The 123,386-nt window shown below is 32.0% G+C and overlaps 5 protein-coding genes across 5 annotated transcripts; 2 read left to right on the forward strand and 3 right to left on the reverse strand.

Annotated features, from left to right (window-relative positions):
• Positions 1 to 11,446: 11,446 nt before the first annotated feature.
• Positions 11,447 to 32,578, reverse strand: LOC134686963 (uncharacterized). Its single transcript, XM_063546857.1, has 11 exons — positions 32,456 to 32,578; positions 19,923 to 20,026; positions 19,118 to 19,264; positions 15,867 to 16,019; positions 15,148 to 15,242; positions 14,315 to 14,438; positions 13,953 to 14,057; positions 13,487 to 13,555; positions 12,915 to 13,055; positions 12,148 to 12,223; positions 11,447 to 11,707 (listed from the first exon to the last, which is right to left on the reverse strand). Exons 1-11 carry the CDS (start codon positions 32,496 to 32,498, stop codon positions 11,619 to 11,621), a joined length of 1,146 nt encoding a protein of 381 aa, XP_063402927.1. The 5' UTR covers positions 32,499 to 32,578; the 3' UTR covers positions 11,447 to 11,618.
• A 2,768-nt stretch (positions 32,579 to 35,346) lies between these two features.
• On the reverse strand, positions 35,347 to 51,976 carry LOC134696990 (uncharacterized). The gene is made up of 12 exons (XM_063559021.1): positions 51,838 to 51,976; positions 48,823 to 48,908; positions 47,812 to 47,904; positions 47,093 to 47,266; positions 45,357 to 46,235; positions 44,751 to 44,889; positions 44,174 to 44,274; positions 43,248 to 43,439; positions 42,717 to 42,860; positions 41,417 to 41,494; positions 36,582 to 36,657; positions 35,347 to 35,666 (listed from the first exon to the last, which is right to left on the reverse strand). Exons 2-12 carry the CDS (start codon positions 48,899 to 48,901, stop codon positions 35,426 to 35,428), a joined length of 2,196 nt encoding a protein of 731 aa, XP_063415091.1. The 5' UTR covers positions 48,902 to 48,908; positions 51,838 to 51,976; the 3' UTR covers positions 35,347 to 35,425.
• LOC134686970 (transmembrane prolyl 4-hydroxylase-like) lies at positions 51,955 to 71,984 on the forward strand. Its single transcript, XM_063546868.1, has 10 exons — positions 51,955 to 52,132; positions 53,712 to 53,793; positions 54,332 to 54,486; positions 55,105 to 55,166; positions 55,507 to 55,541; positions 63,348 to 63,513; positions 67,486 to 67,540; positions 67,867 to 67,979; positions 68,539 to 68,629; positions 69,448 to 71,984. Exons 1-10 carry the CDS (start codon positions 51,971 to 51,973, stop codon positions 69,751 to 69,753), a joined length of 1,227 nt encoding a protein of 408 aa, XP_063402938.1. The 5' UTR covers positions 51,955 to 51,970; the 3' UTR covers positions 69,754 to 71,984.
• A 5,949-nt stretch (positions 71,985 to 77,933) lies between these two features.
• Positions 77,934 to 95,765, reverse strand: LOC134686979 (prolyl 3-hydroxylase OGFOD1-like). Its single transcript, XM_063546878.1, has 13 exons — positions 95,539 to 95,765; positions 93,570 to 93,715; positions 90,897 to 90,946; positions 90,310 to 90,410; positions 89,429 to 89,548; positions 87,031 to 87,122; positions 86,238 to 86,366; positions 85,541 to 85,654; positions 84,985 to 85,064; positions 81,497 to 81,681; positions 80,100 to 80,231; positions 79,501 to 79,559; positions 77,934 to 78,098 (listed from the first exon to the last, which is right to left on the reverse strand). The coding sequence occupies exons 1-13, from the start codon at positions 95,708 to 95,710 to the stop codon at positions 77,952 to 77,954; spliced, it is 1,527 nt and encodes a 508-aa protein (XP_063402948.1). The 5' UTR covers positions 95,711 to 95,765; the 3' UTR covers positions 77,934 to 77,951.
• A 1,337-nt stretch (positions 95,766 to 97,102) lies between these two features.
• Positions 97,103 to 121,332, forward strand: LOC134686997 (U6 snRNA-associated Sm-like protein LSm4). The gene is made up of 5 exons (XM_063546903.1): positions 97,103 to 97,188; positions 101,084 to 101,125; positions 107,652 to 107,750; positions 108,133 to 108,313; positions 121,051 to 121,332. Exons 1-5 carry the CDS (start codon positions 97,186 to 97,188, stop codon positions 121,149 to 121,151), a joined length of 426 nt encoding a protein of 141 aa, XP_063402973.1. The 5' UTR covers positions 97,103 to 97,185; the 3' UTR covers positions 121,152 to 121,332.
• Positions 121,333 to 123,386: the final 2,054 nt, after the last annotated feature.

A 123,386-nucleotide genomic window follows, 5' to 3' on the forward strand; every position in this document is an offset into this window, starting at 1 on the left:
ATTTCTCTGATTGCAATGTGCTGTTTTGTCTTTAATGGTAAGATAGGTTGTTTGAAAAATATGATACCCTAAATTTGTTTCTGGAAATAAAAGAAAGGCAATTGGAATTTTGGGTCATCAATGCTCTTTTTCTATATACTTGTTTGGCTTTCTGACTATTTTAATCTGAGCGTCACTAATTAGTCTGGTGTACTTGTATTCAATCATAAGTCTAGTGATAACCTTTGATAACTATTACCATGTCTAAATGTATAACTGTATTGTTTATTTGTGTATTTCTCTGGAGTTGTTTCGTTGTTTTCACCGTAAAGTTGATGTGTTTCCCTCGGTTTTAGTTTGTAACTCGGATTTGTTTTCCCTCACGCGATGCATGACTTTTGAACAGCGGTATACTTCTGTTGCCTCCATTTGTGCATTAATTTTTGTTACACAGAGGACATTATTAACATATTGTATGAAATAAATGGATTCATATGTAATGACAAATGTTCAGAATTACTAAGCTTTTCGTCGTCGTTGTTCCTGTAACAGTTCAATTACTTTCTTCTGACAACTACCCATGTAAGCATAGTGTAGTGTTGTGTGTCCAAGATTGTCTCGAAGGACTAAATTACTACCATAAGACAACAACAGTATGATAAGCTGATATTTCAGTTCGTTGTTATTTGGAAGCAGACATGCTTCCATTATAGGAGTAACACCGTTAACATTCCAGTTTATATCTGCTCCACCTTCTATAATGATTCTCGCTAGTTTGTATTTCTGTGCTGTTATGGCATCTATTAAATCTATACAACTCACACCACATCTTCCTATATCTATATCTGTCTTTTTTCATCTTTCTTTGAAACTTCATATTTTTTGTTTGTTTTCTCTTCAAGTAACCAGAGTTGATGTGTTGAAACTTGTAAATGCAGACTTTTAAATTGATATCAGCCTACGACGTCAATATATATGTAGGAGGGATAGAAACGTCGTCACATATCCTTGATCTTTGGAGTCTCATGGACTTGTCCATTAAAAGTCATTTATAGTCCATTAAAATTGTCTTTCATAAAATGAACATATATGCTTATAAAAATTGTGTTAATATACGTGTGATGGAAATTTCTGACTTCATCTGGAATGTTTGCGTGATGTGTTAAATAAAGTCGGTTTGGCAAATTTTATAAAGCAATTTTTTTATCTTGACCAAAATAAATAAACAAAAAGAAAACAAAATCATAAAAAAAAAAGAAAAATTCACGACAACGGCAATTACCAATGTTTTATAGTTTTAAATTTGTAACTCCGGGTTATAAGTCAAACTTATATTCACCTTTTAAAAAACATATGACATTGTGTAAAGAAATGTATGTCCAATCTACTATTGGCAAAAGTATTGTCGGTCTTTTTTCGACTGATAATGTTATTGTATTTTTCTTCTTTTACAACTTTACCTTTGTTCCAATAAGCCTAACGAATACAAACCTTCATTTGTGTAGATTCGTTTAATTTATGTTCCATTGAAACTTAATAATCGTTTATATAAAAGTTTATAAAAATGTCAATCGAATTACAAGACATATTTTCCGTCTTATACAGAATATTACGATATAGTTATCCTAAATAACTTGCCATTCTGTACATTCTTGAACGGTAGAGAGTTAAAATCGAATTTATATTTCAAATATATGACACGAACAGATTTCTGGTGATATTGAAATATATCAAACTTCTATATAAAAACAAGGCCACATGGTATGCTTGACAATGAGTCTTTTACAGACGTAACGCGCGTTTGGCGTATATACTAAATTTAGTCCTGGTATCAATGATGAGTTAATTTACAACCACTGGGTCGATGCCACTGCTGTTAAAGATTTATTTCCCCGAGGGTATCACAAGCCCAGTAGTCAGCACTTTGTGTGCTGACATGAATTGTCATTGATATGGTTATATTTATAAATTTACTGTTTACAATTTTTGAATTTTTTGAAATACTAAGGCTTTTCTACCTCAGGCATAGATTACCTTAGCTGTATTTGGCAAAACTTTTAGGAATTTTGGTTCTCAATGCTCTCCAACATCGTAATTTATTTGGCCTTTTGAACTTTTTTGATGAGTCTTTTATAGACGAAACGCGTCTGGCGTATATAATAAATTTAGTCTTGGTATCTATGATGAGTTTATCTATAACCAATTGAAACGAATGGGAACAGTATAACATGTCTACCTTCATCGAAACTCCCTTTATGTAAAGTGAGCTATAAATTTAAAGACTTCCAGATGAAAAAAGTTACAAACTTTAAAAGGTCCAAATTTATTATACACAAATGATACCCACAAAAAAACTACGAAAAAATAGTATGGCCACAACAACAGGATTACAAACTTTAATGTCAATATTTACCAGTACAAAAAGGAACTTTAATTTACACTTATCAAAACAAGTACAAATTGGAATTTTTAATGACACGTATAAAAAACAAGTACAATGATATTGTAAGTACTAAATCAGAACTAAAATGAAAAAAAAAATAAAAACAAAGAAGAAGATTTTTTTAAATAACGATAATTTGTATGAAAACTTTCAATTCCTGCTAAACAAGTTCAAACCTAGATTTCAATTTTAAAATTCAATCATGTTCTCCCAAACTTAAATATAAGTCAGTAAAAACACAAACGAATTGATTGTAATTTTGGTTTGTTCCAAATCTCTGTTTTTTTTGGTTTGAACTAACGGGGTTGGTTCATGTTTAATATCACTATAATTTGTAGAACAGCATTTTTCTTCAGGTCACTGGGTCTAGTTTCTAGTAACAACATATATGGTATGTCTACGATAAAATTCTTTTGCTAAACCATGTCAAAAAATTCACCTTCAGTGCGACAGATTCCTTTAATTTGATCTTTGAAACACCTGTCGAGTTGAAATGAATGAATAGTATATATAGCTTTGTGAGTTATATCCTGAATAAGTGACCGTTTAAAAAACCAATGAACAAAACGTTGAACTAACTATTTATTATCAAAGACTTTATATATTGGACCTATTTACCTCAATTAAGCAGCCAGGATTTGGAATGACTTATCTTTTTTTTTTTTAAATGTATTCAATTTTCTGAATCTTATTTATGTGTTATATTCTTTAAATTTTTTTTAACAATTACTTTTTCAAAAACCTCTTTTGTTTTTGTTTATTTGTTTTATTATAATTTAATGTAAAATTTAACAACAACTGAATTTCAATTTTAAGTGCCAACAACCCCCATACTTATATGGTTTATCGAGGTTCAAGTTATTTTTGTGACCACAATAAAATAACACAACTTAGCTAAGTGTAAAGTTTTCTGTTAATTGAATCGTTTGCACGCTGGTCGACCTTTTAGCAAGTCTATGAAAAAAAATGTTAAGAATCAGTCAGTATAGTTCTATTTGTAACACATTATTTTCAAAGACTTTTTAATATATACTTGCAGATGTTCTGTCATCAGACAAAGCTTAAAAGGTTATTATTTCATATGCAATCTTTATTATTTTGAATTGACAGCAAAAGAACTTGGTATCATATTCAAGACGTCATTTAAAAAAGGGACAAAAGATACCAAAGGGACAGTCAAACTCATAAATCGAAAATAAACTGACACCGCCATGTCTAAAAGTGAAAAAAAAACCCAGACAAACAATAGTACACATGACACAACATAGAAAACTAAAGAATAAACAATGAACCCCACCTAAAACTAGGGGTGATCTCCAGAAAGGGTAAACAGATCCTGCTCCACATGAGGCACTCGTCGTGTTGCTGTAGTGATAACAAATCCGGTATATAGTCTAATTCGTTAGGTCACATTCATGAAAAGGAGTGGGATTGTGGTTACGACGTAAGGAACATATTCAATATCATTTGTGAAACGGTTAATCCATAACGGTCAACCAACTCGTGATAAAGAGGATAAATCTACTCTTTGAACTATATATCTAAACTTTTCTTAAAAAAGCATTCTTTGAAAGAACTATATTATGTACCGAGTCGTGTTTAATTTAACTGTTCTTGGATTACAGGATACAACTTGTGTATGGCAGGCACGGGTTTAGTCTACAAAAGACTCATTAGTGACATTCAAATCATAAAAGGTCAACCAGCTAAATAAAGTACGAAGTAAAATGCATTAAGGATAAATATTTAGGAAAAAGTAAAATCACAAAAATACTGATTTCCGAGGAATTTTTTGTTACAAATGATACAGTTCGACTGACTTCTTCCCTAAAAATTATATATTTATAAATTTATGAATTATCAAGAAAAGAACGTTCCAACTCCCTGCGGCATATTTGACCTTATATGTATTTTTGCTATTTTATTCATAGTCAATTTGGTCACACTGCTCTTTGCCTGATCAGGTAAACTTTTGGCTTTTAAATATATGGCTTCGAGCGTTTTTAATGAGGGTAAACCCAAAAAAAGATTTACGGATGCATAGAGTTTATTCTGCGTATTGTATATACTTGAAAAAATCCTCGGTGAAATGAAAATTAAACAAGCAATGGTTTTGTCCCAGTGGTTGTTAATAAATAAAGGCAACAGTAGTATACCGCTGTTCAAAACTCATAAATCCATGGACAAAAAACAAAATTGGGGCAACAAACCAAAACTGAGGGAAACGCATTAAATATAAGAGGAGAACGACACAACACCGAAACGCAACAGCACACAGAAACGGACCAAGCAACAGACAATACACCACGAGAATAACAAATATAACATCAAAACCAAATATATGAATATGGGATAGACAAGTACCGTGCCACGTCTTATCTCAAAAAAAAGAGAAAACAGAAACGAACAATATTATAACAATGGCCATCTTCCTGACTTGGTACAGGACACTTTTAAAGGGGAATAAAAGTGGTGGGTTGAACCTGGTTTTAAGGCATGCCAAACCTCGCACTTTAATGGCACAGTTAAATATAACATTGAAATGAAAACAAAAAATTCCAGGACTACAATACAAATAAAAAGCAGAACATATTAGACAAAGAAAAGCATGATTAATAGATAACAAAAAGCATCAGGTTTAAAATTCAATACGCCAAAAACGCGTCTAGTCCACACGAGACTCACCAGTGACGAAAAAAATACAAAATTGTACAGCACTGAAGATCATAATAAACTCATCATAGGTACCAGGATCTACATTTTGTATTTTCGCCAGTCTCGCGTTTCGTCTACAAAAGACGTATCAGTGACGCTCGAATAAAAAAAAGTTAATAATGCCAAAAAAAGGAACGAAGTTGAATTTAAGAGCAATGAGGACCAACAATTCCTAAAATTCTGGCTAATTACAGTTAAGGTAATCTGATCCTGAGGAAGAAAAGTCTTAGTATTTAAGAAATTTAGAGGTTTTTTTTCACATGTTAATTTATTATTAAGGCCATACCAATGATACTTCATGTCAACATAAAAGTGCTGACTAATGGGCTGGTGGTACACTCGGAAAATAAAAACTCAAACAGCAGTAAGAGAACGGAAACGAAAAATTCAGCAAAAGAACGATAAAAGTGACGGCACCTAAATTCAAACTGAATCTGTGTTTTTGAGGTAATAAGCATAGAGTAACCGTTTCATAACATTTGGTTGAGGTTTATGTACTAAGTTAGAGAATGGAAACGGAAATTCAACATTTTTTTTTTCATTTTTAAAGGGGCGTCACTCTCGAAAGGTAAAATTACCCCACCAAAATTAAAATTTGATCTGCGTTTTGTGGTTATAAGCATTGTGTTTATTAAGTTTCATAACATTTCGTTGAGGCAAACTTAAGTTAAGTTAGAGAACGGAAACAAATTTCGGGATTTACGGACGGTTGTATAAGGTCAACTAGATACCACCCTGTATCATTTCTAAAGGAGACACTGAATATTAATCTTTTTTGTCTTCGTTCTTTTTATTCAACCTTTTCATGAAAAAAAAAAACGTTTTACAAAATCTGATAGCAGCTGAAAGGTATTGAATATCGCATGATATGAGAAATATATACTCCATATGTGGATAAAGTTTGAAAACTGTTGTTAATGAAGGAAAATTTATAATTAAAGATGGAAATCGTTTATTTGTCAGAAAATCTGAAACTGAGATGCACCTGTTCAACACACAGAAACTGTGTGGTTCTCCTTTGAAGGGGGTAAAGATACAGAGGTAAGGTAAGGATGACTGCTGAAGTAAAATTCCATGTTTTTGAATAAAATGAGATAGAGAAAATCGAAATACCGTATTAACTAGGATATGTAAACACCAGTCAATAGAGAAGATGATGTGGTTACTAAGAAATCGGAAGTTAACAATTGCAAAAATAAATTATCACTGTTGGTATAGATAAATAAAGGCAACAGTAGTATACCGCTGTTCAAAACTCATAAGTCGAGAAATCCTCGGACAAAAAAACAAAATCGGGGTAACAAACTAAAACTGAGTGAAAACATTAAATATCTAATAGTTTAATCTTCAATAGTTTGGAGTTGTCCATCTGTGGCAATATCGAGGGAAAGATCAAATATGAAGCAGAGTTTCTACTTTCGATAATATCCTTAATCTCAATTTCTTTGGGTAATATGAGATGTGGGTAATTGAATGTCTCAATCTCAACAAGTCTTCTTGAAGACCTTTGTAATGTCGTTTTTCCTATTGTATTGAAATTTGAGAGTTTAAAAAAAATTGTCTTCATATAAATACAAGGTGGACAGTAGTGGTGAACAATAAGTACCTATTGGAATACCAACTTTGGCAAGACCTTTAGAAACTTTGGGTCCTTAATGCTCTTCAACTTCGTACTTTATATGACCTTTCATTTTTTTTCATACGAGCGTCACTGATGATCCTGCTATCTATTATAAGTTTATATCAGCTGAAATTTCAAGAATTGGTTCAACCCACCATTGTTTTCCTAAAATGTCATGTACCAAGTCAGGAAAATGGCAGCTGTTATCTTATAGTTCGTTTCTATGTGTGTTGCATTGTCGTTTGTTTCTTGTTTTCTTCTTATGGTTGATGTGTTTCACTTGGTTTTAGTTTGTAACCCGGATTAGTTTTTGCCTCAATCGATTTATGCCTTTCGAACACCGGTATACTCATATATATTACTGTTGCCTTTATTTGTCGAATCAAAAGTACATTATATTGGTGATATCATCTTCAATGTATTTTTGTTCGTGTGTTTGTTCACGAAATAAGATTTGTCAGCATCCAAAACTATATTTTTTTTGTTATTGATATTTCGATTAAGCAACACCTGATTGACTTGACTGGTTGAATATACCAAATCCAATTTCAGAAGGCCATATTTCATTGTAGAAAGTAAGGAGTTGCGGTCTTTAGAGAAATGTTATTTTATCTAAAAACTGCCCAAACAAACTGATGAGGAAGAACGCCTGAAATTGACACTACAAATATTTAAAGGTATCAATCATTTACCGGTTTACCTATACAATATCATATATGTTGGTATCACAACTCACTACCAAAGGACTTAAATCTTCAGATACCAAATAAGTCGTCTAATCTATTTGTGACATACCAAGTTTAAATTTGCATGGGCCGTGATGCATTCTGAAAACACTTACTTCAAGGCCTATTGACGCATCTGCCCTCGCTCCTCTCAGAATGGTTACTTAAGCTGTATCCATATTTTGACTATTTTATTCATTATTTCTAGTTCACGCATCATTGTAAATATAACGAAATTTGATGAGACTGATAAAAGTGAGATGATTAGCGCAAAAAAAAACCCAGGTTTAAAACACCATTTTCTACATTTGAAAATGCCTGTACCAAGTCAGGAATATAACAGTTCTTGTCCATTCGTTTTTTATGTGTTTTGTCATATTATTTTGCCATGAGATTATGGACTTTCCATTAGATTTTCCTCTGAGTTCAGTATTTTTGTGATTTTACTTTTTACTTTAAAAGTTTCTGTTTATTTCATTGATGTGTCTCTGCCTTATCAATTTATTAGATTTGAATATTGGTAAACTGCTGTTGCTTATTTGTATTTCGACATCTTGATGAGCCAACATCTTGACGAGCCAGCTATACAGCATTCATAACAAGGAGATTTGTGGAGATTAATAAGTATAAAACTGAGATTTTCATGTATACCGTAATTCCAGTACATTCACTGAATGTATTATACTCATGAAAACATATAAGGAAAGGTCACATGAAACTTATCAGACTATTCCTAATTTCATGCACAGAGTAACTTGATGACCTAATTATAAAACCTTCACATGACCAATTTACCATTTAAATGGAGTGTAAAATGAAAAAACAAAAATAACAAAAATAACAAACCCCAAGGAATATTCCAAACTCTAAAGTTCTTAATCAATAGATTAAACACATCAAACCATAATAAGGCCAAGTCTGCTATACATGTACTGTCAAGAGTACATTGCAATTAATTTATTTATCCAAAAACTTGTAAGCCTCAATTAGTCATGAAAAATTAATGTTAATCAATTAATCATAAAACAAGAGTGCACACACTGAAATGTCTCGCCTTCTTTACTTATCATCGATATTATGTTGATAGTCCTAAGTATAAAGCTTTATTACAACTGTCACATAAACTTAACAGTAACCAAGATAGCTAAACAAAGACCAATGAACCATGAAAATGAGGTCAAAGTCAGATGAACCATGCCAGGCAGACATGTACAGCTAACAATGCTTCCATACAACAAATAAAGTTGACCTATTACTTATAGTTTAAGAAAAATAGACCAAAACACAAAAACTTAACAATGTGCAATGAACTGTAAAATTGAGGTCATAGTCAAATAAAACCTGCGGGACTGACATATAGATCATAATATATTTCCATACACCAAATATAGCTGACCTTTGGCATATAATATGAGATAAAAAGACCAAAACGTAAAAATTTAACTTTGACCATTGAACCATGAAAATGAGGTCAAGGTCAGATGACATCTGCCCCCTAGACATGTACACCTTACAACCATTCCATACACCAAATATAGTAGACCTATTGCATATAGTATAAGAAAAACAGACCAAAACACAAAAACTTAACTATAACCACTGAACCATGAAAATGAGGTCAAAGTCAGATGACACCTGCCAGTTGGACATGTACACCTTACAGTCCTTCCATACACCGAATATACTAGGATAAGACCTATTGCTTATAGTATCTGAGATATGGACTTGACCACCAAAACTTAACCTTGTTCACTGATCCATGAAATGAGGTCGAGGTCAAGTGGAAACTGTCTGACGGGCATGAGGACCTTGCAAGGTACACACATACCAAATATAGTTACGCAATTACTTATAATAAGAGAGAATTTAACATTACAAAAAATCTTAACTTTTTTTTCAAGAAGTCACTGAACCATGAAAATGAGGTCAGGGACATTGGACATGTGACTGAAGGAAAGTTCGTAACATGAGACATCTATATACAAAGTATGAAGCATCCAGGTATTCTACCTTCTGAAATATAAAGCTTTAAAGAAGTGAGCTAAAATAGCCGCCGCCGCTGCCGGATCACTATCCCTATGTCGAGCTCTCTGCAACAAAAGTTGCAGGCTCGACAATAAGGACAAAGTTGCATGAAACTTTTAGGACAGACGACATCTTTTTTTTATATAGACAATTACAATCTTCAAATTTAGTAAATCGTTTGCCTTAAACAATTGTTGACCTATCTTTATATTGTCAAAGCTTACCATTTGGTCAAATGAAACACAAAAATGTCTGAGGAGGTTAATCTTACTATCACTGTAAATATATTATATCATATATAGTTGACATAAAACTGAAATATTATTTTAACTTTTTACCCTTTTGGAGCACCTGGATTTCTGTTCTCCCCATTTTGTAGGGTAAGAATGGCTAGATATTTAGTTATATACGTAAAATTATCATGATGTAAATGTTTATCATTTTACTTTCTTTTTGCCTTTGATATATTCTTTATCTTTTTTGAAGATAATTTCATGAAATAACTTTCATATTTATTAATCAGTATGCCAAGAAAATATAGGAATTCTATCCCTTAAGCTCTAGAAAAAAGATTGATCAATGAGAGAAATGTTTGTGTCAAAAGTATTAAGGACAAGATGTACCAATTTTAGGTAAAGATGGTCTGATATATAAAGATATCATATGGCCTTATGTTCAATACAAGAATTTGTGTTACACCATTCTCTTAATTTGAAGAAAACTTTAGCTGTGATGAAGTTACTATTGCAAAGCCATGCCCACAAGCCATTATTTGAAAGTACATGTATTTGTATTCTTCTGCAAAACCATCTCTTCATCTTGCACAATGTTGACACCCTTCAAATCAAATAAGATTCTAACTACATTTAATACATTAGCTTGGTATTTCAAATGTAAATACATAAAAATGTACTATCCTATTAGGACTAATTAGGTACCATGTTATACTATAATCCACAATTAAACCATAGTGCATGTAAGACAAGGTAAGTAGACCATCTAGAAAAACATTGTGACATTCTTGTCATCAAAGGTCTGAATAGGTCAAATTATTTTAATCATTTTTCATTTTTAAAATGCTTCATTTGTTAGATAACTAACCAATTTAGTTAAGCAACAGATATAAGAAGTCAATGAACATGATCATCAACTGACTTATTCCATACCTTTCATCTAAACAAACGAACAGTCATTTAAACGTAATATACAATTATGGCCCGTTGAAAAGGTGAATATCCAAAATTGTCAACTCGAGAAGGTTATTTCACTGAGGGCGGAGTCCGAAGTGAAATAACCTTTAAGGGTTGACAATTTTGAATATTCATCAATTCTACGGGGCCACAATTGTTTTATTATACCAAACTAACAGTGGGAAGGCCATTTGAACACTTACTATCTTTTGTACATAACAAACAAAAGCTGACATTTGAAAATAGCTCATGATCAGGAAAATACATTTGTGTTCTAGAATTTCTCGGATGTACAACAAAGGTACATTGTAGAATCTTCTTGTAAAATATCAATGGCCCTGAAAAGGACCGTTTATAAGAGATATCATTGGCTGGTGGCACACTATATATATTCCCAAAGCCTTATTTCCTCGTCTCTCGATGGGCTGTTAGTGTAACATGAACGCTGCCATCTTTTTTATTTACGTCTGTGACGTCATTTTCATGGGAGGTAACTCGAGTGCAAATCTAGACACTAAAAAGGTTATTCGCCAGTGAATAATAGGGTTATTCACCTCTGGTGTAAATTTTAAGGGTTATTCGCCCTCCCTTGCAATTAAATGAAAATTAACCGAATTATTCCATGTCACGTGATACGTTGTTATCCAATAGAATTGTGTGTAATTTATGTGAGGTATAATAATACAAGTTGTCTCCTCAGTATCTATAAAACAACATCTTTTTAAATTTTCAAAGCAATAACAGGCAATAATTTCCCATCTTTAATATTACAGCACTAACAAAATTATCAGCAACAAAAATGGTAGTTATAATATGACTGTAAATCATTTATGATACTTCTTGGGACTGTTTCTGTCATTTTTAAATAAATGCTAACAATCAGTTTAGTCATCTATTCCATACAGATGTTGATGTTGACATCAATGTTCCATGTTTTCATCGTCTGAATCACTTTCAATCTCTATTTCTTCTTGCCCATTTTTTTCATCATCCTCTTCATCTTCATCACCTAGAAAATGAAGTATACAGGGGATAATAAATTGGTCAAGAATGACAGATATGGCCGTCTTCACACTTGGTCATCACCCCACCAGGCTAAACTAGTAAAGTTTCTATTACAGGCCAAAATAAAATGTGCACAAAAGTGCTCACATGTTACAATTCATAACTTTGAAGTTGCTGACCAAATATAAAGTCATTTTTTTCAGTAAAATCTAAGAGAAATGTTGGAAAACACACAGACTATAAAATGGACAGACAAAAAAATGCTATCTCTTGAAAATGTGGAGATAATCATTATCGTTAGACAACATATACAATAATAAGATGTGTTGATAAATACTGCATAGGTTTTTTTATTTTCAAGTAGTAAACATTTCGTTATTTCAAAGACATCTTTTTAATAACAATTATAACATCAATTTAATATTACTGTGTCCTACAACATACCTGGTCCAATATCAGACAACAGCTCATCCACATGTTTCAACAATTCCTCATCTTCATATTTTAATTTGGCACAAAGCTGTAAAAAACAAGTATAAAATTCAATACATTTTGATTTTTTGAAGTAATTAAATGTTGTTTATTGAGTAAAATTATGATTGATTCTATGAAGGTAAGTATTGGTCAATAATTGTGCAATTACCCATTTACTACAAGGCAAACTTCTAAAAATTATATTTAGAAACATGTTTCACAACTCTTAGTATTGCATTTTAGGGTGCTTTTTCAATCTCAATATATAAATTACACATGAATTTTCACTGAAAGTATATTGCTTGTTTTCACTTCTTTCATATATGTGATTAGTTTCCAAGACTACTGACTGCTGTGAGCTATTGACCTGCCATTTTATAGTTAGTAGAATTTTTAATTAACTGTCTTAACTAGCTATTAAGAAACAGTCATTTGCTCGTGAGTTTACATTCTTATATGTTTACATAAAATCTACTTATGAATTATTATGCATGGATTTCATTGTTTTTAAATCAAAATTGCTGTTTCAGATGAAACATTTTTCAAAAGTAGTTTTACATTTATAGCACGTCGAGAATTATAATATTTGATAATGGTTAATATCTTATACTGTTTTATAAGTGAACAATACAATACACGAAGAATTCTAAAATCAATGCATTTATACCTTTAAACTTATTAGTTAGTATGTCAATTTTATAAAAAATATATTTATAGTGGTTCATTTAAAAATTTACCTTTTTACACTTTTCCAGATAATACCTGGCATTGCTTTTATAATCTTCTCCCATTGAAAAGTTTGCCCATCCAATAAGATACCATACTTGTGGTACTTCATCATTTTCATCTAACAAGCCTTCAGCTACATCTATTGCAGTCTAAAATATCAAATTATATCATTTATTTTGTAGAACTAAACATTGTACAAAATTGTCATAAATAAGAAGAATTAAATTTTAGAAGAAGATGTTACAAAAATCTCAATAATCAAAACATAAATTTTAAATGGACTTACTTTCACACTTATTCAATGAATTGCCATTTCAAACAAACTTTGTGATGATTTATTTTTTCAACAATGTTGGTGTATTCATGTATGTGAAGATGTTTGATATATTTGTTAGTCTTCCTTAAGAGCAACGTTCTCATTGAAATAAGCTATTACTCTATACTTTAGTTTTTAAAATCTTGGTAGGCTTAGGTGGCTGACTGTAGACTTTATAAGTAAACATCACAAAACCAAAAATAAAGTTTTTCAAAAAAAAAAAAAAGTAACTTATAAGTGTTTAGATCAAGCCACAAAACTTACTTCATATTCGTCAACTTCTATCAATATTTTGCTGGTAGAAATTCTGGTATCATATCCTAAAGGAACAGTCTGTAAAACATAAACATATCAATAAATAAGCTTCAAGTTTTAAAATATTTTTTTTTTAACTTTGTGTCAGAGGATGCTTTTATATTATTCTAATTAGATCATTTTTATCTTATATCCTAAATACTTTCAATCCTTTAAGTTTATATGATTGCCAACTTAACTTAACTATCATTTACATCAGTTGGATAGAAGGCATATATTACATGACATAGATAAGCCACTAAGTTACAGCAATATCACACAGTAGCCGCTTTAATATCTTTGAGTAAGAACACTTTTGTATTGAAAGAATCAATTCACCTTCAAAAATCAAATTTGTTAAATAAATTTGATTTGCTACAAGACTCTAGTATTTAAACTGTGACCAAAACATTTAAATTAGCTGTTGAATTCTTACTTCTACAGGGTCTGTATTGTCTTGGTCAGCCACTTCACCTTTTTCTAATGCTTTAAACTTTGGTAACCATAATGATACACTCTTTTTCATTACATCTTTTGCATTCTAAAAAATAAATTGTATTATAATGCATTTTTTTCTTTCTTTTGTAAACTAGCACACAATGATTTTGTCACTGTACATAGCAAACTCAATTTTTACAGTTCCACATGACGAGGTCATTGTAATTATCCAAATAATTCTTAAATAACAGTATCAAACTGATTTGCATTTTAAAAACCTTGTGAAACTGCAAGAACCTTTTACAATGATGGCAAAAATAATGGATTTTCTGAGTTCATATACAAACAATACTTTAGTACCTCTTTGTCATCTTTTGACAACAGGAAGCTTGCCATCAACTGATATCCCTCAGGATTTTCTTTATCTATATCTATTGCCTTTTCTATAAATGTTTTGCATTTGGATTCTGCTTCTTCTTCAAAGCTGCAAAAATAAAATACTTAACTTGATAAATTCTACATTTTTTTTTACCTAAATACAAAGATTTTATTTAAAACATAAATATCTGAAAATCATGATGATATTTAATTTGCTTGACACAGTCTTGCTTTAAAACATATAAACTCTGTGGTGACTATAAGGCTCTAATTGGATCTACAATGGTGAAACACAAGATCTATAATATTGGTTGCAACAGAAAATTCTTTAGAAATATCACTGTGATCCAAAAGATTTAATACCAATCACCAATTAATTACATACATTTGAGCAAACGTAAACAAGAATGAGTGCCCAGTACACAGATGCCCCATCCACACTATCATTTCCTGTGTTCAATGTACCATGTAAATGGGGTAATAACTCTAATTTGGCATCAAAATTAGAAAGATCATAGGGAACATGTATACTAAGTTTCAAGTTGATTGGACTTCAACTTCATCAAAAACTACCTCAACCAAAAACTTTAAACTGAAGCAGGAGAGAAGAAACGAAAGGAAGGGTGAATGAACGGAGACACAGACCGGGAAACTTAATGTCCATGTATGGGGCATAAAACAGTTTTTGAAATATGAATGTGCTGTTCTCAGAGGACTTTAAATCTAATTATCAGTCTGTCAAATAAATTTTACCTTAACCTGAATACGATCAAAATTATTCCATTGGGGCTATGGATAGAAGCTCTTTTACTTACCACAGATCTGTCATATAAAGTTCAGCTATAGCTGAGTAAGCACCAGAAATATCACTGTCTGTCACACTCTGGGGTCCACCGCAAGCTGCTGCTAGCTACAAAATTAAATGATCATTCATTTCTCATCAAATACATTATGTCATGCTGTATTAGATTGAATAAAAGGGTACACAAATGGTTATTTTTGTCAATGTTGACACACAAGACCACTATATATGAGGGTGGTAATCCTCTTCACCGTCAGACGTCAAATGGTAATTTTTGGCTACAGTTAGCATCGAATTGGTTATAATTTTACCCTGATTTGTCAAAATATCCTTACTTTGATTCGTTAAAATTGTATCTCAAAAAATTATCTTTACTGTTATTTATGGAAAAAAATATCTTGATTCTCCAAATTCAGCTGATTTTTTTATTGTCTAAAAGAAAGTGTACATTGCATCCTTATGCACTTAAAATTACCGTAAACGTCATTTGGCAAGAATTTTTACCGTTATTAGTCATGAAGGTACCCCCATTACTACCCTCATATATCCTTTATAAAGTTAAGAGCAACATTTGCAATTTTAAAAATGCAAATTTTAATTAAACCAATTATTTTTTCTGTTGAATGTTTGTTTCGGAGTGTACAGTATGTACAGTATTTATCCCTTTAAGAAGAGTAAATACTCAATTTTCAGTCATATTTGGTATTTTTCAATGTATAATTTTGTACAAACCTCCAATGCTTGTTGATTTTCTTTCTCCTTCAACATTAACTCTATCCCTTTCTGGTAACATTCTACAGCCTGAGCTCCTTCAAACAACTGACCTAGGTACATATATTTCTCATGTCCTTTGTCTGGCGATATCTCTACTACCCTCCCAAAACACTACAAATACAACACAATAAAGGTTACAATAACAGTAAAATATGTTGTATTCTATTTGTTATAGAGTTACCCAGGTATATAATTGTGACAGAGCGATAAATTCATGTGTACAGAAGTGTTCAACTGTATCTTTTTTTTTCTTGCAAGGCTATAAAGCTGTTGGTATGGCTTGTATTCCAAGTGAATATATTTGCAACTATGGCACACTGTTTTACCAGTGTTTACATTCTTAATCATGCAACTGTTCTAATGGAAAACAAATGAGTTTTTCTTACTTTGCATAGCCATATCAGGGTTGTTACTGACATGAGTCAACACTCAACAAGTCCTGGTCTTCTAAACAATAGACTGGTTAAACTGTTTTCTAAACAGATGCATTCCATGATGCACCAAGAGTCTATAAGCTAAATAATCAAAGTGCTGGATAGCACCTCAGGAAAGTTTGCAACTTTAGCTGTGTATTATTTCAAAAAGGTTATAGACGTGTATTATTTCAAATATGTATTTCAACACAGCTTTGATGTATTAAACTAAACCATTGTCTCGTCAGTAATTATCAAAAATCTCTTTTTCATGTTTATCATAAAAAGTTTTGATATTTTCTCATGATTGCAACCTTAAACTGTCGTGACTGTAGATCTAAAATAATGAAATATACATGCAGAAAGCTCTGTTAATTTCTTTAAGTAACCATGCCATTTCAACTTCAAGGGCCTGTGAATTAGTATTTTTCTATTGGTTTAAGTCATTCATATTTGTTTTTAGTAAATTAACACCTAAGTTTTTGTTTGTTTGAATTGTTCCGAAGGCATATGTTTCATATCGGGGCCTGTTAAAGCTTTCTACGTGTATATGGTACAACATTAACATTTCTCATTATTGACGACCTTTAGAGTGGCCTATAGTTATTAATACATTTTCATTCTTTGAACTCTTTTGGATAGCATTGGTTCTTTGCAAAAAAATACTGCATCCTTACTTATAAATAAGACAGTTACAGTAACTTAAATCAATACAACTGTAAAGAAAGTGAATTTATATTAAAGGCTTTTATCAAAAATAGGGAACATGTCCATGGGACTCAAATGATGCCCTCGCTAGCATTAACGTTATAAACTCATGAACTGTAAATGTGACACTACCAAAATTTTTACTTGATCTGATTTATGGGTTAATAAACACTGTGTATTCATTCTAATTATACAGTATTGTACAATAGAATTGTAAGATCTTTGCATTTGTTTTGTGTCAGAAACCAATATGTTATGTCAACAATTTGATCGCAATCCAAATTCAGAGCTGTATCAAGCTTGAATGTTGTGTCCATACTTGTCCCAACTGTTCAGGGTTCTACTTCTGCGGTCGTATAAAGCTGTGCCCTGCAGAGCATCTGGTTTCATTTGTAACAAAGCACAACCCTAGAGCAGTAAAACTAAATCGACAAATTCAAACTTGATCAGTGTTTGTGGTAATGAGAATTGTGTATAAGTTTCATAACATTTGGTTAAGACAAACCATACTAATTAGAGAAAGCTTAAAAGTTTCCAGCAACTTTTCTTTTTGTAAAGTCGCATTAAACACGAGAATGGTACAAGTTACGCAACAAAAATTCAAACTTGACTTGTGAATTGTGGTTATAAGCATTGCGTATCAGTTTCATACAATTTGGTTCAGGCAAACTAAAGTAAGAAAACAGAAACGAATTTTGGGATATATACGGAGGTACTTATAAGTAAGGGAAGAATGTACATACTTACAGAAGAACAAGGATAAAAGTCAATACGGTGGGAGCATAACAACAGCAGTATGACCACATGAATAAAAGGTTTATATATACGCTAGATTCATAATTTTTTTGTTGTAAGCCATTCGTTTGATATAATATGGTAATCATTGCCTCTGTGTTTGGATGACACAGCAATTGAATTTCTATTAAAGAAGGGCATGCTATGCACATGTTTGTCTGTAATCTATATAAATTTTGAGGTGAAATGCAGCCATTTAAGCCAAAGGGTACACATCATCATAATTTCAAGAACCTTAATCATTTCTACAGCACTTGTCTTAATACCCTGAGCTATGGTATTCAAGAAGTAGATGCTGACCTGGTTGCTTTTAATATGGATGCTATATGATACCAGAGACATATAATACATATTATTAAATCATATTTCTCTGATGATACGAATTTGCGATAATACACCAGAGGTGGTATGATGTAAATTATTGGAAGAAGACTGAAGAAGAATTGACGTTGGTCAATGTTTTTTCTGCTGTCAGTTTGATCCACTTGAGCATGCTGAACGAGTGAAGGCCCTTATATCCACATTGGAATGTATTTAAAAAAAGTTTTCAACTGATTTTTGGCATCAAAACCTTTTGAAGTTTCGATCGATGTTTAGTCAAAAACAATGCATTTTAAAATTATTATTCTTTTTTATGAAAGCCGGTACTGTATTTACCTGTACTCGTCCATTAATGAGACATTAGACATATAATTGTCGAGTATTCTATATTCTATCACCTGTGTTTTGTTATAAAAAAATCATTATCACTTGTCAATTATCCGACGGCTTGCACCTCATTCCCAATTTTTTCGATTCTCTCGGGCTTTTACCACGTTTACGTACCTACATAGTAAACAGGTAAAAGTAGAGCGGAAAATGTTCATTCATGAAATTTTCATGAATGAAACTGACGCAATCTGGCGTAGATTTCTTGTGATTTTCTCTTCTGCGTATGGCAGATCCGCGAAGTAGTGTTTGAGATACTCATTTTCAAAATGAAGTTAAATTCATCTGAATCATCGGCGAACATTCAATTTCTTTTTTATTAAAGCTGTAATCTTTTCAGTCAAATGAGAAGTTACTCAAAATTTTAAAAGAACCTTCCAAGAATCAGAATTCAAACACTAGTACTAAATTATCTCGGATCAGAATAAATGGCGATAATCTGTCACCATAAGTTTGAGGCCGATGGCTATGGAAAGTAGGCAATAGCAAGCTATAGCAAACTTTCCAAAAAAAACATCATTTCATGCAATTTTTCAGCTAAGTGGACTTGATATCAAATTGAATAATATTTTTTATGTCACTCACCTGTTTAGCTGATTCTGGGTTTCCTAGCTCCAAAAGTAATGTCCCAGTAGTTTCAAGGGCTCTTATATTATCTGCCTCTATTTCTAAGGCTCGCTGACAAAATTTCTGAGCAAGTTCATACTCAAATCTGTTTATACAATCCTCTGCCTGTAATTATATACCATAAAATAGTTATAAATATACATTATGTACCTCATTTTCAGTTCATGTTTTTTAAGAACAAACGTTAAAATACATCAACTTGTACCTCATTTTCAGTTCATGTTTTTTAAGAACAAACGTTAAAATACATCAACTTGTAGGAATTTACACAACAGCAATATTATACAAATTAAGGAGATATATAATTTTGCATATATGCTAAAGAAATAAAGTGCAGTAAATAGCTTGATTCCAGTGATATAATGTTACTGTTGCATTAAAGAATGCATTTGGTGCAGTGTTTAGTTTCTTTTGATTTAAATAACCAAACTTGTGTTTACCGTTGCTGTGTTTAGAGTTTGACTACACAATGAATGGAGATTCTAAGATTAACTGAAAGATGTATAGCAGATTCTACAAAGGTATTTTTTTCTTTAAATCTTGTTTTGTTTGATTGCATCTGATAAGTAAAATCAATGTTACATGGTTGTTTTTTGAATGTGTGTCTAATATAACCATATTTTACAGATATTTTACCTACATACATGATAAATGTGGACTGTCTACTTCAAAAAGAACTTGGTGTCCTCAAGTGAAACTTTCTCTAAACTTTTTCTATGCTATACATTACCTTATCAAGAACTTTTTCTATGCTATACATTACCTTATCAAGAAGTTGATCAACATTGTACTGGGGAGATGATTTTGTTTTAGCAGATTCTGAGGCAAATTGTTTTCTTGCTTCTCTTAAGACTTTCCTTCTGTCATCTGAAAGATATTTTACACAGCATTAATATCAATTTAAGCATTTTTACAGCATTTACAAAAAATTCAATGTGTATGTCTTTATAATCAGTTTCATTCATGCAACAAATCTGATAAAATACTTAATTAAAGTTCATGGTACAAATGTAGCACTAGTACTGCTTGAAAAATATGATTTATAGGAGGAAAAGCTTGAATTCATAATTGAGAAAAAGAAAATGCTCATTAACTAAACATGCTAAGTAAATAAATAATATAAATCAGCACAGTAAACATGGTAAAGTAAATCAAAGTAATGTTGGTCACTGCATTTAAAAAAGAATGATCCAACCATTTTTTGAAGCTAATTCAAACTTTTGTTTTTCTTAATCACAATTTCAGTATACTTTTATTCATTATGATCATGAACATTCCACCTCCTAAATTTCTACCAAATATAACAGATTCCAAAGTACATGCATGTATTTCATCTGTCAAATTGCAATAATTCCAACACAAACTGCATACTTATGCATGCTAACAATATGTTTTCTACATGTTAGTTCATTATTTTGTACATATATCAGGCCGTCAGGTTTTCAGATGTTTTAAAATTGTCATGTCAGGGTATTTTATAGCTCACTATGAGGTATAGGTTTAACTAATTGTTGAAGGCCGTACAGTGACCTATAATTATCAATATCTGTGTCATTTGGTCTCTTGTAAATAGTTGCCCCATTGGCAATCCTAACACATCTTCTTAAAATTTGAAATTCACTGCATTTCATAAAAAACTTTGGGGTTAAGTAAAAATAATTTTTGCTTTTAAGGTCATTATCACTTCCTTCTCATGTCGAGCCAGCAGTTGAAAAATATATCATACTTGTAGGACTTTTTTCAAATAAACAGTGATGGACAACCCTTACGCATATGCCTAGAAACACTGTTTTCATGTCTTGATCTTGATTTTGATATGGTATCCACAGTATACACAGTGACACTTGATATATAAGCCTACAGTACACACAGAGAGGATGTAATCTCATACTCCCAACACTGATTCTGGTGTTACACAGTGTAACTCTGTGAAACACAGATTTTCCCTCCCAAAAAACACCAAGTAATTACTCCCATCTGGGAGAGTTTTATGACCTGTTGATTGCAGGTAAAAGTAATAAAAATCAACAAAGCATGACTGCATGATCTGACAGTGACATATAATTACATGTCAACTATTCTCCCACTTCTTAATATTTCAATCATTTCCTATTTAGTTTCACTTATAAAAGCTATACAAAAAAGTTTAATAAAATGATTTTTTTAAAAGTTATAAACAAAATGTATTTTTAGATTGGAAAATTATTTAAATCCATATAATCTCATAATTAAGAAGGCAACTTGATATGTACAATTAGTTGTATTTATAGTCAGTTTAAACATATAGATATTAATTAGTATACTGTGGATTCATTTATTTTCGTGGGTACCAATTTTCGTGGATTGCGAAACTCTTGTATATTCGTGGATATTTAAATTTGTTGTTCGAGAAAAGTTTGCATACATTCCTATTGAAATTTTGTATTTCGCTTAATATTTAAATCCGTGGTTCCCCTGTTCCCACGAAATCCACGAAAATTGGTATCCAACGAATATTAATGAATCCACAGTATACATGGTTTAAAAAAATGAATAAAATAAAAATATGAATAAAATAAAAAAATGTAGATAAATTTCATACATATTACATTTATATAATCTTCATTTATTATTTAAATTTATATAAAAGAAAATATTGATTAAATATAATTAAAATATATGTCTTTATTTTCTATTAGATACCATGCTTACAGGTGATGTTTTGTTAGTTTTAATTATGTTTCTTTAGGTATGAAAAACCAACACTGTCAGAACAAATGCTGAATATATTTTTAATAGATAAAGTTGTGCAGGATTTTTTAATAAAATCAGATTATAATCATTGTTAATATATCTCTGATTAAATTTAACAAATCTCATACTTTTCATAATTTTTGTAACTGTCATTTAATGACAGGAAACACAAGAAATGTTCATTGTAATCATCAACTACTGGCACACTTCAAAGGTAAACATAGCAATAAAATCATGGTGTTGGGAGAAAACCACACCAAGGTAATAAACAATTAATGAGTTTTAGGGAGGAATTACTCCAAGTTTCTCCCAATTTCCTCCCAAGATTTGGAGAAAGTTGCTGGAGTTTCCTGGTGTGACACCAAGTTTTTACACAGTGTAAGGAGGGGTAACACGAATTACCGAATAACAGTGTTATTATCCGAATAACACATGTAATTACCGAATAACTCTTCAAATATCAATATTAACACATTTGAGTGACTTTTCAACATATATTATTGAATAAAATTATAATAGAAGTGTATTTTATAACCTAAAAATGATTTACAAGTTGCAGGTAAGTTAATATTGATCATTATAAAATTATGGATATCGGTGTGTATTTCCAAGATGGCAACCAATGAAATCGTAAGGAATGAATAAAAGAAAGATTGCATACAATCCCTCAACGTGTTCATCTTTACACCAAAGTGGATCCCTCACGCCACGTCAAGGCAATGAACAATATGAGGGTGGGTATTTTTTAAATAAACTATGGAATAGTAAACTGTTTAAATTAGTTTTTGTTTTATTCTTTTATCAAAAAAAATATTATCTTTATCATATTTTTATATTTGTGATTTAGAAATGGATGTTAACCAAGCCTCTTTAAAACTATAAAATTACAACTATTAAGATATCCTGGACAAGGCACGGGCTTATCTGTCATAGTCTGCGAAAATACTTTATTTAGAATTTATTGTATAAAAAATTTTTAACTACTAAGATATCTTGCACAAGGCACAGGCTTGTCTGTCATAGTCCGCGAAAATACTTTACCGGTATTAAGAATTTATTGTAAAAAATTTATAACTACTAAGATATCCTGCACAAGGGACGGGCTTATCTGTAATAATCCGCGAAAATACTTTATTTAGAATTTATTGTAAAAAAATTGTAACTTAGATATCCTCTCTATCTTTTTTGTCGATTCCATCATCTATCATTCTCTGCTTTATATTACCTTTTAAGTGTCGAATACGCAGGATGTGACCAGATTCGGGGAATGCTGTTTTCATCGATTTTACTAATCCTGGTTCTTCATCAGTACCAAAAAATAGTTGCTCCGTGTCGGCGTCAATTAATTTCACTCTAAGATGATTGAAGAATTTGCTGAAGATGGCCACAGACCACAATTAATTCCTCTATCAGTTCTTTATAACCTTTTGCATCATTAAAAAAATTGCACCATGCACTTTTGTCAAATTTTTTGTGTGTGTAATGTATTGTCCTAGTCCAAATATATATCCAAAATTCAGAAAGATTGAAGCAATCACTTTTACAAATTTAGCCAATACACATCCATACCCCTATTGACAAGTCAAGAGATGTTCCGAAAACTGTAAATATCACCTTTTTGCACTTGGCCTAATCACTCATTCCATATCAAAATCAGTTAAAATACAACATCCAAAACTTTATTTGACCTCTCTTCTTTCATTTCCACCCAAAAAGATTTAAGGAATGAGTGAGGAAAGGAAAGAAAAAAAATTAAGGAAAAATACACTCTAATTAAAAGGAACTATATTCGTGGACAACGAAAAGAGGGGTCATTAATTGTGGTCTTGGGCCTATTAAGGGCCTAAAACTTGACCAATTCTAATAAAACTTGGCATGATTCAAGCTTAGTATATTATAAAACAGGTTACAAAGTTTGAAAGCCATATGATACCAAATAAAAAAAATGTGGCATTTTTTATATCTGAACTTTGGGTGCTGAATTGTGGCGTTGAATTAGAACAATTAAAACTATCAAATTTGAGCTTCTAAAAACCAAAAGAAACCAAAACTTACACTTTTTAATGTCTCTATGTATAAGTTAACATCTATTTAAAGCAACAGAAAGCATACTTCATGTATCAGACTTATGAAAATTGGCCAGAAGTTAATTTTATATGAGCCTGTGCCAAAAAATTGAGGTTTTCAATTAGGGTGAGGCCTTATATCAAATGTAATATTTTTCACTTACCACAATTTTCTGAAGTTGTTAAGTTATCAAAAAAACTTTAACAGGTAATAAATGTACTTTTAATGGAAATATTAGTTTCAAATAGCATAACACATGTGAATAAAATGGTCTTGAGCAATGTTATGCTTAAAAAAACAAGTTACCAGTTTAGGCCGTTCCCCACATTTGCATATTTAAAAGCATATAAATGATATGGGAGATGGAGATATACTTCTTTTTGCTAAAATCTGTGCTTAGATATGATAAAACATGGTGCCTGGATGTAACAAGACTGTCACTTTCAACTATATATGCAGAAAGTATGGTCTGATGCAAAGTTTATTAACATTACTGTTTAAAAACTGAATGAAATTTCAGCCTCAAAAGGCCAATATTTTAACCACTAGCTATTCAACCGAAGAAAGTAAAGGTAGTCTGTGAAACAGAAATGGTTGAGCAAACAGTAATAAGTGTTTTTGATGTAGGTTCAGTGCAATCTGTTTGGAATACAACTTTTAAGTGCATAGAACTTCACATTTCACCTGCCGCGTATACTGACCGTTAGACTTAGACTATTAAAACAGCACATTTTGCACTCTTTTTATGTTTTTATCTACTTTTTTTTTGTGTTCAGAGTTCACAAATGAGTTAAACAACTGTAATAAATACCACAAACACAAATAGATATCAGAAAAAAAACTGTCAGAGAGAAATTAAGCATGCTGTTTTTGAAAAAATTGTGAAAAAAAGTGAAAAAGCTACATTTTGGGCATTTAACCTAAAAAGTGACTTTTTCACAAAATTTCTATCAAATGAAAGTGAAAATCATTTCTTCTCATATAGTTTGACAAATCAATACCAATAGATCATTCAGAAAAGATGCCAAAGTAAAAATTCAAAATTTGCTGAAATGCACCTCTTAGGCCACAGACCACAATTAATTCCTCTATCAGTTCTTTATAACCTTTTGCATCATTAAAAAAATTGCACCATGCACTTTTGTCAAATTTTTTGTGTGTGTAATGTATTGTCCTAGTCCAAATATATATCCAAAATTCAGAAAGATTGAAGCAATCACTTTTACAAATTTAGCCAATACACATCCATACCCCTTGTAAAGATTGTTGCCAATCTTTAATTTAAAAACAATATCTTTGGTTTCTGGATATTAAATAATGACTAAACAACTTTTAAAAGTATAAGAGATTATTATTATCAATAATAATAAATACAGGTTAATGAAATACTTAGACAATATACGTATAGTGTCTTGAAATATGAAATTTATTTGTATGAGGCTTAGAAACGGGAAAATGCGAGGTTCTACCGAGCATTTTCCCGTTTCGTGCCGAATACAAATAAATTTCATATTTCAAGACACTATACGTATATTGTTTTTATACTGAAATCGAAAAAAAAAAAAAGAAAAATGAAAAAAACATGTAACAAAAATTGTTAAAAAAGTGTTTGGAATTTCCCTCTTGAGGTACCATTTTGGGGTATTTCCCTATGAGCGTAGTCCAGGTGGTAAGACATTGGCGTATTAAGGAATTAGAAAGGGACAATGAACTTAATTAATAACATTTGATAAACATAATATATAAATAACCAATTTGAAGACATAAAAGTTTAAATTGAAAAAAGTTTGACCATTGTTACTTTACGTTGTCATGGTCGTGACGTGATGTTGTTGATGAAATACAATAAGGAGGCGGGGCTTATAGGTCAGTTGGGGTCATTGACGTATAAAGCTAACGTTTATACGTATAGCTTTATCTGTACAGTAAACTAGCTGATTGCAGTATAAAATAGATTAAAACGTTTGAATGAGTTTTTTGTGTATGCAAAATTACCTCTTGGAATCTTTGAAGATCTGTTTAAATTCGTTTCGTTTTAAGAAAGATCCGGTTTTTATAGACCTAAGCACGCCTTATCCTTGCGTGTAATAATATAGTCCGTTGCCGGTCAAGGTTTATCATGTAAACAACTGTCAGTGCGTAAATAAATATGAATTACAAAGAAAGCACACACGATGTCATATAAGTCTCGACACAGATTCAACAATATAATGCATGTAAATACAAGTAACTAAAGAAATGTAGGATTCATAATAAGCTAGAAAATAGAATAGAATAGAATAGAATATTTTTATTTCCCAAATTACAGGGCCCATAAAGGGCATAAAATCAGATACAATTGATTTACATAATTAGTAACAACAGCAATAATAGAGGCATATACATATATAATTGGAATATAAGCATTGGTCAGAATCAAGCTAAAACCCACATATATATATTGTGAATAAAAGAATAATAAAATTACATTATACATGCATATGTATTTATTTTCAAATTATTTACTTGACTAAATGTCAGTGTTCATGCCTGATCTCCTTAATTCAAAACAGTCACAAATATAACAACCCAGTTTTTCCATAAGAGTAACATTTTCTTGGGTCAAGAGCCATAAAAATTTAGAAGATTTATTTAAGTTTATAAAATTATAACAATTGTTAGAAATGTCTTGAAAAAAATCGTCCCTTTGAATATCATAAAGAGGGCATTCTAATAAAAAATGAAGCTCATCTTCAACTTTACCAAGTGAGCAATTAGTACAAAGACGCTCAGATCTTTCTATATGCTTTTTTGAATATCTGTCTGTCTCAATTTTTAAAGAGTGAGCACTTATTCTTAATTTACAAATTGACTGCCTTTTTTTGAAGTCCTGCAATTCTAAATATTTTTCTTTTTTAAAACAATTTTTTATGGAAAAATAAGTACCAAGCTTCCCTTTTTCAGAGTTAATTGTTTGATATTTCAGTTTATTCCAAAAAGTGACATAACTTTTACATAGTTTATTTTTAACATACTGACATAAAGAACCAATTGATTGGTCAAAATTTGGTAATTCAATTTCTCTCTGAATATAATCTATACTAGAATACCATGTATTTACATTAGAGCTATGTAACTGTTTACAACATATAAACGCATCATATAATAGTCCTTCTGTTAAATGTTCCAGTCTATGACAATATTTTAACATTGATAAAATTATAGTAAAATACATAGGAAATCTACCAAGCTCTGACATTACAGCTATATTACTTGACTTTCTGTTTACACCAAGAATGTATTTCATAAATTTGGTGTGAGCAAAGATGTTATCCGAACGCCACATGTTGGCGGAATTTCGTAACGTTAAATCGGCAACTGTCAAATTTGCCGGGAACGACGTTACGTTTACTAAAAGGTACTGCCGCGGTATTTAACGTTCACAACACTACCCTCCGTCAAAATAGAATTTCGTCTCGAAATTTAAATAACTGTGAAATATAAATTCATTGTGCAATCAAGCAAACATTTAAACAAGCACCTGCAGTCTCAATAGAAATTAAACTTGAGAAAATTTCTTCCTGTCTAAATCACGAATATCGTAATAACCTACCACGATCTATGACACGTATTAATAATGATAAAATTGTACCAAAGGCATACAAAACAATATTCAATCATATACATAATATAAACAAATGTCTAGTTTTGTGTCTTTTCAATATAAATAAATGTTTTTCGAATTTTCGACGTCTTCATTTTCCAACAACTTCACTGTATTATTGGTTCGTCTTTTTTTGTTTTCCTCTCCTGTCTTTTGCTCCTTCTGTGTCCTCGTCTGTTCTTTCCTCCTTCTGTGTACTCTTCTGCTCTTTCTTCCGTTTCCTCCAATCTTTTTGTGTATCTCGTGTCACATGTTTTTTATTCCCAAGTTCATTCCTAGTTTGGCCTAAATCTGTTTTATTGAAACTTACTTCCAGTTGACTTATCTTTTCCTCCTGACAGAACATGTTTCCATCCTCTTCTGTAACTATAACATTTACAGTTTCTTTAGTAACTGGAACATTTTCATCATCTTGTGTACCTAGAACAATTACAATTTCCTTTGTAACGATTACATTTTCTTCCGTAACCTTTATGTTTTCTTCTGTAACAGTTATATTTTCTACTGTTACATTTTCATTTTCTTCTGCAACATGTTGCAACAGTTCAGGCAACATTTGGACATCGACCTTGTCCGTCTGTATACCCTTATAACTTGCACTAGTAATATTGTCCTTATATACATGTAGATGCATGTCCTGCATACATGCTATCATGGGTTTTTCGGTATTTGCCAGTACTGGCTCTACCATTGAATTTCTAGTTGACAGGAACTCACTTCTGTCCGCTTCTTTGCAAATGATAAGTCCAGAATTGGTGTCCTTTTCTCCGACTCTGGCTACTTTCATTTCATCAATTAGGTCACAGCCTAATAACTTGTTCTCTACAATGGGCGCTACATCAACTGGCCATTTGAAGGTTTCACTCCCCAGATTAGCCTCTACCTCTTCAATCCCTCCTGTTGTCAAGCTCTTTCCGGCCTCAGCAACTTCCCAATTTCTTGCTGCTCTCCTTAGTTTTGGCCGTTTACTTTCATGAATCTGATCATACAACTTCTCACTTAGAACCGTCACCTCTGCTCCAGTGTCAATAACTGCGTTCTTCGCAATCTTGTTAATGACCACTGGAACTGCAATGCTAGCTGCTGTCACCCGATCAACGATACTCTCTTCTATCCTGTTGATCGTTTCTGCACTACCCATTACCTCCTCTGGTGTGTTCTCTGGTGTGTTCTGTCATATCTCCTTAGACTCCTCAAACAACATCCCTAGGCTTAAATCTAGGTCTTGTATATCTAGGCTATCTTCTTCAAATGATCTTTTAATAGAAACTGTACCCACTGATGTTTTCGGTTCAACCAAATGCTCTTTCATTTGGTAAGGTTTCTCTTCATATCTCAAAATGTTCTCTTTAATTTTTTTTTTTCATCATGTTTAGGGGCTGACACTTGGTCGATAGTCTCAACCCTTAGCAGTTTAAAGAGTCTTCAGTTTGGTTTTGACTCCTTTCATCATTCCTTATAAAACCACTCCTGTTTTCTTTATGATAGGGGCTTCTCTTTTCTTTTGGACAATCTCTTATGTAATGGCCATCCTCATTACAGTTAAAACATCTGAGATTCTTCATCTTTGTCGTACGGTCTCTATACACTTGCTTATTTTGCCATGAACTACTGTCATAATCCTGTTGTCCTGAAGTCAAGAGATGTTCCGAAAACTGTAAATATCACCTTTTTGCACTTGGCCTAATCACTCATTCCATATCAAAATCAGTTAAAATACAACATCCAAAACTTTATTTGACCTCTCTTCTTTCATTTCCACCCAAAAAGATTTAAGGAATGAGTGAGGAAAGGAAAGAAAAAAAAATTAAGGGAAAATACACTCTATTTAAAAGGAACTATATTCGTGGACAACGAAAAGCGGGGTCATTAATTGTGGTCTTGGGCCAGATGTCGAAGTCGCTGTTGTCGTGAATATAAATCGGACCCATAAATATCGGCGGTTATTTGGTCTTCTCCATCACAACGGTCATCTGCTTGTAACAAGTCACTGTCACATGCATATCACAGAGGTTGAAGGTCTTGTCTACTCCAATGATTGATTTTTGAATTTGAGACGTTTGTGTGAGAATAGGCGGAGACCCCATACCTGGGAGAACCCGTCTAATGCTCATGGGAAGGTCTCTGTTCAAATACATGGTTATCCTGGTGCCACTTTCAAGAGATTAACTGAAGCAATTGAGGCTGGCTTATTTGTGCATTATAGTCCACATGTGGTTATTTGTCAAATAGGTAGCAATGATTGTGACAGATATTCTTTTGATGAGACTGCCTTCAGATCAGACATGAATATTTTCATTTATGCTTGTCTTTCGAGAGGAGTATCAGTGGTATTCATGTCAGTTATGAAGCGGTCCGGGCCTTGGTATTGCACTCCCGATGAGCATACAGTTCGCCGAGAGATAGTGAACAAAATGATGAAAAGCATAGCTCTTGAAAATCCTTTTGTACATTATTTCAAGCCAACTAATGTTTATCGGGTGATATACGAAGCTCGTGACGGGATACATTTCACTGAAGAGGGTTACCGTGCCTTTTTAGTAGCTTTGAGGAAGTCGGTCAGTTGGTTCATTAACAAAGTTAGGAAATGAACTGAACTATTTTCTCAATGACTCCACGTGCAATGTATTTTGTTTAAGAAGAGGATTTTTTTTAACATTGAATGTCTAAAATAATCCAAAAGTTCTTACATATTTTTTAATTTACAAATTAGAATATGCCAGAAGAAAGCTTTTTTTAACAGGAAAACTCAAATTAACTTTATCAATATACCTTTTTTTTTTAATAATTCTTTATTTTAAATAATCAAAAATTATTGGTGAAACATTGAACATTATTAACCTTTCACAGAAAACTAACTTAGGATGTACATATTGTATATAGTTGTAAATAGTTATTTGTGTTCTATTTTTCATTATTATAATTATTGGTGTTGGTAATGCATCCTTGGTATACCAAGACAGTCACAAGCCTGTTTAATGCAGTGTCCATACCGTAATATAATTTCATTATCTCTTAATGATTAATTATGTAATGGGTATGTGTCAGTAAACTACAACCGAATTAACAATATATAACAGAAGTGTGAGGTAATGATTATTTTGTTTATTGGAACTAATTAACTCATTATCACTATCAAATTATATAATTGGTACTGACATTTCACTATTGGAACTTATTCAATGTATGAAAATAAAGAAAAGTAGCAATAAAAAAACGTAAATACTAAATTTAGAAGAATATTAATTGAGTTTTATTTTATTATTTTTATTTCTGATTTTTTAGTAACTTAAATTAAGTAAATTTATTACATTTTAAATGAAATAAGAAATAAATGAAATATAATAAACTAAGTGAAAGATTGTCTTCTTTGAAATTAAATATTTTATTTTATTCTTCTTGTACCATGTAAATCTTAAATTTAGTTTGAGAAAATTTTATTAGAACAAACAAAAAAATCATCCATTCAGAAGCTTTGATTTTATTAAAACAATCAATTATAATAATTTTTTGATTAGATATGAAGTGAATATGTGAAAATTCTTAATTACATTTTATTTAATGTTGAGTAAATTGTTATGAAAAGTAATTAGTGATTGGAGCAATTGCATTGCTTTGATGTACTGGTTAAATTTTCAAATCCTTTCTGAAAAACAATTATTAGACAATTCTCTGTATATACAGTAAATTATTTAATTCTTTATTTTCATAGCATAAGCCGTTTTCCTTTAAAGGCATATGCAATCTTTCTTTTATTAATTCAATACGATTTCCTAGGTTGCCATCTAGGAAGTACACACCGATATCCATAATTTTATAATGAACAATATTAACTTACCTGCAACTTGTAAATCATTTTTAGGTTATAAAATACACTTCTATTATAATTTTATTCAATAATATATGTTTAAAAGTCACTCAAATGTGTTAATATTGATATTTGAAGAGTTATTCGGTCATTACATGTGTTATTTGGATATTAACACTGTTATTCAGTAATTCGAGGTACCGGTGTAGGGAGTATGAGATTACATCCTCTCTGTGTGTACTGTAATAGACCACTTTCGAGTTCATCCGTCACCGGAAAAAACTCGTCAATTATACGCGCCTTTATGACGTCATTTACCAGATAGAGGGGGTTGCCTGTATCCCTGCACTATTAACGTTCATCAAGCGTTTTAGTGATTGTCGTTGTGCAGGATGAACTAGAAATAATTGTTGTTCTGTAGGTACTTAATGACAATTCCCTAATGCCAGCAATGCTGATTGTCAATTTTAAGAATTCAATTTGCCGAATAATTTGTACAATATAGAATTATAGTTTTCCAACCACTCGCTTGACATTGGAAGGGAAGTGATGATGCCCCTAAACGCACAAATGACGTTCACTAAAACCAGAGTTTTTGACGGAAATCCATCGAACTCGAAAGTTGTCTATTAGCTGTGCATCTGCCTACCTGGATTATTGCAGCAATAATTAAGTTGATAACTTCTTTTGCTGCCTCATAATTTACTTTATATCAAAATACTTATGATTTAACTATGAGCTGTGTGCATACATGTAAATAGAACGATTTTTTAAATTTTCTCCAGGATAGTTTGATTCAACCAAGGACCTGTATAGTACAAATCTTTATTCAACCAAATGCCTCAATCTTACAATATATCTAGTATATGTCGTTTGATTTGTTCCTTCGTCAAATAAATTCTAACTGCGTTTTAAAATTGACTAAGGATTTGTGACAAGAAAATATGTTAGAAAAAGGAATTTCTTGAGGGGTTATATTTTGTTTGTAAAATAGTGGTATGGTGATTTCGTAGAATTTCTAAATAAGAATACGGTATCAAACTACCTAAAGTAGCCCCTGGTTGTCGTTTAAACTTGTTCTTTCCCATCTCTTTTGCTTTAGAAACATAATAATCATGCACGTGTAGTTGTTTTCATTTTGTGTCCATTTTACGCTTGGCATCACCAGTGCGTTTTAATTTTTCTAAAAACAAATCGGAATCGGCGTGAAACTCCGGATTTTAACTGACATTAATTTATTTGTAATTCTCAGACCCTCAACCCTCACAGATATCTTTTGAGATTCTTATCATAAATAGACCAATTTGTAACAGTATCATTTTTTTCAAACTTTAGTAAAGGGTCTGGGGACCTATAGCCCCCCCCCCTTTTACATGGAAAATTTTTGGTTGATTATATAGGGAATCACAGGCAAATTTAAATTGGAAAGTCCCTAATCAAATGCTTCAGTGTTATAGTGGACTGCAATTTAATAAAATTGAAATTAAGATTTTTATTAATATTTTGTATATAGATATCCCTCAATGATGTATAGCATGGACAGATTGAGAAGAAATGGTATTCATCCTCAATTTCTTGTCTGTTACAGGATAAGCAAATGCGTTTACTTCTTTCAATGTTGGTATAACGCCCTCTTTCAATTGCTAGAGAATGGGCACTTAGTTTAAATTTACTGAAAACTGATCGGTCAGTTTTTAATTTACATATATCAATATATGGGGGCCTTTTTCTAATTCTTTTTGTATGACAAAAGAAATTTAATTTTTCACATTTATTGATAGAAAAATTTATAATTTGATAAGCCTGGTCATAGATTCTTTGTTGGATACTATTTATGTGATATTTTAAATTAAAAGTATCAAAAGTGAGATGACCAAATGTTAGAAGGTCAAGTACCTGATCTGAGTTTGCTTTCAGACATTGACAAGTTTTTGATATTATGTTTTTATTCAGGATTATAACACTATACTGGAGTGGCATTTTTTTTTACAGGAAAGGGTTAACAAACAAAAACAAGTTCAAAATCAGCGATTTCGACAAAATGACAGATATTATTTCTGTTCAAAAAATTTTGTGTCCTAAATCCCAATTACTTGTTGTGGGTCTTAATGGGGTCTAAGCCTGACACGGGATTGTCGATTTTTTTTAAGCGTGACCAGTGAAAGTGAAATTATTGTTGTGTGAAAATGGGAAATGAGGTCTTGCGGGACCCGGGAAATGACAAAAAAATGAGAATTGCTTACGTATATAGTGTAAGCGGGATACAGGAATCTGATCAAACAGTAAGCGGGATTCGGGATCGGAACCCCCCAATGAGACTCCCCTTGTTTAGGACAAATACCTTCAGTTTAGGACAAGACTCACAAATATTACTGTTTCTCAACCTTTGGCCAATTATCACTATCAAGGTAAGACTGTAGCAGCCATCCTTTTATGGCAGTAAGTGGGCCCATGTATAAAAAGTTCTGGATTCACCACTGGTACCTCCCAGTGTTCTGTATATTTACCACCCTATTATGCCAATATGATAATTATTATTCTCAAATATTAAACTATTTTTGCCAATTTTTCTCCATTTTTAATGTAGTCCATTTTCTCATTTCTGTTAATGCCATCAACACCCTCTATATATAATAAGAAAAACTGCATGTCTAAATATAAGTAGATCCAAGATCTATGTAAACCCAGTCAAACATGTATAGTCTGATACGTTTACCAGAGATTGGGATGCCTTGAATACTATAACCAATACTGATGTATGTATCATATAATTCTACATGTATCATCTGCTTATTTACTATACAGTTTTTTTCTCAATATACATGGACTTTTAAGAGTAAAGACCCTTGATGGCTTTAACAACACTTCTAATTCTATGAAACCCCAGCTCGCTGTCATTTTTACAATCTCTTGTTAGACTTTTTTATAAGAGTTTCTCTTGGTAGTGTAATAATACCAAAATTTATGGAAAAGGGACAGCTTTTCCTTTCCAATTGTTTAAATCATCTTTCCTTTATGGTGGTAAAAAGTAAAATCACAAAAATACTGAACTCAGAGGAAAGTCCATAATCACATGGCAGAATCAAATAACAAAACGCATCAAAGAACTGTCATATTCCGGACTTGGTACAGGCATGTAGAAAATGGTGGATTAAACCTGGTTCTATAGCGCTAACCCTCTCACTTTAATAACAGTCTCATCAAATTCCGTTATATTTACATTGATGCGTTGAATAAACAGTCACAATTAATAAAATAGTCAAATTTCTCTGTTTGCTAGATTTTCTTGTGCTTCCAATGAAATCTGGGATTTCGATATTAAAATATGTATCACCAAAGCAACTTTTAAAACTGGAATAGTGATATCCTATATTGGTCAGAGCTTATACTATTATAAAGATCTTTATTGTTGTATGATTCTTCTTGCAGGATATTTTTTAAAAGAGACAAAAAGTAAAATCACAGAAATTCTGAATTCCAAGGAAAATTCAAATTGGAAAGTCCCTAATCAAATGACAATCTATGTCTGATATATTTTATGATTAACATAAATTCACTAGTATATAACTGTTTCTTGTAGGGTTTTTTGTTTCTTTATTAGGATTCTGGACAAATTTACTCAGAGCTGTACTTTTTCTGACATCGCTGTATATTATATGTACATACACTCTGAGGTTAAATACCTTAACCTATATTTTTTTAGAAAGTCAGCATTTTATCATGTAGGAAGATTTAGTACTGTGAGTTTGCTTTTAGATATTGTGAGAATTCTTTGATGTAATGTTTCTACTGTTGTTTTGCTTTTACTGTTTTTGTTTCTGTTATTTCTGTTTTTTAAAGTGTTAGACTATTCCAAACTTAATTTTTTTTCAATATTTTTTAAATAACATCACCACTTATTGGCAGAGAGTAGAGATATGAAATCAAACAATAACAGGAAACAATAACATTTTAATAAACATTGCTTTCATTACTAAAATATTCATTATAAGTTACAATATCATCATGATACATTTTACATCTGTGCAAGGTGTTCATCAAAAGGTCTGTTATAATCTATCCTATCTACTTCCAAATCCTTGACTAAACCATCGAACACATTCCATAATCTACTCTGAGAACTATCTGACAGATGTAAACGGTTGCCACTCAAACACAAAAAGTCCAATACTGGGCCAAACATTTGATGAGATTTTCTGAATCCTATTATTTCTTGTGCTGTCTCAACTAATTCAGCTCCCTTTACCCAGTTATATCTGGAAAAGATAAGTTTCATTTATTATTACCGATTCAATATTTTAACTACATTAATTAAAAGTTTGATCATTGATTTTCATAAAAGAAAGAAGTTTTTATTTAATTCTGGAATACAGAAAAGTACAGTTTATAACTGTGATCTATTACACAGTATTTCCAAAGTTTTTTATGCTAATTTCTTCATTTTTTGGTCTCTGATTGAGATTTGTTTCTTTAGATACCATACCATAATAATAAAATAAGGATATGGGGCAGGGTTTCCGCTGGCGGTCGCCATTTTCGCAATTTGCGAAAAAATAATAATTGTGGCGATTAAAATTCGTCATTGGCGAAAGAATTTGGCGAAAGAAATGATATGGTTAAATGGCTTCTGTCACATGTCACAAAAGGGATTTATTTACCACTTTGCGACGCATGTGTTTGAAGCAAAATTTTTACGCTTCCTCTATCTCCTTTTTACGATATAGATCATTGATTTGAGTGGGTACTTCAAAGTCGTTTCAGTGACACGTGTTTTTACCTTTTTTTAACTTTTGATAACTTTTTCGAGCATATAGTTTTACTTATTTACGATGGTCTAGAAAAGAAAACTGTCGTTATGAAGTAGTATATCCAAAAGGTTGGCATGAGAGTAACCCTTCAATGTAATGACTACACTTTACACGAGGGATCAATTCCAAGTGATAAGATGCTTCGTTTTGTTGTAAAAAACACTTCTTATTTGGGGGGGGGGGGGCTGAAAAAAAAGGGAAATTTTAAAAGAAATATAAATTGACTTGGCAAAAAAAATGATAAACTGGCGAAAAATATATTGTTTTGGCGAAAGAGGTGGCGAAAAAAATAATTAACCCAGGGGAAACCCTGATATGGGGTATATTCATCCATCTTCTTTCTTCTATATTAATGATACATACCCAATATTCAGACTACGAAGGGAACAAGGAGTCTGAGCACAACACACTCTCTTCAAAAGTCTGCATACAGTTTCTTCTGTAAATATTAAAAGTACATTTATAGTTCATCTGAGGTCATTAGTTTATCCATAAAATTAATATTAAGTGAAATCAATTTATATTTGTTTTTAAATATTAATCTAATACTTCACAATTCAGTGGGATTTCCAGTGACACTAGAACAATAGAAAAGTCACTCTTCTTATGAAAGAGATAGAAAAGGTCTAAAAACAGGAGAGACAATTTACGCATAAAACCCGATATGCATAGGGATGAATATCTCTTAAAACACAAAACCATTATATAACTTTTATACAACCACTATAAATAAAGTATATGTTAAAGCTAAGTGTGTTAATATATGATTTTTTTATTGCCAAACATGCTGTTAATTGAACAACCTATTGTTCAACATAGGGGTGTGTAAAAAACTGCCACATTTGACTGCATATTTTTCTTTTTTTTTGAAAAAAATATATATCAAACCTTAATAATGTAGCTTTCTGGGTATCCAATTTTTAACGTGTTCCGAAATGTAGTTTCGTCACAAGAATTTTTCAAAGTTGTGTCATTTTGTCTATATGAATGTCGGTAAATTCGTATGATCGAGCACACCGACAAGTATATCGTTGGGACAACTCGATATAATGTAATCAATATACGTGAAAGATTACCTAATGTGAAGTTGATCAAAATCATCATAACATAATTGATCAACACATTATGCTTGAACAACATGAGTCCTACAATATAAGATTTAAAGTTGCATATCATTTACATTCAACGTTTTTATTGGATTTTTTTTACTACAATGTAACCTCGAGGTTCAACGTTGATAGTAAAAAAAAATCCCAGAAATTTTTTGAATGATATTGTAAATGATATGAACCTTCGAATTCTTATAACATCGGAATAGAAAATATGTGATCCGAATTAACCATGCACGTGTGTTACAGAAGATTATGTAAGGGTTTTTCTTAAACAATATTATGATCCCAAATTTGATGAATTTTGTTGGCAATACTTTAATATACACACTACATATAGCAAAGTATATATTAAATCTCAATGTATTATTATTAGGAAAAAATGTTTGACTCTGTAAAAAAAAAATCTTCCCCCTCCCCTGTATTGCATGTAATGGTTTAAACCTAAAGGATTCGCACTTACTGCCTAAAAGGGGTCCGCTTCAGTCTTGAATCAGTGATTTGTTTTTTTATCATAAACAAAATATTGTCTCACACTGAAAGGGGCAGCCGGGCAACATGCACAGCCCGGATTGTCAAAACAACTAAGATTTACAAAAATGATTACAAACAAAAACCATCAGTTGGACAATGTTACTGGAATCTGATTATCTCTACTGATAAATAATGCAACACTTATGACACATTTAAGTTTTGGAATGATTTTATTCACAAAGGATGTTTCTCATTGGTATACATTTCTATGCTCTTGTCTTTTCAGAGTTTATATTGGAAATTAAAAATTGCTGCATGAACGAAAGACACTAGCTCCACATTCCTATGCATATGATTTTATATGTACGAGAATCATTCCATAAAATATCCGTTTGATATCCTTTCAATGCATGACACTGTCTAGTGGTTTTTCTGCCACAATTACAAGGAAAACCTGGCTAAACTTGTGCTAAATCAAACACTTGAATCTTACATCGCTATTGATAATAAGCAATTATTTAAAGGGTCATCCGGAACTGTTTGGGTTTTATGACAGTCTTCCTTCCATACACACCATCGCTGCAAAATAATTTGAACATGCAATTAGATGATTATAATATTATTTGGCAATCCAAAGAGAACCTGAAAACATCAGACCACAATAAACAGAGACCCCCAAAAAAGCCAATTTTACTTTACAATGAAATTGAAAAAGTAGTTAGTTACATGTCAAATCATCTTTTGGCTGTCGACAAAAAATAAATAAAATCTAAATTTCGTAGCATTTTACCCCCCCCCCCCCCCCCCCTTTTTTTTTTACTGAATTTGTTCAAGGTATGGCGGTTTTACCCCTTTTCAGATTTCAGTATGTCATGTTGTATATCTTTTATAAATTAGATGAATTTCTAGCAAGTTTCTACGATATTCTTTATCATTTGACAAAATACTATGCATCTGAATTAAATTGTTTACTATTTGAAAAAGCGCGCCTTCTTATACTTTAATTTACTTCCCTTTATTTCACATAGCAACAAATATTAAAAACTGCCACATTTGACTGCATATCAATTTTTTTTCCCAAAAAAAATATATGTCAAGCAGCATAATTAACTTTACAAATTGGGAGAAAAACAAGATGTTCGGACTATAGGTTAGTATTAAAAAAAAATAATGAAAGGTTGGCATGATTCCAGGTTTGAACCCTGACGACACTTAAAATCGAAAATTCACTTATTTACCTATCATATGAAGATACGATGATGTGATAAACTTAACAATTAATAATTTACCTGGTGCATTATCATATTCACATTACGTTGACACGTCTCAGTTCGTCTGTGTTAGCTCATTTCAAGCTCGTAAACAATGTACACCATTTTCCGCTATTATTTACCGATTACCTCTAGTCAGAAGAGCCCACTGTTTACAGGGGCGATAATATTTTGTCACCGGTTCACGCACTGAATTTGATCTGGTGTTTTTCAATATCTTTTTACTTGTAAGGATTTATCTCCCTTGGAAGATATCTATACTATTAAACGAGAAGACCTCATTTTTGGTGTCGCTTCTCTTCCTTCCACAATAAATCAATCATCATTCCTCTGTTTCCTATAGGTAACATGCATAGTCGCATTTGTCATCCATTCTTATGATTATTCAGATTGAGTTATTTTGGGAGAAAAACGACAAAACAGGAGTCCGGAGATTTTTTCCATCTTCGGACTAACTTTTAGTCATAGATCAGATTTCCGGTTTAAAAGATGCACAAATACAACCAATCGTATGATAGATAACTAAATATGAAAAATTAATAAGCCAATCAGAGCGTTCTCCATAGCATTGGGCTTAGATCGCATGAACCACAACTATTATACCTCCTTATAGAGGACAATAATTATTTTTCGCGTTTATCTATATGTAAACTACGATTATGATATTTTAATATAGAGACTCTCTGTATTTTGTTTACTGTTTTCTTTGAAATGTTTACTATTAAAGAGGTCATACCAGTTATATAATATATATCAAAATAAGTAAAATATTTTACACAAGTACAACCAATCGTATGACGGATAACAAAAATGGAGAAAAAAAAAGCCATTCAGAGCGTTCTCAATATCATGGTGTTAAGATCGCAATAATCACAAATATTATACCTCCTTAGAGAGGACAATTATTTTTCACGTTTCATATCACAGTGTTTTGATCGCAAGAACCACAACTATTATACCTCCTTTAAGAAGATAATTATTTTTCACGTTTATCGACATGTTAAATACGATTATATACTACTTTAATCTATAGAGACTATCTGTATTCTGTCAGGGACTTTCTATGTTAGTATATTAGTATAGAAAGTCGGCCCTGATTCTGTCTACTGTTTACTACTTAAGGGGTCATACCACTTGCATAGATATTAAAATAAGTAAAACATGGTTAACTTCATCTAAAACTACCTCCAACAAAAACTTTAACCAGAAGTGGGACAGACATGGACGCACGAAAGGACGGACGGACAGACTAGCCGGAAAACATAATGCCCATAAATGGGGCATAAAAATTTATTGTTGAAAGGGAAAATAGTGATTTGGCAAAAAATAAAAGTAAGGTAGAGATTAAAAGTAGGCAAGCATTTTTTGTGTGTTTTTAAGCTCTGGATTTGGGGATTGATCCTAACTGGATCCGGGAATATATTTTTAGATTTCGGGATTTCGGGATATGCATTTCATTTAATTCTGCATCTCTGGATTTCATAGTTTTAAGCGCAGGATTTCGGGATCAGGACCCCTCCAACCACCCCTCAAATTAGCCTTAGTCCTTTATACATGATGCATATCCTACCATTGACATCTTAATAAGGCTCTCAAAAGAAAAGAAAGACACTGACGGATTGTCCTAGAAGCATATTTTATTAGACTAATAATGATCTATTATATAAGCAGTTAGATTTATTTCATGTTTGAAACGGTGCAAATTGTTAATTTTATTTGACTTTTACCAAAAGCAGCATTATAGCAAAGGAGAAGAATAATTGTGGTCTGAGGCCAGACACACGAAAATATTTGAATTTAACAGATAGGAAACAAATATCGGGACTTTTGAACAAGGAAGAAGGCTGTTGGTACCTTTTATGAAATTTCCCATACATACTATCTTCCTACAACAGTCCACCAGCTGTATATGCCCGCGATTTCGCGGGTGTCTTCTAGTCAGCTTTATAAAGCTTAATTGATTTGATAAATGTATGGTTGCAACTGATGTAAGTTGTCTGTTTGTGTAAAACATATAGGTTGAGCTCCAGATTTCTAAAATAGGCTTTAGTTTTTAGGTTATATTTTAATGTTATCTCACTGAGGTATTTTATAAACCATAATATCTGTTTGTCTCACACAGTTTTGAACAAACTTGTCCTAACTTACTATCTGTTTATCAAACTTAAAGGCAATGCTGTCCATGTAATATAATCTATTATACATCTTATCTCAAGAAAAATGTCTATATTTACTGAAACAAATAATTTCTTTTTTAATTTCAGGTTTTTACATACTTGTAAGGTGCTAGTAAAAGCTAAAACAAACTGATTAAATACCTGGGTGTAATTTAAAAAATACTCACTTAAGTGATTATTCTTTATAGATAATTCTCTTAAACTGGGATGTGTCAAAACTGTCTCCAGGAAAATGTCACTGTCAACTGAAATAAAAGATGTAAATTAAAAGGTGAAAAAACAACTTAAAACAACATTCCTTTATAGGATTATTCAATGTGTGTGTGTGTTTTTAAATTTTGATGATAAAAAATACATGTTATTCACCATTTCCATTCTCAATTTTATGTTATATCTGTTTTCATCAATTTAAAATTATGAATTAGTGAACCAAATCCTTTAAAAAGAAAACTAAAGGTTCCCAAGTTATTGCACTGACACAACTGGAGCTCCCCACCTGCACAGTCAATTAAAATATAAGACCCAATCAATAATCCATAGGAAAACCAAGTAAAAAAATTAACTTCACTCTAAGGACGTATCTTTCCATTATCTACATTATCTGACACATTCTCATATCCTGTACAGTGAGTGAGATGAAATTAGAAGTTAAATTTTAGTTAAGATTTTGATGGATAAAATAGGTCACTGTAACCTACTTTTAACTGGATAATGACCTTAGGTAACAGAACCAAATATCCACTAGTTTACTTTATTCTACTGTGTACAATTTGTAGTGATTGAGAATCTATGTCAAACAATTAAAGTTAGACTGAATAAATTCAAATCAATTTTGGACAGCAAGCCTTTAAATAGCACAGGTTAACAGACAAACAAAATTCTCTTTAGTAAGTAAGTGATTATTAGATAAAACACTCTTATTAGGTTTTTAATGGATCAGTATTATCAAACTGAACTGAAAAACATCTACATTACAGAGGTCAACTTTCTTCAGAAACACAGGAAGGAGTGTCCTCTCTTCCAGAGGCTGACAGAAATGATGACACTTGAAAAAGAAGAGAAAAACATCAAATTGAGTATGACTCACTGTTAGAAGAAAGTTTTTTTGTTTGGTTGTTTGTGTTAAACTACAATTGTAAGCCTTTGTCTATATCGAGGCAGTCAGTTTTTATTGGTGGAAGAAGCTGTAGAACCTAGAGAGAACCTTCAACTTTTGTCAGGAAAACTTGCCTTCCTTCTCAACTTACTTTGCTATGCAATAGGTTTGAACTCACAACCTCAGCGTTGACAGCCTATTGATGAATATAGATGAGATATATAGACCAATCGACCATTGAGGCGTCCTAGGTTTGAAGTATTAAAGAGAAAACTTAGAATACAATAAAGATGATTGATAAGACAAGTAAATAAGAAACATTGAATATCTGTAAAACTATAAATTCTGACTAACTATTAAACTTCTCTTACCAAATTGACATCTAAGTCGACTGTAGTTTAGAATCAATGTCTGTAATCTCTTGTTATTTGCCATAAATTTAATCAGCTCTGACTCAACTTCATCCTCCCTCACTTTATTTCCACTTAATCCCAAAGTTTCTAGCTGACATTTTTCTATAAAACAAGATAAGCAAAATAAAAGAGTATGATATTTTGAAGCCTTTTTCTTTAGAATTGGAAATGACTTACCGTAGTTTAATCACAAAAGATGCAAAACTTGTACCTGTGTTTTTTCTGGGTGATGAAAATTGAAAAGGGTCAATATCAATGATGCCATATTTAAAGTGATCATGAAATTTTATGAAATATTTTGTTGTAATATAAGAAAATCAATGGTTTGCATGCATGAGTCAATAAACTACTAACTTCCCTCTTCAACCCATCAACCCCCTCAAAAATGTGCAGCACAGGCAATTTTCTTTTCTTTTTTTAAATGTGTGCAGAAAACTTTATACAATGATGAAACAGTTGTCACACCAAACTAAAGATATCACAACTTACCTGACAAAATTGATAAAAGATTCAGGACTTGGTCTTCTCTTAAGAAACATCCATTTAGTTTAAGGTGTTTGAGAGCTGTATCATTCTTCAGATGTTCCAACAGCAGGGAAAATCCAGAATCTAAAATGGTTGTCATACTCAGATCTAATCTCTGTACTCCACAAATGGGTCCTAAAATATAAAGAAAAAATACTTGAGATTTAGTATTTTCCTGATTCATACTTATTTTTTGGGATTCATAATTATTTTTTGCTATCTTTTAAAAGAGGATGAAAGACTTGCTAAATCAATTTCATACAAAAAACACCTCTTAGATTATTTCAGAAATGAAAGAATTCAAGTAAGAAAACATTATGGCTATGCCTATAATTTTAACAGATTGTGTCCTATATTTCTTCAGGCATATTTTTAAAGACAGCTACCACCTATCCAAAGTTGAGTAGAACTGCCCTATTCAAAATGCAAATAGGCTTCAGATATCTTCTTTCTTGTGTCAAATGTGCATTGTTATGAGTAGAAACAATTTGGAATGTGCGCATGCGACGGATGTGAAAAGGTTTCAGGCTTTATAACATAATCACATTAGCATACTAAGGTATTGAGTTAACAGGAAGTTGCAGTGGATGTTAAAAAAGTGGCAAATATTTCATTCACATTATGGACAAAAATAAATTGACAATTGGTATAGTCAACACAGAAAAAATAGTGGCAACAAAATGGGAAAGACAGTGAGTTATGGTTACTAAAATGACTAAACATATGCTTGAAAGGTAAACAAAATCTATGTAGTTTCAATTTATAAAGACAAATTTTTATACATTTCTTACAATATGAATTGAAAAATAGTGGCACAATTCAGAGTGAACATAATTTGATCAAAAACAATACACAATAACAAATACATTGCACAATGTATTAATACATACCTTCAAAAGGTGCAAAATTATCTGCAGAAAGAGACTTTAAACAAGCTTGGAAATCCACCAATTCTAATGGTCTATGTGACATATTTTTTGTTTGTGAAATTCTGAAAAAAACAAAGAATTATTGTAGATTCAATGAATTCATCATGATTGGTGCAATGATGACATATAAAATTAGACTCTTTTTTTCTCCCAATAAGTAATATTGTTTAATGACTTTTATCTAGCTGGTTTTAGCTTTGTTATGTTCTGAAACATAAGTTTAAAGATTTTGTTGTAGATTTTTTTTGGGTACTGTTCATTTTTTTCATGTATATTTGTGGGTCAATTGAGGCGTTCAATATAGTATCCATACCTGTTAATACTGTTGAATTAAGAATCTTGACTTTGGTAGCCATTTAGACTAAAAAAAAAGTCATTAATTTTCAATTTTTACACATCAAGAAAAGCTTAAAATGAAAACTATTATAGCTTCTCATTTTCAATTATAAAACAGGTTATTAAAATGGTGACTTCAATTTCTAGTGTTAAATTTAACGAAAAATGACTAAGACCTTTTAAAACAAACTAGCTGTTATACCTGTAATGAGTTCTGAATGTATGGAGTAATCTTTCAAAGAATGTCTGGTGAAGATTAGCATCATCTATAACTAAATGTGTCAACTGATGGGCCTCAAGTTTCTTCACGATATGATTTACCATCTCCTCTGACTCGGCATCTGTATTAAATAGATAGCAAACAATAAGATTTAGTGTAAACGACTATAGCACTCCCAACTGAGGTATTTTTGTACTTTACATTACAGGATAAATTGGGAACCCAATGAGACCCAAAGAAATTAAAATATAATTTCAAGAGTACATCAAAGAAGAATGAGCTAATGTTTATAAATCTAGAGTTATTTAGTTAAAATAAATATGAAGTAAAAAAGACCATTGACCTTTTCAAATAAAATTTTAATACATTTGCATGTATGCACCTACAGTAAAGCTTGTCTTGCAACAGAATTTAAATAGAATATAAGTGCATTTGATTTCAAACTATCAAATCTGGTAACAACAACATATTCTTGAAAATTCAAATTTTCTATGTTATTCATTGCTCTAAAAAAAAAAATGGGTACAATTTACAAAATTTAAACTGAAAGCTAATAATTACAAAATGAAAAGTAGGGTTCTATTATACCTGTATCAAATATTGCAAATTTTGTTAGGGAAGTCCAGTGTGGCAAAACTTCAATCAACACATTTCCAAAGTCTTCTTTACAATGTGAATTGGTATTCAACATAGCAAATGTTTTAACTCCTTTTAAACAAACATATGATCCATCTGGGCAATAAAATTCTCTTGAAATTGATGGATCTTTACTAGGTATTGGCGTCACTGCTTCGTCAAATAAATCTATTTCATTACTGGTATCCATTTCATTACTAGTATCAAGTTTATATGTGTTATCAATTCCTATATCTAGGTCCTCATAATATTGATCCAGCTCTGGATAATAATCAGGTTTATTTACTATCTGAGCAGTTTCTTTTAAATCAAATTTAACGTTGGGTATATTGTATGAGGTAGATGGCTGATCTTTGCACAATTCATGTTCTGATCCATCAAAACTGTCGAAAGTGGCATCATCTATCTGTTCATTTTGTCTTTTAGTCTTTTCAGCAATTTCTTTATGATTTTCATAATGTATGCCAGCACAAATTTGCATTAAATCACTTAGGTTATCCCTATTTAGTTTGACCATTGAAAATACGGCATGAGTTACCTTTCCTTGATTTATTAGAGTGTGTAGTAAATGTTTGATACTATCATAATATTTATCGTTTACAGCTTGTATTTGAACTATTTTAGTAACTAATTTTAAAGCATTTAAGATATTTTCATTTCCACATATCCAGCTACACTGTGTACCGATGATAGTTAAAGTCTCAGCATATTTTGAATATTTCATGAGATCTTGGTTATGTAAAGTTAAGTCATTAGGATCTTTCACTACTGCATCTGATGGCCAAGGTCTATTCATCTTATGAAGAGGACAGTGAAAAAGAGATATTGGATCTGAAAAAAAATAATACTGTAAAATTCATACTGACATATATATTTGTAAACATTTATTGTCAAATTAGCATGCAAAGATCTGGAGTGAACCATTGGTTAACTTTTAACTTACACCTACATAGATAAAATAGTTACAAAGTAGATCCATATGTCGAAAAGCAACAGCATCACAATAACAGAGTAACTTAAATGCATACCAACAATGTTTAAGTTAACTTACAATAACAGTATCTTGCCTGCCTAGTTTAAAGTTAACTGACCATAACAGTCCAGTTTAAATGTTAAACTTCTAAAATTAACTAACAATAACAGTGCAATTTATATGCACAACATCAATGTTTAAGTTAACTGACAATACCAGTGTAGTTAATATGCATACCAACAATTTTAAAGTTAACTGACATTTTAACAGTGTTTTTTAAATGACTACTGACAGTTCCAAAGTTAACTAACAATATCACAACTTTAAATGCTTATCAGTATATATAACTTAAAATAAAACTGTAGTTTAAATTATTACTAAGAGTGTCTACCTTAACTGAAAATTCAAAATAACAAGAATGTGTCCATAGTTCTCAAATCCGCACTATCATTTTCTATGTTCAATGGACCATGAAAATGGGTGAAAATCTCTTATTTGGCATAAAAACTAGAAAGATCATATCATAGGGAACATGTGTACTAAGTGTCAAGTTGATTAGACTTCAACTTCATTCAAAACTAGCTTAACCAAAAAACTTTAATCTGAAGCGGGACAGAAGAATGAGTGGACAGACGGTACGACCAACAAATGAACGCACAGATCAGAAAACATAATGCCCATAAATGGGGCACAAAAACAGAATTCAAATGCCTACCAACAGTGTTTAAGTTGATTGAGCAATAACTAAGAATCTCCAAAAAATATTTCTGTAGATAGACCAGCTTAGCATTCTCATTTAATCCTGTCTCATGGAAAATATTCATTACGATCTGTGCTCGGGACCATCTTCTTTGTACATGAAGATTCCATATCTGGTCTAAAATTAAGGCTGCAATTAAAAGAAAATTATTTACACTATATCAATTATTCTTAACAAATAGTTAATAAAAAATTATTATATGAGAGCATGTACATTGCCAATTACTTTGAACAAGACACCACTAACATGTTAGATTTTAAAGTTGCAAATAGATTAAATAGACCAAGTGTTTATCAACTGTAATAGTGGTTAAAACATTTTCAGTATTTGTATTTTTCAACCATACAAACACAGTTGAAATCACTATCACTGGAAAATAACAAATACATATACATGAACATTTTAGGATATCTGCAATTCTTGTCTGCTAACCCGGAACTCTAAATGTTTTGTTTTTTTTGTCATTGATTTTTGTAACAGTGAAATATATCCTGTCAAATTTTTATTCAGATGAACAACTTACTTATACAAGTAAATCTAATAAAAAGAGTCATATAGTTTACAATTCGGTGTTATAAGTCCTACTGATTATGATTATGACTAACATTTTAAGCCAACATTTTCTGAATATATTATATTTTTACAATCATCAGAGTACTACTTGAAGTACTTACCATTGAGATTATGTGGCTGCTGCTCTGATAAAATGTAAAGGTCATGTGCACTCAGGTACTGTAAAAATTTCTCCTGAACATGGCATGGCAGTGCTGAAATTGAATAGAATAAAGCATCTTACCAACAACATCAAATTAATTATCAATAAGAAACTTTTATGAAAAGGTCTAAACCAGTAAGTTAACATTTCCATAGCTAAAAACTGAACAAGTATCTGAAATGTACAGTCACTCATGACATTTCAGGTGGTACCTAACACTAAAGGGAGATAACTCTGTAAAATCAGCTAAACATTTCAATTATATTGTGTTGCAATTTGAATATTAAGCTTCTCAATGATCAAATGTAATGTTTGTCAAACGGCTATATGACCAGTGTAATTTTACTGATAAAATGGTTGGTTCAAATTTTCTGAAATTTTTATATTTTTGTCAAAGGGTCAAAGTAAATACTTTGTTAAAATTTTATGAAAATTAAACGAGCCAAATAAATTTGTGTGAAAGTGTTGGGTACGACCTTAATGGCCATAGCAAAGAGTTCCTTCGTGTGGGATATCTTTTAAAACTCTGTTTTTTGGTCTGTCTTGCACAAAGCCTGCAAAATGAGTGATTTATTTCAGGTAGCAACACATTTTTTTTTAACTTGGTCCATATCATACATCAACTTTAATATCATGATAGATTGTTTTGAAGCTTAGATATTCACAAGTCTGCCAATCTGGTTCTTTATATTTTCATTTCTTAAGGCTCTACAATTATGGAGGTCTCTGAACAATTCTCATTTTATTGTTTTGTTTTCCATTTGCTTTTGTTCAATTATCACATTCCCCTCACCTTTTTTTAGTTGTTTCTGCTACCTCATATATATACAGTTTAATCAAAATAGCATTTCAAATGAAGTACTAGTATAAAGTATGTTCAATAGTGCACAAGAATGATCACAGGACTATCACATATACATTCATACTGACCCTGCATCAAAAGCAAATACTAGTCTTAAAGCAACATTACCTGTTATGCTGTTTAGTTTGAATATTTTCTGGTGGTCACCAACGAAGTCAAGAGCTTGTTGAAACAAAGATTTCACCATTTTTAAACTGTTAAAAAAAAAATAATATCAACATACTATACATACTCTTACCAACAACATCAAAACAATTATCAATAAGAAACTTTTATGAAAAAGGTCTAAACCAGTAACATGAAGAAATGTCAACAATAAAATGGGTTAAAAAAATACCCTTTGTTTACTGCTCTATGGTCGGGTTCCCGTTTCTTAGAATTCTAAAAAAAAAAAAGAAATAAAACACTGATGATGCCTTTCACTCCATTATTCTGACTTGATCCCCAACCATGCCAATAGCATCATATCCATACATCGTAATTTACCGAAATTTGACCAGTTGACAATTTTTTTTCTTTGAAACCAGTATTTCATGTCTTTCATGGTACATGTAATATAATATTGCTAGTAAAGACCATAAAAGCTAGCAGTTCTATGACTTATCCTTAGTATATTTTCAAAGTACATGACTAAGCTTACATTATCATAAAATTGGACATGGGGAATATCAAAGTGACAACAACCTGATCAAAGAGCAGACACCAGCCGAAGGCCATCAATTTAATAAGTCTTAAACACAGTGAGTAAATCCTGCACCTGGAGATAAACTTAAGAATCAGCTAACCCCTAAATAAAAATGTGTACTAGTTAATGTGAAAATGGACATCATACTAAACTTCAAAATTTATAAATGATCCCCATTTCCATTCTCAATAATATGAGTGAGTCAAACTATTTGAGATATATAAACACCATAAGATGATAAGATGTAGATTTTGATGTGTATAAAATTTTTGTTCATTGTTATTGAACCTTAAGATATGAGTCAGTAACAGTCTTCATGATAAACTTTGAATCAACATCTGCATGCCTGAAGAGGTAGTCCAAATAATTAGGACGTTTTGAAAGGCTATTATATTTGTTTTCTTTGACGCCTTACTTGGGTAGTCCAAATAATTATGACGTCTTACTTACTTACTTACTTAGGTTTACTTAGGTTGTTTTACTGATACAGGAACTAAAGTTCCTCTTCATCAGTCTCTATATGTAAATCTCCTCCACTTCCGGTGATTGGTGATTTATAGTCTTCGTACATCATTGTTTGGTTCTTCCAGTATTTGTCTAGTCTATTCTTAAATGTATTTGTGGTTGGTGATGTTACTATAATTTCGGGTAGTGTATTCCATGTTTTTACCACTAGTAGAGCAAAGGCATTCCTCCTTAATTCTGTTCTTGCTCTCTGTGGAAATATTTTCAGACTGTTGCCGCGTACCCCTGTTCGTGTTGTCACATCCTTCCATAATTTAACAAATTGTGCCGCCTCTTTATCATATTTTCCGTTCAGTATTTTATATAATTCAATCATGTCACCTCGGACTCGTTTAAAATTTAGAGATGGTAGTTTCAATTTTTGCAGTCTTTCTGAGTATGTTAAATTCTTTAAACCTGGTAGTTGTTTAGTTGCCCGGCGCTGCACATTCTCAATCATATCAATAAATTTTATTTTATATGGATGCCATACTGAGCTTGCAAATTCTAAATGTGTTCTAACGAGTGTCTTGTATAGTGGACCTGGTACAAAGGTATCTGTATCTAAATATTGAATAGTCCTTCTCAGTAGTGCAAACATGGAATTTGCCTTATTAACTTTCTCACTTATATGTTTTTCGAAATTTAATTCAGAGTCAATAATTACTCCAATGTTTTTTTCTTCAGTAACTTTTTGTAGTATTGTCGATTCTAGTGTATATTTTGAGTCTGGTTCCGGTCCCGGTTTACCTATGTGCATATGTTTGCACTTGTCGGGGTGAAACTTTAATAGCCAGGTATCACTCCATTGCGATAGTTTATTTAAGTCACTTTGTAATTGAGTTTTATCTTCTTTCTGGCTAATTGTGTTAAAAATTTTAGTATCATTTGCAAAGAGGTATACGTCGGAATCAACCAGGTTTGGAAGGTCATTTATGAAAATTACAAAAAGTAGAGGCCCAAGCACAGATCCTTGAGGTATACCTGAAGTTACTTTTGACCATGATGATGTTTTATTGTTTATTGAAACGTGTTGTATCCTGTCACTTAGAAAACTATCGACCCAATTCAGAACTGTAAGTTCTGTGCCATATGCTCTGAGTTTGTTCATTAGTCTTTTGTGCGGAACAGTGTTGAATGCTTTCATATAGTCCATGTTAATAACATCAATAGATTTTCCATTATCAAGGGCTTCTAGCCATTTGTCCAATACATTTAAAAGTTGAAGAGATGTAGATTTGCCTGATATAAATCCATATTGACGATCAGTAAAGAATTTGTTGATTTTCATATGTTTGACAATATGTTCACGTACCAATTTTTCCATTACTTTGCACACCACTGAGGTTAGGCTGACAGGTCTATAGTTACCAGCAATACATTTTTTTCCTTTCTTAAAAATAGCGCTTATTTGTGCTTCTTTCCATCTACTTGGAACAGTACTGTTTCTTATTGATTGGTTGAATGTCTTGAAAGGCTATTATATTTGGGTTTTTTACACCTTACTTCGAAGTAAGGCGTCAAAGAAAACAAATATAATAGCCTTTCAAGACGTCATAATTATTTGGACTAAGGCGTCAAAGAAAACAAATATAATAGCCTTTCAAGACTTCATAATTATTTGAACTACTGAAGAGGATGCTCAATTTATATGAAAATTTCAGCTGTACTCTGTTGATCTCTGTTGGGCTGTAAAGATTTTCTAAGGTCCTTAATAATTTTTTCAAGACTGTGCTGGTGTGGCTGAGGTCAAAAGTGAAATCTGTCGAATAATATAAGGTAAGGCTTAATTTGGTACGAGTTGGATAAGTGACGAATTGTCGTCTAATATTAATATTAATGATGATGTTTTTCTCCAGAACCCTGTCCGACAGCGTAGATACCAAATGTGAATATCATCAACAGATTAACACTGCTTCAAATAACCGTATTACCTCTTAAATACTGCATGAAATGCGTACTGTACAGGATAAAGCCATGGGGGTCTTGAAAATGTTAAGAAAATCTGACCGACTTTTTTGCTTTTCGGTACTCTCCTGTGTGGAGGACAAAAGTAAAAAACTAAGAATGCAGACGTTTCTACTTTCAGTTTTAATTTTCACATGTTATTTTGAAAGTTATGGTTTTAGTTCCACAGAAAATGAAAAGCAGTATTGTTTGACGCTAAATAATGAAGTTAAATGCGAGAACTTGACAAATATAATACTGTCTAGGCTTGATGGCCACGAGGTACTGTTAAATATGTTGGCATAAAAGGGGGGAGTGGTCACCTTACTCAAGTCAGGTTGCATGACCACACAAAATAGAAAAACAAGCCCTTATGGTACCTGCTAATTGTTGACACCTTTTCACATTAGGAATTAACTTGTATCATTTGTTTTTTTTAACCATGATGAATTTCTGCCAATGTCGTGTAATTTTTGTGATATTAAATGCTAAATTATTTATCGCTATAAGATAGTATGGATCTGAAACACTAGACCTGAAAATTTGCTACCCTCAAACTATTGATGTTATACAACAATCACTTTTCTTTTGTGATAAGGTGTATAGACTGTTAATATCGCTCATTGACTTTGTGGATCTGTAATACTTGACCCAAGTATAAGCAACACTTAATCTATTGACATCATACAAGAATATTTTTTCCTATGGGGTGTTAGAAATTTTCTCTTGTAATGTCATAATTTTACAAGAACTTCTATGATGTCCAGTAATGGTAGACAAAAAGCCATTAGGTGTTTATTAGGATGTATATGTCTAAGGCCTTTTTTTTTCTTTATTGGTTATCCATCAGAAAAAACAGTACCACGAATTCCCGAGAAATACAAGAAAACATTATATCCCCAAAACAAACTAATTTATCCAGAGAAAAAAAACTTCTTATGGTGTTATGTTCCTTTTGATAGTGTTATACTACTTTTAACAATATTAAAGAATATTGATTAAAGATATATTACTCGTATTTATTCAATAAAAGTGCAATTTCATTATAAAAATTCGATTTGCATGACTTGTTACGTATGCAAATTCCTTGTTAATAGAAAATACTAAATTTTTTCGCAAATTTTGTTCATCAAAGAAATATGAAGACAATAGCTTGGTATTATTTTAGTAACATTTGCAAATAAAAAGTAATTTACAATGTTCATGATGTTGGTGCTTGTTCTTCCAAAAAAATAATTTCTGCAAAAAATGTTTACCGCATGGATCGAATCCACATTTGCATCTAGTCAACCGTCCTGTCACTATCCAGGCAATCGTCCTGTCATTAATGCAACCCAAGGAATTTGCATACAAGATATACAAATCGATTTTCTGAAGATTTTGTCTACTTTTATTAATTATGAACGCCTTAAACCTTATTATTGTATGCAGTAACACTAATTTAAGCAGTATAACACCTATAACACCAATAAAAATCTTTGTCTCAGGATATATCAGTTTGTTTTTGGGATATTACGTTTTTTTTTTGGTATTTCACAGGAAATCATGGTACCTCAGAAAAAACAACACTAAATTTCAAAATAGTGAAATAATTTGGAAAATGAGATAAATTGGGGGTTATTTTCTCCACTGCTGGATATTTGATTCTTATATCATGAGATTGCATGGTCTTTAGATGAAGATTGCCAAACAATTTGGTTATTTCCCTTGGAAGACTGTTTTTTTATATTTTCCTAGGTTCCCTATTTTAAGAGTTGACACCTGTGAGTTAATATTAAGTAGTTTGTAAAGGTCTTATTTTGATATATATACACTTATTTGTGTAACATTACATTACTTATTAATTTTTGGTACTTTTCAGTCAGGTCATATACAGAACATCAGAATTGAAGATGGAAGACAACTAGAAATTAAAACCCTTAGTCTGAAGCCTTTAATATTAGGTAATAAATTACCAGGTTTTTTTATAATTCTATATACAAAACTATAGATATAGGAGGATTTTTTTTACCTCCATGAATATCTACATGATAGGAGAAATTGGGAGTATGTAAATGAGACAGTAAACCAATGAAAAAAATAACCTAAATGCATCCTGATGGCAAAATACAGCCTGACATATAAAAATGGACAGGCACCTCGTCAAATGCTCTTTGCTCTTAGTCATAACAAGTCTATACAAGTAGTGAAAAAATAAACCATTTTCAGAAACAAAAAACTTAAAAGGGGCTATAGTGGTACATGTGCAAGTTTTAATTATTGCCTGAACATTGTGAATATTGGGTTTAGTATGAGGATATTGCTTATGGTTGGTTTTGGTCTGTTTTAGTGTCTTTAAAAAACTTGTTTTGTAATTTCTTTTATATTTTTAATGTTTTATTAATATATCCCAATGCCATTGCCAATTCTATTTCAGAAAATTACCATAAAGAATATTTTGACATTTAAATAATTGTCTTTTATGCTTTATATTATTTACAGAAATTTCAAATTTTCTCACCAAAAAAGAATGCAAGCATCTGAAAGAAATGGCGATAGAAGAAGGTTTGCAGTCAAGTGAAACACATAACTGGGACAATAGTAACAGATTTATTTTACAAGACAAAGATAATGACAAAAGACTTAGTCTAGAGGAGGTAAACGTTGCATACTTAATATTTAATATAAAGATATTATAAAAGAGGTATTATTCAAAATGTGACAACTATCCACCATAGAATAACAACCTGCATGTTACAGCCTTCAATGGAAAGAAAAACCCATATCACATGGTGACCGTGTGCTATAAAAGCCCAATCAAAAGCAAATGTGAGGGGGGATAGGAGGGGTCCTGATCCCGAAATCCCGGACTTAAAAAAACGAAATCTTGAGGTCCTGAATTTAAATAAATTAAATCCCGACGTCCTGAAATCCGAAAAAAAAGGATCAATCCCGAAATCCCGAGCTTAAAAAAACCCGATCCCGGAGTCCCTATAAAGGTCCTATCCCCCCTCAAATGTGAAACAATTCATTAATGACACAACTTAATGCTTGATATAAGTAAAAAAAAACAATAATCAAATACAATTATGATATATAGCAACATGAAACACATTTCAGTAATTATTCCAGTCTGATATATGTCATGGATTTCTTGCTATTCTAATTTTGGCACGTACATGTATAGTAAACCTAGCTTTTAATAGGTTTTCTTTTTACAGTTGAATTTATAGAATAAAATTGCACTTTAATGAACATGTTTATTCTGTTTACAGATGAAGTTAACGTTGATGGGTGGTTTTGATGTGCACTTAAATAAAGAAGACATCTTACTAATGTAAGCATAAAAAATATGTGGATGGATTCATGTCACTATTTCTAATTTGAAACTATAAGCCACAAAAGTCAAAAAGCCATCCTTTTGGAATTCTGAAGTTTACTTTTTAAAAGAATCAAAGTATTAGTCTGTTTTAGGTCAGGAAAAGTCTCTCAATCTCCTGTTAAAAAAGTGGGGGATTTCCATTACTTAAAAGTTATAATAACTTTGAATTATCATATTATTTGGACATCAATTCTGAATGCAGAAACTGTGCAAAACTCCACAATTTGAACCGACAAAAGAGTTTTTCATTTATATTACAGGTCTAAATTTGAAATCAATGTATTTTTTATAACAGGTACAAAGAAATAAAGATAGACAAAGACAATGATGGTTTGTATATATACAGATTAATACAAAATGTATTTATACATTTATAAGACTTGGCTTAGTCTGCAACACTTAAAACCTTTAACCTGTTCCAAATGTAATATAATTGTAAAAAATAACAATGATAAATTTGAAGCAAACTACATAAAAATTCTTTTCAACTGCATTCAAGACATCAATAATAAAATTCTATTGGTACACATTATTAACTTCACGAACAAGACTGTAATTATTGACTGCATTCAGTTTATACTGTCAAAAAATATTCACAGTGCATTAATACCACAATCGCAGTATAAACTTTATCACAATGTGTCTAAATTCAAGGGCTATTATCAAGTCCATTTGACACTTTGAAGAGACATTCTCACAGTCTAAAAGCTTCAAGATTATGAAAAAATCATGGACTGTACATGTATAACAATGGTAACCCAATTTTGAAGTAATTTTCCCAAATGGCAGATGGAAGATTGGGAAGAGAAAACCTAACTAGAGGCTCCAAAGAGCCTGTGTCGCTCACCTTGGTCTATGTGAATATTAAACAAAGGAAGCAGATGGATTCATGACAAAATTGTGTTTTGGTGATGGTGATGTGTTTGTAAATCTTACTTTACTAGTCTTGCTGCTTACATTTATCTCTATCTATAATGAACTTGGCCCAGTAGTTTCAGTGGAAAATGTTAATAAAAATTTACAAATTTTATGAAAATTGTAAAAAATTTACTATAAAGGACAAAAAAATTTACTATAAAGGACAATAACTCCTTAGGGGGTCAATTGACAATTTCGGTCATGTTGACTTATTTGTAAATCTTACTTTGCTGAACATAATTGCTGTTTACAGTTTATCTCTATCTATAATAAAATTTAAGATAATAACCAAAAACAGCAAAATTTCCTTAAAATTACCGATTCAGGGGCAGCAACCCAACAATGGGTTGTCAGATTCATCTGAAAATTATAGGACAGATAGATCTTGATCTGATTAATAATTTTACCCTGTGTTGGATTTGCTCTAAATGCTTTGGTTTTTGAGTTATAAGCCAAAAACTGCATTTTACCCCTATGTTCTATTTTTAGCTGTGGCGGCCATCTTGATTTGATAGTCGGGTCACTGGACACATTTTTAAAGGCAGTGCTTTAAGACCTGACTTTCAAGTCATGAGGTACATCTTTTCATACGCGACATCCAACAAAATCTATGTAGGGGGTCTATTGGCCAGAAAAAGATCCGTAAATGTTCAATTTTCTCCTCTCCTTTTTATGGTATGATATGGTTTTTGTTTCTTTCATTTACATTGGGAAATAAAGAAACGATCGATGTGTATTGTTCGTTTTAAACAACTTGTTATAAATGTGTATTTTGCATTATAAGCAGTCAACCTGATTACAAACTATCATTATTTGTATTCCGTGTGGAAAGAGGTCGGGTCAATTTCGAGTGTTATCTGACATCTAAAGATTTTTTAATCAGTTCAGACGTTGATATACCAATGAAAGTTCGACTGAACATGATAAATATTGCATTTTCTATAATTCAAAGCAGAATTCGGTTTATGAACGAGATACATTTTGTACCGTAAGCGTTTTCAATTTCGTTAGTTATTTATGTTGTCTACGTATTATCCTGGTTCCCGCTACTACGTTCCGGGAGTTAGCTGTTTGATATATGTGTAACATTACGATCGGTTACCAGTCGATCTACGCGTGTATGTGTATATGACACAGTACGTTCTACGTTGGTGTTGGGAGAATTTTGATTAAATTCTAAATGCTCATAGAATAAGAAATATAATCTAAACTGAATTATGTACCTCCTTCTGAATAATGTATTGCAATATAAATATAAATCCCTTTTGACAAGAGAAATCTCACTTTTGTCAGAAATATGTTTTTCACATGTGCAAAGCTTATCACGTGTGGCGGCCATATTGGTTTGTTGACACATTTTTGAAGAAGCCTCTAGAACTATGACCTAAACATTGATAGTCTTCCGAAAACGTAAACTTTATGCAATACTATTTTATCAATCATGATTATTTTCATAAATTTAAATTTTATTATTTAAAGAAATAAAATTATCACAATTACGATTTTAGATTAGAGATTTTACACAGACATGCTTTGATCTATTTATAGCCAAATTAGTTTACCTGTGTGAAAATGTAAATAATGGATATTAATTTGTTTACTAAACAAGTTAAGACAAACTATGGATGGAAGATAATAATTCACATAAATATTTCAGGACATTTGATTTATTTTAAAGAATATAGGATTAAAAAACTGCAAGTGCAAACAAATTTAATCATTACATAATCAGCTGATATTTTTTTAAGCAAACATCGCAAACATCGTGGTGATGTAACTGATACAAATCACTCCATCAATCCTCCAGCCCTTTCACATATTAAGCAATAGATCTATTTATTATTGTAGAATATTCAATGAATATAGATTCAGTGGGTAATCAGATATTTTTAGCTGAGTATTTTTGGGTACAAGTCAAATCGACACCTGGTCAAATCGGCACCCATACAAAGTCAAATCGGCACCTGGTTAAATCGTAAATCGGCATCTTGTCAAATCGGCACCTATTTAAAGTCAATTCGGCATCAATTTATTGACATAATACTTGTTGTAACATATTATATTTTTGTATGCAATTTAAAAATCATTTAAAGGACAATGCACTATTCTTTTTTTCTCTCACAAAGACCAACAAACAGGTTGTGCCCCCCCCCCCCCCCCCAAAACCCGTTATGAGTGGTGTCCCTTAAATGAGGGAGTGTGCCTAAAACAAAGGGTGATTTTAAAATTTACTGTTGAAAACAAAACAAAAATAAGATTTTCAACTGGGAAGTGGGAAAATTCATTATATTTGGAACAACTTTTCTAAATGAGGGGTCATATATATATTAATAAAGAAGAAAGAAGATATATATAAGTTTAGAAACATCACACAATTCTTTTGACATGTTTGAATTTTTGAACATTTAATACTTAATAAATGCATAGTTCTTGGGCTGGGAAAAGTTTCATCAAATAATAAGAATATAAAGGTGCTAATTTTTAACAGCGGGTTGTAATGATCTTCAAATGAGGGTTACCCCTCATTTGGAGTGTTGTTCCCAACCTGTTAAAGGTCAATCTTTGTGCATAATTCAAAATTGGAAATTTCAACAAGCATCTAATATTCTTTAATACACAAATAAATAAACCCTGGTCTGCTAGCTACATGCTCATCTTTTCTACCGATTTAATAACTAGAAACATGCAAACAGACTTAAGAAAAAAGGCATGTAAGTTCTTTATACAAATATGACACTTTTTCTGGACAATCCAGATCGTGCAAAATACTTTGCTAAAAATTGTAATGTTTGAAATTGTTGTTGCGCACTAAAAAAAACATGAAAACTTTCAAAAGTTTTTGGGTATCTATGTTACAAGTCTTACCATCTTTATGTGCCATTTATGGGCATTATGTTTTCTGGTCTCTCCGTTCTTCCTGCTTGAGGTTAAAGTTTATGGTCGAGGTATGTTTTTATGAAGTTGAAATCCAATCAACCCAAAACTTAGTACACATGTGTTCCTAATGATATGATCTTTATAATTTTACTGCAAAATTAAAGATTTTACTTCATTTTCACAGTCCATTGAACATAGAAAATGATTGTACGGTTGGGAAATCCATATACTTATGACACATTCTTGTTTGAAGAAAAAAAAATACATCATAACGATAATGGAACAAAGCAGCCTGCTTTTATGGTAATTCAAGTTACCTTTTATTCACCTTCTTCCACCTCAGAGCAATCAGCTCTTTGATTTGTATCTGTTAAGAGTCGTATACTAAATTTTATTTTTATATAAATAAATTTATATTGTGTAATTTAAGAACTTGTATTTTGCCAAAGGATGCATAAATGAAAGTGGTGCAATTCATTTTGCTTTGATATCACAGGCACTTGTCTCAAAAAATTTTCCCCCTATATATACCTTAATGTTAAGGTATATAGGAATTTTATTTTTTGAGACAAGTGCCTGTGTTTGATATATAGATTTGAATTACAATTGTAAATGATATTGTAATGCATATAACAATAAGGAGATGTGGTATATACATGATATTTAGTGGTTTTATCAAACTAAAGTGCATAAAAAATGGGTATAAGCAGTCACAGGTACTACTGTACAATCGCCAACAATGAGAAAAACTCATACCGTAAAGAGAATTTTATAATTAATACAAGTAAGTTTTGTTTTTGCATTGCATCATTTTCTTCTATTGTCATGTTTGTCGTAATTGCAAATATGGGAAGTGGTTAAAATGCTAATGAGACGACTATTATATATGACCACCAGATGTCATTGTTTTCTAAATGAAAAACTCCTTTTTCAATCATACCGGTAAATTACTTTATCATGTTTATACTGAAATATAATTTTGCTTTGAGTTAAAAAATATGGTCATCAAAAAAGTTGACATGTAACTATGCACATTTACCATTATGTTACTTGATGTTCTTGCAATACATACAGTACGGTGACTAGTCAGTCTTTGTCAACTACTTTTCATAGGATGGGAGTCATTGAATATGCGTATATAATCAATAATTAAAAGACGTCTATTTATGTAAATAAGAAAAAAAATTTCATGTCTTAAAAAATTCGTTTCGTGGCGAGGTACAGAAAATATACTGAAACAGTAGACTATGAATATAGGTGAACTAGGTACAAGAGAACTCTTAATCTTAAATACTACAAACCACCTCTGTACTTTGGAAGATAATGATATACTATAGTATTTAGACTAGAAATACACACAACCTGTAATTAACTGCCTTTACAGCGCTTTCGCGCTTTGATTAAAACAAGATACCCCAAAGATGATGATTGCCAAGTCTGGATTAATTTGGCCCAGTAGTTTCAGAGGAGAAGATTTTTGTAAAAGATAACTAAGATTTACGAAAAATGGTTAAAAATTGACTATAAAGGGCAATAACTCCTAAACGGGTCAACTGACCATTTCGGTCATGTTGACTTATTTGTAAATCCTACTTTACTAAACATTATTGCTGTTTACAGTTTATCTCTATCTATAATAATATTCAAGATAATAACCAAAAACTGCAAAATTTCCACAAAATTACCAATTCAGGGGCAGCAACCCAACAACGGGTTGACCAATTCATCTGAAAATTTCAGGGCAGATAGATCTTGACCTGATAAACATTTTTACCCCATGTCAGATTTCCTCTAAATGCTTTGGTTTTTGAGTTATAAGCCAAAAACTGCATTTTACCCCTATGTTCTATATTTTGCCGTGGCGGCCATCTTGGTTGGATGACCGGGTCACGCCACACATTTTTTAAACTAGATACCCCAATGATGATTGTGGCCAAGTTTGGTTCAATTTGGCCCAGTAGTTTCAGAGGAGAAGATTTTTGTAAAAGATAACTAAGATTTACGAAAGATGGTTAAAAATTGACTAAAAAGGGCAATAACTCCTAAACGGGTCAAATGACCATTTCGGTCATGTTGACTTATTTGTAAATCCTACTTTACTCAACATTATTGCTGTTTACAGTTTATCTCTATCTATAATAATATTCAAGATAATAACCAAAAACTGCAAAATTTCCACAAAATTACCAATTCAGGGGCAGCAACCCAACAACGGGTTGACCGATTCATCTGAAAATTTCAGGGCAGATAGATCTTGACCTGATAAACATTTTTACCCCATGTCAGATTTCCTCTAAATGCTTTGGTTTTTGAGTTATAAGCCAAAAACTGCAGTTTACCCCTATGTTCTATTTTTTGCCGTGGCGGCCATCTTGGTTGGATGACCGGGTCACGCCACACATTTTTTAAACTAGATACCCCAATGATGATTGTGGCCAAGTTTGGTTCAATTTGGACCAGTAGTTTCAGAGGAGAAGATTTTTGTAAAAGATAACTAAGATTTACGAAAAATGGTTAAAAATTGACTATAAAGGGCAATAACTCCTAAACGGGTCAACTGTCCATTTCGGTCATGTTGACTTATTTGTAAATCCTACTTTACTAAACATTATTGCTGTTTACAGTTTATCTCTATCTATAATAATATTCAAGATAATAACCAAAAACTGCAAAATTTCCACAAAATTACCAATTCAGGGGCAGCAACCCAACAACGGGTTGACCGATTCATCTGAAAATTTCAGGGCAGATAGATCTTGACCTGATAAACATTTTTACCCCATGTCAGATTTCCTCTAAATGCTTTGGTTTTTGAGTTATAATCCAAAAACTGCAGTTTACCCCTATGTTCTATTTTTAGCCGTGGCGGCCATCTTGGTTGGTTGACCGGGTCACGCCACACATTTTTTAAACTAGATACCCCAATGATGATTGTGGCTAAGTTTGGTTCAATTTGGCCCAGTAGTTTCAGAGGAGAAGATTTTTGTAAAAGATAACTAAGATTTACGAAAAATGGTTAAAAATTGACTATAAAGGGCAATAACTCCTAAAAGGGTCAACTGACCATTTCGGTCATGTTGACTTATTTGTAAATCCTACTTTACTTAACATTATTGCTGTTTACAGTTTATCTCTATCTATAATAATATTCAAGATAATAACCAAAAACTGCAAAATTTCCACAAAATTACCAATTCAGGGGCAGCAACCCAACAACGGGTTGACCGATTCATCTGAAAATTTATGGGCAGATAGATCTTGACCTGATAAACATTTTTACCCCATGTCAGATTTCCTCTAAATGCTTTGGTTTTTGAGTTATAAGCCAAAAACTGCATTTTACCCCTATGTTCTATTTTTAGCCATGGCGGCCATCTTGGTTGGTTGACCGGGTCACGCCACACATTTTTTAAACTAGATACCCCAATGATGATTGTGGCCAAGTTTGGTTCAATTTGGCCCAGTAGTTTCAGAGGAGAAGATTTTTGTAAAAGTTAACAACGACGACGGACGACGGACGCCGGACGACGGACGCCGGACGCAAAGTGATGGGAAAAGCTCACTTGGCCCTTCGGGCCAGGTGAGCTAAAAACCATCTTGCAATCCTATATTAATATACTGCTATGTACACAATCTTTAACTTTGACTTATATTATAGTTTTAATTTTGTGCTATTTTTTTTTATGCCCTCGACGTAGCAGAGGGGGCATTTAAAAGATTTACCCTTGTCCATCTGTACATCCATAACTACGTGCATCCCAAACTTTGTTTCCTTTCTCGAACTTTAGTTTGCCTCAACTCAAGGGTATGAAACTTATACACAATGCTTATTACCACAAAATACAGATCAAGTTCGAATTTTGATGGTGTCACTTTGACTGTTCTCGAGTTATGCTTCTTTACAATTGGAAAAATGACTAAATTTCTCGTTTCTGTTCTCTTACTTTAGTTTGCATCAACCAAATGCTATGAAACTTATTCACAATGCTTATTGCCACAAAATATAGATCAAGTTTGAATTTTTTCGAGTGTCCCTTTTGTTGTTCTAGACTACTGCCTCTTTACAAATAGAAAAAATGCTGAAATATATTGTTTTTGTTCTTTAACTTAAGTTTGCCTCAACCAATTGTTATGAGACTTCACACTTTTTTCATTATCCCCCAAAACTCAGATTAAGTACAAATTTGGGTAGAGTCACTTTTACTGTTCTTCAGTTATGTCCCTTTATAACTTTATATGATATGCAAACGGTGGGCATCATCTGTCCATCTGTGTCCCATGGACACATTCCCGGCCATTTATTTCTTTTACAAATGATATTCTTTTCCTTTTCTTTTATAGAATACATAACTCAATCGGAAATGTCAAGCTTTTCACCAAAGCATTTTGAACGTTATTTGAATACCTTTTTAAAAACACATCCAGAGAAGCATTCCCGTTACAGTAGACAAGTCTGGCTCAAACCAGATACCTCTGATGATGAAGTTTTTAACAGAATTATAAACAGGTAACACTCACCAACAATGCATGTAACACCTGACATTTATTTAAGTGTAGGTAGGAAAAAGTACGATGAAAACAGGAATATTTTTTGGCAACAATTTCATAACACAAATTTAACTGCAGATTAGAACTTAAAGTAAAAATTAAACAAAGATATCATTTTTGAAAAATCATTGTCATAAATTGTTTTAGTTATTTGAAGATAACTCACTGGTTTTTCAGGCTAATAATTGAACTGATAATGGGCACATGAATTTGAGAGCTGATAGCATTTCAGTTGTGTTTCTGATTATTATTATGGAGTTGTTACTAAACTAAGATAAAAGAAACCTAAGTAAATCAATATTAAAACAAGGAGATAAAAATTAAAGGAGACAGATACCGATGCTTACAAAAGATGCAACTCAAAATTTATATAGATTATTATGTGTCATTTTAAATATAATCCTTAGTATTTTCTGTTAATTTGTTACATACAATTTGCAAACCAACCAGAAACTGTCAGCCATAGTCGTGTTCTAATGTTTTGTACTCAGGGCCTTCCATAGTCATGTTCTAATGTTTTATACTTCAGGGCCTTCCATAGTTATGTTCTAATGTTTTGTACTTCAGGGCCTTCCATAGTCATGTTCTAATGTTTTGTACTCAGGGCCTTCCATAGTCATGTTCTAATGTTTTTTACTTCAGGGCCTTCCATAGTCATGTTCTAATGTTTTGTACTTCAGGGCCTTCCATAGTCATGTTCTAATGTTTTATACTTCAGGGCCTTCCATAGTCATGTTCTAATGTTTTGTACTCAGGGCCTTCCATAGTTATGTTCTAATGTTTTGTACTCAGGGCCTTCCATAGTCATGTTCTAATGTTTTTTACTTCAGGGCCTTCCATAGTCATGTTCTAATGTTTTGTACTTCAGGGCCTTCCATAGTCATGTTCTAATGTTTTATAATTCAGGGCCTTCCATAGTCATGTTCTAATGTTTTGTACTCAGGGCCTTCCATAGTCATGTTCTAATGTTTTGTACTTCAGGGCCTTCCATAGTCATGTTCTAATGTTTTATAATTCAGGGCCTTCCATAGTCATGTTCTAATGTTTTGTACTCAGGGCCTTCCATAGTCATGTTCTAATGTTTTGTACTCAGGGCCTTCCATAGTCATGTTCTAATGTTTTGTACTCAGGACCTTCCATAGTCATGTTCTTATGTTTTGTACTTCAGGGCCTTCCATAGTCATGTTCTAATGTTTTATAATTCAGGGCCTTCCATAGTCATGTTCTAATGTTTTGTACTCAGGGCCTTCCATAGTTATGTTCTTATGTTTTGTACTCAGGGCCTTCCATAGTCATGTTTTAATGTTTTGTACTTCAGGGCCTTCCATAGTCATGTTCTAATGTTTTGTACTTCAGGGCCTTCCATAGTCATGTTCTAATGTTTTGTACTTCAGGGCCTTCCATAGTCATGTTCTAATGTTTTGTACTTCAGGGCCTTCCATAGTCATGTTATAATGTTTTGTACTTCAGGGCCTTCCATAGTCATGTTCTAATGTTTTGTACTTCAGGGCCTTCCATAGTCATGTTCTAATGTTTTATACTTCAGGGCCTCCCATAGTCATGTTCTAATGTTTTATACTTCAGGGCCTCCCATAGTCATGTTCTAATGTTTTGTACTTCAGGGCCTTCCATAGTTATGTTCTAATGTTTTATTCTTCAGGGCCTTCCATAGTCATGTTCTAATGTTTTGTACTTCAGGGCCTTCCATAGTCATGTTCTAATGTTTTGTACTTCAGGGCCTTCCATAGTCATGTTCTAATGTTTTGTACTTCAGGGCCTTCCATAGTCATGTTCTAATGTTTTGTACTTCAGGGCCTTCCATAGTCATGTTCTAATGTTTTATACTTCAGGGCCTCCCATAGTCATGTTCTAATGTTTTGTACTTCAGGGCCTTCCATAGTCATGTTCTAATGTTTTGTACTTCAGGGCCTTCCATAGTCATGTTCTAATGTTTTGTACTTCAGGGCCTTCCATAGTCATGTTCTAATGTTTTATACTTCAGGGCCTCCCATAGTCATGTTCTAATGTTTTATACTTCAGGGCCTCCCATAGTCATGTTCTAATGTTTTGTACTTCAGGGCCTTCCATAGTTATGTTCTAATGTTTTATTCTTCAGGGCCTTCCATAGTCATGTTCTAATGTTTTGTACTTCAGGGCCTTCCATAGTCATGTTCTAATGTTTTGTACTTCAGGACCTTCCATAGTCATGTTCTTATATTTTGTACTTCAGGGCCTTCCATAGTCATGTTCTAATGTTTTGTACTGCAGGGCCTCCCATAATCATTTTCTAATGTTTTGTACTTCAAGGCCTTCCATAGTCATGTTCTAATATTTTGTACTTCAGGGCCTTCCATAGTCATGTTCTAATATTTTGTACTTCAGGGCCTTCCATAGTCATGTTCTAATGTTTTGTACTTCAGGGCCTCCCATAGTCATGTTCTAATGTTTTGTACTTCAGGACCTTCCATAGTCATGTTCTAATATTTTGTACTTCAGGGCCTTCCATAGTCATGTTCTAATGTTTTGTACTCAGGGCCTTCCATAGTCATGTTCTAATGTTTTGTACTTCAGGGCCTCCCATAGTCATGTTCTAATGTTTTGTACTCAGGACCTTCCATAGTCATGTTCTTATGTTTTGTACTTCAGGGCCTTCCATAGTCATGTTCTAATGTTTTATACTTCAGGGCCTTCCATAGTCATGTTCTAATGTTTTATACTTCAGGGCCTTCCATAGTCATGTTCTAATGTTTTGTACTCAGGGCCTTCCATAGTTATGTTCTAATGTTTTGTACTCAGGGCCTTCCATAGTCATGTTCTAATGTTTTATACTTCAGGGCCTTCCATAGTCATGTTCTAATGTTTTGTACTCAGGGCCTTCCATAGTTATGTTCTAATGTTTTGTACTCAGGGCCTTCCATAGTCATGTTCTAATGTTTTTTACTTCAGGGCCTTCCATAGTCATGTTCTAATGTTTTATACTTCAGGGCCTTCCATAGTCATGTTCTAATGTTTTATAATTCAGGGCCTTCCATAGTCATGTTCTAATGTTTTGTACTCAGGGCCTTCCATAGTTATGTTCTTATGTTTTGTACTCAGGGCCTTCCATAGTCATGTTTTAATGTTTTGTACTTCAGGGCCTTCCATAGTCATGTTCTAATGTTTTGTACTTCAGGGCCTTCCATAGTCATGTTCAATGTTTTATACTTCAGGGCCTTCCATATTCATGTTCTAATGTTTTATACTTCAGGGCCTTCCATAGTCATGTTCTAATGTTTTATACTTCAGGGCCTTCCATAGTTATGTTCTAATGTTTTGTACTTCAGGGCCTCCCATAGTCATGTTCTAATGTTTTATACTTCAGGGCCTTCCATAGTTATGTTCTAATGTTTTGTACTTCAGGGCCTCCCATAGTCATGTTCTAATGTTTTATACTTCAGGGCCTTCCATAGTTATGTTCTAATGTTTTGTACTTCAGGGCCTCCCATAGTCATGTTCTAATGTTTTATACTTCAGGGCCTTCCATAGTCATGTTCTAATGTTTTATACTTCAGGGCCTTCCATAGTTATGTTCTAATGTTTTGTACTTCAGGGCCTCCCATAGTCATGTTCTAATGTTTTATACTTCAGGGCCTTCCATAGTTATGTTCTAATGTTTTGTACTTCAGGGCCTTCCATAGTCATGTTCTAATGTTTTATACTTCAGGGCCTTCCATAGTTATGTTCTAATGTTTTGTACTTCAGGGCCTCCCATAGTCATGTTCTAATGTTTTATACTTCAGGGCCTTCCATAGTTATGTTCTAATGTTTTATACTTCAGGGCCTTCCATAGTCATGTTCTAATGTTTTATACTTCAGGGCCTTCCATAGTCATGTTCTAATGTTTTGTACTTCAGGGCCTCCCATAGTCATGTTCTAATGTTTTATACTTCAGGACCTCTACTTTGGTTGATTTACCTGTTGAGTTAATGAAACTAAGTGATTTCCAGGTATAGTAGTATTTTTAAGATTCTCTGTTACTCTCAGTTTATATGTTAATACTTACAGAAGGCTTCTTCTGCCAGATAATTGTTGCAATAAAAAAACTGATTATACGGCCATGGATTTAGTGCACATACTAAACCACCCCACACCCCACTTATTTAATTAACACAATTTGTTTACAAATTTTTCCTGCACAGTTACGTTTTTTTTTAAATTATTAACAATAATTTTATTTCATCTACTTATACAAAATGTCAGTTTGATATTTGTACTACATCTTTTGTTGTAGTTTTATGTTATCCTACAAATATTTTTCAAACTGTTATTTTAGGTTGTGAACTATGACATAAAAGGTCATTACCATGCACATTGGGATTCGTCTGGGCTAGACAAAGCAGCACCCTGTTGTGATAAAATCAGAAAGAATAATTGTAGAATTTGCAGGTAAAAACTATCAGTATTACAGTGATATGAAGTAGATTTAATCCACCAAAATAAAAGCAAGAAAGATTTTATCATATTTTGATTTCAACACCAAATCTCTGTTTAAAAAACAAGAAGAATTCTTTGATTCTGTTTATAGTAGTTCATAGGATAATGAATTGACTACAACAAAAAGAATTACTTGCAAATAAACTTGAAACAATTGGTAGTTTTATGTTCAATGGCAAATATTACTTAAGTATTTTGGACAAGAACAAATTAACAATAATTCCAATAGGAATGTTCTGCAAATTGAGTTGTCTGGGGTGAAGGGACAGGAAATTTGGAACTCATCTTGAAAAAGAAAATGTGTTTGGTAGGGACTGTTTTTTCCCCATGTAAAGTAACCTATGAACCTTTCAAAGAGTTGATGCAAGGTCTCTTTTAATGCTTTCTTCATTAGAGCTTGATTAGAAAAGTGATGTTTGACATATTTAACTATACATGTTGTACTATGATTGATTTATTTTTAGACAAAATTGACATATGTAATTTTATACTATTCATCACTCATTTTTAGATACATGACAATATTTTTCTATCTGAATGATGTTAAAGATGGTGGAGGCACAGCTTTTCCTGTGGCAAACAATGAAACGGTTGATTTAGGGGTATGCTCTTTACTATGTATAGCTTTTCTATTTTACACAATGTTATTTCACCTTTGAACCTTGTTGCTTTGAACTCTGTGCTGTGTCAATAAATCAGTTTACCTATTTTTTACTTCTTATTTTTATTTTTATTTGTTCTATCAGTATGCAATTTTGACCTAAATTTTTGATAAATTGACTTTTGTTGATTCAAATTTTTTAAGTTAGTGTAGTTTGAAAAGAAATATGGCTATAATTTAATCTTCCATAATCTCAGTGGCGGGTCCAGGGGTTGGAACCCCCCTTTTTTGGACAATCAATGCATTTGAATAGGGACATATAGTTGGACCCCCCCCCCCCCCCCTCTTTCATCCTGGGTTGGGAACCTCCCCCTTTTTAAAATGTCTGGATCTGCCCCTGAAGCTTATCAAGTTTTGAAACACAAAATATTGTTAAGGTAAAAAAGTTGTTAGTTAAAATAATCAGTAGAATATTCTGTCTGATGTTCCAGTATTTAAATAATAATACATGTATGACAAACAGTTGTTTTTATATCAAACGAAATATTGTTTTATGTTTACACTTAGATAATTGATCAAATGAAAAAAATATTTCCTTCCCTGAAAATGTTTTTCCTATAGATAGTACAGAAGAAAAGACATGAATTAAGAACTTTGTTTGAAAATTAAAGAAGTTGATACTAGAATTAAAAAGATAGCTAATTTGATTTGATGAAATAAAAAAATATTTCACGTTTAGTATCAAATTTTATTATTTGAAAAATTGTTTAATGTGTAGTAGATTAGATATTATTATTCACTTTCATGATATTATTCCAGGAAATTACAAAACAAGAATTGTATAACCTGAATGAAAAATGTGGATCCCCAGGGCTGAAAGTGACAGCTGAAATGGGGAAGGCAATAATCTGGTACAATCATTTTGTTAATCCAGAATCTGGGTGGTTAGGGGAACAGGATGTACATACTTACCACGGTGGATGTCCAGTAAAGAAAGGGGAAAAATGGGTGGCTAATTTTTGGATCAAGGTCACAGATGACAAACAGGATGATCTGGCTAAAATGCACAAGTATCAGCAGTTATTATCAAAGAAAGAGAAGAAAAAAGGAAAAGATGAATTGTAATATTGTCATATATTTTTGCCATCAAATTTTGGGGTTATCAATCATTCTATATACCGGTACTTTTTAAAAGATTTCAGGTCAGTTATATGATCTCACCACAAGTGTTTCCTTTTTTAGCTCACCTGGGCCAAGTGAGCTTTTCCCATCACTTGGCGTCGTCGTCCGTTGTTGTCCGTCGTCGTTAGCTTTCAAAAATCTTCTCCTCTGAAACTACTTTAAATTAATCCAAACTTGGCAACAATCATCATGTGGGTATCTAGTTTAAAAAATGTGTGGCGTGACCCCGTCAACCAACCAAGATGGCCACCACGGCTAAAAATAGAACATAGAGGTAAAATATAGTTTTTGGCTTATAACTCAAAAACCAAAGCATTTAGAGCAAATCTGACATGGGGTAAGATTGTTTATCAGGTCAAAATCTATTTGCTCTGAAATTTTCAGATGAATCGGACAACCCATTGTTGGGTTATTGCGTCTGAATTGGTAATTTTATGGAAATTTTGCTGTTTTTGGTTATTATCTTGAATATTATTATAGATAGAGATAAACTGTAAACAGCAATAATGTTCAGCAAAGTAAGATTTACAAATAAGTCTCATGACCGAAATGGTCAGTTGACCCCTTTAGGAGTTATTGCCCTTTATAGTCAATTTTTAACCATTTTTCGTAAATCTTAGTTTTCTTTTACAAAAATCTTCTCCTCTGAACCTACTGGGCCAAATTAATCCAAACTTGGCAACAATCATCTTTAGGGTATTTAGTTTAAAAAATGTGTGGCGTGACCCGATTAAACCAACCAAGATGGCCACCGTGGCTAAAAATAGAACATGGGGGTAAAATGCCGTTTTTGGCTTATAACTCAAAAACCAAAGCATTTAGAGCTAATCTGACATGGGGGTATAATTGTTAATCAGGTCAAGATCTATCTGCCCTGTAATTTTCAGACGAATCAGACAACCCGTTGTTGGGTTGCTGCCCCTGAATTGGTAATTTTAAGGACATTTTGCTGTTTTTGGATATTATCTTGAATATTATTATGGATAAACTGTAAACAGCAATAATGTTCAGCAAAGTAGGCTTTACAAATAAGTCAACATGACCGAAATGGTCAGTTGACCCCTTTAGGAGTTATTGCCCTTTATAGTCAATTTTTAACCATTTTTCGTAAATCCTAAGTAATCTTTTATAAAAATCTTCTCCTGAAACTACTGGGCCAAATTAATCCAAACTTGGCAACAATCATCTTTGGGGTATTTAGTTTAAAAAATGTGTCCAGTGACCCGGCCATCAAATAAAAAAAGCCGCCACAGCAAAAAATAGAACATAGAGGTAAAATGCAGTTTTTGGCTAAAACTCAAAAACCAATGCATTTAGAGCAAATCTGACATGGGGTAACATTGTTTATCTGATCAATAACTATCTGCTGTACAATTTTTAGATGAATCTGACAACCCGTTGTTGGGTTGCTGCCCCTGAATCATTAATCTTAAGGAAATTTTGCTGTTTTTGGTTATTATCTTGAATATTATTATAGATAAAGATAAACTGTAAACAGCAATAATGTTCAGCAAAGTAAGATTTACAAATAAGTTAACATGACCGAAATGGTCAATTGACCCCCTAATGAGTTATTGTCCTTTATAGTCAATTTTTAACAATTTTCATAAATTTGGTAAATTTTTATTAACATTTTCCACTGAAACTACTGGGCCAAGTTCATTATAGATAGAGATACTTGTAAGCAGCAAGACTGTTAAGTAAAGTCAGATTTACAAACACAACACCATCACCAAAACACAATTTTGTCATGAATCCATCTGCTTCCTTTGTTTAATATTCACATAGACCAAGGTGAGCGACACAGGCTCTTAGAGCCTCTAGTTAATCACTTTGCCTGTCCTTCTGTACATTCCATCGTGTTTATTGTTTTCTGTTCAGTATACAAATAAAACCTTAGACAATGAAAATTTTGATATTTTGTTAGAGATAATTTAATAAAGATGAAGTTTAGCGTAATTTTACTTTGACCTCTATTTTACAACTTTAAACTTTGTACATATGTTGATTATGATATATATGGAGTTTTTAAGATCCCTGTATAGGTTAAACTAGGGTTTTGATCTACAGGTATTTTCAAGGTTCACTCAACATGGAAATGTGATCATGGGAGAGGGGCATGGTGTGTTATGGACATATTTTATTTAAACTGTCAGAATTACTAAATATTGAATGAAAATTAATTAAGTAAGCTCATATTTGCTTAATTAAATTATTATGGTTTTTGTTGTTGTCTCAAATTCAAAACATACATTGTTTTTTTAGATTATTTATATATATACTAGATTGTGAAGTAAAGAAGAGTCATATGAAATTTTCTAAATTCTGGTTTACAGTATGTTTAATTACTTTTCAAGTTTAACACAGAATTCATGCACTGCTATAGTTTTTATGATAAAAAATACTAATTGATGTAAACCAAAATTGTATAATAGTTTCAAACTGACACATAGTTTATTCGTCATATAAAGATCCTTTTTACAAGGTAAACAAATAATTTTGCTCAGCATAGACATCTGAAATTGTCATTCTATGAATTGGATGTTTTCTTTAAGATTTATTATTTCAGTTACTTGTTGATTTTCATGATATGAACTTTTTTTATTTAACTCCAGTGCCTGTCTTATGAAGAAGATTATTTTGTCCCAATTTCTTTTCAAGATCTAATGTATGGTTCTAAGTTACTATGCAACGCATTTGATGGAAGGATTCATGTATTGTATCATTTTAAAAGCACTTAAATATTTTATAAAATATTTTCATTCAATACTTGTGAATCATTCCTAAGGTTTTGTGGAGCATTCTATCATTCAGACTTGTATCACTGGTGGTCTGTCTACTAATCCTGTTTTGTGGAGCTCTGTATCATTCCTAAGGTTTTGTAGAGCATTGTATCATTCAGACTTGTATCACTGGTGGTCTGTCTACTAATCCTAAGGTTTTGTGGAGCATTGTATCATTCAGAATTGTATCACTGGTGGTCTGTCTACTAATCCTAAGGTTTTGTGGAGCTCTGTATCATTCCTAAGGTTTTGTGGAGCATTGTATCATTCAGACTTGTATCACTGGTGGTCTGTCTCACTAATCCTAAGGTTTTGTGGAGCTCTGTATCATTCCTAAGGTTTTGTGGAGCATTGTATCATTCAGACTTGTATCACTGGTGGTCTGTCTACTAATCCTAAGGTTTTGTGGAGCATTGTATCATTCAGACTTGTATCACTGGTGGTCTGTCTACTAATCCTGTTTTGTGGAGCATTGTATCATTCAGACTTGTATCACTGGTGGTTTGTCAACTAATCCTAAGGTTTTGTGGAGCATTGTATCATTCAGACTTGTATCACTGTTGGTCTGTCTACTAATCCTGTTTTGTGGAGCATTGTATCATTCAGACTTGTATCACTGGTGGTCTGTCTTACTAATCCTAAGGTTTTGTGGAGCTCTGTATCATTCTTAAGGTTTTGTGGAGCATTGTATCATTCAGACTTGTATCACTAGTGGTCTGTCTACTAATCCTGTTTTGTGGAGCATTGTATCATTCAGACTTGTATCACTAGTGGTCTGTCTACTAATCCTGTTTTGTAGAGCATTGTATCATTCAGACTTGTATCACTGGTGGTCTGTTAACTAATCCTAAGGTTTTGTGGAGCATTGTATCATTCAGAATTGTATCACTGGTGGTCTGTCTTACTAATCCTAAGGTTTTGTGGAGCATTGTATCATTCAGACTTGTATCACTATTGGTCTGTCTTCTTATCCTGTTTTGTGGAGCATTGTATCATTCAGACTTGTATCACTGGTGGTCTGTCTACTAATCCTAAGGTTTTGTGGAGCTCTGTATCATTCCTAAGGTTTTGTGGAGCATTGTATCACTCAGACTTGTATCACTAGTGGTCTGTCTACTAATCCTGTTTTGTGGAGCATTGTATCATTCAGACTTGTATCACTGGTGGTCTGTCTACTAATCCTAAGGTTTTGTGGAGCATTGTATCATTCAGACTTGTATCACTAGTGGTCTGTCTACTAATCCTGTTTTGTGGAGCATTGTATCATTCAGACTTGTATCACTGGTGGTCTGTCTACTAATCCTAAGGTTTTGTGGAGCTCTGTATCATTCCTAAGGTTTTGTGGAGCATTGTATCATTCAGACTTGTATCACTAGTGGTCTGTCTACTAATCCTGTTTTGTAGAGCATTGTATCATTCAGACTTGTATCACTGGTGGTCTGTCTACTAATCCTAAGGTTTTGTGGAGCTCTGTATCATTCCTAAGGATTTGTTGAGCATTGTATCATTCAGAATTGTATCACTGGTGGTCTGTCTTACTAATCCTAAGGTTTTGTGGAGCATTGTATCATTCAGACTTGTATCACTATTGGTCTGTCTACTAATCCTGTTTTGTGGAGCATTGTATCATTCAGACTTGTATCACTGGTGGTCTGTCTACTAATCCTGTTTTGTGGAGCATTGTATCATTCAGACTTGTATCACTGGTGGTCTGTCTACTAATCCTAAGGTTTTGTGGAGCTCTGTATCATTCCTAAGGTTTTGTGGAGCATTGTATCATTCAGAATTGTATCACTGGTGGTCTGTCTACTAATCCTAAGGTTTTGTGGAGCTCTGTATCATTCCTAAGGTTTTATGGAGCATTGCATCATTCAGACACTGGTGGTCTCTCTACTAATCCTAAGGTTTTATGGAGTATTGTATCATTCAGACTTGTATCACTGGTGGTCTGTCTACTAATCCCAACTAGGTCACTGTGTCTTACTTGCCATATATTCTGGTTGTTATGTAGAAAAATAAAATAAATATGACATACATATAATACATTACTGTCACCCATGGTTTTTTTTTATAAATCAGATTAGATACACTGCTCTATTAATGATGGAAGTTTGTGCCAAACTTGTATTATGGTTATTTAAAGTCTAGTCCCTGAGTTAATCATATAAATTGCAATAGAAACTATATGAAATCCAGATATGCCACTTTATTTTTGTTATCTATTTTTTCTTATATTGTTATTTAAACAGCTTATGCCTGCTAAGTCTACAAATTTTTGAAGTTGAAGTAAGGGGCCAAACCATGTTTTTTTCATGGTTAGTCAGTTAGCAGCCAACACATGTGATTTGGTTAAAGGGGGTCTCATTGGGGGGTTCCGATCCCGGATCCCGCTTACGGTTTTGTCAGATTCCCGTATCCCGCTTACACTATGTACGTAGCCAATTCTCATTTTTTTGTCATTTCCCGGGTCCCGCAAGACCTTATTTCCCGTTTTCACGACACAATAATTTGACTTTCACGTTTCACGCTTACGAAAAATCAGCAATCCCGTGTCACGCATAGACCCAATGAGACCCACGTTAAAGTCTGTTTAATACGGCAAAACTATTTTTTTCATGTAGTGGGTAAGTGGTTAAGTAATGTTGTATTTTTCATTTTATTGTGATGACTTTATACTAAAACTAGGAGTTAAAGTGGATTTGTACAGCAATAATCAATGAATCATTGGATTTTGGGGGAGAAATTTAAATTGAAGGTTTGCATGAGATGAACTGCATTGAGGACTATATCTACTGTATTTATTTAATTAGACAGTTCATGTTGCTAAAATTTAAATTTACAAATAGACATGATCTGATTCTAGGGAAAATTTTAATTACTTTACAAAAATTAAAGGACCAGTCCCCATGATTTTCATCATGTTTGATTTTGATTGATACATTTTGTAAAAATTTCTGCAAGTATTTTTCAAGGATGTATGTGCTATTCATATTAGAATTTTAAAGTTTAAAGAGATAGAGAACCAAACTTCAGAATTGTTGCAGTTGTATTATGATGTACTTTAAATACGTTTTTTTCTTATATGAATGTTTATCAGGGTAAATTGGATATTTTTGTTTTGCACTTGTTAACTTCATCTTGATGATGGTAGAGTTTTTAAATTGTTATTGTATTGTCTTGTCTGCTTTTTGTAATTTTTTAATGGTGATTTTAGATATAGTGATATTAGATATGGTAATTTTAAGATGTAAGTCTCACTTTGATTATGAGCTGTCCTTTTTGTGAAAATAGATATTTTTTTTAAACTAAAGAGTTTTATATTTATAATTGAAAGAATTATGAGAAAAAAAAGAGGTGTCATTTGTTTCAGGATTTGTAAGTTAATTATGATGTTGTTTTTTTTCACATTGGCTAAATTTTTATTAGTCAGTTGATATTTTATTAAAGGCATTTATTTTTATATGCAATGAAGCTTACCTTTTTCTAGTCAGAGTGTTGTATTTAAATATTTTTAAAGTCAAGATAGAATTTTGTAAATCAAAAAGCAGTTTACATTAGAAATTTTATATGTTATTACTTTTACATTTTGTTGTATTATGATTATTGTGAAAATAAATACATTCCTCTCTTAACTAATGTTTTACCTTGTTTCATGAAATGACCATAGACAATATTTTAAAGTTTTCCAGCCACTTTGCATTTGTTTATGATCTGACACTTGGAACATTTATATCTTCAACACTGACAAGAAAATGAAACTACAGAAATTTTTGAAGGAGTTGTTGACAGTCTTAATATCAGATCAACAATACTTCAACTGATTAAAAATTCTTAAGGGTTCCGCGGAACCCAGTGTCTCGCCTACTTATGCTGTTAATTGCAGGATCAACAAAAGAGGAATAAAATCAATAAAAATATTCCTCTTGATACTGTCTTATGATTCTAAGAAGCTTCTGTCCAAGTTTGGTAAAAATACAGTATGTTTTTAAAACTTTTTTAAAAAGTCCATTTATAAGTAAAATACAGATACTAGCTTTTGATCTTAAACAAGCTTCTGTCCAAGTTTGGAACAGGTCCAAAATAGTATAAGAAAGTTATTAAAATTTTAAAAACTTTAACCACAGAGTGAATGCGTTGTTTCCTGGCAGAAAAAGTCCATTTAAAAGTAAAATGCACAAAAAATGGATTTATTTGATAACAAAATTTACTTCTGGATACTATCTTATGATCATAAACAAGCTTCTGTCCAAGTTTTGTACAAACCCAGGATAGTTTAAGAAAGTTATTAAAATTTCAAAAACTTTAACCACAGAGTGTTTCCTGGCAGAAAAACTAAGTCCATTTTTAAGTAAAATATGGAAAAAATGGAATTTTATTTTTCCAAAATTTCCTTCTGGATACTATGTTATGATCATAAACAAGCTTCTGTCAAAGTTTTGTACAAACCCAGGATAGTTTAAGAAAGTTATTAAAATTTCAAAAACTTTAACCACAGAGTGAATGTAATGTTTCCTGGCAGAAAAACTAAGTCCATTTATAAGTAAAATACGGAAAAAATGGAATTTTATTTTTACAAAATTTACTTCTGGATACTATCTTATGATCATAAACAAGCTTCTGTCCAAGTCTGGTAGAAATCCAGTATAGTTTAAGAAAGTTATTAAATTTTCAAAAACTTTAACCACAGAGTGAATATTTGTTGACGCCGACGACGACGCCGACGACGACGCCGACGCCGACGGAATGTAGGATCGCTATGTCTCGCTTTTTCGACTAAAGTCGAAGGCTCGACAATAAAGGTATTTGCTGATATTTTATCTTTTTTGGAACTGCTGAACTATTACTGGTACATGGTAGATAAGACATGTATAACAAACAACCATTTGATTCACCAAACATAGGTGACATGTACCAGTAACCTCTAAAACTTAACCAAGAATGTCAAGGTCAGGTGACTCCTGTTCCACAGTCATAAATACCTTGTAAAGATTTTATATTCTTAATATAGTTGACATATAACTCAAGATTTTATGCAATAATTGAACCATGAAAATGAGGTTTATAATAATAGACATGGCAGACCAAAACTTGAGTCCATAAAGCAGCAATATTCATGGCACAGATTATCAAGCTCTTAGTGTTAGTGTTTCTTATTTGTTCAACACATTCTTTTTTTTCCCTGAGTTTGATGCCGACAAAAAGAGCATCATCTTATCTGCCATTGTTGTTAAGATTGCTTATGATGTAATTGTGAACAGGACAAAAGATCCATTATTTGCACCTGGCAGAAAAATGACTAGGCAAATCTGAAGTTAAGAAATATGCAAACTAAATTGTATGTGTATTTAAAAACAAAATTTATTCTCTATAAACTGACAAAATATCATAAAATCCTTTAGTTGGCATCTGTGTCACTTTATGATTTAGATATTTAACAAATTTGAGTGTCCCTTTGTCTCTGTAAACCAATGATAAACTATTCTCTGTTGGGTAAACTGACAGTAACTGAAACAAATAATAATTATAAGTTAGAAATTGCCCTTTTATATATCTGCCCTGTTAATATCCCTCAATTGATATCTCCCTTTGGCCTACAGCCCTCTGGTAGATATTAAGATCTTTCACAAAATGGTTCCATACTATTCAAAATTTAATTGATTTCTGAAGTGTTTTGTAGAAACATTTGTGCCCACAACATTCTTTTTAGGTGTATTCTGACATTTTGACAATTGGTATTCATTAAAAACTTGAATTACTGATCAACAAAATATATCCAAATATCCATATGATGGTAAACAACTCTGTAAAATTTTGTTGAATTCAGACTGATATTAAGGTGGTTCGGGCCTATTCGAAGTTTCTATCAGAAGTGCCGTACTTTTTGTTATTTTTTTCTATACAGAAAGTGAATCAAATTGGTCGAAAAAAAATAGGAGGTCACGGACCATTTAAGCTCAAAATTTTACTTTTTAAACAGGTATGTAAGAGGGACCATTTTTCAATGGAATGATAGGGAAAATAGAGGTGTTGACATATTTTTATCGGAATGTAAAAAAAACAACATTCTATGACACTTGGTCCAAAACTGTTATATAGAAATCTGAAATATAGCTTAAAAAACATAGGTCACCGATAAGGAAAGAAAAATATTTTGCCTTAATATCCAAATTTTGGCTGGAAAATGGTAAAAAATTAGTGAAATGTCATTTTTGAGAATACACATAATAATGAAATATTCTTTTAGTGACATAACTACAATGATTTTACATTTCTAATCAATCAAAATATCTAAAAGAATTATATCGAATTTACGACAAATACTTTTCCTGTGCATTGTAATTCATGCGTGAAATTATGTGCAATCGAATAGTCCCAAACAACCTTAAGAAGAAATGTTGCTTAATTTTTTAAAACTATCTGGAATCTGCCTCTAAGTTACATGTTTGTCTTCATGTCTCTAATTCAAGGGTTGCTATCTTACTGATGTATACACAATTACTCTACTTCTTCAGAGATAATAAATATTTTTCTATTTATGGTGTATAAAAAAGTTCTCCTATACCAATCTATAATATACAAATGTCCAAATGCAACAAGATAAAGTAATGGGGACATAACTCAGTCCCTAGTACAGCTTGGATTCTTCCATCTCTAATTAAAAACACCTATGTGTACAGGTAAATTGGCACTAATGAGTTCCGAATATTGGCACAATTGATACATTTGGAAAACAAAATTTGGGGCAAATGATACCCCTGAAAAACAGTAATTGGTGCAAAAGGACTGCTGCCTTAAAATTAACAACTTTTGCCATGACTTCTGGTGGCACTTAAAAATTAATCAAAGTTGTCAGCAGTGCAGCTAGTTTAACAATGAAATCTTTTTCAATATTTAATTAGTTCTTTACCTCTTCATCTTCTCCTTTAGCTATATATGAGGTGAATCCTCCATATTCCTCACTCCAACCTACAAAATATATCTCAACATTTATAAAACTAAGCAATATTATAAGTAAGATTGTCAGCAAAAAATGTCAGTACTTCTTTTCGTCACTACAATTGATTCCTGCGTTAAGACAGTTAAACATATACATTGTAGATCAGGATGATAGAATATGCACCTAAAATAATTATTTTATTCATATATAATTGAAATTAATATTTACCACTTGGCTCAAGGATGTTAAAAATTTATAAAATAAAATAGTAGTCATGAAGCTTTTGATTTTTCCAGGATTTTGGAACAGGCTTGTTTATACATATTCTACCTTATCATCAACTTGACACTATTACTGTAATTTCAGAAATTATTGCAATGTTTTTATTATTGCGAAAAATGCAACAGAGTTATAATCGCAATAATTTGAACTCGCATTTATTCATTTTTTATATGAATAAAATTGGATTTTTAACAATATCGCAAAAATCAAAATCGCATTTCAGTCTACAAAAATCACAACAATAAATGCATGCAATAATTTCTGAATTTACAGTTTAGACCACATACCTTCACAACATATATGTAATAAAGAATCTAATTCAAATTCTGATGTTGTACAATCTGTATCACGGATCAATGTATAGTTCCCATGGTTCCATTTTCTAACCTCACTATGGCAGCATGGTATTTTTTCTTCACCTGTAATCAATGCAGATGAAAAATTTACTCACAATTATCTAAGGGTTGTTCCTTAAGGAAGCACAATACAAAGATTTGTTTACTTCCAATCACTAACCTTTGAAATGCTGTGACTTTCTTATGAATGCATAGAAAATAATAAAAGAGGTATATATAGATAGATAAAAGATTAATCTTTTAAATGAATGCAATTTTTTATTATGCAATCATAATGTAATCAATTATTATGTAATTAGCGGCAAAATCTGGGTAAGTTCACTCGAATGAATTTAGCTCTATCATCTCTTTAACTATACAGAAAATTTTAACGAAATCTTAATCAACACATCATGAGCTTCAAAAGGGTGTCTCAGATTGTTTCTATGGTGTTCCATTCTCTCATAAATCTCTAATTAGTTTAAACATCCTAACCACATAAGAGAAGATAATGTTTAATTCGGTGTAAAATTTGTTCTATACGTTCTATCTGAAATCTGAGACACCCTTTTGTAGATAATGGCCATAGAAACAAAATATAATAAAATCAACCCTCTAGGGATACCTATGAAGAAGCTAATTTCATTTGAAAGTGGAAATTTTGTGAAAAATATTTTAGACACATTTAACAATATAATTGGTTACATAATTGTTGCATAACTACTAACATTGCATTAATTTGAAAGAGTGATCTGTTAGCTATCCAAAACTACCACTTTTATAAATTTTCTAGCATTATTAAGAAAGTTACAGCATTTTAAAACTTGGGAGTTGGAGTTATAAAATCTTTGTATTGTGCTACCTTAAATGGAATAATTTGGTGTTGGTTGTATTTCAGCACTCCGTGATATGCATAAAATTTTAATTGATTTTCTCCTATTATTGTTCAGATTCTCTTGGAAAATAATCCCCTTCCAACAAATTTTTTAAGTCAAACTATACTTCAAATTTAACAAAAATGTTGAATATATTTTATATACACGACTGGCTAAGTTTTACTTAAATTCCTTTTTTTTCATCCCAATCTCCAGAAATGTACTGCTAATGAAAATTTGTGACAGAAATGGGAATTATTGAAGGACAACAGACAGGAATTAAACAGGAGTTAACATGAATGAGACAGCATCTCACTAACACAATTTAACCAACATAAATATTTTTAAGAAAGCCAAACATTGCTTTTATATAAACCAGCTATAGGTTAATATCTATAGAGACATAATTTTGTTTACACTTTCTATCAAAGACATAAAGATTATTAACCTCTTTCTATACTAAATTTTCTTTACCATTATTTTGATTATTCTCAGCATTGTCTGACGTTTCACCCTCTGAATCGGAACAAGGGGCCAGTTCGTGTAACTTTAATCCAGTAATGTTTGACAAAACTAAAAAGAATGCATCTGACTGAAGAAAATCTATACAGTTCTTTAATATTTCTGGTGCAGAGTCCATGTCTAATGCTGAGTATTTTCTACAAATATAGTAAGTAAGTATGTAAGTAAACTATAAAAAGAAATTAAAATAAAATGTTTTTCTTGTGAAACACATTTTGGCAGAATGATTTTAACAAACATTTTCACAAGAAACATGTCTATCAATAAATTTCTGCAGCAGTCCCTAAAGTGTTGTTGTTATAAGACTCTCTTCATTTGATGTTTTTTATCATAACGACCCTGCATTGCCGAGGTGTCCACTTTATGGACTCTACCTTACTACAGATTCACCAGGCATTGGTTCACTTTCGTTTGTAATTGAATTATAGCGAACCCTATTGAACCTTTCTATAGATTCACCTGCAAGTTACCTGTCCATTTAAACTTTTGGCAGTTCTATTGTCCCATCTAACAAATACAACAGGTATTGTTCTCTGTATAGTTTATTCACTCAGACCTTTAAATTTCTTCTAAGAGAAATATATCACTCATTGATTAATCTACCTCAGTAGAAAATTTATCTGCTTAATTGATAGAAATTACATGTTTCACATAAAAAAAAATGCCTGTGATTTCGTGTTTATTAAACATTTATAATATTTTTTTCAACATGTTCAAAATAAATAATAACTTAATCATAAACAGTTTGTTTTTAAAAATAAAAAGTATTGTTCGTATGAAAATTTGCATTTTTTAGTTTTTGTTTAGTTATAATATACTTTTAAGAAGGCCTTAACCCTTTAACATTCAAGGATTTTTTACCTTTTCTTCCCGAATAAAGGATATCTGTTTTCAATCAATTGCACATTTCGATAAAAAGCTCACTCAAAGGACAAGTTAGACTCATCTGATAGATAATTGACCAAGGTTTCAGGAAAACTTGATTTAAGGAAAATAATTTCTTACGTTGGTCACGTGATATCCCTCAAAAGTCACGTGACATGCTAAATTAAAGTGACAAAAATGTACAATTCAAGCGGAAAAGCGGTTTTACAGACATTTAGTGACAAAAATAGAACATAGTTTTAGTGTTAAATTAATGCATGAAGACTTTCGGAAACGTTATCGGTGAAAAATTTATACAGAAAGATGCAAAACTTGTCTGATTGGTAGAAATATCAAGACTCGAAACACCGAAAAATAGTGGATTTTTTGAGAATTTTTGTCATAGTCAAATAAATGGCCCAAGTTTATGTTAAAGATGTACTATTCATAACTGCTTACAGAATAAGTCTTTAGGAAAGAATTTTGAGTAAATTTTGAATGAAAATCTGGTATTTTTGAGTGCCCAGGCTAAGAATGTAACAAAAATAGAGAGAGGGGAGCAAAAAGGGGGGGGGCGGATTTTTTCTTTTAGATGTAAATCATGTATTTCAGTTGTCTTAATTGAAATTGAAAGTAAAGTTAAGTTAAGTTAGATTTAATATAGGAATTTATTTTTTCATCCTCCGGCAGTGAGGTTTGAACACGCGATCATCCGGGTGTAAGACTGTGCATCTTTCCACTGAGCCACAGAAACCATTGGGAAACTTATGAAATTTAAGCATATAAGTCACCTTCTCTGTTAGACTAGAAATTAATTTTGAGAGAACATAATCAAACTTCGTTTTCTAAAGAAGCTATTTTTTGAAAATTATTATTTTTTGAAGCAAATTTGTAAGAAAGTTATTCAGAAATGTTCGTTTTTTCGTCTATATGTCACTATTTCTATACCTTAGCGATACGATATCCAACACCCTCATAACCAGACACTAAAGAAACAAAGATTTGTTATTGCTATTCCGACTTGGCTAACAATTTTTAACACATTTTAGATGTTCTCATCTCTTTTGCTATAAAAACTGACAAAAGAAAACATGAAATTTCCTTGTAATTTGAGTTTGTTTCAGTGTTGATACTCTATGAATCAGATTTTTTGTATGCGTATGAGTTTTACTTACAGTTTTGATAGTATTCTTGTAAATGATCACGGCACAGTTATCAAAATTGTCATTTTAAAACAAAGAACAGCAACAATTTGTCTTGTGACATTTTGTGAAAATATTCTATTTAAAAATAGAAATAAAACAGTTTTCCTCCAAAAAAATCTTGTCAATATAGGGCAAATTGGCATAATGCATTGCATTTTGTTGGTTTCAGACACCAAAAATCAAGTTGGTGGTATACTGATCTTCAATTTGAGCCCCCAACCACATATGTACGTCAAAAATTGTCAACGATACAAAACTTCATGCAAACTACTCCGCCACAAATTTTGCTTAACGGTCAAATTGACCGGTAGGAACGTTAAAGGGTTAATATGTAAACATCAACATTTTTAGGGTTTTTTTATCAATTTTTTTTTGGAAATAGGAATAATGTTAATTTTTTTTAGGAATCAACTTTTATTAATGTTTGAATCAGTGTTTACATTCAACAGATTGAAAATATAATACATTCAAACTCATATACAGTTTTTTATAAATAGTACACATGTTATTTTCATCTAATTTAGCAGATAAATTTTTTACTCAGGTAAATTAATCAATGAGTGATATATTTCTCTTAGAAGAAATTTAAAGGTCCTGGTGAATAAACTATACAGAGAACAATACCTCTTGTATTTGTTAGATGGGACAATAGAACTGCCAAAAGTTTAAATGGACAGGTAACTTGCAGGTGAATCTATAGAAAGGTTCAATAGGGTTCGCTATAATAGATTAGTTTGGATATGATTACATCATGTTTTCTAAACATTTCACTACCAGTATTCAATAAAGATAAGTTTCTTTTCAAAACCTGTCCCAAAACACATCATTTGAGGAGCTAAAGTAATTTTTTTCATTCAATGTGAAAAGACATGAAAAGTATGACCTACCTGTATTGAATGTATTTGATAGAGTTAAGTTATAAAGTTGTAAATTCAAATTAAGTCAATTACACCATAAAATCCAAAAAACTTATAAGTTGAAAATGGATGTCAAAATAAAATATTTAGGATTAAGACTTCCAAAATCTGCATCTATTCCCTTCCCTATCTGTTACACATTAACCAACAAACAACTATCTGAACACTGATGAATCAAATTGGGTTTTTATTTACATACTAAATACCCTACTGTGGATTCATTTATTTCGGTGGCCCACCGTGGGTACCAATTTTTCGTGGTTTGAGGAAAACTTGCATATTTGCGGATATTTAATTTCGTGGTTCTGGCAAAGTCTACCTACATTTCTCTAAAAAGTTTGTAATTCGTTGAATATCAAAATTTGTGGTTCAATTGTAATCACGAAAGGAGGGAAAATTGGTATCAAATGATTAATAATGAATCCACAGTATATCATTTCCCTGAAAATGCTACCTTTTGTTAGCAGGACCTTTCTCTTTCCATTCTAAGTTTGTCTCTTGAATTGCTGTTTTTAATTCTTCATATTTTTCTGGCTGAAATCAACAAATTTGGTAATTTCATCCTTACCATTTTATATTATAAATATATTTATAAGGGATAGAAATGTGTAGCAATGAATGTTTAAACACTAATAGCTATCTTCAACTTCAAATAGGAAATAAAATGTGTAGCTAGCTTGCATTATATCAAGGGATGAATAAAGCTGAGAGGCATTAACATACTTAATGAAACCACATTCCTTTTTCAAAGACATCAACTTGTTTTGATAAACTAGCTTTAACTGAACTATTCATCACATGATGTATATTCATTAGATCGGTTAACAGTATATGTGTAAATTGTTTTATGAATTCCACAGAGGACCGTGTATCATGAGTTTATATCATCAATAAAAAATATTTTCAATTGCTTTGATATTGGAATCAACATTTTTTTTACATTGAAATTGGTACCCACTTAAAATTAACATACAATGGACAAATGAACAAAAACAAAATAACTTGTATACCAGTAGGAAGTCTGTAAGTTCAATTTCTGAGTCATCTTCAAACTTTTCCTGTATTTCTGACTGTGTAACTGGGTCCAAATAAGAAGGATTTATCCAATCATAAAATGTATCTTCCTGGTTTAAAAAAAGACAACAAATATCAACTACATTTCTCAGCTATATTAACAATTATTTCAGTAAGGATTGATGTATTACAAATTTTAAATCATTTTTAAATCATTTAAAGCTAAACAAATCTATGAATTGTGACTTGGTTTTGGTCTTTTGCAAGATACACTTCATTAAAAGTTATGATAGGGTTTGCTGGTGTCTTGACTTGGTGTCATTGAACTCCTTTTCCTCCAAAAACAATAGTATCTCTCTTCAGTCCTTTTCAAAAAATCATATAATGCAATCCTTTAACCACCATGTGACATATAGTCTCTTAGTAAATTACCAATTGCTTCTAATATTTTCAGTACATATTTATTATTAGAAAGGACATTGATGAACTATTAGTAGTTTTGTGTTGATATACATCTTTCTTTATTTCTCTATCTGTATCTGTCTTTCTACTTTTTAAGTGAATTGAAATAAGAAGATGTGGTATGCATGTCAATGAGACAACTCTACATCCAAGTCACAATGTTTATATACTCTGCAGTGAGAGGTAAAACCCTTTGTACTTTTGTATGATATCGTATTTGATTAAATTTACATCAACAGGTCTTGACGGTTGTAATGTGACAGGAGATTCAACGTGAGGTTCGGGTCTTTTAACAGGTGGTCCATGGAACCAACCACTTATGGACAGTCTTGTCTTGTCTTCTGTTAATACTTCAGCAACCTAAATAATAAAACTTTACAAATATGGTAATATGTTATTTCTTTCTTTTTTTGAATGCCTTAATTTTTTTTAGAAGTACAGGGAAATTTAAATAAATTTCATAATTCCCAGAATATCATAAACATCTTCTATGGTATATTTTACTGTCTTTAATATTTTTTTTAGATATTTATTATTTTATGTCTTCTATCTGTGACCATGTCCTATGTATTTTTTTATTATTACACTGAATATCGTAGTTGTAGTAGCACTAAGATTCTCTCATATTAGAATGAAGGAATGTCAAAGTTTCACTAAATTTTCCATGGCGACCATAGTAAAATCAAGAGTCTCTTATGATAGACTGAAGGAATGTCATGATTGTTCATTGTATTGACTTTACTTACTTTACTGATATAAAAAGGAAACAGGCAAATTTGTCATTGCAACATTCATTAAAATATGAATACAAGAAATTTGGGGTATACATAAAATGATCAACAACTGATTTCATGAGCAATAACTTTGCAGCATTAAACTTTGATATCTGGATGTCATGCGAAACATCTTTGTTTGACGACAAACATAATTTTGAGCAGTATCTGATGTAGTCTTTTTGAAGAAAAAAAGATCTGTTACCTCATTCAAGACATATTGAAATAAGTTGCATTGTAATAAGACCAACCTGATGGTAAGATACAGCATTAACTTCAAAGAAGGCAAAATTATTTCTGGCAGGTAAAATTGACTTTACTGTTGTATCTGGCTGACCATTTTCTATCAAAGAAAAAAGATGATGTGTGTTTAATTTAAACTTAAAGGGGCACTAGCTGTCAAATTCATGTTCACCAGTTTGACTCAAATGCTCATATTTAATATATAACAATGTAAAACATTTATCCAAAACCTGTATAAGAATGTTTTTTTGTTGATGGAATCAGTCAATCAAATGATTTACCTTTGTTTCACTTTCAAATTACAATGTTGACATTCTTTTACTTTAAATAATTTAACAAATACAATTCATGTGTTATCCATCTCTACCTAAGGCGTTAAATTGAAGTTCACATGAAAACAGATTCAACAAGGTGGAATTATTCACTTGCAAGTGAATAATTCATCATCGTTGTTTCTGAGTTTATTTTGACAAAATTGAACTATTCTAACAAATAATAATGACGAAAAAGTCTAAAAAAGTCTGAAGCCAATAATACATCAAAAATATTTTAGCATTTTCAAACTGCATCAACCAACAACCCAAGATATAAATTAATTGATGATAGGGCTTCACCAATTTAATTTCTTGTTCAACGGATTTTTGGGACTCCAAAATTTGAGGCGAGAAAGCGATTTGAAAATTTTAATAAAAAAATATTTAATTTGCAAGTTTTTGAGGCGAAGCTTGAAAAGATAAGGGGAGTGCTTATTCTTTATTTTTTTTTTTGTAAACATAAAATAGTAGGTTTTGACAATGTTAAAACTCGATTTATCATTTGTTCTTTGACATTTCTTTAATTTCTGAAGTATTTTTTCCCTGTTCACCAAGAAATAATAAAAATCTGGTCTATGTATGTGTGACTGACAATGAGACAATTCTCCATCCAAGTCATCATCAGTTTGGGAGCAACCCCTTAATGTTATATCCCTTTACATGTTTTATGAGGGATCAAAATAAGTTATAATATATTTGTATGTATAAAAGGGCTCATATTTTCTCAAGAACTATATATCTATCTGCTATCAAATAGTCAAAACATGTCCAAGAATTTTTGTAATATTCCTGTACTTTAACGATGTTAACATTTTAGCAGTTTAATATTATTCAAAATAAGTGGACCCCTCTTTTAGAAAAAGTTGTTTAAAATATGATGTAACTCTCCTCTTTTTGAGTACAAAATTCTAACTTTTCAAAGGTTTTGTATAGAAGAACTATACAAATCCTTGGTATTTCTATTTTCTTTTCTACATCAGTAAAATGACCCCTTGTCTGAGGGAGGGTTGTTTTCAAGCTGATAATAACAAACACAGGTCAAAGTATGGCCTTTTACACAGGGCTTTGATACAGACCAAACAGCAAGCTAAAAAGGACCCCACAATTATTAGCGTACACAATTCAAACAGGAAAACCAACGATCTAATTTATATACCCGAAAGGGAAAATACCAATGAACAACATCAACAAACAATAACTGCTGAACGACAGGCCCTGAATCAATTAGGACAGGTGCATAAACATGCAGTGGCTATGGATAGTTTTGTTTCACCAGCATACAATATAATTGCAGTTGAAGGCAAATCCTTCAGAAGTTCCTTGTACTTTATTCAAACAACGAACATTTTTTGATAGGGAATGTGAGTAAGGGGTAAAGAAACCAATTTTTTTGTTCTTTACAGGTATTTCCGTTGTTATAAATTTATATCGGAGCACTCCCACTTTGGATAAATAGGTTGCATGCTAAAACAAATATTCTCATAGATATTGACACAGTGTGGTGGGGTGCTTTTATGTTTAAAATCGTTATATACATGTTAGACAGTGATTTTAAAAACAAATGTTGATATCTTTTTATAATATTAACAAAAAAAGGGTGTGGGAAATGGACATGATTACATTTCCGTTATCTGGAAGCGGGAATATAATAATAAAAAAAAAATCTGTTTTGAAAAAAATAGGTGCGGGCGGGTTCGTCGAAAACAAGGAATCAAATTGTTGTGGCCTAGGTTGAATAATTTTCATGCCTACTACCTTTATCCCTTCATTAATGAACCCATTATCATAAAAGTAAAACATACAACGAAAAACTATTAACAAAAAGACTACATTTAATCTATAACAAAATAGGAAGAGATTGCACATTATCTGAAATTAATTAGGTTATTTTTTTGTTGAAGAAATACAGACAATCTGATGTTCAAACCTAACCATGTTCAATAAATTTGAAACCAAAATAAAGACAGGAATAAGGACTTACAAGATACGTTTTCAAATCATATCAATACAGTAAGTGCATCTGTATTAGCATCTGTCAATGTAATGCTATTAACTTCTACAGTAACAAGCGAAATAACTATTTACCAATTACCATTAACATTAAATAGATCCAACGCTCCCCCATCTTCTTTTGTCCACTTTTCTGGTACTAAGTAATAAATAAAGGCTATCCTTCTATCATCCAATTCATCATCATGACACAGCAATGTATCTGGAAAATAATACATCAATCAATAAATGTGAGGTTTAGAGCAGTCAACTGTTTTTCACTAGATATGAAGGTGGTACCTAACACTACAGGGAGATAACTCTGTAAAATCAGCTAAACATTTAAATCATGTTTTATTGTTAAGGAAATATTAAGTATTTCAATGCTCAAAATTAGTGTTTGTCTAACTTCTAAAATCCAATGCAATTTTTCTGTGAAAAAGATTGGTTCAAGTTTATCAAATTTTTATATTTTTTTCAAAGGGTCAAATTAATATTTTCTAAAAAAATAATGGAAAATTAAACAAGCCAAGTTATTCTTGTCAAACTGTTTGGTACCACCATTCACATTTTTTTTTAATAATAATATGTTGTACATTGTCAACAAAACTTAACAATGTATTTCTTCTTAAAAATGTAAATAAAATAATCAGATACTGGTTAAATGGAATTTCATAATTGGTTGATTAATTGATGGACAACAATATCCTGCAGAAATGTATATGTATTTTCAGTACAATAACATAAAAATGTTATAAGTTTATATCCTACTTAGTACTAGAAAAGATGCTAGTTCACATGGTAAGAGAATGTTAACCTACATAATCTGACTATGAGTTGACCAGTTTGTTTTTAACTTTTAAAAGTGGCTTGTTTTGTGGAGAAAATATATTTCTTTTTTTTATTTTGTTTGGCTTAACCAGGTAAGGGATCAAACTTATAGAAGCTTTCAGTTATTACATACATCAAAGACATAACCATTACCTGTGTACTGATATTTGGCACAAGATAAGTCAACAGTATCTATTAGTTCTATACCAGTAACATCTGTTATCCATTCTTTTAAATCTTTATATATCAGAGACCTTTTTAAGAAAAAATGTAAAACATGGATCTATTTGTACAAAAATGTAGAATGTTTTCATTCAATATCAATTACAAATGTCAAAAAAGTTGCAACAAAATTGCTTATTTCAAACATGAAAAAGGAATTTCTTTTAAAACTTTATTCAAATTCAGATACAAAACCTAATCTTGAAAAATAATTATTCTTTACAATAGACAATATGTCACATAAGTTCTTTCAGATTTATATTTTGTCAGCTAGTATGCACTTAAATAGAAATAGAAGGAGAATCTGATGTGGGTTATACTGCTACGGAACAGCAGTCAAATTATTATTTTTCAATCTGTCTATTTTAAATGATTATTAATTTTGATTTTTGTCCGTAGAGCAGACTATAAAGTATCATTGGAACATAATAACATTTTGAATATTTATATACAATGCAAAGAACTAATAAATTTTATTAAAACAGTCTTTCAAACAAAAAGAAAATTATCAATATTACCTAAGAGCATTTATACATGGATGATCAACAACTTTCAAATCTTCTATACTCTGTAAAAGAAATCATGCAAAATAAGTATCTAATTAAATATATGTGATTAAGGCAAATATTTAACTAGAAAGCATTAAACTACATTGTTGGAGTCTTACGTATAATGTGTGGTACTGAAAATAGTCTTTCCATAGATATAAAGATTTGGTTTTAAATCTGGTTGTACCTGGAGGAAAAAAAATCAAATGGGGGAGCACACCCTCATTTTTATTGAGATGTTTTTGACTGAGCCCAGAAATTTAGAAACAATACTTGTAAAGTTATTGATCATTTAAATAAACTTATTCTAAAAGATTACCAATTCAACACTGTAATTAGATCATTGCATATTGTTTTTATTGGTATAAATATGGATTTTGTAATCAGTAAACTAAACGAAAACCAATTATTATTGTTATATACATATACACATTCATTGATCTACAATCAGTCGATACCTGTATCTTGGCATGGTACAAGGTCATATTTTTCTCTGACTATTTATGACTTCTTTACACTAAATCCATTGGATGTTGGATGAGTACTGATTGATAATTGAGTCTTAGATGCATGTTTTTTTTTTATTAGTTGTTAGTGGCTTCGAACTAGCTGCTAGTTGCTGTGAGTACACTTAGATCTGAATTTAGTGACTATTTGTTGTGTTGTGTTTTTGTTAGATGTATTTTATTTTTATCCATCTGATGAGTTGAGCCTTTTTCAATTGATTTTTATAGTTCATTCTTTTGTTGTATTGTTACACCACTGCCCAGGTCAGGGGAGGGTTGGGATCCGCCAAAATGTTTAACCCTGCCACATTCTGTGCCTGTCCCAAGTCAGGAGCCTTTAATTCAATGATTTCTTGTTTGAATTGTTTTACATTTGTCATTTCAAGGCCTTTTATAACTGACTATGCCTTATGGGCTTTGCTCATTGTTGAAGGTGTACAGTGAACTATGGTTGTTAATTTCTGTGTCATTTGGTTTCTTTTGGAGAGTTGTCTCATTGGCAATCATACCACATCTTCTTTCTTATATTTTGTTTGTTTTCGGTATTTGTTTTGATGTTTTTTGAATGAACAGATTTATTTTCAATGTGCATCCTATTCACAAGTAAGTCCATTTTTTTAATGTCATGTTCATTCTGAACACAAGAAATCTGTTAGGCAAGAATAGGGAATATCAATTAGAAATAAATTACTGTATTACTGAGTATTGTGGGAGCAATTTGAACCAAACATTGAAAAAAAGGTAAGGTTTGTAGGTTGTTAACTCGAATAATTCAAGCCCTTTCCATGTCCGATTTTCTCCCACACGAGGGCTTGAAGTCCTTATGATCATTGGCCGCGTTGCCTGCTCTCTGTAAGAGAGAGCCAATCGGCGGCGATCAGGATAATGAGTCTGCGCAACATTCTTGTAATTGTTTCACCAAACACGTGTGTTCAATTAACACAAATCCGATAATAATTAATTAACATCAATTAACATCAATTAACATCAATTAACATCAATTAACATCATTTAACATCAATTAACATCAGAAACTCCACCTTTCTTAGCTGCCAATTTAAATAAAAATTCCCATATATATTGCATAGCGGTGTGAATATTCCGGTTGACGGTCTTGATCGAGGAAGACGTTCAGGCGTTAATTTAGCCTTCGTAGATCAGCGGAATATAACGACTGAATTATTCGGGTTAGTAGGTTGTAAAAACTAAGTACTTGTGTTACTTCCCCTAGTATTAGCTACAATATACTGTGAAAGTACTTTAATTCGTGGGTATCAATTTTCGTGGTTTGAGCAATATTTAAATGTTCCTGGGTTTTTAAATTCATGGATTTTGGTTTTCTTAAAAAATAATAATATAAAACATTAAAGCCTTTAGACACAAAGGTTGCAAATAGTCTTGATTGAAGAAAATTGCAAAGTAAACATTAACCAGTGTAAATCGTAGTGACAACACTAATTAGCCCACAATAAAGTGATCAACAGATTAAAGACCATCAATGGTGTTAACTAGGCCATAAACATGTCACCTAAAGAAAACAGTAACATAAATTAATGCTATAAACGTAAATTGTCAAATAATTCTTATCAAAATCAAGCCCAGCATGAAATTATTATTTCCCATGTGTACGAGAACTATGATGATATAAAATGAACACTTTATCATACTAGCATATCAATACCGGAAATCAAAAATATTTTTTACGAAACTTAAAAGATCAAAAGTTGAACAGTTTATGCTGTTACAGATTAAAAATGTGAAATAGGTATAATTGTTTACTTTTTAAATTGTTATTTGGATGGAGAGTTGTCTCATTGGCACTCACACCACATCTTCCTATATCTATAATCTTGGATGCAGGTGTAGTTCTGTGACTGCTATAAGTGTATTCTCAGAATTGGCGTTATCTAAAACATTATCTTGATTATATCAGTAGTCAAGCCTACATGGGGATCTTTCCATGTCTTGATTTGGACAATGGTTGTTTTATTTCGTTGGACACTTTAATTCGTGGTTAAAGTCATCCACGAAAACCACGAAAATTGGTACCCCACGAATAAAAGTACTTTCACAGTAGTGGATCTTGTATATTTCTACTGTTCAGTATCTGCGTAAACTTATTGCCCTAGTAAGTTACCTGGTAAAACTTGTATAAATCATTGTTCTTTTCTGTAAATGTTAACTCTGATAATTCTTCTTGTAGCTGTTGTAAAAAATCTACATTTTGTACAAAATTGTTTATAACTGCATGGAAGAAGGGTTGGTAGGAAAAGTTTATACAACCTGAAATTGTTAATAAGTTGAATTTGAAAAATGAACAATTTATATACAGAAAGTGGACAAACAATATTATATAGAAAATGAAGTATTGATGTATTTTCCCAATTTTTTTTAGAAGTTGTTAGCTGTTATCATGGAAACTAGGTATATATACATGATACATGTGAATTTATGATTTTTTTTCTCTATATATATGTAAAAGTCTAATTTTCTGCTTCATCAAATATAACTAAGTCATCTGAGTCATAGGGTTCTTTATTCATCAATTGTACATCACATGCATTCATCTTACAATTACACACACTAACCCAATTTGTGGAACTGAGTTTGTACAATATATAACATCAACAGCTACACTATTTAACTTCTATTCTAGTGTCCTCATACAGATCAATATATCATGGATCTATGGTCAATACATAATATCATTATCAAAATATGCTTTATTTGTGGTTCCTGACTGAATATAAATGTATCCAAGATCACTGAATGATTCAATCCTTCTATGAAAAGTAACTACAAAGACTGGATACTAAATAATTAAACTATTTAAACTTTTGTAAACAAAGAACAAAATTGACCAGCCATTTAATTTGAATTCCCTCTGTATAATATATCACAAGACCACCAATGACCAATAAAATAAGACCTAATCACAAGTAGATTGCAAACGAATCACCTACTTCAATAAATCATCTGCAAGAGATATTTAGAATTAGTACATATAATATAATCAATGCATCCAGGGTAAATGGCAGAAAATCCACTCTACCACATATATTTTAGAATACATACAAGATTTTAGGATTGTTTCAGTAAATGTCAAGAGTTTCCAAAACACTGTACATGTATATATAATATTGTCTATGTACAGTCTGCAGGGTTAGCCACTAGTCTGATGCCCCAGACTAGTAAAATTATACTTTGACTGGCATGACTGGTAAATGTTTTTAAACAATTATATGTGTATCAAATGATGTTATTTTTGCTGTTTACTTATTTAACTACTAGTACATCAGTATTTTTTTTATTCTTTTATGTAGACTGCACATTTTCATATTACTTTTCAAAAGTAAATATCAAATTTCCCTATTCACAAAGAACCTATAAATTAACAACTTCACTAATGTATAGCTGGTACTGACAATTAGTCATTTCTATAGGAATATAATCTAAGTTTCTGGTTTGAATAAAGATATTTTAATCAGAGCCAGCAAAATAGCCACTGCCTATCAAATAAAATACAATATTTGATATCACTGTAAATTGACATCTGATATGGATAATGACAATAAAAATTGAAAATGAAGATAGTTCTGAACCTATTTTTAATTATTAAAAAAACCACCTGATATCACTTTAACAGGTTGGGCACAACCCACCAAATTGGGAACTATTCCCCAAATGAGTAACAACCCCTCATTTGAGTAATCATTTCATAGTGCTAAAAACAATATTTTCTAAAAATGGGTCTTTTTAGTTAAAATGGCACCACTTTATAGAAAATGGAACAACTTCTTCCAAAGAACTATATTTTTATTATGGATTTTGAAAAAGTTAGAAGCCTTGAAAATAGTCAAATTTTCTGATTTTTCATAGCCTTGTATCTTCTCAGTAAATCAAGATAGGGATAATCATCGTTCAGAAAATATGCTGCATTTTTCATGAATATGTGCCATTTTACGAAAAAAGACTCAGTTTAGAAAAAATAGTTTTTTAGCACTACCAAATGATTACTCAAATGAGGGATTGTTACTCATTTGAGTAACAGTTCCCCATTTGGTGGGTTGTGCCCAACCTGTTTAATTTGTTAATAGGTAAGATACCTTTACAAGTTTCTGTTTTGTCAGAGAAACTTTCCTTGACCAATTTTGTAATATTGCAACTTTTCATGTCATCATTTAAAACGGGTGGTTTGAAATTAGAATGTTTATGATCTTTTGGTCTTTTTTCGTCATTTCTTTTGTTACTGTTCTGTGCAGAACGTTTCTTGGGCATTGTTTACAATTTGACTGTTTCACGTGTTCATAACAGGAAACGTGCTGAATAACGACACTTTAAGTAAAGGTAAAGTGTACATTTCAAGTTTACAGCTGGTAACCAGCCAGTTCCTAATCGAACGCACCCAATAACTTAATATTCATGCATTCTTGTTTTAAAAAGTGTTTTTAATAGGCAGTGGATAGGAATGTTTACAGACGAGTAGAAGCCTTAAACAGTACTTTTCTCGTTCTCCGAGATTTCCTTTGATTAAAATCAACATTAGGTTATACATTCTTCTCAGTCTTACATTTTATAATGATGTTTTTTTTCTTCAGATCTATATCATGGCAGTCGATTTTAAACACTTCACTATTCAAATGATCCTGCTTAAATTATTAACTCTCCTGCTTTCTGATCTGCTACGTTGGGTTTTTTAGGGCAAGAGAAGGGGTTGAGCATAATTCGCTCCTCGGACACAGGGCAGGAACATATTTGTTTTGACATACCTATTTACTGTTCGGACTTCCTAGCAAAGAAAATAACACATGTTGACATGTTAACCTGCTACATTCACTATATTTGATACAAATAAAGACTCAACTGAGTAACTACCCAAATATGTATTCAGGGAACGCGGACATCAAAGAGAGCACCTAGCAACAATTATACTAAAACGCGGGCCTCGAAGAGAGCACCAAGCAATAACTGTACCGGTAAAGCGTCTTAGATCAACCTTTTTCAAATTGTCTAAGCTATTTTTGAAAGATTAAAGGATTAAATGGAATAAATAATAAAGATATCAGAAAATACACATAAGTAATAGCCTATTATAACATTCATAAACTGTAAGTAAATTCGTAAAATACATAAGGTAGATACTTTTCAGTTTTAATTTTATTGGTATGTATCATTACTTTTGTGTGTGTTTGTCTGTGATTGTAGTGGGATATTTGCACCGTTGCGGGTATGTATAGTCTGGTCAGACAGTGTTTATAGAATCATTTTCAAAATGTTGCCATTGATAACATAGAAATTACCACTTTAAAAATGAACAAAAAGAAAAAGGTTTTGCTTCTTTAATTTACATATCTAAGTTAATAAATTAGAAATGAACTGTTTGATAAAACTTTAATAAAGAAAAAAAAACTATGAATAATATTTTATTAAATGTGTATTTCTTGTCAATGTATAACGACTTACTATCGTAATCGAAAATAATAAATATATCTGAAAATCCAAAAGACATGTCTTATTAAACTAATACATAATTTCAATTTTGTGATTTTGTCACCAATGAAAACCGAAATCGCCTAGTATTTACATATTTTAACTACTGATAATTGAATGCAAATAAAATTGAATTGAAAATGATTTGGATAATGGGGATAAACAAGCAAACAATTACGTACATTCCGTTCTTCTTTTATTTACAGGTTCACAACCATACCATAAATGCACCGGCAAATTCGTAGAAATTTCGATTCAGAAAAATGGTACTAATTTAGCATTTTACTGTTCTATATGTACATGAATTTATGTTTCAGCTTCTTAACTAAGAACAAAAAATGATTTTTACTTGTTTGAGTAAACTATTAATCGAAAAACTCATAATTTTAGAGAGAGCTTCCAACGGCAACACTGTCGTCCTAAACAGGCATGAAGTATTTGCTGCTGGACGTTATACACATTATCGCTATTTGTCCACCATTTCTTTATATCACACAGGTTCCCGTTAAGTTTTGACGTCATAAAACAAAATATTTGATGCGCCAATTGAAAAGTGATTGTTGTATGCGTCAAAAGTTCAAGAGGCCGGGTCAGCCGGGTCTAAGCGATAAGGTGTATTGGGGGAGTTTTGATCACGGGTCCCGCTAACTTTTTGTCAGATTTCCTTATCCCGCTTATACTTAGTCATAAGCAATTCTCATTTTTTTGTAATTTCCTGTGTCCTGCTAGACTTCATTTCCCGTTTTCACAGCACAATAATTTGACTTTCACGTGTCACGCTTACAAAAAATCTGCAATCACGCGTCCTGCTTAGATCCCAATGAAACCCAGGTTCAGGTTCCACTTAAGGTTCATGTGGACCCTATGGCTAAAGTGGCCGTATTTTAACCTAAAAATTTACTCTGAGTACAGACAAACCTGCGCATCTGTAAAAATTTTCAGGCATAGCATGCCCTAGATAAATGAATTTTAAGTAAGTTTTATGTTTTAGAAAAATAAAAACGTACCAGGATTTTGCCGTGCACTTTTTTCATTCCTCCAGAAGGTGCCAAAATAAACTAAGTTGAGGAACAGGTTTGAGAACTTCCCCACAGGTAAAAATTAAAGTGAGCATTTTTAATTGACATTGACATTAGATGGACAATTGATACATGACAATAATTGGTTATTTAAACTGTGTACCTGAGTGGACCATATCAAGGTAAACCCAACTGTTTGTTAATTTTATCATCTTCTGCAGAGACGATAAAAAGTGTATGGGAAAATCCAGTTAAGTTATGAATTTTCTAAATCATACAATGCATTTGAATTCTCTTTATCTAGGGCATGCTATGCCTTAAAACTTTTCCAGATGCACAGGTTTGCCTGTACTCAGAGAAAATTTTGATGTGAAAATACGGCCATTTTAGCCCTAGGGTCCACATGAACCTTAAGTTAACATGCTAAAGTCAAAATATAGAACACTTCCATTGACTTCAAAAACATCTAAACTTTGCCTGTATTTTTCAACCTAAAATGAATAAAAGTCCTAAACTATGGGAACACATCTTCATTTAAACACACTAAACATATACACAGTTGTAAAAATTGTAAATAAAATTGAAATTTTTATGTTGTGGCCAAACCGGCTTTTGGGGTGAACACTTAATTTTCAAAAAAAATCTGGAGGCTTGCGTGATGACTTAAATTGTTTTAAATTGATATCAATGAATACTGTAACGTTGATTTTAAAGAAAATGTATTGATTTACGAGTTTCAGTTAATTTCATGCATCTAAGTGAACCAATATCAAAGGTACAATTTACAGAAATTGGACAAAAATGTCATTGAAACATATTTATGTGACAAATAAACATAAATATACATATTTGGTTAGGGCCATCTGAAGGCACCCAGAGGAAGGCACATCTGGGTGCGGGAGTTTCTCGCTGCATTGAAGACCCATTGGTGGCCTTCGTGTCTGCTCAATGGTCGGGTTGTTGTCTCTTTGACAAATGCAACATTTCCATTCTCAATATTATTTCATTAGATTTCAATTTTATGGCAACCAGGCCCCATTGTTTTTGTGAAATTCATTAATTCTCAACTTCATGCAGTTTATTGACAAATAAATATTAAGCAAGTTTCAACAAAACAATTTGCCTTCTATATGAATTACCATGCAAATATTGATTTGGTACTTACATGTTTATGTGATCCAAATATAATTTCTGACTTCAAAATGTGTGTTGAAAAATCAGATGAATATATATAAAAAGGAGATGCGGTATGATTGCCAATGCGACAACTCTTCTCAAGAGACCAAATGACACAGAAATTAACAGCTATATGTCACCTTACAGTCTTCAACAATGAGCAAAGCCCATACCACATAGTCAACTATAAAAGGCCCTGAAATCACAAATGTAAAACAATTCAAACAAGACAACTAACAGCCTAATAAATGTACAAAAAAATTTCATCTCTTGACTTTTAAATCTTGGTAAAGTTTCATAATGATTTTGTATTCTTTATGGTCAAAACTTTGCATACACATGCAGTGTTTTCCATTCGGCATTTAAGCCGGGTGTGCCGACCACCTTCTTTTCAAAGCCGACCACCTTTCCATTTTAGAAGGTGGTCGGCTTTTTTTTCAAATTCCGGATTTTTTTTTTTTTTTTCATTGACAAAAATGGCGGATCGTCAAATTTCAATGTTTTCTTTTATTAATCGGGGGAATGCAAAGCAGATGACGATGGTGATAAGGAAAATTCTAAGCCATATAAGTCATCTAAAAGGGATCGATGATTTGAAATTGTTGAAATAAAAAAAAAAGTATCAAAACAACAGAAAAGGCACACAGGCGATCGCCAAGATAAACAGGTTGGGAACAATCCCAAAATGAGGGATATCCCTTAAATTAGGGACTTTCCATCAGGCAAGGGTCATATAACTGTTGAAGAAAAGATAAAGAAAAACTTAAATTTATTACCTTAAAAGGGGGAAATCGTTTTATTTGGTACAACTTTTCTAAAAGATTGTGCTCATTTGTTTTATCTTTGAATGTACCGCCTCTTAAAAGAGATAGTCATTACAATGAGAGGTTACCCCTTACCTGTTTCTTTTAAATGTACCCCTCATAAAAGGGATAGTCATTACATTGAGAGATTACTCCTCATCTGTTTCTCTTTAAATGTACCCCTCATAAAAGGGATAGTCATTACATTGAGAAATTACCCCTCATTTGAAGGGTGGTGATAAATATGAACAGAACTTTAAATGGATAATCGTCATAGAAGGATAATACTGTTCTGTGTGCCAAAAATACAGCACTAAAGCGAGGAACAGGACAGAAACTTGGTTCGATAGGCCATGCATTAGCAGACTTCGTAGGAGGAGGGAGTACTGCAAAAGCCATTATGAGCTGCTATCCGAGATGCACAAAACTAATTTGTCAAATCATTTAATGAAAGGCTAGCAGTGATAGCATAAGAATGGTTCAATTCCATTAAATGTGAATACAATACTTATCCCTTTTATTTGTGACCCTAACCTACAGTAAAACTGAAAAAAATTAACCCAGTTGAAAATATGAAATAAAAATCACCCGGTTGCAAGTGTTTGTTTCAAAACACCCACCTTACCTTAGTGAAAAAAGGAGAACACTGACATGTAATCATATTTGTATAAACACCTCATTTTGTAATGAATCCATATTTAGGCCAGGAAAAGCAGTGGCTGATCCAGAAATTTTCATAAGAAATGGCTCACTCCAGTCATGCTGTAATGATTTCCTTAATAACCAACCAAATTTTCCCCACTAAAATAGGGGAGACACTAAATCCAACTTTGAAAAGCCCTGAGTGAACCTCGGTTATTTAATTTTTGACAATTAAAAATACCTAATGAAATACACTTTATTTTACCGTGCTTACAGAAAAAGCCAAAACAGAATATTTGTAAACTTCAATAGTTATATACATTTATACTTCTGATATGATTTAGACATACAAATATAAAAGCAACTGCCAAAGTCCCTTCCCACCATTTTGATGATTTTTAATACACTAGTTATTGAACATGATTTGTTAATGGCACTACACTCTACAGATGTACTTTTAATTCAGTGGTCGATTTCCTGTGTACCTAGATACCAATATAAACAATTATATTTATTTTCAGCTGCCTTTGTCCCTGTTGAGGACTGCTGTAAATCACCCTATGGTAAGTTTTTCACAATATCTCTTCAGAAAGACAAGTTGTTTTTAAACAACTGGAGTTATATCATTTTAAAGTCTGTCATTGTTCTTCTATGTACATTTTTTTGTACACTTTTTACTAGTCATAATCGTGTGTAATCCTATTTTTGGAGCTAAACTGTTTTACAAGTGAGAGACATTAAAAGTCATATATACTTTTGTACATAATTATATATCAATGGGAACTCCTTTTGATGCATCTGACACAGACAGTCCCAATTATTTACCTTTCTAGATAATGAAAATTCAGAAATAGCATGCATTTATTATCTTGATTTTAATTTTTGTGATATTGGGAAAAATTCTATTCATATAAAAAGATTTAAAATGTGAGTTTAAATTATTGTGATTATCACCCTGTTTCATTTTTTGCAATAAAAAAAATATTGCAATAATTTCTGAATTTATAGTAGTTGAAAATGATAGATCAGAGAAAGATTCTGGTATCATAACAGACTGTGATTGTTTTGTTAAGAACAGCCACAAACATTTAACTATCCTATTAAAGGTCAAGCTGGCATATCTTTCCTTGTTCTTTTTTACACTTGAATTATATGTTGCTTCCAGCTTTTTTATAACATCATCCCAGAAAGAACATGTAAAAATGTATAATAGGTTTGAAAAAATGTGCATCCATTTTAAGGATTTGATATTTAAATGATATTGTACAACTGTACAACATCCAATTTATTTATGGTTGAGGGATGAACATTTTGAATAAAGTCAACAGGTGATGTATCATGTTACACTGTGGATATCTCACTGCTGTACTCCTTCATGTATATGATTGAATAATTGCCATTTTATTAAGTACTTATACATGTACCTAAAAAGTATTGAAAAAAAATGGACTTTAAAACAGACCACACTCACAACCACAAAATGACTTCTCTGAGAAGAATTGTACACAAAGACCAGCTGAAGACAAACATGACAAACAGCAATAAACAGTCACATCCATATTTGTTGCTTGAGGAACTTTAGTTTGGTTCATATTTTGACCCAGAGATAGACATCATTAATTTTTATACATTTTTGAAATATTTTATTGGTCTGAATTATTTGGATCATAATTTTGATTGCATATAGTTTTGCCTTGAGGTTTTCATTGTATATAAAGTGCAAGTTTTTCCCATAGTTCTTTTCAGACAGAAAGCCACATTAATAGATCTGTATTATGTAATGCACTTATTTCATATTCATAGATGCAGACAAGATGCATGATATTAAGTACATGTAAAATTTACCTGCTAAATATTACAAATTTTAGTACATAATTTTTTTTTTACATCTAGCACTCAAAGTATGCTATATCAAATACAAAGGTTGTGAAATGGCCATCTTTAATTTAAATTTTGGTGTGAAATTTGTTCAATTTTTAAGTCCTCCCTGAGATTTGTTTTCAAAATTTTTTACACAAATCTGCTCTGAAACCACTCAACCAACAATTTTTGGGTAAAAATTGCATGAAATGCAATCAAACCCTATGTTACTGACTTGATATTTAAATCTTCCAAGGCTGATCACTACCTTTTTGATACACAAAATATAGTGCATTGATCATAACATTCTATGCATCCTAGGATTCCTATCAATGGATGTTTACTGAAAGGAGTGGGGACATTAAGGCCTGCCTGTTTTGACCCAAGAAAATAAAATGTTTGATAAATGTTTCAAAATGGCACATAATGTTGAGAAATGCATAGGATCTAGAAATATAAATGAAAATCATCAAGATTTTTATCTGGATGACGTCACAATTGCATCATAATATGTACTGTTTTAACAAAAACGATGAAAAATACAGAATTTATGCAGTTTTCTATCTTTATTTTGGTTGTGGAAACATCGTACACAGCCAAGAAACAACAAAATAATTTAACAGAAGCTTTATTATAACTAAGTAAGTAAGTTATTATAACTATTGACATTATCTAACCAATGATAAAGTTGTTTCTTTGGTGTGCACATACTTTTTAAATCTAGAATATACTTAAAATTTAATGAAAAAACAAGGAAAATCAAGAAATGTTACAACATATGCAAATTAAGTCATGGATTGTTGCCATTGTAACTTGTTCAATGCCAAATTTGTTTTGTTTTTTCTGAAAACCTTGTACCTTTAATAGTCAAGTTTTCAGTAATTTAAGGGTATGTATTATAACTTTGAAATTTGCAGTAATTTTTGGGCCAAATTAGGGCCTTATTGCCCTACTCCTTTATCAGTGTGAATATATGCTCAGATACTCAAGTGACAAAATAATGTTACACCTGTCAAGAAAATTTCATAACTTTAACAGGTCGGGACCACTACCTTATATGGAAATGCATAAATTAGCATACTTATGTTCTCGCACATGTAATTGTTTATTTACATGTGACGCAATTTATTTTTACCTGGGTTTTTGACCAATCCACTAAATGAGTCACAATGCATGATGGACTACTATGTGTTTACAATCAACCAAGAACACGTGTTATTTAATGAAATACAACACATTTTTTCGTGCAATGCAGGATTAACAATTTCGCTTAGTTTTTCATTTTGTGTATCCTCATTTATAGTTCGTGATATAAATTATTACTTCCATGCTCAGATTAACGAAGAGTTGTTTCTATGCGAAGAAAAAAGGGTTTGAATTACCCGATATATAGCCATTAACATGTTTGATGATGGCACAGAGATTCATGTATTTGTCAACCAGACAGCAACAAAACAACAGCGATTACCCATGAGACAAACTTACTAGTGTAAAGTAAGCTGTTGATAACAGCTGGTGCTGATATTCAAGAGTACAGCAATGTTCGTATCTAGATAATTAAAGGCAAATGTGGGATCCTTGAATTCTTTGTTCGTAAAGATGGTGAAGAAATACTTACATACATGACAGTGTTAACAAAATCTAAAGGTATTTTTTTTTGGTCACATTTCAATGTATGGGACTTCCAAACTGTTTTCTTTGTTTTGAAGGTAGTGAAGTCAGCAGCTGTAGTTTCAGTTTGTTTGTTTTTTAACGGGCTCGGACATTTGCCAAACTGAATAAAATCATTTCAGATGATTTCTTATACCTGCAAAGTAAAACTTTGGTTGGCTTGCTTGCTTTGTTTGTATAGTTGTTTATACAAGCTTTAAAAATAAGATTGACATCTTTAAACAATATATATATAGGCATAGTTTAACTTGTATATTTTATATTTTGTACAATATACAAACAAAGCAAGCCAGCTAAACAAAGTTTTGCTCTACATGCATTAGGAAATAAGCTGTAATGATTTTATCCATATGTATGTGCGACAAGGCGGAACATTTTATATGTTTTGTGAAAATTGCAGCGTTGGATCTATAATGAAAAAAGAAGATGTGGTATGATTGCCAATGAGACAGCTGTCCACAAAATGACACAGAAATTAACATTTATAGATCACCCTACGGCCTTCAACAATGAGCAAAGCCAATACCGCATAGTCAGCTATAAAAGGCCCCAATATGACAATGTAAAACAATTCAAACGAGAAAACTAACGGCCTTAAATAAATACATATAAAGAAATGAACGAAAAACAAATATGTCACCCCTAAACAACGACAACCACTGAAATACATGCTTCTATACAATATATATATATTTTTTTGATGGGATAGATTTCTTGTCCTTTTATATATTTAATTGGGCCAGGTTTTTTTTTTGTTTCTTTTTGTTTGGATTGTTTTACACAAGTAATTTTTGGGTCATTAATAGCTTACTTTTCAGCATTGAATCTATGACTGCTTACTTTACTAAATTATGTCTTTGTTGGAAAGATGTCTCATTTGGCACTCATACCTCATCTTCTTATTTCTATATACAAAGCAAATAGAAAAAAAATAATAGGTAATATGGCACCCACTTTGACCCAGAGACTTTTAGTATTGAAGATATTTTCATATGTCAACAGGACAGCAGCCGAACGATAAAAAACCTCTGAGGTATATTTTGTGATAAAATTAGCAACAAAAGGATATTATCGATGGATGAAACTATAAAGAATGTATTGAGCTATATACCGTACCCACTCAGTGGCAGATCCAGGGGGCGGGGGTTGCGGGGGATGGACGATCAGTGCATTTGGATGGGGACATGTAGTTGGAACCCCCTCCCCTTTTGTCCAGGGTTAGAACACCCCCCCCCCCCCCAACCCCTTTTTAAAATGGCTGGATTCGCCCCTGCTGCTTTCATAACACTTATTTTAAGCATACTGAATATTATGATTTTCTTACTATTAGTTCAGGTCCTGATGAAAAAAATACACATTCAGTACAGAAAGAAGTGTTTCAATGAAAGGTTTCGTGTTTTTCTAGGCAGAAATTATTTTGGAATGACATTATACAGGTTTTAAAGTGCTAAAATGATTTTCTTACTGAACAGTGGTCACTTCATTGGATATTTCACTGTGTCATGTCGTGAAATTAATGCATGTTCAATTCATCTTAATGCACAAAACTGGTTCAACTACTTTTGCAAGGCGAAAAAGAAAGTCGAATCGTGAAGCCCGTAAACAATATTTTTTTAATCTGAGCATGCAAATTGAAGATTACATTGTATATTTTACATTAAGCCCACAATGCATTGTAGTTTATTGAGTCGATTGGTCATTTTTTCAAGGCCATATTGGCCTTGTGTTTTGGAAATTACTATGCAAATATATTCTGACGTCAGAAAATCTAGAGTTCTCGACCTGTTTAATAAGGTGCAGGAATCTAATATCTGTTCTAAAAATATAAATGATGTCATTGTTAATGTCATCTTTAAAAATTGGAGTTATCTCCCATTGTCCCAAACTGTAGTAACCAATGCTTTATTGAAAATGCATTATTTAATTTTACTTCCCACTGATAGATTAATGCAATCTTTAACCTTCAGTGCTTACATGCACTTTGATTGTGCAATGACTGATCGACTGTTCAACCAATGCTTTTCAAATTTTAACAAGTTGTGACTGTTGAGAAAATGAAGGTCAAACTTTGATATTGACAATTTTCAGATTTCCTGTTCAGGAGTTATAGTCCTTGATAGATTGAAAATTAGTAGTTTATATCATTTCTGTTGGAACCATTCAAACAATTTAGATATTTGTCACTGATGACAATGTGGAGGTTAATTTTGATATTGATGATATTTTACTATTTTAAATAAAAAAGGTAAAACTGAAAATAGGGACAGAAAGATTTAGAGTCATTCATACAAGCCTGCAATTTAAGCAAACATCAATTTCATTTGTGCTAGTTGCTCTGATTATCAAATACAGAAAGCAAGTTTACTGTCAAATTGACAACTCATTTCTTTTACACATATTTTGGTTTTAATGTAGATCATCTCTATGTCATAATAATGTGTCTGGAATGGAAACAACAATATTAACCTCAGTTAATCGGTTATAGATTGATTAATAAACAGCTGTCTGATCTGAAAATGAAAAATCTTTTGAAAAAATTGTATGTCAATAGAAAACCTTAAAGAATGATTAATTTAATTTTGACTCAGTTCAATGTCAAATCTAACTATCCACAATAAATTGACTTATCCTGTTAGAAGCTACCAGTTACTATTAGAGCAGATGACTTCAAAAAAGATACACTAAATAAGAGCCAGAGAAAAAAGCAAATGTCATATAAATATCAAAAACATGATTAAAATTGGCTTATATTATTAAAGAAATTGATACTTAGTAAAGATATATTGCACATATGTGACTGATAGTATCTAAAATTGTCAAGGAATTTCAATAAATAAATAAAATTTGTGTTAAAGAATGGCTAAATAGTATTTTATCATATCTTAATTCTTGTTTAAACCTCTATAAGGTGATGTGCTACTTTAGAAGAAAATCTTTATATCTAATATTTTTATATATCTCAATTTCTGTGTTGCAAAGGTGTTAAGGATAAAAGATATGAGATATGATTAAAAGATTATTGGAAGAATATTTTTAAATAGAAATGGATCATTTTGGCTTCAACCCAATGCCATATTTGAAGTATCTCAATCTCATTTTTTCTGTTATTTTTGCAAAAACAACTAAAATTGTTAATTTTCAAGGCATTGCCAGATGCACATTAAACCTTTAGGACATCTCAGTTTGTCAACCATTTTCAGATCCTGCCTACGTAATCAAGGTCCAGTAATTGGATTTCTTTTTTCTAAATTTTATACCTACTGTTAAGACATATCTCTGTGTCACCAGTTTTATTAATATTTGATTGTTTAGTTTTCATCAGACATGATAATATATATTCTTGTGCTTTAGTGCTCATGTACTTCAGTTGCATTCAGGATAAAAGGACCAAACTTTGAGCATAAGATTGCATTGTAATATTCTTACTTTTAACAAGAACACGACTTTATGGTCCTTTCCTTTTTGGAAAATTTCATACTCTGTATTTCATGTACTCTTAAGTTTTCTGTAAATGGCACTTATGAATATGTTATTATAACTTCTTGTATTTTTTAATAGTTAGTGGAGTTAAAGAATGGAGAAACATACAATGGACATTTAGTCAGCTGTGATAATTGGATGAATATAAATCTCAGAGAAGTAATTTGTACCTCAAGGGTAAGTTAATGAATATGTAAGGTGGTAATAAAGACGAAAATATACAAACAAAGGATAGAAAATGATTGATTAATTGTTGATCATGTTGATGTTTGATGCTATCTGCAGCGCTTTACAAATTCATAGCAGCCTGTTTTTATACACCCATTAATGGGACATTTTATGGTAAACTGTTGTCCATTCAGACAACTCAAAACTTATGTTAAAGATGGCCCTCCGACCCTCACCCTCCTTTATTAGATCAGATCTTGGTCAATCTTAAACATCTAACAAGTAAAGTTGCTACCCAAAGACTGTTTTAAGATTATAGATGTGTTGCAGCATTTGCATGCCAAGTGTAATTTATTAGTAAATTTATCAGATTATCATTATATATTATTAGGATGGTGATAGATTTTGGAGAATGCCAGAATGTTATATAAGGGGAAGTACAATTAAATACCTCAGAATACCTGACGAGGTCATCGACATGGTAAAGGAGGAGGTTATACAAAAATCTAAAGGTCGTGGTGAAGGAAGAGGTGGTGGTAGAGGAGGTCCACAAAGGGGACGAGGAGGAAGAGGTACGATACTTTTCAGGGTGAAAAGTTAAAATTTAATCAACTTTCCACAGTAGTTAAAAGTTTCAGTACTAGATCAGTCTTAAAGCAAATCTTTTTGATTAAATATTCTCTTGTGAAAGAGGGGTGGTGTCTGGCCTGTGGATCTAGTCTGAAAACACTATCTGATTGTTATTTGGCTTAGGATATATTGTAAGAGTGGGGTATGTGCTGGGTTATTAATATTAAACCTATATCTTAAATTAGGCAAAATATAGGGAACTGCAAAAAATCTAAAGCATAATTGATAAAAAATATAAATGCCATTTGATTTTCATCGAGCTTTGACTTTTGTCTAAAAAGCGAGACATAGCGATCCTTCATTGGGTTGTTGTAGGTGGCGGCGTCCACAAATATTCACTCTGTGGTTTAAGTTTTTGAAATTTTAATAACTTTCTTAAATTATCCTGGATTGCATGGACAGAAGCTTGTTTATGATCATGAGATAGTATCCAGAAGTAAATTTTGTAAAATAAAGTCCTGTTTTTCCTTATTTTTGTCGAGCCTGCAACTTTTGTTGCAGAAAGCTTGACATAGGGATAATGATCCTGCGGCGGCGGCGTTAGCTAACTTCTTAAAAGCTTTATATTTTAGAAGTTAGAAGACCTGGATGCTTCATACTTTAGATATAGATGCCTCATGTTACGATCTTTCCGTCAGTCACATGTCCAATGTCCTTGACCTCATTTTCATGGTTCAGTGACTACTTGAAAAAAAAGTTAAGATTTTTTGTAATGTTAAATTCTCTCTTATTATAAGTAATTGGATAACTATATTTGGTATGTGCGTACCTTGCAAGGTCCTCATGCCTGTCAGACAGTTTTCACTTGACCTCGACCTCATTTCATTGATCAGTGAACAAGGTTAAGTTTTGGTGGTCAAGTCCATATCTCAGACTCTTTAAGCAATAGGTCTAGTATATTCGGTGTATGGAAGCACTGTAAGGTGTACATGTCCAACTGGCAGGTGTCATCTGACCTTGACCTCATTTTCATGGTTTAGTGGTTATAATAGTTAAGTTTTATACGACCGCAAAATTTGAAATTTTTTTCGTTGTATATTGCTATCGCGTCGTCGTCGTCGTCGTCCGAATACTTTTAGTTTTCGTACTCTAACTTTAGTAAAAGTTAAAAATAATCTATGAAATTTTAACACAAGGTTTATGACCACAAAAGGAAGGTTGGTATTGATTTTTGGAGTTTTGGTCCCAACATTTTAGAAATTAGGGGCCAAAAAGGGCCCAATTAAGCATTTTCTTGGTTTTCGCACTCTAACTTTAGTTTAAGTTAATAGAAATCTATGAAATTTTGACACAAGGTTTATGACCACAAAAAGAAAGGTTGGGATTGATTTTGGGAGTTTTGGTTTCAACAGTTTAGGAATTAGGGGCCAAAAAAGGGCCCAAATAAGCATTATTCTTGGTTTTCGCACAATAACTTTAGTTTAAGTAAATAGAAATCAATTAAATTTAAACACAATGTTTATGACCACAAAAGGAAGGTTGATATTGATTTTGGGAGTTTAGGTCCCAACAGTTAAGGAATTAGGGGCCAAAAAGGGACCCAAATAAGCATTTTTCTTGGTTTTCGCACCATAACGTTAGTATAAGTAAATAGAAATCTATGAAATTTAAACACAAGGTTTATGACCATAAAAGGAAGGTTGGAATTGATTTTGGGAGTTTTGGTCCTAACAGTTTAGGAATAAGGGGCCCAAAGGGTCAAAAATTAAACTTTGTTTGGTTTTATCAAAATTGAATAATTGGGGTTCTTTGATATGCCGAATCTAACTGTGTATGTAGATTCTTAACTTTTGGTCCCGTTTTCAAATTGGTCTACATTAAGGTCCAAAGGGTCCAAAATTAAAGTAAGTTTGATTTTGACAAAAAATGAATCAGTTGGGTTCTTTGATATGCTGAATCTAAAAATGTACTTAGATTCTTGATTATTGGCCCAGTTTTCAAGTTGGTCCAAATCGGGGTCCAAAATTAAACTTAGTTTGATTTCATCAAAAATTTAATAAATGGGGTTCTTTGATATGCCAAATCTAACTGTGTATGTAGATTCTTCATTTTTGGTCCTGTTTACAAATGGTCTACATTAAAGTCCAAAGGGTCCAAAATTAAACTTAGTTTGATTTTAACAAAAATTGAAATCTTGGGGTTCTTTGATATGCTGAATCCAAACATGTACTTAGATTTTTGATTCTGGGCCCAGTTTTCAAGTTGGTCAAAATCAGGATCTAAAATTATTATATTAAGTATTGTGCAATAGCAAGTCTTTTTAATTGCACAGTATTGCTCAATGACAAGAAATATCTAATTGCACAATATTATGAAATAGCAATTTTTTTTTTAATTAGAGTTGTCTTTCTTTGTCCAGAATAGTAAGCAAGAAATATCTAATTGCACAATATTGTGCAATAGCAAGAATTTTTTTTAATTGGAGTTATCTTTCTTTGTCCAGAATCAACTTAAATCTTTGTTATATACAATATACAATGTATATTCACTTTTTACTACCAACTGATAAATTAAAATAATCTTTACCATTCAGTGATAACAAGCAGTTTTTTACATCTTAATATTTTATGATGTATTTAAATGAGTGGTTATTGTTGAAAACTCCATTAGAAATTTTAATTGAGATTAGTTTTGGAATAAGGGAAAGGGGGATGTGATTAAAAATATTGGGTTAAATTTTTCTCATTTGAAATTTCATAAATAAAAAGAAAATTTCTTTTAACATTTTTTTGAGAGGATTAATATTCAACAGCATAGTGAATTGCTCTAAGAGAAAACAAAAAATTTAAGTTCATTAGAACACATTCATTCTGTGTCAGAAACCTATGCTGAGTCAACTATTTAATCACAATCCAAATTTAGAGCTGAATCCAGCTTGAATGTTGTGTCCATACTTGGCCCAACCGTTCAGGGTTCAACCTCTGCGGTCGTATAAAGCTATGCCCTGCGGAGCATCTGGTTGTGTTTTGGTCTGTTTTTCTTATACTATATGCAATAGGTCTACTATATTTGGAGTATGGAATGATTGTAAGGTGTACATGTCTAGCTGACAGGTGTCATCGGACCTTGACCTCATTTTCATGGTTTAGTGGTCAAAGTTAAGTTTTTGAGTTTTGGTCTATTTTTCTAATACTTTATGCATTAGTCAACTATATTTGGTGTATGGAAATATTTTATGATCTATATGTCTGTTACGCAGGTTTTATATGACCTTGACCTCATTTTCACAGCCCATTGCTTAGTGTAAAGTGTTTGTGTTTTGGTCTGTTTTCTTGATTTATAAACAATTAGTCAACTATATTTGTTGTATTGAAGAATTGTTAGTTGTACATGTCTGCCTGGCATGGTTCATCTGACCTTGATCTCATTTTCATGGTTCATTGATCAATGTTTCGTTTTCTTTGGTTAATGTTGAGTTTATGTGACAGTTGTAATAAAGCTTTATATTTAGGTCTATCAACATAATATCAATGATTAGTAAAGAAGGCGAGACATTTCAGCTTGTGCACTCTTGTTCTTATAAATGGTCTTAGTTTTTCTGCCAGGAAACATAACATTCACTCTGTGGTAAAATTTAAAAATTTAATACCTTTCTTAAACTATCCTGGATTTCAACCAAACTTGAACAGAAGCTTGTTTATGACCATAAGATAGTATCCTGAAGTATTTTACTTATAAATGGACTTAGTTTTTCTCCCAGTTAACATTACATACAGTCTGCAATTTAAGTTTTTAAAACTTTTTTAAGATTCATAAACTATCCTGGATTTTTACCAAACTTAGACAGAAACTTCTTACAATCTAAAGATATTATCGAGAGGAATATATTTATTATTTTTTTCCCTTGTTTTTGTTGAGCCTGCAATGAGCAGCAAAAGTAGTCTAAACACTGGGTTCCACAGAACCCTTACAATGTTTTATTCATAAATAATTATTTCATTTCATTTTTTGATATTTAATAAAAAAAAAAAATAGAAAACTTTCAAGGGCTTCTGAACTTTTCCCAGCACTTGGCCTTCATTGTCTGTTGTTGTCTGTTACCCATTAACAAACATCTTCTCTGAAACCACTGGACCAAATTTAAATAAAATTATCATTGGGGTATAAAGTTTTAAAGAATGTGTCATGAGACTTCTATTGTCAGATGGCCAACATGGCTAAAAATGAAACATATAGTGGTCAAATGCAAGTTTTGTCTATTATTTAAAAAACAGAGGCAGACATGTTTAGAATGTTGAGTTTTATCTTTATGAGGTAAAAGTCAAACTGACAGACAACTCCTTTAAGTAATTATTGCTCTTAAATGACAAACTTTACCATTTTTTAGCTCACCTGGTCCATCGTTGTTAACTTTTACCAAAAACTTCTCCTATGAAACTACTGGGCCAAATGAGTAGGTCCGGTAATGACAGATTTTGGCCTCAAATTTCAGTTTCATTTGACGAAAGATTTTGACCACTTTTAAACACTTTTAAAGTGTCTATTTTATATGTTTCGATTAATTTATGTGAAAGTTTTAAACTTATTTCGTCATTAAAAACGATCCGATTCAAGCTCAAATATGAAAAATCTACCAAATATGCGAAAAAATGTCACTTTTCAGATGGTTTTGGTCAAAAACGAAAGTGGCCGCATCCGTGTTCATCTACAACCTTTATATATGTTATGTATTATCATCAAATACAACTTCCATTTCAATATCTTGGATGAACACGAATGCGGCCACTTTCGTTTTACACGGAAACCGTCTAAAATTTAAGTAAAGACTGGAATTGTTAAGATTTCAGTAATTTAGCATGACTTTATGGTGCTAGTATCCAATATATGTGCATTGTATTGTCAAAAACAGTCCATATGTATGTAGCAGAACCATTTTACTATCCAATAAATAACTAAAAGTTTACATTTTAACAATTTTGTAAAACTGCCATATTTTGGGGCCGAAAAAGGGTCTTACCGGACCTACTCCTTTAACCAAACTTGGCCACAATCATCACTGGGGTATCTCGTTTAAAAATGTGTACGGAGACCTGGCCAACCAACCAAGATGGCCGCCATGGCGAAAAATAGAACATAGGGGTAAAATAAGTTTTGGCTTACAAAAAAGGGGGAAAACAAGGGTTTTTCAGTTTAGAGGACAATTTAGAAAATTTAAAAGCAGTGAAGGGGATGTAATCCAATTAAAATCTAAATAACACTATATATGTTTGATTACTTGTCGATTACCTCCCTTACACTGCTTGAAAATTATGTATTAAGAAATGATGATTGTCTTGAGATGTAAATTCATTTTTAGAAGTTACTGTTTATTAATATTAATTTTGACTGTATGTCATTTTATATTTTAATATTTTATGATGTATCTAAATGAGTAGTTATTGTTGCCAACTCCATTCGAAATTTGAATTGAGATTAATTTTTTTAATAAGGAAACGGGGGAGGTGAAAAAAATGTTGATGGGGGAAGGGATGTTAAAATTTTCTCATTTAAAGTCATAAGAAACCTCAAAATAAAAAAAAAGTATGCATAGGATTTTTGTAACTAAATGAATAGTTTGCATTATACAACTTATGTACATATACTTTTTTCTGAGGAAAATTCTTTAATTTGTCCACATTTAGAAGAAGTTTACTTATTTTTGATTGCTTGCTTCCAGGAAGCAATTCGCCAACATATTTTCCGTATGCATAGTGACCTGAGTGTAACCCTCCTCGTAAAAAATCTGGTGATCACAATACACATGGATCTGTCATTGAAAAAAACAAATATCTGATTATACATGTTAAACACGTGCTCAATACCCATGCTTTTTATACGACCGCAAATTTTGAAAAAAATTTCGTCGTATATTGCTATCACGTTGGCGTCGTCGTCGTCGTCGTCGTCCGAATACTTTTAGTTTTCGCACTCTAACTTTAGTAAAAGTGAATATAAATCTATAAAATTTTATCACAAGGTTTATGACCACAAAAGGAAGGTTGGTATTGATTTTGGGAGTTTTGGTCCCAACATTTTAGGAATTAGGGGCCAAAAAGGGCCCAAATAAGCATTTTCTTGGTTTTCGCACTATAACTTTAGTTTAAGTTAATAGAAATCTATGAAATTTTGACACAAGGTTTATGACCACAAAAGAAAGGTTGGGATTGATTTTGGGAGTTTTGGTTTCAATAGTGTAGGAATTATGGGCCAAAAAAGGGCCCAAATAAGCATTATTCTTGGTTTTCGCACAATAACTTTAGTTTAAGTAAATAGAAAATAATGAAATTTAAACACAATGTTTATGACCACAAAAGGAAGGTTGGTATTGATTTTGGGAGTTTAGGTCCCAACTGTTTAGGAATTAGGGGCCAAAAAGGGACCCAAATAAGCATTTTTCTTGGTTTTCGCACCATAACTTTAGTATAAGTAAATAGAAATCTATGAAATTCAAACACAAGGTTTATGACCATAAAAGGAAGGCTGGTAATGATTTTGGGAGTTTTGGTCCCAACAGTTTAGGAATAAGGGGCCCAAAGGGTCCAAAATTAAACTTTGTTTGATTTCATCAAAATTGAATAATTCGGGTTCTTTGATATGCCGAATCTAACTGTGTATGTAGATTTTTAACTTTTGGTCCCGTTTTCAAATTGGTCTACATTAAGGTCCAAAGGGTCCAAAATTAAACTTCGTTTGATTTTGACAAAAAATTAATCGGTTGGGTTCTTTGATATGCTGAATCTAAAAATGTACTTAGATTCTTGATTATCGGCCCAGTTTTCAAGTTGGTCCAAATCGGGGTCCAAAATTAAACTTTGTTTGATTTCATCAAAAAATGGGGTTCTTTGATATGCCAAATCTAACTGTGTATGTAGATTCCTCATTTTTGGTCTTGTTTTCAAATTGGTCTACATTAAAGTCCAAAGGGTCCAAAATTAAACTTTGTTTGATTTTAACAAAAATTGAAATCTTGGGGTTTCTTTGATATGCTGAATCCAAACATGTACTTAGATTTTTGATTCTGGGCCCAGTTTTCAAGTTGGTCCAAATCAGGATCTAAAATTATTATATTAAGTTTTGTGCAATAGCAAGTCTTTTCAATTGCACAGTATTGCGCAATGGCAAGAAATATCTTATTGCAAAATATTGTGAAATAGCAATTTTGTTTTTAATTAGAGTTATCAAACTCATCTTTCTTTGTCCAGAATAGTAAGCAAGAAATATCTAATTGTAAGAATTTTTTTTATTTGGAGTTATCTTTCTTTGTCCAGAATCAACTTAAATCTTTGTTATATATACAATATACAATTTATATTCATTTTTTACTACCAACTGATAAATTAAAATAATCTTTACCATTCAGTGATAACAAGCAGTTTTTTTACATCTTAATATTTTATGATGTATTTAAATGAGTAGTAATTATTGTTGCAAACTCCATTAGAAATTTTAATTGAGATTAGTTTTGGAATAAGGAAAGGGGGATATGAATTAAAAAAATTGGGTTCAATTTTCTCATTTGAAATTTCATAAATAAAAAGAAAATTTCTTCAAATATTTTTTTGAGAGGAATAATATTCAACAGCATAGTGAATTGCTCTAAGAGAAAACAAAAATTTTAATTTCATTAGAACACATTCATTCTGTGTCAGAAACCTATGCTGTGTCAACTATTTAATCACAATCCAAATTTAGAGCTGAATCCAGCTTGAATGTTGTGTCCATACTTGCCCCAACCGTTCAGGGTTCAACCTCTGCAGTCGTATAAAGCTACGCCCTGCGGAGCATCTGGTTGTGATTTGTTTACTAAAAGGTGACAATCGGTAAAACTCGGCTTCAAAAAACGGCATTTAATGAGCAGCCATATTTGTTAAATCATAACAAACAGAGAGAAAAAAAAATGATGAGTATATGATATATTTGCGTAAATAATGATAAAATCGTACACAGGGGACTAAGTTTATGATATATATATATATATATATATATATACATGCATTGGTTCAAGAATTGGATAAACATTATTTTTCACCACTCACTCGTTTCATATGACTTTAAGATTTCAGAAATTAAAAAGATTTTTTTTACAAATATTTTTGTTGTTGAGGGGATTAATATTCAACAGCAAAGTGTATTGCTCAATAGCAAAAAAAAAAATTAAGTTCATTAGACCCAATTCATTCTGTGTCAAAAACCTATGATGTGTCAATTACTTAATCACATTCCAAATTCAGCGCTGTATCAAGCTTGAATTTTGTGTCCATACTTGCCCCAACTGTTCAGGTTTCGACCACTGCAGTCGTATGAAGCTGCGCCCTGCAGAGCATCTGGTTGGATATTATCTTGAATATTATTATAGATAGAGATAAACTGTAAACAGCAATAATGTTCAGCAAAGTAAGATCTACAAATAAGTCAACATGATCAAAATGGTCAGTTGACCACTTAAGGAGTTATTGCCCTTTCTGGTAATTTTTTACCAAATTTTCATAAATTTTTGTTATCCTTTACAAAAATCTTCTCCTCTGAACCTATTGGGTCAAATTTAACCAAACTTAGCCACAAAAAATATTAGGGTATCTTGTTTAAAAAATGTGTTTATCGGACCACAGATGAATTATCACATTGTGATTGGTCAAACGCCGTCACGTGGTGACCCCCTATGAGACCGTATGGGGTTAGTAAGTTTCATATGGAGTTCATGACGCATTAATGGCGACGTCATCTATTAATGTTGTTGTGTTTCATTGTTTATTTTTCTACAAAACGCCGCAGAAAAAGTCCAGCGTCTGTTAAATTCGTTATATGGTTAACTACTGACCCCCTACAGATCCATAGAGGGTGAATAAAATGCATAAGGGATTCGGCCTCCAGCCTCACCCCCTATGGATTTTACTAACCCTCTTTAGATCCGCAGGGGTCAGTAGCGAACCATATAACTTATAACATTATAAGGGTGGCCTAGCCAACCAATCAAGATGGCTAAAAATAGAACATAGGGGTAAAATGTAGATTGTGGCTTATAACTCTCAAACCAAAGCAAATTTGACAGGGTTAAACTGTTTATCAAGTCAAACATCAACAAAAATTATATTTCTGTCATAAATTTTATTCTATTAATCTAGCTGCCTTGTTAGATATAGTGACCATTGTTGAATGCGCATATAGACCTAGATGGTCCTTTAGTTTTACATAGACCTAGATGGTCCTTTAGTTTTACATAGACCTAGATGGTCCTCTAGTTTTACATAGACCTAGATCATCGTCCTCTAGTTTTACATAGACCTAGATCATCATCCTCTAGTTTTACATAGACCTAGATCATCGTCCTCTAGTTTTACATAGACCTAGATGGTCCTCTAGTTTTACATAGACCTAGATGGTCCTCTAGTTTTACATAGACCTAGATGGTCCTCTAGTTTTACATAGACCTAGATGGTCCTCTAGTTTTACATAGACCTAGATGGTCCTCTAGTTTTACATAGACCTAGATGGTCCTCTAGTTTTACATAGACCTAGATGGTCCTTTAGTTTTACATAGACCTAGATGGTCCTCTAGTTTTACATAGACCTAGATGGTCCTCTAGTTTTACATAGACCTAGATGGTCCTTTAGTTTTACATAGACCTAGATGATCCTTTAGTTTTACATAGACCTAGATGGTCCTTTAGTTTTACATAGACCTAGATGATCCTTTAGTTTTACATAGACCTAGATGGTCCTTTAGTTTTACATAGACCTAGATGGTCCTCTAGTTTTACATAGACCTAGATGGTCCTCTAGTTTTACATAGACCTAGATGGTCCTCTAGTTTTACATAGACCTAGATGGTCCTCTAGTTTTACATAGACCTAGATGGTCCTCTAGTTTTACATAGACCTAGATGGTCCTCTAGTTTTACATAGACCTAGATGGTCCTCTAGTTTTACATAGACCTAGATGATCCTTTAGTTTTACATAGACCTAGATGGTCCTCTAGTTTTACATAGACCTAGATGATCCTTTAGTTTTACATAGACCTAGATGGTCCTCTAGTTTTACATAGACCTAGATGATCCTTTAGTTTTACATAGACCTAGATGGTCCTTTAGTTTTACATAGACCTAGATGATCCTTTAGTTTTACATAGACCTAGATGGTCCTTTAGTTTTACATAGACCTAGATGGTCCTCTAGTTTTACATAGACCTAGATGGTCCTCTAGTTTTACATAGACCTAGATGGTCCTCTAGTTTTACATAGACCTAGATGGTCCTCTAGTTTTACATAGACCTAGATGGTCCTTTAGTTTTACATAGACCTAGATGGTCCTCTAGTTTTACATAGACCTAGATGGTCCTTTAGTTTTACATAGACCTAGATGGTCCTTTAGTTTTACATAGACCGAGATGGTCCTAGATGGTCCTCTAGTTTTACATAGACCTAGATGGTCCTCTAGTTTTACATAGACCTAGATGGTCCTTCAGTTTTACATAGACCTAGATGGTCCTTTAGTTTTACATAGACCTAGATGGTCCTCTTGTTTTACATAGACCTAGATGGTCCTCTAGTTTTACATAGACCTAGATGGTCCTCTAGTTTTACATAGACCTAGATGGTCCTTTAGTTTTACATAGACCTAGATGGTCCTTTAGTTTTACATAGACCTAGATGGTCCTCTAGTTTTACATAGACCTAGATGGTCCTTTAGTTTTACATAGACCTAGATGGTCCTCTAGTTTTACATAGACCTAGATGGTCCTCTAGTTTTACATAGACCTAGATGGTCCTCTAGTTTTACATAGACCTAGATGGTCCTTTAGTTTTACATAGACCTAGATGGTCCTTTAGTTTTACATAGACCTAGATGGTCCTCTAGTTTTACATAGACCTAGATGGTCCTTTAGTTTTACATAGACCTAGATGGTCCTCTAGTTTTACATAGACCTAGATGGTCCTCTAGTTTTACATAGACCTAGATGGTCCTTTAGTTTTACATAGACCTAGATGGTCCTCTAGTTTTACATAGACCTAGATGGTCCTCTAGTTTTACATAGACCTAGATGGTCCTTTAGTTTTACATAGACCTAGATGGTCCTCTAGTTTTACATAGACCTAGATGGTCCTCTAGTTTTACATAGACCTAGATGGTCCTCTAGTTTTACATAGACCTAGATGGTCCTTTAGTTTTACATAGACCTAGATGGTCCTCTAGTTTTACATAGACCTAGATGGTCCTCTAGTTTTACATAGACCTAGATGGTCCTCTAGTTTTACATAGACCTAGATGGTCCTCTAGTTTTACATAGACCTAGATGGTCCTTTAGTTTTACATAGACCTAGATGGTCCTCTAGTTTTACAACCTGTACCTTATTTTCATTAGTATCAACATAACTCTATAACAATAAACATGAAGTCTACCAAATATGAATGTCCCATGTTTAGTATCCTTATTCCTAAAATACATTTATTGAGCTAAAGATTTATGTACTAGGGTAAAATTGGGATCAACAATTGTCTTTTGTCAGAAGAGTTACAGAAAATACATAAATAAAAATCTCATTTACTTCATAAAATATAATCCAGTCGATTAAGAAAAAAATGCATCAAACACCCATCAACCATAATCCCTTTCACAACATTATAACATTAAAAATTTATCTTTACACATCAAAATTTAATCTCTTTAATCTTCTCATGAAGTAGGAGGGAAAAATAAAATGAAGCATTTAAATCTTAATAACATTACATAATAGAAAACATTATATCTTAAATCCTATGTGATTTCCAGTGCAGTTATAACTATGCTGATATTTTGGCATTAAAAATAAGAGGTGTTTATATTAGATCAAAGAGATAGATTTTCTTGGTTGAAAATGATACTACTATGAAATGATATCTAAGTGAGTTTTATCTGTACATCTGAGGAAATCATATTTTTATGCCTGTTTTATGTCTATTGTATCTTGGGTGAAACAAAAAAGATTGAGAAAAGCGATAAACGATATAACTTACTTACTTGTTTATTAAATTATTAAAAACAAATTTTAAACATATAAATTTTCTGTGAGCCTGTATAATTTCAATGAGATGTTTTATATTATCAATGATTATAGGTTTATGTCTGCAGGTGGGCTTTGCATGTCCAATTTGACCTATAGTAAAGTCATAATATACGGAATTCTTCAAAGTATTTTTGTAAATAACAATGTATAAAATATGAATTTACATATCATATAAAAGATACAATGTTGTACTTTTATGTTATACATGATATAACAAGTTCAACAAATGAAAGGAGACTCTATAACTTCCATACACAATTGAATTAATCATAAAAAAATATCACCCAACATTTTAAGTGCAATATTGAAATATATAACATTATTTGTCTTGAAAACATTGTCAATAGAGTTGCATTAAAATGAAGTGAATAAGTGGAAAAAACTAAATTCCTTGCATTCTTGTCTTCATTTACACTCAAAATCAATGTTACAAAACAAACAACTAAATAAATCATCCAAGAATTCATTGCCCTGATATAGCATGTGTATGCTGATGCGGCATAAAGCAATCACAAATCAAACATCTAAGAATTCAAATATGGAAGAAAAAAAACTCAACAAATGTCTCAGCTACATGCCTGCAGTGTATACAAATTTTACAAGATTAATTCTATCATTATTTTCATTGCACCATTACATCACTAGTTGTTTATTTACAGGTGCGTTTGGTAGTCGAGGTGGAGGCCGAGGAGGAGGGGGTGGAGGTGGAGGTGGAAGAGGAGGAGGACGAGGAGGAGGCAGAGGAAGAGGAGATTCGTAGTGTCTATCATTGTGGTGTTGTACTGTATGAATCGTTAGTGTATGTTTGAGCTGATCAGTAAAACTGTATGGATCATTGATGTGTTACTTAGATCTGATCGATTGACTGAATGAAGGAGTAACTCAGTGTGGATATGACAGATGCTTCTATAAAACTTCACATCATTAAATCTTAATCATGATTGATATTGTACTTACTTCCCTTTAATTTGAGAGATTTGTTTACTCCCTTAGCAATTTATAGATCACTTAATCACTTTAGGTTGAGAATACAAGGTGTTGACATCAACAAGGATTTGTACTTTCAGAGTCATGTCAGCTGTCATAACAGATAGGATCAAAGAATTGCTCTATTTTCTAAGTCTTTTGATGAAGTTCCATTGCACAACACAAATATAGATCAAACTGTTAAAATGAAGTTTTGCATCAATGCATTTTTAGGTATTGTAATCTATATGATACATCTCTTCTGATCTTTGGTTAATAAGTTTACACCAACATTTATATCTTGGATTCTGATAAATGTGGGATTATTGAAATGTGTACATGTAGTTATATTTTTACTACAAAAAAGACCATCGGACATTGAATAAGAAGAGATACTGGCTTAGTCAATGATAATGAACCCAATAACTAACAGACATCTATGTTTAATTATTAAGGTGGTACCCAACACTTTCACTTAAATTAATTTTGCTCGTTTGAATTTCATTTACTTTGACCCTTTAACAAAAATTTTTTAAAAATATAAATTTGAACCAACTGTTTTGTCAGAAAAATTACACTGGTTATATAGCAGTTTGACAAACACCAATTTCAATTAATGAGAAGCTTATTATTCTTTTTACAACACAACGTAATTAAAACGTTTAGATTACTTTACAGAGTTATCTCCCTGTAGTGTTAGGTACCACCTTAACCATTATTTTTGTAAATTTTAAAATTGATGCTTGGCAACAGGAACTAATGGTTTTAGTACTGGCTTTACCCTATTGGGTTTTTGGAGATCTGTCTCATGACTTGACTTGTACATCTTCTAGTATTTGTCTTTATCTCATCTGATTGTCTTTATCTCATCTGACCTTGTGAACTATTTTAGTCACTTGGGATCTAACTGTTGTAAACATTTTTTAACATCTGAAGTCATATACAATACAAATTTCAACCAAACTTCGGACTGAAAAATCTTGAATTTGGATATGATTCAATATTTTACTAGGGTACAGAATTATGGGCACCCTTTTCTTCAAAACTTCTACAGTGAAACCTGTGCTCAAAAGTCCCTTTGTTTGTGTAGGATAAAATTGAGAATGGAAATGGGGAATGTGTCAAAGAGACAACAACCCGACCAAAATAAAAAAACACAACAGCAGAAGGTCACCAACAGGTCTTCAATGTAGCGAGAAATTCCCGCACCTGGAGGCGTCCTTCAGCTGGCCCCTAAACAAATATATACTAGTTCAGTGATAATGAACGCCATACTAATTTCCAAATTGTACACAAGAAACTAAAATTTAAATAATACAAGACTAACAAAGGCCAGAGGCTCCTGACTTGGGACATATGTATATATTCACATGTCATGCATGGTCAGAATTGGGATGTTTAATCCAATGATAAGTGTTGGAAGAGTGTCATGTTCACTGCATGTTTAAGAACCCTCATGACATCCAGCAATGTTTATTTAGCTCACCTGACCCAATGGGCCAAGTGAGCTTTTCTCATCACTTGGCATCCAGCGTCCGTCAACTTTTACAAAAATCTTCTCCTCTGAACCTGCTGTGCCAAATTAAACCGAACTTAGCCACAATCATCATTGGGGTATCAGTTTTAAAAATTGTGTCTGATGACCTGGCCAACCAACTAAAAATAGAATATAGGGGTAAAATATAGTTTTTGGCTTATATCTCTGAAACCAAAGTATTTAGAGCAAATCTGAGATGGTAGTTACAATTGTTTATCAGGTCAAGATCTATCAGCCCAGAAATTTCAGACAAATTGGATAACCTGTTGTTTGGTAGCTGCCCCAAAATTGGTAATTTTAAGGACATTCTGCAGTTTTTATACACTCGTCGTCTTTTAGACAGGATGTATTATGGTATACCGTTGTCTGTCTGTCCGTCCGTCGTCCACACTTCGGACATTAACTCAAAAACACTTTCACCAATTTCCATGAAACTGAAAAGTAAATTGTTTATATCTATTGACGTAAGCTCCCTTTCGTTTTTATACCCCA

The sequence above is a fragment of the Mytilus trossulus genome, chromosome 1, assembly GCF_036588685.1.
Source record: "Mytilus trossulus isolate FHL-02 chromosome 1, PNRI_Mtr1.1.1.hap1, whole genome shotgun sequence".
Classification (NCBI taxonomy): Eukaryota; Metazoa; Mollusca; class Bivalvia; order Mytilida; family Mytilidae; genus Mytilus; species Mytilus trossulus.

Excerpts from the sequence above, each read along its gene's own strand:
- LOC134686979 (XM_063546878.1), bottom strand. The coding sequence starts at position 95,710 with ATGCCCAAGAAACGTTCTGCACAGAACAGTAACAAAAGAAATGACGAA. Across the intron at positions 86,367-87,030 it reads ATGCTGTATCTTACCATCAG|GTTGCTGAAGTATTAACAGA; the intron begins GTTGGTCTTATT and ends TTTATTATTTAG. Across the intron at positions 85,655-86,237 it reads AACCGTCAAGACCTGTTGAT|GAAGATACATTTTATGATTG; the intron begins GTAAATTTAATC and ends TTTTTAAACCAG.
- LOC134686970 (XM_063546868.1), top strand. The coding sequence starts at position 51,971 with ATGCAGACGTTTCTACTTTCAGTTTTAATTTTCACATGTTATTTTGAA. Across the intron at positions 54,487-55,104 it reads AAAGACTTAGTCTAGAGGAG|ATGAAGTTAACGTTGATGGG; the intron begins GTAAACGTTGCA and ends TTCTGTTTACAG. Across the intron at positions 67,980-68,538 it reads AATAATTGTAGAATTTGCAG|ATACATGACAATATTTTTCT; the intron begins GTAAAAACTATC and ends ACTCATTTTTAG.
- LOC134686963 (XM_063546857.1), bottom strand. The coding sequence starts at position 32,498 with ATGGGAAAGAACAAGTTTAAACGACAACCAGGGGCTACTTTAG. Across the intron at positions 20,027-32,455 it reads ACAACCAGGGGCTACTTTAG|ATGACAGAAGGAAAGTCTTA; the intron begins GTAGTTTGATAC and ends AATATCTTTCAG. Across the intron at positions 16,020-19,117 it reads ACCCAGAATCAGCTAAACAG|TGTTTTGGGAGGGTAGTAGA; the intron begins GTGAGTGACATA and ends TTGTATTTGTAG.
- LOC134696990 (XM_063559021.1), bottom strand. The coding sequence starts at position 48,901 with ATGGTGAAATCTTTGTTTCAACAAGCTCTTGACTTCGTTGGTGACCAC. Across the intron at positions 47,267-47,811 it reads GCAGCCACATAATCTCAATG|CCTTAATTTTAGACCAGATA; the intron begins GTAAGTACTTCA and ends TTTTAATTGCAG. Across the intron at positions 35,667-36,581 it reads CTTCGTAGTCTGAATATTGG|ATATAACTGGGTAAAGGGAG; the intron begins GTATGTATCATT and ends TATCTTTTCCAG.
- LOC134686997 (XM_063546903.1), top strand. Across the intron at positions 101,126-107,651 it reads CTGCTGTAAATCACCCTATG|TTAGTGGAGTTAAAGAATGG; the intron begins GTAAGTTTTTCA and ends ATTTTTTAATAG. Across the intron at positions 108,314-121,050 it reads AAGGGGACGAGGAGGAAGAG|GTGCGTTTGGTAGTCGAGGT; the intron begins GTACGATACTTT and ends GTTTATTTACAG.